This window comes from Carassius carassius, chromosome 11, assembly GCF_963082965.1.
Source record: "Carassius carassius chromosome 11, fCarCar2.1, whole genome shotgun sequence".
NCBI classification, from domain to species: Eukaryota; Metazoa; Chordata; class Actinopteri; order Cypriniformes; family Cyprinidae; genus Carassius; species Carassius carassius.
This window is the reverse complement of record NC_081765.1, coordinates 21,348,406-21,492,584: the sequence shown is the minus strand read 5'-3', so window position 1 is coordinate 21,492,584 and position 144,179 is coordinate 21,348,406. Positions and strand designations below refer to the sequence as shown.

The following is a 144,179-nucleotide window of genomic DNA, read 5'->3' as shown; positions in this document are numbered from 1 at the left end:
TCTCTCTCTCTCTCTCTCACTCTCTCTCTCACTCTCTCTTCAGCCTTCATTCTCTCTTTCTCCCTCTCTTTTTCCAGGGGTTTGAATTTGGATTATTTAAGCAGCCACACCAGCCGGGCTCAGGCCCTTTCAGAGGCACAGCTTGGGCTCCCCGTCTGGCCCATGGCCTGTGTGGCCGCCTCTATATTACATTGGCTTTTGTTAGGGGCGGCCCAGCCAAATAGGACCAGCCATAGGCCGCCATTTTCACCACCACCTGAGAGGAGATGAGAAACAGAGGAAACACACACTCGCACACTATAAAATGAGCCGCATTTTTCAAGAGAGCTCCTCAGGGAAGCCAAAGCGAAGATGAAAAGAGAGTAAGGAGTGACAAAGAATAAAACAGAAAAAAAAATGCTTTCATAAATACACGTCTGACCAATTGCCAACAATGGTATGCAAAATTAAAAAGAAATGAAAAGGCATTCTACCTATTGCAAATTTGCAACACGTTACCCATGTGTGACAGTGTGTAGCTTTTTTTTTTTGTGACTGAATTGAGAGGCTAGGAAATATGGTTTGGTCACATCTGACAACGTTTATATTTTTCAGAAAGAGGAAGCTATATTCATGCAGTGATTCTAGCAGGCACCCCAGGAAGAATGGGATAATTCAATGAATTGACTAAAAGGATGCAATGAATATTCCTGCACAGCATCAGGTTAGAGTCGACGAAATTGAAGTCCAATCTAAAGAGTATCATATCAATTTACTTGAACAGTAGTACATATATCAACTGACACTGTGGTTAATTTCTGTTTAATTTTTGTTTGCGATGTATATGTACGCACGGTTATCCAACTATTAGCCGCAATGCATTCTCTATAAAGGCCACCTGATGCTAATAAAAAATTGTTTCAAATATGTTTTTTAATGAATACAAAAAGCAACAACAACAGCACAGCGTTTACTACAAGGTGCTATTAATTCCACCGACAACAGAATGAAAACACTATCAGGGTCCTCGACAATACACAACCGTAAGCTCCTCTGTCTATTACATGTAAACGAAAACATCCATATGCTAAAAAACAAACAATGAACAAGTGCTGTGTATACAAACACCTAGTTACAAAGACACTAGCACACCAAAGCAAATGCACACACACAACTGAGGACCATGTGGTGCTAAACTTAAGCTAATTAAGTGACAGACAATTGCACTCAGGGGAGATATTTCTAGGACTCACTATCAACAACTGGATCAACATGGCAGAGAAGAGAAAGGTGTTTATAAGCCTGTTGTTCGTTCTTTGCTTCGCATTAAAGTGTTAAAAAAAGACTCATTGCTCATGCGATCTCTGTCTTTTTTTAAAGAGGTGTCATCCCAAACTGTCATGAGGAATGTTTAGTATTAGATTCAAGAATGGTTTGTATGGAAGAAAATATTAAAGGCAAAAAAAAAAAAAAATTCTGTCTTGCTTTTTGGTAACAAGACAGTTTTGGTTACTAATGACTTCCATTGTACAGTTAAAAAAAACACTGAGCTGTTTATCAAAATATTTTCTATCGTGTTTCACAGTAGAAAAAAAATTTCAGAGTTTTGGAACTATGAGTAAATGAAAACAATTTGATTTGAATGTTTTTGGATATATATAACTATTAACAATATTTGGAATTGTGACCCCTTTTTTAATCATTTTATATTCTAAATATACATAAAATACATTTTATGATTTATTTCCTGTCTGTTTGTAAGAGTATATTTCTAGGAAAAGATGCAGTTACTGTAGAGATTAGTCAATATCTCTAATGGAATCTGTTGCCCTGCAAATTTTTAGGATGTAGATTGAACAACCATGCTAAACGTAATTTTGTAAGTGTTGTAACAGGAAAAAAGGAAGCTAGACATTAAACGAGGGGTGTCTGGTGCATGAAAGTAGAATATAATTCCTTCAAAGAGAGAAAAAGTAAATAAACACTGACATCATCAAACATTATAACCAGAGACTTGAGGAGGCATCAAGATATCAAACGCCTGTCAAATCTGTTAAGCTCTGAAAACATCTGATAAAAGCACACACCTTTGCTGCTAAAAAGCAGTCTATCAAAAACAATAAGTGTTAATTCTGCCGCTATTGCCCAGATAGGTCCCAAATAGATGCAGATCCATTGTGCTACACAGGAGGAGTATGGAACACTCTGTGGTTATGGTTCTAATGGCTAGTCGTTCGTAATGCTCAATTATTATCATTAGAAAAACTCGTGGCTGAGCGTGGAAAAGCATATTACAATACACACCAGACTGGGTGAAATACAGAATAAGGCACAAATATCTCACAAAATAACTTAATGTTTTTGATGTAATGATAAAGTCTTTGATGGATATCTGTGGAAGGCATTTTAAATTTTCTGTGGCCTACAATGGGTTGTTAGAGTGAACAATAAAGAGCCCACTCTGAGGGCTGTATTCCAGTCACTTCACCTTGAACAAGCATGTGAATGTGCTGTCTATAGTTGTAGACGTCTTCAAATGCTGTGAAAACCCTAAACTGTCCCACTAAATGCCCATTACAAAGACATGGCCATGCCAAAATTGTAAGATAATGTGTCATGAGTTATTATAGAGTAGATTATAGCACAGGAAGTGTTTAAGACTGACACACTACATATACTGTATAACAGTGGTGTTTTGGTTATAGAACTGATCAGTCATTTTATGTTTAAAGTCTCCATTTGAAGTACAATGAGATGATTAAACTGCTATGTAATGATAATAACCAATATTCAGTTCTTTCATTGGTTCCCGAAACTGAGATGCACATGTGTGACATTTCCTGTGATTGCAAAAAATAGTGCTGTATAGGCTGTGTAACTAAACAAAGTAGGTTAGAACTAGAAAGAGCATGCAGAAGTTTAGACCATGCTAGTTTTTCCGAGTGTCTGCAAAGGTTAAACTCAAGTGGCTGGTAACAACTCTATTCTTGTTGGCAAACAGAAGCGTTGCATGTTATACTGCATTGGAGGCCTGTCCCTGGAGAAGCCTGTTCACAGCAGGTTAACCTGTCAGTGCTTTTTAAAGGCCTGATTGCTAAGCCCCATGTAGCTTGAGGTAAACTGCAATTTTCCATCAGCAGGGAGGTTGGCTTTATTAGTGATAGGGTGAAAAAAAGTAAATTCGAGCGCAAAGGGTATGGTTCCCTCCAATGGAGGATTAACATATGAGAGGTTCAATCAATTAGCTTGACGCTAAGAAACACATGAGCCTGGCTAATGAAGAGACATTCAGGAAACTAAATGAGCAGACATCGAAGAACAAAACATGGTAAACATATTTGCAATTTATATTTAGTTCCACTAAAAAAGTCATTTAGGGATTATGATATCAATGGAATTGCACATAAATCATAACTGGATAACTGGTTAGCACAACTCAGCTTATTATGCTTGTGTTGGCCAAAGAATATTGACAGGCACAGCAGAAACCTGTGCGCTGTAAAACTGTTTTCACATATTTGTAACTTTTATTGGTCTCTTCATTATTTCTCCAGGAAAATATGCCATTAAGATTGATAGTCAGTCAAAACCTGTATTTCGGTCACACATTAAACAATCAAACTAAACCACAGTTTGTAAATGTTGTAAACACAATAAGGAAAGAGAAACCATGAACCAGGGGTATCTGATGGAAAAAAAACGGAATGAGTTTAAAGTGGTTTCAGTTGCTAAAATTGATGTTTATAGATATCATTGTTGACTGATTAGCTAATATGTATGCCCTTTATCATATAAAAGCTTATTTTTAAGTTGACACTGATAATGGAAATGAGGGCTCTATAAACTGTCAATAAATTGCAAAAAATTACAGAAATACACAACTTTCTGGTGAAAAGCATGACCTAATCAGAGAATAACAGGGCATATAAATTGTCATAATTGGCTATGCTGGTCCCTGTAATTTTAAAAAATCTGAAAAAAATTGAAGATCAACACACACTGTAAGGGATATTAGATGTTAGTGTTGCTCTATAGTGAAGATGTGACCTACTACAATCAGCCAAAAATTAAAGTTTTGCCATTTACTCACCTTCATGTTTAGAACACAAAAGCAGAAGACAAGAGATCTTTTTTCTGCAGATTGAAGAAAGTCATGTAGGTTTGGAATGAAAAATTATGACAGTTTTAATTTTTACCTGAACTATATGCCTTTGACTCAAGGTCACTGTTTTGTACACATAAAATCTTTAGAATATGAAAGACGTGAATTGTTAATGAGGCACCAAGCGATGAGTAATTCAAGCCTTAAAACCACACACACACACACACACACACACACACACACACACACACACAAATTCATATATATACAGTATATATATATATATATATATATATATATATATATATATATATATATATATATACGTCCATAAGTCATTAAGGTAGATGCTGACCCTAAAAAGAAGACGATGACACAGAGGCTGGGGGTAGCTTTCTGACAGCATGGAAGCCGTTTATTCGAGCCCTTGATTAACTCATCGTCTGTCCACTTGTCCTACAGACATGTGCTTACATGTCATAATCGTCATAATTTTCATCAGCCTCCACTCGCTCCCCAGCTTCCTGATTAGGGCCCTTTTCCCAGAAGGCCCCTGGTTAAAACCTAATAATACCCCTTAGCCTCACCCAGTGTACTGTGGGCCCTTCAATTAAATACCGAATATCTAACACACGCATACTGACTCAGGATGGACCCTACCTCCAGCTATACGCCATGCTGACAAGCTGCACTGTTCTTCGGTTTGTAGCAATTAGTCCCCTCTTCTCAAACCCCGGCACAGAGTGTGCTCTTCAAATGTGCTTGCTTGTTTTATTTTGTGAAGTGCCACCACAGAGCTTTGTGAACGGGGAGGAGGGATTTGTGCGGCACCGATTTCGGCATTAAAAACACAGCTTGTTGCTCGCTACACCTTCAAATAGCTTTCTCCCCTTTGTTTTGTGCTTTTTTTTTTGGTATGACAGGACAATATCTGTCAGGAGTGCCACTCTTTTAATGCAATTCCCTCTCTTCTGCATCATTGTGAACAGCTGTCAACAGTGTTTCCCATTTATTTGTCAAGTGCTAGAAGGATGGGTGCCTAGTAGGATCCCCCAGTTTGTCAGCAAACCCACCAGGGGCCATCTTCGCTCAGACTTCCCACGCGAGCTATGCACGAGGTGGGAAGTAAATGCACTCGTTTCCTTTCCAGCTAGGCACTGTTTACTTTTCAACACCTCCTTTGAGGGCCGCATCCCAGAGACCAGACAGCCAAGAGACTGGAGGGATGTCCCTACACAACACCAATTTGTGGAGTAGTGGGTTCGGCTCTCCATGTTTATGAAGTCGTCCTCTGCCTCACAAGCATCCGTGTGATGATGAGATGTGCCGCTTCAAATAAGAATACCTCTGTCAGGATGAGCGAGCCGACCATGTCCTTCCCACCATAAATATGAGTTTGGGGATGCACAGCATCTCTTGGTGTTTTTGCCACTTGTGATTTGTCAAGAAATCAATATACTCATTATCACCATGGCTGCCTGAGAGTAGTGAAAGAATGTATGTCAGGTGCTGAAACAAAGCAGAGAGGTAGTTGCATGTGGCTGACATGTAGAAAAATTGGGAGTGTTAACATGAGACCTGTGTAGAAGATCATGAATGACATCACCTATGCGTGTGAGTGTAGATGACTCTAACTACTTTAACAATGACATCAACCTAGTCTCTACTGATGTTAAATTGTGACAATTAAAGGGACAGTTCACCCAAAGATTTTAATGTTGTCATTATTTTGTTTAATTGTATGGACAAAAAAAAACTGAGACATGTTATAAAAATATCTTATTTTGAAATGAGTAAATTATGACAGAATTTTAATTTTACATGCATTAATATAATGCTTTTAGACAAAGCCACATACATTAGAAACAAATGCATGAATTATGCAATAAAACATTTAACATGGTAAATGCAAACAGATTTATTCATATGCAAGTTGTCAGAATTGTATTATAATTTTCTAGCTGTTTAATGTTTCCAGTCATTTTTGCAATATTTGTATTAAATAAAACCTAAATAAATATTATATATAATATATTAATATTACATATATTTAGTGTTTAATATATATCTTTGCATGCTATAGTGATAAATATATAATATTTATATTCTAAAAACAAATATATATTTATACTTTTTTATTTAATTTATTTAATGGAAAGTGAAAAGGCAACAGTCAACAGGACAGTAAAATAAGAAAGAGGGCTGTGTAACAGGTCTTTGACATGACCCAAGCCAGACTCAGGGTCCCCATGAGCATAACAGCTCTTTATATGTTGTAAACCACAGCTACAAGACATAATGGCTATTTAAAGGGTACTGAACCTAGTTAAATAAAACTTCTGAGCAGTGAAAAATCCTATTAAATTTATTTTAGTCAGATAGACAATTATGATAAATTGTTTATTGTTGCTTTGATATGATGGGATATGATTTCTGTTCTTTTTAAAATGTAAATTTGATGCATGGGGGATTAGCTTCCAGTTTTATTAGATTAGATTAGATTAGATTAAACTTTATTGTCACTGCACATATAAGGTACAAGGCAACGAAATGCAGTTAGCATCTAACCAGAAGTGCAATAAGCAGTAAGTACAGAATATACAAGGTCTATAATATATACAATAACTATACAGATAAGTATTATGGACATAATTTACAGATTTTAAATACTATAAGCATGATATACAGGTAGGTGTACTATGAACATACTATACAGATGGATTATGTAAAAGTGTATGTACACTATAGGCAGAACTATGAACATATGAACATAATTTACACTAGTGCAATGGACAGTACAGTGCATAGAAAATATTTCAGTGTGCAAATGGATTACTCAGTGTTTCTGAATGAACAGACAGTAGTGCAAGTAAAAACAAGTTTACTGTTTTTTTGCTTGTTGTAAATAAATAAATAAATCAGTCAGATGCAGTGGTGAAGAGGGGGAGGAGTCTGTGTGTGTGGTGTGGGGTGGTGTCAGAGGGCCGAGTTCAGCAAGGAGACAGCTGTAGGGAAAAAGCTGTTCCTGAATCTTGTGGTCCTTGTCCGGAGGCTCCTGAAGATTATTATCTTATGCTCCCAATTTAGCAATGAGATTACTGTTATGAAAATAATGTTCTTTCTGGTAAATAGCAACATCATTTATGTTCTTCTGAAATAACATGTCCAAATACATTGGCTTTGTTTGAGCTGAGGTCACGAGGTAATCATTAGGTTCAGAACTGTCATTACGATACATATTTGCACACATAAATTTCAGTCTGCTCCATTCATTCAAATCACCATCACTTTGGGCATTAGCTAACGTTAGCGTGTATTGTTGTTGTAGACATTGACGTATGTCAGGTGCGACCTGACTAGCCACTGATGAGCTCACTGACCAGGATCGTCGAGACTGTCAAGGCACCATGGACCTCCAGCATGGAAACTTGCCGTTCAAAGTCAATCAAATTAGCTCCTTCCAGTCCACTAACCTGAGCGATGAACAACCCTCCCAAACCCAATAGCTTGAAGTTGATGACATCGATGGAGCGATCTCACATGCACCTCATGGGGTAAGACATAGATTGATAAATATGAACAATGCCTTTTGAAGAGTCTCCAAAGAATGACAGTCAGTTCAGCTTAATGACGAGAAGTCAGAGATATGCTTTCTTTTTCAGTGCCTTGAGCATTGTTTTGAAGCGAAGCTATCAAAATATTACACTCCTTGATATTTTGAAAAGTGCCATCAACACTCATTTCTGTCAGCTTGTGTGAATTCTCCTGAATATCATTTGCCTGCTCTAAGTATTGTTATATGCAAGAATAACAGCAGGAGATAGATGTTGGGAGTCTCAGATACAGCTTATCTGAGAGTTTTCCGAAGACTTTGACTGTCTCCATTAACTGATTGAATGTAGTGCTAAAACAAATTCATTTTGACATAAAATGCATACTTTTCCTCCTCTGTGTTTGGCGGTGTTGAGGGTTTTTTTTTTTTTTTTGGCTAGACCAGCTAGTTGAGTCTAATTACCTTTTCCTCTTTAAATCTGATAAAAATGCTGAAATAAACAGGTAACTCCAAACCATATGCTGGTTTCCATGACAAATACAATATAATGGTGGAGAACTTGAGGGGTTCTGTTCCATTAAGTCATTAAGTCCTTATAAAACCAAACTCTGAGAGCATCTTAAGCCCTGCTGCTGCCCTCGGGCAGAGAACCGCTGTGTTTGAAGATCAAAGTCGTAGAGGTGTGACTCTATGTTTATATGTGCAGGAAATTGAACATTTCCCTAAACTGGAGGCGTCTGCATAAAAAAAGTAGGCTGCAGTCCAGTGATACTTTTCAAAAACAGGAGCTGCGCCTTTTCTAGCAGGTTTGTCAGGGATGAATAATACTAAGTGCATCTTCTGAGTTTCAGTGAGTAACTGGCTTGCGTCATTAGACTTCAATTAGTGACTCATATCTGACGTCCATCTGTAGGTGTGTGTGAAATCCACCTACCACCATCAATAAGCCATTACAGAAAAAAAGGAGAGAGAAAAAAATCTACCCATAAGCAGCATATATGTCTGTTCATAATCTTCTATGCCGTGCCTCGAAGATTTAATCATGCCATTTCTCAGAATCTCATAATAGTATAATATAGGAATATCAAAATTATTCAGATCAAGCAAAACATGTGGCTTATGTTGAAAGAGGAATACAATGTTTATGGTGTTTGCAGTCGCATGACTGTACTTCGTAATTCACCCTTAACTCCACTTGTTTGACTCACACCAACAGAATGACTCCCATGAGTGAAAAACACTCATTCACAGTGATCGTATAGAAAAGGGAAAGTGTTTAGCCGGGGTGGTTTTCAATGGTTCCAATGGCTTTCATGTTTGTCCTCAATAGGCGGTGCCAGTTTGGATTTCCTCCAGGAATTAGGTTTTCTGTTTGTCCATAGGCCAGAAATGACAGCAATTCCTGCTTGCTTAAAGCATATTAATTTGTCGTGAGAAAGGCTGTGTCTTCATCCACTCCTCATGACATGAAAGTCTCAGGTCTGTAACAGGAAGGTCAGCTGTCCATAACCTTCCACGTAAACATACTACAAAAGAGGGGTGGTCTAAACAGCCAGGCAGAGAGAGAAAGGAAGAGACTAAAGGCATGAGCTCTGCTTTAAGTGCAATTATATACAGTGCGATGTTCACTTAAAGTCTTAAACATCATAAAGTGCATTTAATTTAATTATTTCTTATTTTGATTGCTCACAAATCCATTTAGATAAATAATACATTTGCCATAGACTATAAAAAGCTTTTTTATATAACTTTCTGTAATAAATGTCATAATAAAACAATATGTCCATCAACACCTGTGTCTGTGCCTAATTTATTGAGTTCTCTGTTCAGATCATGTATATTGACCATTTGCAATGTAAACTGGTCATGATAGATGATATCATTATATGGGTCATTTTGGTTAAAGGCTAAAATCTATTTGTGATATGAGATTTTTCCAAAAGATCAGTGAATGTCTCTTCCATGTTAGGCCAAAAGTAATCTGTTTTTGGTGTAGGCTATAAATATTTATAGTTTATTTACAGGTTTAACGTCACCACTGCCTGGTTTCTCGAAGCACAAAATTAAACGTGAATCTCCACGGCACATTTCCCCCAAACAATCTTGTGCGTAAAACCTCAGTAAATGAACGTGAACCTTCAACCACTCATAAATTCGTTATGTGAACTGTTACTTGTTTTTCCCCACACTTTATAAGAGACAAATTTACACAAAAGAATAGACATTAATGCATTTTCATAATTTCAACGCCAACATCCCCTATATTTGAGAGGAAAAATAAAAGTGTTAAAATAATCGTCCTCTGTTGGCGTGACAGGCCTGCATGACAGACAAGTTAAAACGTTATATTAGCGTATATGTATAAGCATATGGCAATAATTTAAATCGAGCTATGATATATATAACTATTTATTCTTTATAAAGATATTGAAAAAACAACAGTTTTCACGTTTGCATAATACTGAGATGTAAGTGAGCATTTTCTAAATTAGCACCTGACAAACTTTTTTTCTTCATCCTTTTTTCATCCACTTCTTTATCCAATGGCAAGTTCAAATATACATATAACATGATGCATAATAGCAGTTACAAACAGCTTTGAGCACTCCTCAAACCATCCATGATATATGAAAGGATATTACAGTGTGGATGAAGCTGTGGCCGTCAGTAATCTGAAGCTCTCTTTCCGAAGCCATACTTTATTTATTTTACTGTATTCAGTTATGCTAGTCAGGATTTTGTCAGCAACGTGTCAAGTTTATTTGTGGAAAATGTTTCAAGTGGAAATTTTTTACACGCTTTAGCAGGGTAGGTAATATTTGTGTATTTCGATTCGAGTCGAGAAAAATATTTCCAAATCGAAAATAAATTAAGAAATAAAAATCTGTTTAGAATTTTCAGTTTAGTAATTTATTAGGTAATTTATTTATACATTTGACAATCAATATATATATATATATATATATATATATATATATATATATATATATATATATTATTTTTGTATTATTTTAAAGTAAAAAAAAAAAGTTGTCAACAAATGCGCTTTTCCCCACAAAAACATTTTATATTGTTTTACTCATATTATATAATATGAGTCCGCATATCATTATATCATATCATTTTATCAACATTTCATTAAAATTAAAATTATTAGCAAATACTGTGGAATATACCGTGTCTCTTTCAATTAGAGATCGGTAGCGTCACGGCAGGTCACATAAGGTTACATGGACTCTCTGTGTTACACAGAGCAAAATTTTGTTTACAGTTTGTCTTCATATCACTCTGTAACCCAGCGCAAAATTATATTCGTTTTCATGTAACTTTTTTTTTTTTTTGACTTAAATATAAAGCTGCTTTGACTGTTTCATGAACCTTATGTTTAGGAAACATTATTCTAGTTAACAGAAAACACATTTGATACATAACCTGTCATATTTGTCTACAATATATATATATATATATATATATATATATATATATATATATATATATATATATTCATTTTACAAGAGAAAACAATTATTAAAATTGTTAGACAGGAGTATACTGCAATATGGTGAAATAATATGATCCTAAAACATCTCTCGAATCTCTCTTGGGGAAATATGTTCAAAATTAATTATAACAAAAAGAGAAGCAATAGAATATGGGGGAAGATTCTGCCATAGCTCATTCTGCGTGTGAGAAAACCAGAAGGACTATGCAATATCTCTCTCTCTCTCTCTCTCTCTCTCTCTCTCTCTCTCTCTCTCTCTCTCTCTCGGTGTGTGTGTTGGGGGGGGGGGGTCTTGGGGGAAGAGACTAGCATATAGGCCTATGTCTGCGTTTATTTCTGCGGGTGTGAATGAAATCGGCTGGAAAATCAAGGCAGCCATTACTTTAATTATTGAAGGTGAGGTTATTTCCTCTGCTTTTGAACAATTACAGCTATTGGTTAACATTTTGTTGTTAATTTGTAACATTTTCTAACATGACAAAATCTTGCATAAAATATATTTTTTATTAATATTTTTATTCTGCAATGCAAAAGGTTATAATTAAAAAGAAAATACAATATAGTGTTATCAAATGATTTTTTTGTAGGTGGCCCCTATCCCTCTAGTCTGTTAAAATTGTAAGCACCTACGGCGGGAGTCGGCAGCACACACAAGTGTCATAAATAAAATAAATAAATAAATAAATAAATTCCCCGGCAACCAAAGTCTTTTGCAGCATAACGTAAATGCATTTTAAGCACACAATGGAAAAATGTAATCATTATTGTTGTTGTTGTTGTTGTTAGCCTAATATTGTTTTGTATCGTTATGAAAATTTGTTTCGTTTATTACATATCATTTTTAAAATATCCTAAATAATGATCTGAGTTCACTAACCAAACGACTTTTTGAGTTTTGAGTTGTGCGTAGAAAAAACGTAGAAAAAAATCAGAAACACTGCATGTTAAAAAATAATAATAAAATCTGTTTTAAAGTGCAATGTACAGACTTTAACAGTATTTTTTTTCTGTGGGCAGGTTTTTCTGCACGGATCGATTTCAGAGCAGCATGAGCTGAGAAGGAAACGCCATCCAAGCTCCGCAGGAAGCTGACCTTTCACTCTCAGGTCACACCATCCTCCCCTAAACACACAACTATGTCAAAGTATGCCTTAACAGAGAATATGTATATCCAGCGAATAACCAACACAAGCCTTAGCCAACTGAGTTGGAGATTCAATCGACAGCAAATAACGCAAGAAAATATTATACCCAGCAGCCCAACTGCACATTAATCTTCAGTGTTCTGGTGATTTCTGAACGGACCAACTGGCTTATTGTGGGTGACTCCAGGTTGTATATCCTCGTGAATAAAATATTTAGAATATACATTATGTTCATGTGCCCATCTCAGAAAACACTATGTCACCGGGTGGTGATTTTACAGTCAACAACAAAAGGAAAAGCGTCCAACAGCCTATCCCTTCCCCCAGGCTTTACACACATGAATATTAACCTGATCCTTCACCGTCTAAAGTTCTACACGTTGCTTTGGCGCTTTAACACAGATAGTGACACGGATACGATCTCTCTCAAGTACCTCCAGTCTATTAATTACTCATGTTGGAGGATTGTTGTCGTGCTGTCAGTGATATCATCATACACGGAAAAAAAAGTCTGCGACAATGTTCCTTGGTGTTGCTGCATAATGTCAAATGCCCCTGTTAGATTTAGTTTATTCCGTTTTTTATGCTCGCCTCTGAAGGTGTTTATGCATCCTTTGAACGCCGAGAAAAGTGTTAGGCCTACAACCGTGTTAGGCCTACAACCGAGAGAACAAGTCGCAGGAACTGCCAGTCACCTCTTAATTATGTAGGGAAAAAGTCAAACCCTACCCCCCATAGCTTGACAAGAGTACCAAAGTCAAGTTCAAGTTCACGGCCACTTGATTACAAACTCTACTTTATCCCAAGTGTGGAAGGAAGGGCGGCTGCGGCAATATGTCAAATTAAACACATGCTTTTTTAGGGAAAAAAATGCATTAGGCTACTCGAACAGGGTTTATAGTAGATTATAAAAGTCAGATCAGTTTTCCCTTAGATACATTTTCTGCATACTGCACTCAATAGTCCTGCGTAGGCTATTGTTGCGAAGGTTCTATTTAAATGCCTTTTTTTAATTGCTGAAATATATGCTTCAGAAATCAGTGTTTGAAGCGCTGAATTTCGAGGAAAGATAATTCAGCAAGATCTACCAGCTGAATGCGTCTAGCTTTCAGACCACTGTGAAAATTCCGGTTTTAATTCTACTTAGCCCATACAAAAAGAAGGCCACTTGTCAAAGTTTACATGTAATCTGCAGATAGCATGGAAAGAACACGACGCATTGTGAAGATTGTACACTTGCACCACGATTTATTATATCTGTAAGCAGTAAAATTTGTATCACAATAATGGAGAAACACTTCTCAAACTTTGAACAAAAACACATATAACAAAACAACTGCCCCTGTTCAGCCCATAATTGTACATATTTATAGTAAAGAAACATTCTTTATAAATATTGTTTCATCTGTAGCAAGTAAATACCATAATTTAATTACAAATGGATAAATATGGCAGTCGATATTTACAAAAAGAAGGGTGTAGTTACATATATTTAACGGCACGACATTAATTTGCCCCACATCTTCCAAATATATTTCACAATTCAAACTTGCAAAGCACAAAACATCACAAGTTAAGCCCAGCAAACTAAGATATACATTCACAAGCAAATACTGTGTCTGTCTTCGTTAAATGTTGACTTTGGCACTCTTTCCAGTTAATAGTTGTTTAGTTTACAATCAGTTTGCCATAATGGGATCACAATATTCATTATGATAATGCAACTTTATTGTAATATGTGCACTAAAAAGTCCAGTTAGAGAAATAGCTACCATTGAAGGAACATCTATACACCAAAAAAACGATAAAATCTATTACAACCATTGGGAAAGAGAGCGCGTATTATGTACAAAAAGAGGATGTTTAGTGCTTTTGCGCACGTGGGAATATTAATCCTGCTGGACAAGCGCGTAATATAGAAGCGTTCGTTTTGTACATTGTGTAGGCTATATGGATCTCCTGGATTTCTGAAATGATTCCTCCTGTGATGGCGCAGTCTTAAACATACCATTCACTGAAATTGGACGATAAACTGCTGTGGTTGTTGGAACTGTGGACCGCTGATGAAGGCGACAGATTGTTGTTGCTTTGGGTCTCAGTGGAGGGGGACACCAGACCAGGGGGTGTTGAGGACTCATAACCAGAACTTGCCGCTGGCGACGAGTCAGATCCAGCTGGGGATGACTCGTGAACCTAAAAAAAACAAAAAATACATTATTAATGATCCTCGGAATGAATCGTGAATGGCGTGTATTGCTAAATCAGATCAAGAGTAAATTCTAGATAAATCAATAGTTCGTTCAAATATGACAATATATGAGTGAAAATGTCAAGTCATCTTTGACATGTTTTTTATTATGCATTAGCTAATGATGTAATGTATTTGATCATTTAATTATGTTTGATGATATTTTAATTGTAAATAAATGCATTACTGCTATAATTGCACGAAGTTAACACTTTAATGACAAAAAAGTATAATGTAGGCTATTTCTCATTCTGTGTTCTAGAAGAATCTGGAGGAATTACCTTCATATGCTTTCGAAGAGAGCTGGGATGGGTGTAGGACTTGTCACACATTTTGCAAAGATACGGTTTGTCTGACGTGTGAACGTGCATGTGCTTCTTTCGGTCACTGCTGTTCGCGAAGCGCCGATCACATCCCTCAAACTCACACTGAAATGGTTTCTCCCCTGAGAAGAAAACCCGTAGAAACATTCACAGGGTTAGTGATCAGTGAAGGTTTAATTAAGCTTTTAAAAAAAAAACAAAAAAAAAACACACACAACAAAAAAAGCGTGTATTACAACACAGAATAAATCTAAGGATGAGTCAAAATAATATTTACATGAAATTATTTTAGGACAAAAAATGCTAAAAATAAAATAAAACACCCTGCGTAGAATTCTAAATAAATTGAAATGAAATCACTCAAGAGGTTATCACATGCACGAAGTTGTAATACAGAGGTGTCATACAACGACACAGGGGGTCACACAACCACATCTACAAATATGTCCAGGGTAAAGGTAACAACAATACATATGTAAAACATTGTTTAGCTGATGATTACTTTTGAGAGAATTTACTTTATTTAAGAATCAGTACAGAAAAAACTAAACTAAAATAAGGGGGGAAATCACATCAATAACATAATTTTCTATTTCAAACGTTACGGTTTTGTCAACCCCACACAAAACTTTGCCATTTGCTTAGAAATAATCATAATGCAAATAACATCTTGATAAATAGAAGGCTCAATACCTTTGTGTATTCTAAAGAGGAAATTGCTCAAATGTGCAACCCTGGTAATGGCCTGTCTAACACAGTCTGTCAGTGCAATGGATAGAATAACAATAGGCCCACAAATCGCCCATTCCAAAAGTAGGAAATATATTCTTTTTTTTTTTTTATGTCGTCTTTTTTGTGTTGATAATGGTCTGTATTTATTTGTAATTAATTTGTACGTGCATGTGTATAAGTGTAAGCTAATGCTTTGCATATACGCTTTGTCATCATTGTGTTTTCAATGGTTTCATGAATATAAATTGTAAACTGTTAGTGTGCATAATTATATAAATTGTTTCTAATTTCAACAACAATTAAAATATACCATTACATGGCCAAAAAACATGCACAAACTGGGGTAATTTCAAAATCCTGACGTAGTTACCAGAGTGCTCGAGCATTGGTCCACGCAAACGTTGAACCGGTTGGAAAGATTTACGGCTGCTCTGCGCACGCGATGAGATCTCGAGTCGCCTTTGACCCGTTTAAAGTTTATGAACCACAAACCCTCGACAGTCTCTTGCATAATTCAGCTCACTGTTGCAAAACATCGCTTTTACTCGGTACGAGACCAGACATAGGCTAATCGTTTTCAGCCGCCTTCACTTACACGAATTGTTTATGTCCTATTTACAAGCATCCGCTTTCTCTTAAAGATCTAAATCCAATCTAAGTGTGCGCTCTCAAAGTCTAAAAATACGCCAACCTGTCATAATCAGCTTATTTTTGTAAGAACCGCTATTTGCCAAAACTTATGCAATACTAACAGACGTTAATTTGACAATCGCAAGCAAAAATGCATTTCATAATTACCTGTGTGTGTTCTCTTGTGTATCTTCAGGTTTTCTGATCTTGCGAAGACTTTGCCACATCCAGGGAACGGGCAGGGGAAAGGTTTTTCTCCCGTATGCACGCGTATGTGATTGACCAGTTTATATTTGGCTTTAAAAGGCTTGCTTTCCCGGGGGCACTCTTCCCAAAAGCAGATGTGGTTGCTCTGCTCGGGTCCTCCAACGTGCTCCACCGAGACGTGGGTGACCAACTCATGCATGGTGCTGAAAGTTTTATTGCAACTCTTCTTCGGATTACTGAGCTGCTCCGGATCGATCCACTTACAGATGAGCTCTTGCTTAATACACTGCTGTCTCATGTAGCGAAAGAAGGCACCGGGGTGATGGGGATGCGCTGCCATATTCATCCCCATGTTCATATTCATGGAGCCGTACTGGTTGTGCAGCTGAGCGGCTGAGTAAGGGTCGGTCCTAGGGCTGGAGACCTGATGGTACTGGTCTGATCGCCCGAAAACCTCCCCCGGTAGTCCGAGTCGCATCTGCCCGTTGAGAACATTTGGGGATGCGTGAGATCCATGCTGCTCGTGGATGCCAGGGAACAGAATGTGGCCTTGGCTGTCTGTGTGAGAGTGATGGAGCGATCCGGCAGTGGGGCCGAAGAGTGCGTGCTGGCCTCCCGCCGGTGTTGATTCCCCGAATCCACGGCTGCGAAAGAGAAAGTCCCGCGTGGAGTTAAACGGCGAGCTGGCGTATGATGTGACATGAGCCGCGTGCGCGCCTAGAGCCGAGGCGGGGTAACCGGGCGCTTGGCTCGTGAATGCAGAACTCTGTCCGGGCGAGAGATCGTGGTTCAGTTTGAAGGCGCCCATGTGCGCCGAGTCGACAAAGCTGTTCTGCGCTAAACTCAAGTCTCTGTCCTGCATCTCACTGGAGGAGTGATGATGCCTGGCAAAGGTGCCCACTCCCAAACCAGGGAACTGATGCCCAGCGTCCAGTAACATGCTTTCGTTGAGCAAAACCAATTCTCTTCCAAGCAATCTATGCACGGCGCTTCAACAAAACATATAACAAAATAAAATCGAATGCGCTACGGGAATATTAACTTCCAAATCTGAAAACAGACATGAGGCGATGAAGTTCGATCCGCTCATTGGTAAAAAAAAAAAATAAAAAAAAAAACTTGCGTATTAAGTTAGACTGTATTTGTTCTTATGGATAACTTGTTACTCAAAATCCCCAATGCAGCGAAATGAAAAGATTCCTTTGCGCTGTTCCTTTTAAACTGAGTCGATGTCGTTATTTTCGGATTACATGAAAATACGAGGTATTATTTTACTGAGTCTTTCTTGTTCTTGAAGCATCTTGAATTTGAATGTTTATTTCTTTCGCTTGTCTATGTTTATCTCAGAGGGTCCCTCTTTCTCAGTAGACTGACACTACCTCCTCTTACGCCCCCTTTAACTGGTGCCCGGTCATTCATTTGACGTGCTCTCATTGGCCGCCGCTCCTCGTCAATCCCAGGAGCCCCTCCTATCGAACGCACTCCTTTCGCAACTAATCGCTGATCGCCATCTTCCACCGACAATTACCGCCTACTTTTCGGAGAACCTTTTCGGGGAGAAGGAGAGCAAAAATTCTCGCATTTAATCAGAACGCTTAATTCAAAAATAAATCTGTTGCCACGCGGGCTCATAAGAGTAAGTGGAAATCCAAACCTCTTTGGTGGACGTGTAAAATGCCAATAGGCCTAGCTACTACTATATATTGCATAATTACAATTTAATTCGTTACTTTCCCATACTGTGCTTTAACAAACAGACAGGGTTAAGTCGAATAAAAACAAAGTCACAAACCTCGTTCGAGGTGCTTTGACTCGATCTTGCAGGTAAGTGTGACAACAAAATTTGTAGAATTAAAACAATAGATTACATCCAGGTCATCAGCATTTGAATAAAGCACGTGATTTTGTCTCCCTGAGGGTTGATGAACACATCAAAACAAACAAACGTGTATGCATATATAAATATAACATTAGCCTATTGAGATCTAATACATCAACATCATATTTACTATATCACTTCATTATTTTATTAAATTGAAGAACGCACTAATTCGTGTTTACACCAAAACGCCGTTACTCTGGAACACAATGTAGCTATCATTTTTATTTCATCTACGTCAAAACCATACACTCCACGTAAGGTATGAAACACAGTAAACACGACAACAGTTTAAATGTGAGAATTCCTGTAAGCTCTGTTGACTAGGCCGACTATCTACATTTTTCTTTTCACTATGACTTATTCTTAAGCACATAAATCTAAATATGACCACAGAGTATTCTGAGTATTTTAGCAAATCCATTTTTTTTTATTTGAATGTATGTAGATGTGATAACATTCCCATGCCAAATATATATATATATATATATATATATATATATAATACACATTTAACAAAAAAAAAACTGTGACGTCATGGAAAAAAAAGGTCTTTCCACCTGAATAAATAAGGAAATCTGCATTATTTAAAAATTTAGCGGTATTTTGTAGTCACGGAACAGGCATTAATGTGAGCTTTTCTTAGCCTAAACTGTAAACTCTCTGACAATAACGAAACGGTCCAACTGAAGTTATCACACGTGGATGGGGTTACTGCATCACGGATTCCAGGCCAATGTACATAAGCCACTCCAGGCAGGGACCATTTCTGATCTAAGAAAAAAGTCCTACGTGTAGCATTCCAGCATTTATTTAAATGTTAACACAGTTAAAGGAGGTTTACTTACAATTTAATTGAACCTAAGTCCCATAAAGTCCTTTTCCAACGCACAACACACTTCTTGTCTTTCCTCTCCTCCGAACGCTTGAAGCGGTAAATAATAGTGCGGAGGATGTATAAAACTTTGGGAATTCTGTGTGCCTCAGCTCAAAGTCATGCTGTTTGAACGTTATGTACCATTCTTCCAAGACTATTTCTACCTCTCCACAGGAAACACAGGATCTGATCCAAGTTCAAAGTCTTGTCTGCCTACCTCTCTGAAGTTCTTTATTTCTCCAGAAAACCCCAAAACCTTTTCTCTTTTCAGTGGGCAGGGAGAAGAAGAAAGAGAATTTAGACAGTGCAGTTGGCCTGGAACACATAGCCGCAGTTTTTGTTCTTTTCTCGTGATGCAATAAAGGGAAAAGTTTATTGCAGAACAGGCGCAAACAACTTTGTCTTATTAGTACAAATAAATAAATGCGTCATTGCCTCGTTATTAACCTTGATTTTATTATTTTTTTTCCTCTATATGTGAAAGCAGAAATTCCCAGCTAAACTTTAAATTACAATCCAGGAAGGATCATACCCCTGTGGTTACATGAATTATGGCTTTCCATTAATGTGTAAGTGTAAATTCACTTTCACTCAGAAGCTTGTTTTAAACATTTATGACATTCTCGTCATTAACATTTATTGTAAGTGAAGCCTATTCAGCAATCAATACGACTGAATTATTTTTAAAGACACTTTTTTAATCTGGTCTGTTAGTCTTTTGCAATTCAGAAGTAAACGTTGGGATGTCGTAAATCTCAATTAGAAATCATAGATTGTAATTCCTCTGTCACATTACCCGGCATACATCGTGGTTCCATTCATTTCTAAATTAAGACCCTTGATAAAGCTGACATACATGATCGCTTATGCAGGAAATCACAACACTTTCAATTACTACAGGTGCAACTTTACGTGTAGATATACACGTGCTTTGTATGGGCCTACATAAAAATAAAAAAATAAACCCACGAATGCCTTTTTTCATGTACTTCATGTACAATTTTGAGTGCAGAATTGTTTTTTATTATTATTATTGTTAAGTCTTAAGGGTGGGCCTCTTTAACCTTCTGCTACTTAATTCGTTTTTGAAATAATTATTTGAAATATGGTAACAACTGCCCTGAAGCATGTATTTGAATTAAGACATATTAAATCAATGGCATATGTACACTTCATGCTGAGTTCAACATGGACAAGGGCGTGGACGTGCATCATGACTCACACGTACAGCACACACAAACAAACACGAAATGAAATGATGTGAATAGTAATAAGTTTCATACATATTATTCTTTAAAAGAGAGAGAAAATTTTCTTTGCCAAGTGGATCGAAGATCTATAACGTTTAAAATTGCATTTTTAAGCACAGATAACCCATTAAAATAGGCCTTTTATTTATTTATTTAAAAGTACTTTTTTATTTATTGAATTAAAAAAATGCATGATAATGTTGATAATATAAAATTATAATACGAAAAAAGCATCTAGACAAAGCAGGTTACAAGAAAAAAGTTTATGAACGTAGCCTCTGCATTTCTGTTTATTAGGGCATAAAACCTAATCGTTTGTTTGGTTGAATAAAAAGCACATGTTAGAATGTTTTATGTATCCAATAATTTAGTTTTACCTATATACAGGCATCGCAACAATTAGAAACAAGTAAGTTTGGTATATCATGCGTGTGTTTGTATTTGTGTGTTTTTTTTTTTTTTTCATTTTATTTCCATTATCCACATTTTATCCTTAGACTAAATCAAAATATTTCTTTGACGAAAGAAAATTAATTAGATTTTTGTTGGATTAATTACTGACAGCGTTTTATTTATTTATTTTATTTGAATTTAATTTATAACTGTATTTCAAATGGTGTGTGGGGGACTTGCACAATATGCTCCACATGTGTGTCACTGTTTTGTGCAAAGTGAAAAACAACATCCTTCCACGTGCGTGTGTGTGTGTGTGTTTCGGTAACCATATTTGCCTGTAACTTTGTGAGCACAACTTTCTGGAGTGAACAGTGATGAAGAGAGTGAGGGGGCGGAACCCCGCTGAGCCTCTGCGCTGAAAGACAGCCAATCGCTTCGTTCTCTTAACTGCCAGTCACCGAAATCTGTCCAATACCCGCAGTGCCATTTCTAAACTCTATTCCCCACTGTGTCCTCCAACTGTTGTATGTTCTGCCAATCGCTTGAGGACAGAGTCGGAAAAGGAGCAAGCAGAGTTAGAGGCAGGACAAAGGAAGTTCTATAGACGGCCATATACATATATTTTAATGGTTTCAGAAGGCCCGTAGTTGGCGAAAACAATAGCAGTGAGCGTGGACATGACATCGTAGTGATGGAGCCCCCTTTAAGCAAGAGAAATTCGGCGATAAGATTAGCGGATTTGGCATCGACTCAAGCCCTTCCTCATCAGAATATGACAGGCTTCCCGGGGATAGGGGGGCATCACCCGCACTCCCACCATGCCCACCTCCACCCTGGGGAGATGGGCAACGACCCCGGAGTGGCTCTCACTCCATTTGGACCAGAGCACATGGCACAGACCAATGCTCTCAAACTTAGTCCCTCTCAGCCTTTACAAAGCCATCTCGAAGCCCAGACCGCGGCATCTTTCACGTCTTCTCAGACCACAGTTGGTTTCCCCGTGGCTCACCCCCACACAGGCTACACCACCAACAGGGACTTCATCCTCAGGAGAGAGCTCTCAGCCTCTACTATGCATGCACTTGGCGACCAGCATAGTTCCGCCTCCTCCCCTCATCACCATGGCATGTTCATTTCCCCAACAGGTGCTTATGGGCACGCGGAAGGTGGTGCCCATCCACTTTTCTCTGGACTGCACGAGCAAGCGGCCCCAGGTGCCCACCACCACCACCACCACCACCACCATGCCCTTAACGGGCAGATGCGTCTGGGTCTACCGGGGGACATCTACGGCAGGCCAGAGCACTTCGGCCACAGGCCTGAACACTATGGATCTTCTTCTCTGCAAAGCTACAACTCCATGAACTTAAATGTGAACCTTGCCACGGCTCCTCACGGAGCCACAGGGGCGTTTTTGCGATACATGCGGCAGCCCATCAAGCAAGAGCTCATCTGCAAGTGGATTGACCAGGAGCAGACGTCCAAGAAGCCCTGCTCCAAAACTTTCAGCACCATGCACGAGCTCGTCAACCATGTCACGGTGGAGCATGTCGGGGGACCGGAGCAGAGCAGTCACGTCTGCTTCTGGGAAGAGTGTCCGCGAGAGGGAAAGGCGTTTAAAGCCAAGTACAAACTAATCAATCACATCCGCGTGCACACGGGCGAGAAGCCGTTCCCGTGCCCCTTTCCCGGTTGTGGCAAAGTATTCGCGCGTTCGGAAAATCTCAAGATTCACAAGAGGACGCACACAGGTTAGTGAAAGGCAACAAATTCTTAAAGAAAAAAAAGAAACCTTAATAGGTGTCTGTTATTGAACTGGATTGCGCTACTTGGCAGATTTTTCTAGATAGGCAACGTTAGTTACTGTGGGGGAACAGAATCACTTCTTTGTCTTTCTAACTCGTGCACAAATATTCTCCATTCATACAAAACCTTAAAGGAGATTGTTTGTTTACAGTGCCAAGCAACACTATGCCTTGGTGGTGCTAAGCGTCATGAACTTTGAAAATGCATTGAGATATCAACGTACTTGATACTTGTACGTTTGGAAAAAGCACTTAAGACACGCTGCCATGAGCATTTTTTACGTCTTTTTATCTTTGATGCATGCAGTTTTATATCAAGTGAAAAACGCGAAAAAACCTTTGGGTGAAGAGATCAGGCTGCCGTTGCATTCAGTGTAAATATAAAGGAACAAAACAGGGAAAAATAGGAATCGTTTTGTTTGTTAGTTTTCAGCACGTATTTGTCTCGTTTAAAGCCACAGGGTATTACAAACAGCGTGTGAATAGATCCATACTAATGTAAATAAGGAGAATGGGTCACCCTTGGGGCATTTACTTTATTTTGATTAACTTGTTGGTATCTTTGCAAAGCAAAGAAGGCCTCTGCTTTTGATGTTCCTCTCATGTATTCTAACAAAACATTATTCTTATGTGTGCATGATATTAAACTAGATATTGTATTAATGCAATTTAATAGATATATGTACTAACGTGACAAATTGTTATTGCAAGTTGTTAAGAAGTTGCAGGTATTGCTTTAGGGTCTTTTACTGTATACCGGTATGTTATGCTCACAACACGTGCTGACGTAAACTGCGCCCTGAATATGTAAGCTAGCGTGTCAACCCCACCTAGAGTACATTTACAACATGATGCTATCTTAAATCATCAGTGAATATGTGTGAAAGTCATAAATCCCGGAATGACAGTGAATCAGTACAACTTGTAGTGCATTTGTGACATGATTTGGATATTTTGTAAAGCCGGGTCAGTTCTCTTACTCCTGGCAATCTGATACATATGAGGGGCCAAAATGTTTTCAGTAGTCGGCTCAGTTGCATATCCAGTAAAAATAACGATCATGAAAAAGAGTTTTGGCAAGCTTAAGTCAGAGAAAATGAGAGCATTTACAGAGTGGTTGCATAAGTCATGCGGTGCGCCTGAACATTCCATATGTAATAGCAGAAAATAAGTAGCCAACTGTGGGATTACAGTGATAATGTTGTGGTTTTCACAACGAAACCATCCATTACTAGTGCTTGCTGAGAATGGATTATCCATTAGCTATTATTTTCTTGTAACCAAGAAAATGTAAATGTTGTATTATAGGTGATGTCTATATCTAAATGCTCTGCTTTTCTTTTTTGCAAGGTGAGAAGCCGTTCAAATGTGAGTTTGATGGCTGTGACAGGAAATTCGCCAACAGCAGTGACAGGAAGAAGCACTCTCACGTCCACACTAGCGATAAACCTTACTTCTGTAAAGTGAGGGGTTGTGACAAGTCGTACACACACCCGAGTTCCCTGCGCAAACACATGAAGGTTCACTGCAAGTCTCCTCCGCCCCCTTCCGCCAACACGGGCTCCTCTTACCACCCCTCGTCCACGACGATCGGTGATGCCCTCTCACCAAACCTGGAGCCCCACAGGAACCGTTCATCGAACCTTTCGCCTCAGATGACCAACCTAAACGAATGGTACGTGTGCCAAGGGAGTGCTGGACCAAACAATCTTCACACCCCTTCCAGCGATGTGCCAACGTCAGAATCCGATGACGAGGACTCTTTCAGACACACAGATCCCAGATTAATGCTCTGATGTGAACGGGAAGGAATATATTCATTATAAATGGTGAAAAATGGTGCACAAATTCAAGAGTTGCAATTCGAAGAAGTGGAACACTATGGATGTCAGTGGGTGAAAGAGATTTTGTCCCCCAGTTTGCCCTTAAACATACTCAGAGCATTGATGCAATTTATAATAAATCCCCTTCAGTAACTTTCAGCATGAAATATCAGACATGGAAAAATCGATTTATACTTTTTTTTTTTACCTGATCAATCAAATCAAATAACTCGAACTCAAAAGATTTATCAATTGTTTTAGCCTGTTTATATATATATGTTGACAATAATTTTAAGTTTTTACTTGTATATTGTCAGTCAAAAAAAAAAAAAAAAATGAATGGGTGGAGTCTTTGTTAAAGTTTATACAATAACTGTGGTAAGGACGGTTTTTGTGATATTTAAAATATTTAAATGCCTATATTTAATGCAAAAATCAATGTTATTCTGATTAAAGAGTACGAAATATGTCCACTGAGACACTAAATAATGTGTCATTGACAGGCCTATTCCATGATTGATTTGTAAATAGTATATGGTATTGATGCTTGTGAATGTTTTCGTAGGTTGAACAAGTTTTGTACATTGTAATTTATTTGCTGGTATTAATGTTGGTCTGGAATTACAGATACACCAAAGAATAATATAATTTTGGTGAAAAGAAGTTATGCTTTTTATAGTGTCCTGTAAAAAAGTCTTACTTGAATAGGCTGTATAATGTGAAGAATCTTTCGCATGGACCGTGTAGTAACTCTTTCTGTTGAGGTGCATGATGGTGTTGATGGCAAAAAAAAAAAAAAAAAAAAATTAAACCTAAGAAGGTCGTGAAGAAATGTTATGTTTGTGTATAGATATATGGAAAACTTGAATAAATGGCAGGACGTGTAAATATGGTGTTTTCAGTAAAAAGGCATTGTTTCATTATTTTATCAGTGTGCGTATTTCATTAAAATTTCAACAGATTGATTTAAACTAATCATTAAATGAGTAAAACTATTGCTTTAAGTAATGCTTAATTTTCTGTAAAATATGGGACAGTAAAGCTAACCAAACGAAACAGCACATTTCTACGAAACACTTTTATCAAAAATTTAAATATTCCTTATTTAGTCTCATTTCAAAAGGGAACCATCACTTAACACGTTATGAAAAGTAGAATAACACAAAGCCACCAATGCATGAATCATGCATGGGAATATAAGATATAAAAGCTGTCTGACAATAAGAAGAAAGTTGTATGGAGAATATGAAACAAAGTCTCCCGATTTCCTTCATTAAAACGCACAATAACAGTTTCAAAGTGCCCCTGTCCCAGACTAGACTCAGAATTGACCAGCGCAAGTCCTGCACCACTTCAAAGAGCTCCAGATCAGATAGGAAGACTGCACGGCGCGTTAGGGTTTCTACGGGTCCCCCTTAAATATTTATACTAAAAACTACTAACTGCCGCCAAATGGTCAATCCTCAAAGCAGAAACTTCTCCCAAGAACCGTCCTTTCCCTTAAAATCGGCGTGGACTACATTTTATTTTCAGCGAAGAAACATACAAATAGGAATTTTGGACATTGTGTGTGAAGAAAGTTCTAAAACGCTTCCTAAGAAAGTTTGATTTTTATTTCCATGCTAATGAACATCAAGCTAACCCCATGGAATAAAGCACACAAGTTGGTGAAGTCGTTTGAGATTGTAAATCTAGTGTTTTGTGTCAGTGAACCGCCCCATAAATAGTGTGAAGTTCAAGGGCAACTTCATAAAGCGCGTGTGTGTTTACCGGGCACTGGAAAAAGGCCACTTCAATTGGAAACACTGTTAAGATACAGTCGCACTGACCTTTAGTTTCATGCTACGTTAGAGCAGTCAATTCGCTCTTCATCGGAACCGCTCATATTTTTGTTCCCAAATCTCTGAAATCCCTCGCGCGCATGTTTAATTCGGAAATAAGCGCGCGCTCTGCCCATCTTTTGTCCACGAACTCTTATTTGCTCAAGGAAAGAATGATCTTCTATTTATTTAAAACAAGTGCCCTTTGAATAGTGCAAAATAAACACGGTGAAAAATAACCAAAGAGATAGTCCCCTCGGACTGAAAAGGGGGGACTTCATAAAAGCTGCAGCAGTCACAGCTGAATGGGAGACGCTTTGAAGTAGAACTTATTATCTGAGGAATACTTTTTGGTCGTCCTAACGACGCTATTGAATCGAAAAGCTACCCCCTTTGTCAGCGATTTGTTCTCCTTTAGTGCAATGCCCGTGGAAATCACTTACATGGTCCACCTTAACATGCAGCCTGCAAATCAGTAACTCCAAGAGTCAGACTCTCAGACGCCACTTTTCAAAAGACAAAGCAGAAGTCAGTGTGAAAACGCAGCGAGTTCTCTCCCGTTTTGCCCTTGTTGGACAGAATGATCACATCAGAGGAGGATGTTTACTGCAGTCTAGTCAGATTTCACACCTTCAGCTTCTCATTATGCGTTTGACGAGGATTCAGAGTACCCCAGTCATTGTGCACCCTGTTTTAAGCGATGCACCAAGAGCATGTGAAGCACTTGCAATCAAAAGAAAACATTAAACTTTGTTATACTTTCACCATTAGCAAAAATGCACTTCACACTTTATCTGTTTGAGCGTCGCACATATGTTCAACTCACACTGCCAGATTTCATCTGCGAGCTTGCAAAGTCTCAGAGGTAAATTACGGCACTAATGGAATATTTGCCATGGTGTTTGAGTGTCTGTAGGGAGAGAGTGAGAGAGACAAGTGCAACAAATATTAAATGACACAAATATAATTTAAAAATCGTATTAAATGAATTGCGCATGGTGATTATAACTTCTCTTTTGGTTTGGTCAACCTCTAAGCTAAGGATAATTAATATTGTACACTTGTCAACCAGGTTTAAGATTAAATCCATTTTAAATCAGTTTTAACCAGTAAAAAAACTGATCTGGTGGTTTCTTGTTTAATATATCCTAAAATATTGTGAAATACAACTCTAATCCATTTTAAATTACTTTAATGTTATTTTTATTCGTAAAATTATGACGTAAAATTATGTTTTATGAATTATTTTACTATTTAACTTTAAATAACGTTATTCAATCAGAATTTATACATTGTTAAAATGTTTCTAGCAGACAAAAAAAAACTTAAACAAATCAAATCAAATATTATTATCGGACTCTTTAAAAACAGCAACGAGAGAGAGAGAGAGAGAGAAAAAAAATATATATCGCCTCTATAATAAAAACATGGTGCACGAATAAACATAAAAAAACTTCTCCTCCTAACTATTTCAAAATCATAACAACTTCAAGTATGCGAGGTATTTTAAACATCCGTTGAGTGTTTTGCCACAGTATGCTTTGAAGAGCAAGAAAACTGGGCACATATTCATTCTCCAGGCACTCTGCCAAACCCTTCCGAGCACCCTACCTGCCTACTGTCTTAAGTTTCCCGAATAAGTGAGAAAACACAATCCAGTTGCAGCTGCAGGGCTGCGTGTTTCCTCCCTGCACTCCGAGACTGAACTCTAAAACGCGGACAAGAAAACTTTTGACGCATGGTCGAAAACCCAAGGGGTGTTTATACAGCGCAACGTGAGTACATGTTTTATGAGCCCAACTCTGAAGAAAAAAGGGTTGCTGCACGCTTTTATCTTAACTAAGAATCCTTTACCGCACTCATTGATTAGGTGTTGTGCTTGTCCGTGTGTGCATGTAAAGATGAGGCTGTTGAGAAAGTTTGCCGTCCCAGTCCCGTTAGAGGCCGGATGACTAGTTGTTTGCTATTTGCTCTGAAAGCTCGAGCCTGACTCAGACAGTTGTGAGTTCACCTATTACCCCCGATGTCTTTCCCAAAAGATTGCTTGAGTTAAACATCTGACAATGAGCGCTCAGGGGTGCCGCTCGCCTGACCTCCACTCGCTTGTAATAGTTTCATAGGAACTTCATTAAATCAATTACTCCACGAGCACATCATTATTTATTTGTACTTATCTCTCAAAAGATTCTTCGCAAAAACTTTCATGAATAAGTCATTACCAGACATTATATAAAGATACTTTTCAAATATGAAAATACACGAATCAAAGTGTGTGGCATTTTTGTTTTAACTAATTATATGTTTGGCAATAGAATAATGTTAATGTTCATTATAATCAAAATTATTAACGTGTTAAAGATTTTGCGACAGCAATTACATTTTTTTTAAACTAATATTGTAATATTTTTAGAGTTTGTATGTTCGGTAATGCAGAGTTTGCTACATTTAGGACATTTAGGTTAGATTGAGATTTAACGTTTCCTGTGTCCCATTTAGATTTTGTGTAGCTTTGGTAACACTGACGGAGTTTTATGCATGCCGGTTAGGAGCATGTCTTGAGATTGTAAGTTTACAGAAAAATTCATGAGATATATATATATATATATATATATATATATATATATATATATATATATATATATATATATATATATATAATTAAAGATTAACCAGCAGAAAGGTAATAGTGTGAACTGACTGCAAAAGTTTGCTTTAAAGAATTATAGTCAAAACATTAAATACTTGCATATTAATGTATATTAAAATAATAAAAATATGTGTAAGTAAACTACTGACCCTGTATAGAAAAACATATTAGTAGTTAACTGCTGATTGCATTACCACAAGTCATCATTAGTGACATTACTGATCATGTAAAGGAAAATAGATTCTTTGTTTTCCCACTCAAACAACTTTGAGAGTACAGATATATATATATATATATATATATATATATATATATATATATATATATATATATATATATATATATATATATATATATATATATATATATATATATATATATATATATAATCCTTACAAAATACAAGACAGTTTGAATATAAGCCTCAGCATATGCACCACAGAGATGAACCCTTTCATCGCTAACACATATGAATCATCTTGCCTGTCTGCATGAGACAACTGTCATAATATCTGGCCTTTCCTCAACATCTGTGGGCCTCCAAACTTGGTGCTGGTCCAAATATGGATCCCCAGGATTGGGAGGCTTTCCAAGGCACTTGGTGATGAGAGCAAGGTCGTCCACGGACATGTCCAAGAGCCAGAGCTCTACACCTGGTCCGTTCAGCCTTTGCAGCACATGAACCAAACCTCAGAGCCACGCGACCACTTCTCTGCTTGCCTTGTATTTGACAGGTCCTGTTTAAATGGCTCTAAACGCAGGTCTGGACTTCTAATAGAAAAACACTCCATCCATGTGGCAAATGTTCAGAAGCATTTGCGGGCCGGACCTTGACATGAAAGGATGTCAATTTTTTATATAAAAGCAAATTGATCTAAAAAAAAAAACAACAACAACAACAACAACATGTTTACTTCAGGCTTCTTCAACGAGGACAGTGGACACAGTTAATGTAAAGCTATATGCATATTTTATGTTTGCCAGTGTTGCTGATTGCTGTATAAGACCATGTAAGTAAATTGAAAAATGTATAAGAACAAAAAGTTACTGTTTTACATAACATTATACAATATTAATTATTTCTGGATAACTTGATATACACTGTTGCAACACACACACACACACCTAAATATAACAAATAAAAAAAACTGCTATTAGCTATAAGGGATGTTAAAAAGTACAATAAAATAACAATATTATTTTTTACTTTATAATTACACATATTTGGCAGTGAAAAATATCTAAGGAAAAAATACGAAGATATTTTGATGCAGATCCGTGCATCTGTGTAACAGTTATTACAGCATAGGCTTCCAATTTAGATTTTTCATCCTGTAGATGCTAAACCGTCCACATCTGACGAACTACCACGAATAACACATCAGAGTCATGCCTCTGAATATAGCATCTCTCATAGAGGAAAAGGTCAACATTCAGTGAGAGGAAATCATCCTGCACAGCTGGACAATCACAGTGCTGGATCATCTCAGTAAGAGAGAGAGAAAAAAAGAGAGATCGAGTACAAATATACAAGTCTCAAGTGTAAGGAGTAGGATGGGATGAAGAAAAAGAAGAGAAGAACAGTCAAAGCCCTCAAATGCCAGTCCACTTCTATGCAATTTATTTTACATTACTGTGCTTTACATCTCTGATGGTTAGATTAAAAGTCTACTACCTTAAGTATACAGCCTATTTTTCCCGTGCGGACCTAATCTGTGCTTAATAAACATGTAAGCTCACCTATAGAATCCCCTGCACTATCCCTAGTGCGTCACCAGCCACCAGAACCTCCCGCCGACCTCACAAGGGTGGCTAGATGTTCTTAAACATCACAAGCCACTTTCTCTGTTTCAAGCTGACCTTGGAACGGCCATTAGATATGGCTTTAAACTACTGGAACTATCTCTCATAGACCAGTGTCAAGGGTCCCCCTGAGTTGATAATGACTTGCTTCCATAACTGCTGTGACATTTTGTGAAGGTACGCTAGGTGTGCTCACAGGCCATATCTCCAGAATGCAATGCTTCCTTTTCCCCTCAGTAGGTGTGAATCAGAGCTGCATAGTCTGCAATTTACAGTGCTGTGTTTGCGCATCCCGGAATAAGTACAGATCCAGGCCCACGTATATGTCCAGACTCGATAAGCATTTTGGCTCACTACAGAATTGACACAAACTCAGATTTACCATAAAAAGATTATTGACTACAGTGCTGATGTTTGGTTTAAATATCAGTGCCAGTTCCTTAAGCTAGCTAATTACAATCTGCCTTGGATCAGTTGCTTCTGCTTGTATTTGTATTATTATTAAAGCCAAAAAAGTGCCTGCTAAATAAATAAATGTAATGCAATGATTAATGCCAATAAAATCTATCAATAAAATAAATAATATAACATTTGTTACAATGTTTGTTCGAATTAAAAGTCTTTTCAGTCCAGTTTGAATGTTAAGAGTGAATATGTAACTATTGTGCCCTTGGTGGTTTATATATCATCGCTCTATCTCATAGAAACCTGACAACACTGTCAGGTCACCTGAAGATATGAAGTCTGATGTTAGAATTTGAACGTCATAGGCTTATGAATGTCGATTTCCTGTGGATGGAAAAAGAGATAAATGAGCTCGCTCGGGATGCCCTTACATAAATGAGGGTTGATGAAACTGATAATAGGCTCAGGCTGCTGAAGAAGTGATCCCAGTGGAGACCTTACAGTGGTCTGTCCCACTCACAAGACAAATTATATAATTAGGCACATGTCTTAGGGGATGGTCACCTTTGCCCCTTTCTTGACATCCCCAGTGGTAAATGACAGCATATCTTGCTAAAATTTATCTTGGTGACACGAGCAGAATTCTCTTTACAGTCGTATTAATTGTCTGTTTTGAGAATTCCCAAGAAAATGACAGTGTGACTCAAGAGGAGCATTACATTTGGTTATAAAGATGATCAGGATTCTTAGGCTGGCCTGTCTGAGAGATTTCCATGAATCAAAACCAAATTATTTAAATTCATTTGCATTAATAATATTGAAAGAATCTGTGAATAAAATAATGTATTCTTGTTGCTGAATACATTAAATAGATTAATTCTGGGAAGAAAAAAAATATAGATGCTCTTTTTGTTTATTTCATGCGTAAGTTATTTTATAGCTCTTCTGTTTTAGCTCTTCATACTTTTGAGCATCATCACACTAAAATATGGCCATTTGTCATATTTTGTAACCCACAATTCTTTTTTCACGTATGAAAATAAAAAATATATCATACAATAAAACAGAAACGCTTCCTTTCATTACCCAGTGCTTATCACCAGCATTGTCAAAATGTTCATTGTAGGCTGCGAGCTCTGCAAGGGGCTCCGATTGAAAAAGCAAAGCCCGGGCTCCTGCCTCGTCCAGGCAGGGTTAAGCCACCTCTCCAACTAGGCGGCCCCCAGCGGAACCCTCATTACTTTGGCTCTTGGAGCAGTCAGCTGTGCTGTGGTTCAGAGAAGAGAGGCTCCTTACCTGAGCATCACTGCTTCCACATGCCAACAACATACGTGCCTACACCAACCTGACTTGACAGCTCACGCTCAACTACAGCTGCTGGAACACAGACATGATAAAAAATACATTTCCTTTCATTTTCCTCTGAAATGTCCCTGTCTTAAATTTGTTGGGACTGGGAGTGGCCAATATGGCAGCACTTTGTTTGATCTGAGATACCTTTTGGTGTCAGGTTTTGTTACTTCGAGTTATAATTGGGAATATTTATGCTCTCTGTATATTCAAATAAAGCTGCCATTTCAGCTTATAGGGCTTTGAGGTGTGAGGTTTAATTAAGTTCCTCCCCCCATGTGGTCACTCTTCTGTAGAGGCAACATGCATAGTGTTCTGAGGACATTGCTTTTATAAATTGGAGACAATAATTGATTTAGCAACCTGTTTTTTTATGTTTAAAAATAGCTGATAAAATAAATATTTGCATAACATATTTCTGAAGGCTACAAATACAATAAATAGCTTATATAAAAGAAGGTCCAACACCATTAGCATGTAAAGGCAACGTTGAACTGCAAACTCACAATTCATCTTGAAGTGAAAAATAAATGTTGTCATACTGTGCAAAGAAAAGGGGCGTGATAAAATGATTCATGAGCTCTATCCTGCTTTACTGTGCCAAGTGTTCTTCACATGCTGGTCAGATTCAATTCACTGTTCTCAAGAATGAATTCATTATTATTTAAAACAAACCACTTTAATTTTTACGTATTTATTTTATAGTTTGAAGGATAAAACAAACCCATTCACTTTAAAATAGTCGTGAACATCGATGTATAAGCAAGCAAGTGGCTCAAGAAATCAAAAGTGTGATGGAGATGTCACATTTTGTATTCCGGAAAAAAATAAAAGTTTGCAAGAAATAATTTAGCATCTTATATTTCAAACGGAACTCAGAAGTGTTTTCTCATAGTAGCTATTTAATTTCCACAGTAACATCAAATAAATAAGTTTTTTTTATTTAAACCAAAATCGTTATAAGTTTTTCGATAATATAGAAACAACCGTTGCGAAATATCGATTTAGATTCATTTAAAACTTTCCAGATTAAAGTATTCAAACGAACTCTTAAATCTTACAGCCGAGTGTCCAATTTGTCAGTCAAAACTTGTCAGAAACGACATAAAGCTATAAGAATTTGTGTGTAAAAATGTCGAGAAACCTGTGCTTTTTCCTCTGCGGAAATATACATTTCGGTTGTGTCTTTTAAAATGACTATTCCAACAGGTTTGGAAGGTTCTTCTCATCCTGCTGTATTTCTTGAAGTAATCTGGGAATGGGTCAGTTACTCACTCAGGTTTAAATCGATAAACTAATTTTTAGTTTATCGTTCAAAAGCATTTTAATCAAACTGCATAAATAAAATATGTGTTGCGATAGAAAGCCTAGCCTATTTTGTAACCAGTCATTCAATAAATTAATTTATACTTTCATGCATGCTTAGCTACTGAATACAAACGAGCATGAAATAATTCCCCATGCATTCCAGGTCCTATCAGGTCCTATTTATCTAATTCAAAGTCAGAAAGTTGTCGGCTGTCCTGCCTTAAAGATCGGGCTGGGTGTTCACTCTTCACAAAGTTCTGGGTCTATAGGACAAACATGTTTAATTGGATTAGCAGAGCTGATGTCATAAACCACAATTAAGAGCTTGACTGTGCAAACACACAGGCACGCGCCGAACGTGTTAGGAGCAAACGAATATGAAAGTTACTGTAAAGCATTTCTTATAACTACGATACGATTACGAGCGAGTTTATTAAGCTTTTGACAATTTAATTGTCTAAGAACTAGAATTTACAAAACAGATCAGAACCCAGTACTAAAAAAATAGAGAACATTTAAACAAGTAGAACTAAAATAAAAATAATAACGATATACTAGCCTACAGAATTATTAAATGCTTTGGACTTACTGTCAAATTAATTAAAGTTGAAGAGAGTAGATCAGTGACTGCAAACCATCAGAGACATTAATAGATCATGTTTATATGTCCCATCGGACCCATAGTTCTCCTCCACAGTGTTTAGTATAATCCATCATTTAAATTTGTTAATGTTGCTATTTTTTTTATAGATAACACTTTTTTATCAATATTAATTTGTGAATATGTTTTACGAGTTAAAGTTAGAAATATCACATTTCTAGCTGAATTCCTGAATTCATAGGCTAAGTAGTAGGGTAATGTTCGCTAATGTTATGTTAAAACGGTTCCTGCCGAAGGAAAAAAAAAAACCTATTCAATACAAAATATATTATATATAAAATCGGCTATATTTGAAAGGTTTATGTTTTTCTTATGGCTTGTTTAATAGCAGGCACAGGGTGGACAGGGTAAGACCATTCACAGAGGACCTGTGTCAAGGGAAGGTGATAAACCAGCCGCTCGCGCTCCCATGACTCAACGCCTGACAATTAAGCGAGCTCAAAAGATGCAAGCATGTGTAGGTGGTTATAGGGTCACTCCACGATATATCCAAAGAAGAATCTAGAAAAGCATAATATCTACTTGAAATAAATACTAGGACTGCACTAGCCTCCCGGAAATTATGAGACAATGAAGAACTGTTCAGCTGAAATGAACTCTTTTCCAAATGGATACAATTTACAGTGTTTTTGAACTGAACTGCACTAGCAGTGAGTTTCCATAATTGACTTTGCTATATATTTCTCTGTTAAATTCCTGAAACAATCAATAGTTAGCCTATACAAATAAAGGCGATTTAAATGACACCTTAAAACGAACTTTTTATTTTTATCAATATTCTTTTCCACTCCACAAACCTTCAATTATCTTTAACGGATTGCGGTTATAAATATGCATCGACTTTAATTCAAAGTGCACCTGTTACTCATTATAACTTCATGCAAGTACAGATAGGCCTATATGAGAGCACAGATCATATATTCCTCTCGACTCTTCTGTCTGGATCTGCACCGGGGGGTTCAACCGCAAAAGTCCTAACAGCCAAGAAGCAATAAATGTCGCCTTTATGAACAGCCTTTCTCTTCCTGCCCCCAATTTTGACAGCATCCGGCGGCACACTTCTTAAAGTTCTGTTCTTCTTTCATCAGAAAGCCAGTGGGTGAGATGGTACAAGCTGCGCCAAGCAGTCAAGTCACACAGCAAGCTCACAGCACTCAAAAGCCTATCTGTTTTATCGCATCCGTGAAAGATATAGCAGAATTGTTTTAATTTCTCTCTAATTCATGAGCAGTTGTGTGATAATGAGCAAGCCGCCATAATATACATAAAACCATGATGCTCTGATTATCCTGGAGGCTACGCGACAATTGCACCATTTTGTCACAACAGAAGGAAAAGTCAATTTGAAGGGGGGCTGCCATGGGCTTATAATTGGGGAATCCACCCATGGGCTGTTCCTACTACTAACAGTGAGGTGGAAATCACATCTGCTCTATAACCCTGACGATGAAGATGTTAATAACATAAGATATAAAAATGATAGCTACTGGTTAAAAACGGCAATCATTTTTAAATTGTCGTTTAATAATGAATAAAGTCATTCATCTCCATTAAAAACGAGAACACTTCATGGTAAATTATTATTATTATTACCACCTCCATAATAGCCTATGCATTTCATTATATTACATTAATATATCAAGTAACAGACAATAATGCTCAAATAAACTTTTTTTTTTGACATTGTATTTATTTTCTTAAGATGAAATTTCATGAATAAAAATAAATGGGGTCAAGTCAGCTAAAAATTAAAAAAAAGTTTTGGAGACTGTTGTCGCGCTGTAACGAGTCTGATTTACTTGGCCCCTCGACTCGAAGCCATGGCAACCGCAGACAAGACTGGAGGAGGTTTAGCGGGGTCTGTCCTTTGATCTGTCTCCATTTCAAATTAAGAGTCAGCTCAAAGTCTCCGGTTATTCAGAGATAACTATCCTTCACTCAGGCACACATTCAGTATTCTGGCCAAACAATAGGCTACCACAACATTAAGAACTGCTTCAAAAATATGGAACATTACTGAAAATGTGACATCAGTGGGTGAGCTGTATAAAACAAGAGTTCCTTTTTCGCCCAATGAAGACCTGTGCGTCGAAACTCGTTGGCAAAATAAGATGACTTTTTTTTTAACTCCATCTTTTGTTTGTTCTGACCTCTTGACGTCACAAGTGTGTACTGTCCAAAAATAACTGTTCTTTTTCCCCACGCGCCTTGTTGATCGTGTAAGGTTGCACCAGAACAATTACACAACATAAAAACAAGAGTTCTGACTGTCCCTAGTTTATATAGCTAGCCTAAAATAAGTTAAATGTAAATTAAATTAAATAAATGTAATTAAATCACCCACTATATTTTAACACGTTGCATTGCATCTAAAATAAAGGAAAACGTATAAAAATAAGTGATGAGACCCAAATCATACCATTTTGCTTTCTCTCTCTCTTTGTAGGTTTAGGTCCATCTCGAATAATTTAAGGAATAAAATAAAGTTTTCACAGATATTTGAAACGGTTTTAAAAGACGTTTAAATGGATAAAATGCAGACATGACAACAAAAACGCGGGTATAATTTACGCCCATTATTAATGTTAGGCTACTATTATAATCATCCCTAAGGGAGTGTTAAGAAAGTTAATATCCCAGAAGTAATAACAATTTGTATTGTAGTGTTTTGTTAATACTTTCTCTAAAGAGCTAAAGGCATAGGCTACACTTTTTTTTATCTTAAAAGTCACTGAAAGCTATGCATTTGCGTCATTTTCCACAGTGGTTTATGTTATTCTCTGTTAATGATATTCCAGCAAATTCACGTAACCTAAGTGCAAAAAACGCCAGACATTTGACTAGAGTTCAGTGTTCACTCATTAGGCTACACCCAAAAGCCAATAAATTCTATTTCATTTCAATTACATATTATTTCCAAAATGGTTCCTGCCTGCTCTTGTTGTAAACGATTATTTTTATTGCAGGGGAATTATCTTTGTTGAAATGAGTTTGTCATATATTGTCTAGTAAAAGAATGAAGTCATTATTGGGAGATCCTTTGGCGAGAAATTAGGGGAGGCAAAATCCTCCCTGCCACACGGGTCCCATTGAGATTAATGAAAAATATGTAAAACGTTTCCTTTTAATTTTCCTCTGAAAGCACTTTGCATACATTCATTTTCTCTGCTGGGTTGATATCAGATAATTTATGAGAGCAATCTCAGCACATAGCCATCAGGACTGTGTTTCAAGCCTAATTGAGTGCTGTCAAGATTAGGTAAGGTCCTTTTCGTGTTAATTGTATTGTACTCTCTTTGGGAATACTAGTAAATGTATTTAAATAATTCCGCCTTGTGAACTGAAAAGATTATGTCAACTTACATGCATAATAGAAATGTCATGAAAAATGACAAAGAAGTGGGAGGAAGTAGCATGTCGTTGATCTATGGAGCAGTGTCCGCAACTCCATTAAACCATTAATCTTTGGCTACACAGATCAGTTTCAACATAATAAAATGAATGGTGCATTTAGTGCATGCATCAGGCTTAACTGCAGTGCTGAATATAATTTCACTTCACCAAAAAGTTATTACTAAGACGCTTTAAAGGCACAAAAACCCAATCGGCGACCAAATAGTCTAATCTAATCTCACTTATTTTCTAAAGCCTTAGGTGACTGAAGTTCAGAGGTCATTGTCTAAGATCTTTTGTGTGCATGGGCTGTTAAAGGGACAGTTCACCCCCTCCACCAAAAAAAAGTCTTTATTTACTCACCCTCCCAACCTGTATGACTTTATTTCTTCTGCAGAACACAAAACAAAATACTTTCCAACAGTTTTGTCCATATAACTGAAGGCTATGGGGTAAAAAAAAAAAAGAAAAAATTATATTAAATAAAAAAAGATAAAAAAAGGGTGAATTATATATATATATAATAGCTCAATATTTCTGTTCTTATAAATTGTGTTTAAACAAAATACAAGCAAATTTAAAAAATAAATAAATGGCTAACTAAATGCATGATGGCTCTAGATGAATCTCATCTTATTAACCTACTAACCTATGGTCTCAGGCTCTGATTGAGAATCTTGAAGACATGCTTAAAGTGCACATTCAAGGGCTCGTCTGACATAAATAAATCCAAAAAGTCGATTCTAAAGAAAATGAAAAATAAATGAGTGCAAAGGGCAGAGAGCATGGGAGAGGGGGCGGCAGAGAGGTGTGGGCTGGATGCCAGGCCGCTCACAGCAGAGGTTTCCATCTTTGTGTCTGCATCCCGAGGCTGGCAAAGAGCTCGGGCCGAGTTGCTCGCTACAGACACTATTGATCACGCCATATTCAGTCCCACTTTACACAGAAGCCTCTATTACCATCAACCATTCCTCCCACCCCCATCCCAGACAAATCCACCTCAGACATTTCTGCCAAATATGTCATCAGCTAGTGGGAGACCAGCAACAAGGAGCAGGAGTATAGCATACTGAGGGATGGATTCATGACAAACCCAACATAAAAACAACAACAACGCCCTCAAGGGTGGAAAGGAAGGTCATTCATTGGGAATGACATCCTGGAGTTTTATTTCAAAAGAGGGATTCTTGACAAAGTGTGTGTGAGAAACACTGGTGAAATGGACAACAGCGGCATGTCTTTTGAGCACTTGGCCATGTTAATGGTGACTTCGAAGCTGGATAGAGAGATGGGAACCACTGACTGGGAAACAAAGCCATGGAAAACTGCTGATATTTACATAGAGCGGCCCTCGCGGAGCTCTTTGTGTACGTGTTTATGAGTGAGCGTGTGGCACACTGCGTAGAGCTTACGCCAGGCTGCAGATACATTCAAGCCTTGTCCTGAAGAACAAACTGCCTTGCTGAGACTCTTTGAAACAAAGGCCTGCAATTTAGAGCGGGCTCACAGGCTCATTCTCTCAATGTTGGTTTTAGTAAATTTGCGGCGGCTTCTTGGCAAATATTGCTTTGACGTTCCGAGGCCTGGAGGAGCCTTCAGGCTGAATGGAAGCTCGATGGCAGGGCAGCTCTGTTTGTTTGCCCTTTCTTTGGGCATGCACAACCTTTACTATGGCCAATCATCTGCCCTGAAAGCAGGGGGTGGGCATGACACACACACACACACACACACACACACACAAATGCAAACTAATGCATAAGCTGATAATGCACCAGGAATTTCAGAAGATAAAATAAACACATCAACTAGAACATCATCGCTGTTGCTGGTTAAACAAATGCACAGGTCGTTCTTGGCTCTTGATGTGAAGTGCACAGCACAGCCAGCATCGTGCAAATTTTGATGTCTGAGGAACTCAGGTTTGGCTCACTTTCCCTGAACAGTTGAAGCCATTGTGACAATGTTCTGAGCTTGCTTCAGAGATGGCATGTCAATCATACTGCCATGAAAGGTGAAAGCCCCCTGAGGAGAAGAGAACAGAACAATGGTTGAATAAAAATAAAGGCAGATATTGTCTAGAAGAACATATCCTGCTACATAGCTGCAAAGCATATATGACACTACAAAGAAGAATAGGATGTTTATTCATTAATTCCCAAGAGAAAATCTAGAAAAGAGGAGAGGAGAGAGCTTGTGTATATAATACATATATAATTCTTTTTTCTTTTTTTTTAAGGGAAGTATTTATTTAAATGTTTTTGTTATTGGTATGTAGTGAATCAATAATGTCCTGTTTTATTCAAGTTGGTTGGGAATTTGCCAATGCGTTAAAAAAAGCCTAAGAATCATGAGAATGAAAATTGAAATATTCTTGACAGATGCAGGAATTAGAGCTGGAAGTCATTTATTTGCATAATAAATATTCCTACTGTGCTGAGCCGGATATTTCAATCAGCCTACCAAGTCCAAACCTCTTAAGAAGAAAGTGTTTCAATAATTACATGACATATGCATCAAAGAAACTAAATATGTAAATGTAAATGTAATGTAATGGTAATAAGAGTGTCTAAAAATGTTGAGAGGCAGTAAAACCTCAGGTGGGAGGTTTGCAAACATTTTCTGTAACAAATCTGCAAGGATCTGCAAGAGGGCATAGAAATATACAAGACGACACAGAATAAATTTAGCAACTGTGTCCTGGAATCTCAGTTTGTGAGCAAAGAGCCCGAACAGGGAGAAAGTCGCTGACACATCCCCAGGCCATCCTTAGCGTAGGAATTACTGGCAGATTGTACATTACTAGCACATCTCAGACACGCGCAGCCCTACCGAGCAGAAAACACAGGACTCAATGATGCACTAAATTAGGAACTAAAATATTCAACCCCTCATTTGATTTTCTCAGACAAAAGCTACAGTGCAGTTTGCGTCATGGAGGGCATCTTGATGCTACACAGATCTCTGTGGAAACTCAGGAACTACTCAACATGTACCTTTCCCAACTTCTGATGCTCCCCGAAAGCAGCGATCAGCTCTGTGGCCCACTTGATCTTCTCTGGACTGGGGGCAAATTCATCTTGAACAACCTTGATCTGGTTGGGATGAATCACTTGTTTTCCTAGAAAGAAGTGCAACAAACAAATAAATCGATCCCTAACGACACACAAATAAATAAATAAATATTACAAAGAGAAAAAAACATTTAACTGGCCATGTCTCAGTAAAAGTAAAAAAGGATATCAAATATTTTTGAATGGTTAAACACCCATACTTCAGTAACGTTTTTTTTAAAACCACCGATCATAACATGTACAAGCCAAAAAATTCTGTAAAAATACAAAAAAAAAAAAAAATTAATAAATTAATCTCAGATTATTCCTCCACGTTTAAAGGGCTTTGCTCCAGAGAAACAAAGGCCCTGGCGGGTATTTGCTCCTCTTCCTCCAGTACAGCTCCCTGACCAAGAATGAATTTAAGGGAAACAGCAGGGACAGAGGATGCTATGAATTATGGGTGTCATCCCGATTTTCGCCTCATGCCCCGTTGAACTCTGAAACTTCACTGCACGCTTAGTTACACTCCAATCTGAGGCAGCCTCTGTGAGACTTGACTTGCTGCTTTTATTACAAGCCTGTATGAGAGCCACACACACGCAGACACCTCCACACACTTCATACACAGATACACATAGATATAGATGTCATGGACAGCAACTGATACCTCTCATAAGATCAGCTATGTGTGTTAATGACCCAATGCTGGGGTGAAAAACAGATGAACATGAAATCATCCATAATCTAACTACCATTGGTTTTTAAACCCAATTTTATATTAACTAATATTATCATCCTTACTATTAGTGTATTATTTTATTCATATTAACATTTATATTGATAAATACAATAATACATGATACAAAATAATAATAATAATAATAATTATTATTATTATTATTTATGCAAGTCCGTTCTAAAATGATGTGGATGCCATTTTTAAATATTTCTTTTTCCTCCATGCTTTACGGCATCAGCTAAGAAAGTAATACGGATTATGGTCATGATGGCAGAAACCTTATTCTCAAAAATACCATCTGTCCAGCAATGCACCATAATAATCAAGACAATGTTCAAACCTCTGGATGATGAGACTTCATTTGAGAAATATCTCTTATGTTTTGCTTCAGATTGTCTCTTAAAACAAATACGGAAAGGTAGCTAGCTGACAGCCGTAGAATTTAATACATGAGAAAACCATTAGCTCCATCTGTGGCTCTTACCCCAGTTAACCCCTCTGAAACAGCCCCTGCCATATGTTATCCATTGAGTTCCCACATAATTTAGCACACAATGTTACATATTGCAGCGTAATGTCAGTCATATGTTACCACAGTCTTGCAACAGCACAGGTGTTACTTTCTGCATCTTTTACACATTGTCGAAGCCAAATGCTGCAAGATACGACAATCTGATGATGCAGCTGGGAGTGAATGGGGCGTCGGGTTAACCAATGACAGCTAAGCATGCGCTTCAATGTAAATAAAGCAAACCAGCTTGGTGACTGTGTTTATTACTGAGCCAACAGTGCTGCAGACGGAAAAATCACCAGTGTGTGTGTCCTGTCCCTCTGCTGCTCTGGAGGAGACGGCCTGTTGGATCAACACCCTAAAGCTGAGGCTCAAGGTCCATGTTTGTGATGCCCATCCCAGAAAAGACTGGCAGGGGGTCGTTCCCTCACATCAACAAAATATGCCTCTTCCCCAGACTGCCACCTGTTCAGGAGCTGTCTGTTCTGAGCCGTCTAGTGACAAAGTGAACAAAGTGGGTAGTGGGCCCTTACACAGCGCTGCTATTGGACGGTTGCTGTGCATCATTAATGTTCCCCAATGCCAGCTGGCCAATCAGGAGGTGCCATCTGGTTTGGCTACAGTGCCACTGTCAGGTGATTCTCAAAATCTCACATAGATGGACTGAATCTATCAAAAAGGCGGAAAAAAGTGATACACTGAATACTGAATAAAATTAAGAAGGACAATTCTATTTTGACACCTAAATTAATATACTAGAAAAAATATTAAAGAGACCAACCATTTTTTTTCTTATTCATAACACAACACCATATCTATGTAGTTAACTAAAATTCCTCCTAAAGAAATAAATATGGGTCAAGGTCAATTCACAGATGAGGAATTCAGGGAAATAATGTTTAAGACACAATTGTGTGCAGTTATACATAAAAGAGGAGAAAATAAAATTGACTGTTAATTTGTAATTTTTTGGCCTTTTTGTTTTGTAGCAGATTTAACTGCTTGTCTGTTGATGAATATGTACCTGTTGTAGTATTCTGCCCAATTATTATAGGAATATATTTACTTTAAGAAAAATATTTAAAAAGTGTTTTTATGATGAATAAAATGCCTAAATAAAGTATTCGAAATCTAAGAGCTCATTGAATAAAATGTTCTCATTTAAATTTTAAAACATTAAAATCAGAAACATTTCCTAAACATGAAATATATATTTTTAATAATACATAAAATACGTTTATAAAATACAAAGTGTGATTACTACTAACAATTTTATTTATAAAAAGCATTCTGAGACTCAGATTGCAGTATTTGCAATAATATAGTGATCGATTTGCTCTTGCAAAAAAAAAAAAAATTCCCTACCCTATATTTATCTGCATGCAATTTCAACTGCCTACAAACAAACACTCACTCACTCACACACACTCACTCACACACACACACACACACACACACACACACACACACACACACACACACACACACACACACTGAGGGGGAAAACTGTAAACTGTGTTTCTGTAGGCCTCTCGACACAGGGACCTCAGACTAGCAGTGGCAATCAGAAGGGTGGTGAGCTCAGCGCATGCTACATGAGGAGATGCTCCAATTCAGACTCGCACGAGAGGCAGAAGAGAGTCATCAAACCCGATCCCACCTGCCTAATGACAGGCTGCTGAACAGAGCGCCCGGCTGATGGACTGCAACACGGCACAACCAACCCACGGGTTGGCAGCTGGGGAAATAAAAACACACAACCTTGCAGTGGCACCCCCATAGATAACCTGGGATGCCACAAACCGAAAAAATAATCATAATAAGTAAATCATTTAGTTGGATCACATGCTTATTTAATTTTAGCATGTTAACCACAGCATCTGCCAAAATACAAAACTTACAAGTAATTTTTTTTAATTTAGTGCACTGTAGTAGCAATTTCAAGCTTCAAGAAGAAAGCAAAAAGTGTCAGAAAGATTCTGAAAGCCTTTTACATAGTTTGAAGGTGATCCAATAATAATTGATTATTATTTTACATTAGTAATAATATCTTGGTAATTTGAAGAGACTATGGTTATCGTGGTAATTTATTTTATGATGGTTGTAAATGCCTTTTAATTAATCAAATAAATGCTCCTAAAATAGTTTCTGTATGAAATGCCTTTTTTTTTACCCGAGTTGCAATTCTATCATTATTAAATTATAATAAAATGCTGTTGTAAATTAAACCTAGTGATTTAACATACTAGATGGAATTAGTGATGATCTTTGATGTAAAAAAAGAAGACAGGACCAAAGAGAATGATCTTTAGCTTTGTGCTGTGTTCTGGAGGAATGGCAGTGCTAGTGTATACAGAGATGTGCAGGGAGAACAGTGTGTATTCTGCAAACAGCAATTACATATTCATTAGCAGAGGCTCAGAGGAGGGCTGTGTCTGGCCTCCCGTGGCCAGTTACCTGCTCACCAGGATTCCACACACACACAAACGCACACACAAGCACGCACACACGGACACACACGCACGCACACACACGCACGCACACAAACACACGTTGCCTGGCTACAAACCCACACAGAGTGCTGAGCAGTGAACATACATCTATCTCCCATAAATTCACTTGTAAGTGATGGATACACAGACACAGATGAATAAAGAAACATGCACACACGCATACACTGCTAAACATAACTGGTAACTTTCTTTGAAGTTTCATATATGTAGTATGTTATTAAAAGCTCAAGTAATAAATAAAAAAAACAATGCAATATGGACAGCATATAGAAATTGTAAATATATATATATATATATATATATATATATATATATATATATATATATTTATATATATAAAAAGTTGAAAATTCTTAAATATAACAACGATGTCAGCACTAATAAGGCAGATATCCAGAAAAACATGAAAAGTAGAGATGCTCAAATTGTAGGGAGAGAAATGCTAAAAAAATACACAAAAACCCTCACTAATCTCTAACCACTAACCCATATATACAATTAATCAAATGTAATTATATTTATAATTATATATAATTTATGGAATGTAATTAATTTTGTACATACATTTTTGTGAGAAATTTTGCAGGTTAAATACAAATTGTGCTCTAGCAACAGCAGCAAGTTGTTGCTTTCCACCTGTATTAAGCCAAGAATATTCCTTTAAAACTACAATATTATAAAGTAAATCTCTTCAGCCGATTATTAGTGCTCTGAAGAAAATTGATGCACACCAAAACATTTTGAACAATTTAAGTCAGTATATGCTCTACCTGCAATCATACATATGTAAGTGCGTGCATTTTTACTGAGATCCTAAACCATCCGAGTCCAAAAGAGCATTTTGTTTAAGGAAGACCAGGCCAGGATGTGATACAGTAATTGAACAGAAATGAAAAATGATTTGACTTTGCAGTCAGCATACCAGTGAAGCCCATAAGTGCACCCTCTCTGGCCTGCTGCCTCAGTCCTTCCACATCCTGATAATCAATATAAACAAGATCGATCGCCTGGAGACCGAAACCTTTGGTGGTGACCACCACTTTCTGCCGAGCATACAGGAGTTCTTTAGCATCTTTAGTGCGTGTGGCTCCTGCAGGTGAAAAGAGATCCAACATCTGATTTTTACAAAAAATTTATCAAACCAAAGCATCATATATGAGATAACAATTTGCAGTTGAAGGGATTTTAATGACATATTATCATAAAAATGCATATTTTTCATTATTTAATTAAAATAAATTGTATTATTTGTGGTATGTCATTCAACAAATAAGTGAATGAAAAAGAAAAATGTGTATAAATAGTGAATTAAAAAGATAGCAGACCTATGCTGGCACAGAAGTCATCTGACCCGAAGACAACTCCGTCATGATGAAGACCTGCCTTTGGCCCAAGATCTCGAAGTGCTTCACACACTGCCTTCAAGAGAAAGAGAAAATGAAGAGATGTGAGAGAGAGAGAGAGAGAGAGAGAGAGTGTGTGTGTGTGTGTGTGTGTGTGTGTGTGTGTGTGTGTGTGTGTGTGTGCACATGCATGTGTACTTTGGCAGTCTATCAAGTCACCCAGTTAGACGACTCTAATTTTCCCCAAAACTCCCTTAATCGATGTCCATGTCTTTGTTCTTTATATTGTGTTTAGAAATGGAAAACAATGGAACTATATATTAAAAAAGTTACACACACACACACACACACACACACACACAATTAATGGGCCATCTCTGTCCCCGTGAATGTGGAAATCTGTGAAGACCGTCCAAGGCTGTAACTAACCCCAGAAGCAGGACTAGTGAGAGACAGTCTGGAATGTGATATGACCGTGTCAGGCACGGAGCAGATGGAATTTCTTGAATGCTTTTGATGAGTTCCAAATTAATTTAACTTCTTGCTGTGACTCTGCAATATTTCCCTGTCTTGGCTCTGGGATTCAATCTAGCCAGCACAACAGAGGGTTGGGGGGGGGGGGACGGCTGATAATAAAAAGAAAAGAGGAGCTGCATGTTTTATAAGAGGACAAAAAAAAAAACATGACTTTGGCCATTTTTTTTCTCAGATGGTGCAATTTTATATTTTCTCATTCAAATTATAAAGTTGCTATTTACCTTAAAATTCAGCAGACCCACAGCAGTTTCCACAAAGGTGACCAAGCGGATGGGTTCCTCAAGCTCTCTGCCTTTGAAGTTTCGCTGAAACCTGTCAACAAACTGAAATGGACACACGCACACACACACAGTCAAAAACAACACTTTAAATCTCATTTAAAGAGACAACATTACTCAAATGCCATGCCTAATTAAATTAAAAAACCTCTGACTCAGGGTTTTGAAGAAAAAAGAAATATTACTTCAAAAACTTGACAGGATTCACACAGTCTCCTGTTTCTTAGAGGCCCTTGAGATATACTACAGGTTCCCGTCTGGATTTACAAAGAAAGGAGGACTGAATTTGAAAAGGATGAGATTTGAGCTGTCTGGGAGCGCATTTCATTTCAGTTTTATGCAGAGCTTCGGCTTCCCCCCGCGGACAGACTCGTGAGACTTGCGACGTGTGATACGACACTTCTCCGCGCTATTCATTTTCCTGCTAATGTTTGAGCTTACCTAAGAAAGCTTTAAAATGAAGTTTGGTGCTTTGAAGACCAAAGCATTCCGATTTTTTCCAACAGACCAGTTCACAGCTAGCCGTGGACTGCCAGTGGGGTTGCCCAAATTCCAAAATCTATCATCTGGAAACACACAAAAGCTCCCTCTGTCAGATATTTTCTTTTAAAGCCTGTACAAAAAAAAAAAATATAATAAAAGGAGTGGGGAAGGGAAAGGAAGGGAAGAGGGGGAAAAACTCAAAGCAGAAAAGTGTAATTCCCTGTGCCCCTATTCTGAAATAACTTCAGGTACGTCAAGGCTAGTTTTCCAAATAAAGGCCAAAATATCCCACACACACTTGTTTTATTAGTTTTTTCTAATGGGGGAATTTTAATCATCTCCCCATTCAATCTCAGTAGGATAAATCATATCTGAGAGATTTGCATAAATATAAACCATTCAAAGACTTTTCATCTTCAAAGGGGTTTTCAAGACCCAATAAGCTTTGTACTGTAATCATCTGAGGTCACAACCCTGCAGGAGTAATGCTACTATGGCAACATAAAAACGCCAACGGCTTAGCATAATATTCCCATCGAATGGAGAAAAGGGAGGGAGAGGGAAGGGCTTGGCGGCCCTTCCATTTCCTCACCATCTCTTTATCCAGTCTCCACATTGCCCTCTCCGACAGCCCCCGATTTTTGCGCAAAATAACTAACTAAACTTAAGCATTTATGTAGCTAAAAGCTCTGCCCTGTCACACGCCTTTCATGGAGAGGCGCCATTAGGACATTGACGAGTGACAACAAATTAAAGGTATGCTTTTACTGTGCTGAAAGTTTCAGTACCGATCTGCCTTTTCAATATTTACACATCTTGGAGGGGAACTCAACATTGAACCACACTTGCGCAAATTTTAATACCACTCTCAGGTGACAAGCTTTTGTGGTCCCTATAGGCAGCTTGCCAAAACCCACACTTCTCGACATAAGTGCAATAAGTGCCCCATCCGCCATGATCCAGATTTTGGGGCGAAGGAGCCGCTAGAGCGAAAAAGGCGGCAAGTGGATAAGTTTCAATTAATGCTCTTCAAAAGAGAGCCAGATTAAATGTTTCCGGCCTGCTGAAGTGCTCATTTCACCGTGTGGTGGTGGAGGGGGGGGGGGGGGGCGTGAATTAGGAGTGGACGTGGAGGGACAGGACTCGAGCTGGTTCCTTTCAGGACTCAGTAGTGTGGCGACCAAAGAATGCACACGGCTCCGAATCTGTGGGAGAATTGTCTGCAGACAAAAGGAGGGGGTGGGGGAAGAGATATGCCTGTTATAGTCCAATAAGCCTTGTCAGTCAAACAAGCACACAGAGAGAGGACAGAAAGGGAGAGTAGAAGATTTTCACACAAAAGGAAACAAGTAAGTCCATCTTTTAGCAACAAATCAGTCTGGAGGTTCCTCTGCTCATCTACGTGAAAAAAGGGAAGAAAATAAACAACAGAGGGATTTAGGGTCGGCCACCGGGACGAGAAGAAGAGAAGGAGGAGAGAGATAATCAGGCTTTTAGTGATATGACTTGTGTTTTGAGTTGGATTAGACACTCACTGACTGATCATCACAGACAGAAACACACAAGGGATAACAGAAATATTTAATGCTACAGTACACAATAGCATTAGATAGCTGGTGTTTATTTTACAGTGATTTTAAAGTAGCACTTTAACTTTTACAAGCTCCATTGTGACTTGATGCTCCCTAATTCATTCCACAGTAAAACATATAATAACACCACTGGAATAGCAAGTACATATAAAAAAAATACCAACTTCGTAATGACACCAAAATGCTGCTGTTTTAAACAGTTTACTATGTTGTTATTTAACTTGCAAATGACTTGACATTCAAAAAATAAAGCAGTTCTGCCCAATGTTGCCATGTCAGACTGCACAAAGAAACACACCAATAGTGGAACACATCCACGGTCCCTCTGAGAGGAATTAACTGGAAATGGCTAATTTTGTTACATAATGCGTATTGAACAGATTTGTTGTTTCTTTTTGAGGATATCTGTCAAGAACACAAAAATACCAAATATATATAGCAGCAACAAAAGCTGCAATAACTACAGCATTTTTACAGAAACTACATGACCATGGTCAGTCCTGGTAAGGATTCTGTATATCCAAGTATGACAACATATCCAACCTGTCCAATGACCAGAGCTGTTAAAGAAAGCAAAAAGGAGAAAAAGAGAAAGAGATAAACGCCTTCTCCTTTCATGTTTGTCTCACGCCACTTTCAAAGCAGTGGGCCCATGTCAGGTCAGTGCTACATGACTTCCTCTCCGCTCACAATCTCCCGTATCCTGCTGCGGCTATGAGCTCAACCGTGTGCAAAGCATGCAGAGAGCATGTTCTAACCCTCACTACATATATGTGCACTTTTTAATGCATTCACACACATTGTATTACCAAATGTGATGTATGTGTAGAGGTTGTATTGATTTTTGAGTGCCTAAGTGGGTAGTGAATGGTTGATGCTGTAGGTCATTTTACTTTGAAAATGGGTTTATTTTTGATGTGGGTGAGAGTAGATAGAGAGAATTCCTGAAACCATATAGTCAAATCATTCCTCTTTTTTTCCATTTATATATATATATATATATATATATATATATATATATATATATATATATATATATATATATAAAACACACTGTTGTTTATGGACTATGCTTAAGAGCCACTTAAGAGAATCACTTAAGAGCCACTTAAGAGTTTATCTTTGAGAAAACAAAAAGTAATAAAGTAATAGACAAAATGGCAGTGAACAAGAATTAGAGACAAAAATATGAACACCTGTCAGCAATTAAAAAGGGAGGAAACATTGAGCGGCCCGAGAAATATATGAGCACTAATTAAAACTGCTAGTTAAAAACTTCCTTCTAGTCTAAGCCAACTGTGAGCAACATACTAGGGACCCCCTCCCATCTCTCAACTTCCCTCCCTCCCTTCATCTAGCTAGTTAAGACATTGTAGATTCTTTCAGGTCTTTTCAGTGGTCATGCAGAGTAGCTGAATACTGCAGATTTGGGCTGGGTTGGCTGGTTGGGGGAAAAAGCTGGAGGGATTTGGGGGCTGGTGTATTGGCTATTCTGGGGGCCACCAGGGCCCTCCTGGGGCCGCCTGGCAGAGGAAGCCCTGATTTGATGGACGAACAGATGTCTAGAAGAATCTTCAACACCTCTTGCAACACACACATACATGGAGGTGATCAGGAGAAAAGATTGTTTTGTGGCTTTTTGTCCATGTCTGCTAGATTTGAGACCATCTGTAATGTCACTGACTGGCTGACTGACCAACCATCTGATAATGAGATCTATATGAGTGGTTAAATTGTCCACCTACTTGTATTTGAACAATGCCAGACCTAAATAATCCCAAGTATAGGTTTATTGAAGAGGCCCTGTGTTTCCAGGGTAAAGAAGTACTTTGTGACATCTGCCTTGTGAAGCTAGTTTTAAAATGTCATGGCTTTCTTGAGCTGATGCCAAGATATACAGCCCCATTTCTCCCCGGGCCTGACTACAGGGATCAAGCCCTCTGTACAGACTAATAGAAAAGATTGTTATTATTGCTTTGAAAGGACCTGTGGTTTTGTCTTACTCTGTGAGTTCAGAGGGTGTTGTGTTCTTTTCAAAGGATAGAAAATGCAAGAGTACACTCAAGGTATTTTTAGTGTCTCATTTTTCACATTAGACAGAGCATAGACTTCAATTTGTGGGATGAAATTATAATGAATGTCGCATTACCTATAATATAATCATAATCATATGGAAACATCTGAGTCCTCAATGCACTATTCAACATTTACAAATGTACTGATTCAAGTTTGGGGGAAAACACTACTGTTTAAAAGTTTGAAAGAAGTCTCTTATTCTCATTGACACCGATTTTGTTTGATCAAAAATACAGTAAAAACAGTAATATTATGAAAGGTTATAATTTAAAATATAATGTTTTCTTAACATTTTAAATATACTTTAAAGTGTAATTTATTTCTTTGATGGGCAAAGCCGAATTTTCTAATAGGCTAAAATCATTCTAATAGGCTAATTTGCTGCTCAAAAAATTTGCTGTTTCTAATTATTACCAATGTTGGAAACCGTGAAACATTTTTATTATTTTATTAATTTTTTTTATGAATAGAAAGTTAAACAACAGCATTTTTGAGAAATATCTTTTTTGTAACATTATAAATGTCTTTACTGTAACTTTTTATCAATTTATTGCATCCCTGCTGAATGAAATTCTTAATTTCTTTAATAAAACAAATCATACTGACCCTACACTTTTGAATAGATGTGTACAACTGAAAATTGTATATTGAATGGCATGAGAGACTACTTTTTTAGTCATGGCTGCTCACTGTATAGTTTATATGTATGGAAATGTGATATTTTTTAAATCTCTTTTTTTGTATTTTAAAGGAGAAATATTAAATAATGACAGAATGCTTATTTTTAGGTGAACTACTTGTTTAACATGCTAAAAGGCTCACTCACCCACTGCACCTCTCCTGTATCCTCCACCTTTGGCAGCATGAGTGCTGTGGGAAGCACGTCTGCCTGCAGAATCACCTCCATGTCAGCTTCAGCCAGGCCGCTGGACACCGAGTTCACCCGCACACACTTCTCCGTACGCCCCAGATCCAGCTCAGCCAACATCTTTGGGATAGTTTTCCGAGCTGCATCCTGTCAAAAAAAAAAGAAAAGAAAACAAAAACCACAGCTGCTATCAAAGAAAGGAAATGTCCCAAAGCATGCTGCACCACAAAATGAAAGACCCAAATTGTTTATGCAGTATTCAGTGATAAACACTGCAACCCCCCCACCAAAAAAAAATAAATAAATAAAACTTGAATGGATATGTTACATAATTAAGACTCTCTATTTGACCAAGAACACAGGCTTGTTGGTATCAAATGTGGAAAAGTGAGCAAAAGAAGGTTAGACAGGGATTATTGTTTGCTTTTTTTACTACTGGAGAATGATTTGTGTTTACCTAATAAACGGGAGGACATTTGTTATAAATATATATGTAAAAAATATTAGGTTGCATAATAAATATTATGTTATATACGGAAAACTACAAGCTATATAAAATGCAAAATGGTTCCTATCCGTTTGAACTGGGCATTGGGTGCACTTGTAAAAAGATAAAGATGCATCAGCTTAGACGAGCGGACGCTATGTAAATTTACAGGGGAAGTGGTGGTTGGCGCCTGGGATTACAGTGCGGAGAAAGATATAGAGAAAGGGATCAACCTCACTACAGCGGATTCACCAAAGGCCATAAAGTGAAAAGCCTTGAACACATGTCTTCAACACAAACACCACAGAAACATGACCAAAGGAAGTGGAAGGAGGAAGAATCAAAGTTAAAGCCACGTTCCAGAGCCTGTGACAACAGCAGCACACGCCAGGAGATTCAAACCAGATGCAGCTCAATGCAGAGGTTTCCACTGGTCTGAACACAGCACTCCATCTGAAGGGAAATCTGCTCTCAGTTAAGCAAGAGAAGGAAACAGTAGCTCAGGAGTTGTCAGGTTAGATCAGAGGAGGGATGAGAAAGCCCAAGAGAAAGAGAGGAGGGAGGCCAAGGCTCAGGGGTTAATTTAACTTGAATGAGGAACTACTTTGCCTATGTCATCTTCACAAAGTCCACTGGAACCTCTACCCAAAAATGGGCTGCTCAGTGGTATAGTTTTTAATGTATGGAAAAGTGATTATTTTTTTTTAATTCCTAAGAAGTTGTTGACAGACAAGTAAATAATGACAGAATGCTCATTTTTAGCTGAACTACTCGTTTAAAATGCTAAAGGATGGACTCACCCACTGCACCTAGCAGAGACCATAATGGGCATAAACCAGCCAAATACATGGCATTTACGTCAACTTTAGAGATAATGAATAGAAGGAAAGACTTAAATGTATTGGATGTCTTTTATGGTAGGTTATTTGATCAATATATTGTAATAATAATGATTACTTTTGTTATTATTATTAAAATTATCACTAATAAAATCTATAACCTTACATATCATGCTATGTTTCTTTTTCTTTCTTTTTTGTGTGTGTGTGTGTGTGTGTTGTTGTCTAACTGCGACCCAGGTATTATCTACAGGTATTACATATTGTGTCAAAAATAACATTCTCAGTATTGCTCATGACAGTGCAAAGACGGTAAATCTCTAGTCTAAATCTGTAACCCTCTTTAAAGTCAAGCTTGGACTATAAAACCTTTCTTTTGAACTGGTAATCACAACCAGACTGGATTATAATTCCCTCAACCTATATCTAAAATAACAACACTGTCCAACATTTTTATAACAAAATTGAAAGTGTACACAAGCCCAGAGCTATTAAATCATCTATACAACATCTGCAGAGTCGAAATCCAACACACAATCTAGACACTCGTATCTAAACTGACATTGTGGTCCTCAGTTTACAGTTTATGGTAAGAGTTGCTGAATAGCAAACTGAACAACAAAGTGATCCTCAATAGGAAGTCATGTGTACGCTTAAAAGCCTTTTATATACAGTATTTGGAGATCACAGTGGTAGTATTAGGAGGGCCGAGGTTTTATGAAGCCATAACTCAGCATTTGTAAAGCTTCCATGGTGGATCCAGTTTGAATCCTCCAGTATAATCCAAGACTGATCCAGTGTCTTAGACACTGGCGAACCAATGGCTGATATCAACGTTCACTCTTGAGCAAAAACACAAGGCTTTGAGTAACAAATCAACATCAAAACGCTCCTATATCAGTCTAAAGACGACAGCGTAGCTAGAAATGGACCAATCAGTCTGAAATAACCACTGAATTGTGTAATGTTATATCAAACCTTCATGCCATGCGATTCTCTGCTTTTTATAACTATGTTTTGCTTCGAACTGATATTCCTGACAGCAAAACATTTGAATTTCTATGTTCCACTAATCTCCCCTCACAGTGGCTTGCTTATCTCCCCTCACAGTGAACTGACAGAAAGAACATTCTCAAGAAGATTCTCAAGCCATTCCGAGCCGGAATAAAAGTACTTTGAAAGCTGAAAATGTTTTACATTAATGGAAACCTGTCCAACTAGTTGCTTCAAAAGACTCTTCCCCAATCTCCCAGCATCCCACAGAGTGACCAGGAGAATCACAGGTTTGAAGGATCTTTGATTCTTTCCATCAAGTCCATCATTAAAGCTCAACACAGTATCATGACAGCATGTACAGAAAACACTCAAAACAAAAGACAGACTTTAAAGTTTGTAGACACTGATGTCTCATTTAAAAAGAGGCCTGATCCTTTGCATTTTTAAAAAATCTGGACTCCAACTGTGCAATATGCCAAGAAATGGATCTGCATTTGGATTATTCAGTGTCTAATCATGTTTTCTTTTTTCTTATACATTTGCATTATTGGAAATGGGAGCAAGAAACGTGAGAGGGGGGAACAAAAAGAAACTAAATTTTATATGTTTCCATTCAACAATTCTCACTTTTTTTAATTCTTATTTTTTTCATTGCAACTGATCGTGATATTTCCAGTAATGAGCTGTGAGAGATGGTGACTTTGATTCCCTAGATGTGTAATCTAAGCAAACAATGTCTCATGGACATGGTCTGACAGGTGACACACCGGGCATCTGGAGCTCTATTCCAGATGAATGACTAACAGATCCAGCATCTGATTCTGCATTTGTCCGGTTCCGCATGAGAGGGAAGCCTGTCCCCCAAGGCTCACCGCTAGATTCTCTCAGTCTCTCGAAAACCACCACTTCTCCTCACACTGTGAGGCTGTGGAATGATCTGTTACTACTTCAGAGTGCTGCTTGGGCAGCTCAAATTTTACTGACTGGCTCCGCTAATCAAAACAGACGTTTGTAATTTGATAATGAGAGGGGGACAATATCCGCTTTTCTTCAAAACTCAGCGTTTTGTGATATGTTGGGCCGCAATGGAGACTCCCATGAAGATGAAGAGAGGTTAAGGTAATGGAGCGTTCAGATGGGACCCTGGGCCACATTCAACATCTGGTATTCACGGTTAACTATGGATGCTACTGTTCATGGGCGCTATTTTTTTCTGTTCTCAAAGTACTTGAAATGTCTGCTATCATAACTTGCCTTTAAGCAATACAATCTACACATCTGATAGCTGTGCCAGTGAAAACTGCAACCTAAACAAATAATTCTTAACAATGTGCCACTGCCAACAGTGTAGCCTTGTGATGCAGGCTGCATGTGAGAGTCTCTTCTGCTACTGAAGTGCTAAAGGAAGTCTGTGATGAGAGTGGGAACAGAAGGATCTCTGTGCCTCTAGGGAAATGACAGAGCTCAGTTTTTCTCAGGGTTTTGTACTGTATCAAAGTTGTATAGGTAGCAACTCTTGAGAGGATTATTTTATACTATTCAAACATTTACAGAAAACACTAAACAGTGCAAAATAAAGATCTTTGTAACTTTTTAAAGCTGAATATGATTGGATAAGTTTTTCTAGCTGTGTTGCAATAATAACAGTAACCCAGATATGACACTTTCCACAAATAGGGTACCAAATAGCTTACCCCCCCCCCCCCCCCCCAACAAATGTCAGTGAATAGAGGTCCTTAAACTATCTGTCAACTTCATGAGGTCAAACTAAATATTATATGAGTGTTTTATTTTCCCTTTTAAAATATATTATATTATTATTATTTATTATTTATTTTATTTTTTTATTTTTTTTTAACCAGGTTTCTTCTTCAAGGGAGCAGATTATTTGCTAGACACTTACAAAAGCAAAGGCTGTGTTTAATTTTAAAAGTGGCATTATATGGAGTATATGGGGTACAAGGAGTGTTGGCCATTAGGGTTGTTCATACCTGCTGCCAGAGACAGAGCTTTATAACGAAGTCACCTTTCTGTGTCAAGTTTGCCATGTGAAGCAAATAAAAATTAATAATAATAATAATAATAATAATAATAACAATAGCAACATGCTATAAGACACAATCAATCACAGAGGGGTTTTTACAGTTAACTAAAACTAAATTAAAAACTAACTATAGAACCCATTAAAAAAAAAAACTTTTTATTTACTTGGAATAAATGATAACTAATATAAAATTATATATACTGTATATATATATATATATATATATATATATATATATATATATATATATATATATATATATATATAGTTTAGCTTGATGTACTAAAGTAACAAAAACAATTGTAAAACTGAAGTAAAACTATAGACTATAAAACCAAAAAGTGACAAAAACACATGGAAAAATTGCTAAAACCTAAACTAAATGTAAAATGAAAATGAAAAACATAAAATATTATTATAAAAAAAATAAAAATAAAATCAAGATCAAATCAAAAAACAAAACAAAAACTACTACTACTACTAAATTGGATCGATTTACTTTGCTAGATAAAAATTGGTTAACATAATATGTATTATGTATTAATATGTTAGATAAAAGGCTTAAATTATCTCTGTACATTATAAAAGGCAGTGTGTGATGCTGTATAGTAGATCCTACATGAATTAACATAAAAAGACACATAGTCTTATGTAATTTTGTTGAAACATATTCTTAATGAAGCCTATCTCTAATCATGTGTTATTGTTCTGCACAGGAAACAGGTATCCATTTATCCTGAATGAAGCCAGTCTTTAACACCTCTCATAAACACTCATCATACTGTGAGACCGAGAAATCCCCCCAGATCAAGCAGATATCACTAAAACACAGCAAACTCTTAACACATATCTCATGACTCATCTTAGTTATGTGCATCAGGCATAACACATGAGTGTCTGGTTGCATATAATGCCGCAGCTATGTTTGACATGAATCCTTTTCCCGATGAAAACATGAAGAAAGATCTTTATGTTGTAGCTGCAAATTGTGAGTGAGATATTATGGCTTATGTTGGACTACTCTGGCTCCTTCCACAGGATTCACAGAAGACAGGTGTGTGTCATTTGTCTTTACAAAGCATGAACATTAAAATTACAGGAAGAGTTTTACCCTCTGTGGCTCTCATTTGTGTTTATACACTCCTGGGACACGACACGGCAGTGACGTCAAACTGAATTGGTTGTTGCATCAAATCCGAAGGATGGATTATATGACTTTTTTTTGTTGCTTATTTTTTTGATAGTTCTTTCTCAGTATCTTTTGCCAAAACACATCTCGAACATTTCCACAGTTCCACAGAAGAAAGTTAGTCACACATAAGTATATAACAACACAAATGATGAGAAAATTCGCATTTATGGGTGAATTACCTCTTTAAAGTGCATTAGAAAAACAAAACAAGAAACAAGTGTTCACACGTCCTCAGATTCCACAAACCAGATCTTACAAAAACATGTACAGATCTATCATGTCATAATATTTAATTAACATAAAAAGCAGAGATGATGTCAGAACTGTGATGGTTGAAGAAAGCTTTCAATCTCCTCTTCAGTCATCATCTCTCTTATTCAGTTCCAAGCAATAGGGACCACCCTGCTTCACTGACCCTTCAATAAACTGTACCCTAGTATGACTACACCATTCACACAGCTCCTATGACAAATGTATGACACACACATGCCACAGGGTTGACTGGCAGGCAGTTTCTTGCAGCACACAGGCTATTAGAGTTCACGAATGCTGGGGATTCATTTTCTGGGTGAACGCCTCAGATCGCTGGTTGTTTCTCTTGGCAGTAGAGCGTCCTGTGTTCCTCTGGAACATTCCTCAGCTGCACTATTTGAAGAGAGCCCTTTCTACTTGAAGGAATGGTTCATCCAAAAATAAGCATTTTGGAATCATTTACACACCCTTGTGTCATTCAAAATCTGCTTGATGTTCCTTCTGTGAAACACAAATGAGACGTTTAGCAAAGTGTACAAGCTAATCGTTTACATACAACAAAAGTGCATGGGAACTGGACTTGCTGGACTGGTCCAAAAAAAAGGGCACAATAACAGAAATTGTTGGTTTAGTGGAAATCCTTCCTCTGGCTTTCAAATAAGTTGTGCAATTTTAATATGGACATTATCAAACATGGCACATTTCTGTCTTTTCCTCACATATAGCATGCTCACATATTTTGGAGTTTGCTATATGTGGTCATCATTTACTTTCACTGTATGGAAAATAGCAGAGTGAACATTCTGCTAAATGTGTTTTTTGTGTTCCACAGAAGAAAGGAAGTCATAAAGGTTTGGTACGACACTGGTATGATATTTGATCACATCAACTTCCACAAATGAGAACCAGGACAACTTTCTTGAGCAAGCTCCCTGATAAGATGATCTCAAAGGCTAAATTGTATTATTTTGCAGTATTTGAGATGTGGACTTAACTAACCCTCATTACATTACTACACTATTGCAATGCATTGCGGTGTTCCCTCTTTGAACCATACCCAGTGAGAGTGTGGCAGAGGAAATCTGAGATTACTTCAAAATGCCGGCATTGCATTTAAAGCTTCTATATCGGATAACAGTTGGTTGCATAGATTATGGTAAATTGGGAATGTTGACAGGAAGCCAAAGTATTACACTTTCAAATGAGCTCAAACTGAAATCCAAGACTACAAAAGTGTATTAAGTCAGTCCTGACAAACAGAAAATGCATACTGTACTTGTGAATGTATACTAGAGAAAAAGAAAACAAACGTTCTCACACAGGGAGCCACTGCTACGGAGCTTTACTGCAAGATTTTCAGTCACAGCTGATATATGAACTACTGGTTGCATATGTTAAAATATAAGCCATGTGAGATTTTTCTTTCATCAAAATCATTTAATCTACTGCCACCACCAGGGCTGATTAAAAAAAGACCAAATGATACAACATAACACAGACACATCTCGGTCCAGCAATACAACGCCTTAGGTGCCCTTGAGCAAGGCACCGAACCCCCAACTGTTCCCCGGGCGCCGCAGCATAAATGGCTGCCCACTGCTCCGGGTGTGTGTTCACAGTGTGTGTGTGTGTGTGTTATCACTGCTCTGTGTGTTTGCACTTTGGATGGGTTAAATGCAGAGCACAAATTCTGAGTATGGGTCACCATACTTGGCTGAATGTCACATCACTTATAACTCACTCACTTATTTATTTATATCAAAAATACAGTAAAATAAAAATGAAGCTGAATTTGCAGCAACCATTAATCCAGTCTTCAGTGTGACATTGAATCTTCAGAAATCTTCCTAATATGCTGGTTTAGTGCTCAGGAAACACATTATTATTATTATTATTATTATTATTATTATTATCATCATTATTAAATAATGAAAAAAGTTTGCTGCCTCCTGGCGGGATTTTTTGATGAATAGAAAGTTCAATAGAAATAGTAATAGAAAACATTTGTAACATTATAAATGCCTTTTGATCAAAAAAAAATTCTCCTGACATTAAAACAAATGATCTATTTCACTCCTTAAATTTCACTCCTTCAAAGAAATAGTACTCAAACTAAATTATAAAATTATAAAATTGGTTATACCTTTAAAATTTTATATCATAATTGATAAATAGCAACAAACTGGTTAACTACATTTTAGTAGCAGCTTTTTTTTATGTAACATGACTATAGTTTAAATATTTGAACCCAAGCTATTATTTAAAACAGCCTCCCCAAAACCTTGAGATCGGGATAATACAAAGTATCAGTTCTGAGAAGAAAACACATTTCTATCACACTGCGCAGAATCATTTAACCTCTTACTTAGCAGGATGTTTTGCACTAGCGCTGCTGACTAAAGGAGAAAAGGGGTAGGAGTGTAGAGACAGTAAGCACAACAGGTAGAGAAAGGAATAATAATAATAAAAAAGTAGGGATATGTAGAGAAGGGATAACTGTCATGATTCCAAGCATCATCCACCACCACCTGCAGGTGAGTGCATCAGATAACACAAGTGCCAATGCCAGCGACACTGCACCTCAGCAAAAGCAACAAGGGCACAAACACACACAAACTTACAGACAGCCATCACAGCTCGAGTGTGCCCGTTAGCAGGGGGATTTGTTCTCTACATACAGTGCCGGGTGGTTTGAGGGAGCTCGGAGCTGATCACAGAGGATCCGAAAACAACATCCGTCCACTTTCACACTTCACTGGAAGAGGTGGCCCCTCCCGGCAGGGCTGCGTAGTCTTGCCATCTGGAGAATAAATCGAGTGTGAAGTACAGTATAGTTTGGGACCAAGCTCCATGGAGGCAGCTCAGCAGTCAGTTCATTAGTTCCAAACTTCCAGGGATTGGAGCTGCGAGGGGGGCAGTGCGGAGCGAGGCTGCTACAGAGAGAAAGGGGAGGCGGGCATGGAAAAACAGGGGGGGAAAGGAGCCGTTGAGTGGAATGCCCCAAACTGAGCTGCAGTCTATAGGGCATCACTGCCACAAAAAAACAAAAATAAACAAACTCGCCCCCGAACCGAAAAAAAAGACAGGTGTAGCCATCAGCCCCTGCTGGAGGAGAGAAAAGGATGACTTCCCACCCCTGCTTATCAGTAAGGAGAGATATTTTTAAATACCAAGTGTGTGCTAGTGTGTGCCAGTGAGGTCCTGAGTGGCAGTGGGAGTCAGAGTAGTCTGAACCGTCTGTCACATGGCACCAAGCGGGCAGGACAGGGAAAAGATTGGCACAGGTTTGCTATGGTGGTGGGGGAGCACAACAATAATACTTATGGCACACAGACAAGATCCAATCATCAATTTAAAACAAACAAACTTTTAGCACTTACATTCTATGAAATCATCCTCATTTATCAATGCACAACATACACATGCCATGTGTTGTGTTTCTAACACAATTTAACAGTGTTTTTTATAAAAGGACAAAAACAACAATATGAAAAGGAACTAATAGCCAAAATCTAGCGAGCTGCCTTGCTGCCTACTTGGGATCCCCATAAGGTTCTAATCCAGAATGCTCTACCTAGGCAGCAACTTTTTTTACCATGCAAATAGTGCTCTGCACACTAAATTTACAGCTGATTTCTGTAGAGTCTGACGTTAGCATGTTGCTAAGACAGAACAGAACAATACTATACAAAGACTAGTCTTGAGTAGCAGCTTTCATTGGCCAAGGCCCGCCCATGAGGCCGTTTGACCGACATGTTAAACAACCAATCACAAATCATTTTGTTTCAGCGTCACATTTCGAAGCATGGAAATGTCGCCACAATAACAAACCGGTGTGTAAGACCCTCGGACGTATTTTAAAGATTCGATGCCGCAAACTTGAAATATTTTACATACTTTTGAAAATTCAGCATTTAGTAGATCCTGATAAGTGCTCATCAACACAGTTGTAAACCTTACGGCTTTCTTCTTTCGTGAGGGGTTTTGGCGGCACGTCACTTTTGTGGAACCTTTGCGGAACATTAAAGAACGCGACACATACGTCTCCCATAATCCTGTATAATTCAACCAATCCGATGACGACTTCGACACTCCTGAAGTGTTTCAACTTTTGTGTCCCATGTGCATCAGACGTTTAGCCAACGGTCCGTGGGCGTGACGTCTGACGCTGAGACTATAAAAATACAAACAGAACAATACTCTAAACAGCATAAAATACATACTACACTCAAATATTGGGTAAAATATATTTAAAATATTTTGGGGGAAAACTTCTACAAAATTTAAATGTAATTTTATGTGGGTTGAAACCTGAATAACTTTATATAATGACACAATCTGAATGTGTTACATCTGAAAGTATTACAGGAAGACCTTGGTTAAATCAGTGCCTGAATAAATAAAGTCCTCAGAACATGTGCATGTGTACAGCATGCATTCATTTTCTTTCCTCCTCACTGACCCATAAAAAGGTAACCGAGCTGCGGCAATAGTTTCATTTAGTGGCAAAAAAAAATAACAACAACATCTATCTACAGGATGAGAAAAACAGCTGAGAGTGTGGGAAGTGAAAGAGCGGGTGCACGAGCGAAGTATGTTTTATTATTGAGTTAATAACTCATTTTTACATTATGCAGTTGCGTGCTAGCAAATATATAATGGATCACAGCTTTCCCTGTACCATGCCAGGCTCTTTAAAGTTAACATATGGTCTTTAAAATTGACTGAGTCTTGTACGAAGGATTGTAAGTGCTTTTAGTCTTGACAGATTTATACCATCAAAAAGCCAAGGAGCAATAGGATTATTTATCAGGCTCTTCAAAAAAGTACATTGTTATTTTTTGAGAGTGAGTTATTAGCATTTTTATCAGGGAGACTACAGAGAGCGTTAATTCTTTCAGCCCTGACAGGAACAGGAGCTAGCGAAAAGAAACCAGAGACCTTTCTCTAATGCCATTTTCTCCCCTCTCAGATCACCTAGCATTAATATTCCTCAACAAAATAATCCTATCTGGGCAGAACACCACAGAAGAACTGCATTTTGGCTCAGCAATCTTATATTTTTATACTTCTCATTTTACACTGTTAACATTGATACATGTCAGTATGCTGACACAGTAACAATGGCATGTTTTTATCCTTAAAGCATTTTTTTTTTACACTTAAAGTCCATCAATGATGGATCAAGTTGTAACTAAAGCTCTGAAACAACACAAAAGACATGAAAGCAGTAAGCCAGATTTAGCGGATACTTTCTTAAAACCTTTCCCCCCACTTGGCTGTGATAAAGAAATTAGTGGGTGTTGGAAAACATTGGGATCCATCACCTTTTTTCAGGGGTCACAGTTTAGGCTGTCTGTCAAAGTTTTTCCCACTTAAGCAGGAATAGCCTCTGGCCATATCAATCATCTTTTGAACATGACTTAAAAACCTTTGTTAGCTGACTCCTTTCCACCGGTTCTCCTTTTAGCTCCTGCTCCAATCACGATTTCATGGAGAGGTAAACAGGGCCAATTGGCTGACTGTGTGGGCGGGTCGAGAATGCTTTTAACCTGCAGCATCTGCTGAAGTCCTGCTGTTTGCTCAGTGTGAAGTGGGCACCTTGTTTTAAGTGAATGTTATAGAAGGGCATTTTTGCCTTTATTGGCACATAATGGGACGGAAATGTGCTTGTTTTAAGAATGCGCTTAGGTAGCTTTCTTTGGAATGATTAAGGATCAGCACCTGGCTAAAAGAGAGCTTTTAATGATGAGGATTTTGTGATTATGTCTCACAGAGTCAGGTGTTGGGTGAAGAATGAAATGGTGGGGCGGTCGGTACCTTCTTGTTTAGGGCGACTCCATCCTCACAGTCGAGAACGGCACAGTCCACATCAAGTGAAGTCAACTTCCGCAGTTTTCTCTCATCGTTGCCGGGAACATACAGCACGGCGCGACGTGGTATGTACTTTAGAGAGGTGCCAGGAGTATGATGGGAACGCTGGCTAGACTGACACCCGGGAACAGCAGACAAAAGTAGACGACTTATCCCCCTAAAAAAAATTCAAGATTTGATGATGTATGAAAATGGGTCAATGATGTTCATTTTATGTATTTATTTACATTTAAAACGCAGAATAACTTAAATACAACTAGTCTATGGTAAGCATGTTTTTAATTTTAGTTATTTAATTTTGATATAATTCATTTAGTTTTTTCCCCATTTAATTTCATAATACAACTGTCCTAATATAAAAATGAATAAAAAGGTCTAAGTAAAAGAATGAAATTCTTGAAAAGAAATATTTAGCATAATGTTATTTATTAAAAAAATTACTGTTATCAAGATTTGAAAACTGTCTGTCATCTAAAATCATGTGGTTCTACCAACATGTAGGAACAAAAAAAAAAAAAAAAAACTGGAAATAATATAATAGAGAGGACACTTGTAGACCCTCATGACTGTGTGTCAAGGTCAATAAGCATCTTAAAATGACGTTTTACAACAAAGCAAGGTTAGTTCTGTTTGTAAAATCACATGGTGCTTCACAAACACAATGATATTTATGAATAAATAATTATATAAAAAAAACATTATATATTTGACCTTAACAAAATAAAATAAAAAATAAAAAAAGTAAAAATAAAAACTTTGAGAATAATGTGTAGTGTTGCATGTATTTACATATGTTGTATTTAAGCAAAATAGGTCATTACTTTTTACTTGATAGTTAAACCAGATGACATTTTAGATTCATTAAACAAGAGTTGTCCCCGACTAATGAATTTCATAGTTGAATCAGAATTTTTGAATCTTGTAGATATTCAACTGATAATCAAATCATATGTTTGGGGGCGGGGGAAAATACACTGAGTAAAGTCCAAGCAGCAACCTCCTGTTCTCGCTCGTGAAGCCCATACGGAATTGACGTCAACTGGCCGCTAGAGGCAGGCTGCAAAAGGGAGTCAATCCCTTAGATTGCATGTTAAAATTTTCAACTTTACAGCATAAAAAAAAAAAATCTTGTTTACAGCCTGGTACAAAAAATTTATTTTGTTCTATATAGCTAATTTTGCCCTTCATGACAACTGTGAGGGGGGTGATTTTTTATTTTTATTTTTATAACTCATCCGTTTAAATTATATTAAGCCTTAAAGTTATGCATAATTAAGGGAGCAGCCACTTGAGTAACAGGTGGACTGCCGCTGCTGTTACCGCCGTCGAGCTAGGTGGGCGTAGTTTCAGCAACCAGCTCTCGCCTTTTTGCCCATTTTGGATTATCCGGGAGTGACGCTTTAAAAATGCTCTTCGGAAACCAATGGGTGACTTCATGGACACTACGTCCATGTTTTTATACAGTCTATGGTCAAGTCAGACATTTGACAGCCATAATTACTTATGTTGACACACAGGGAAAATTAGTAACGAACGCCTCGCAGATACAAACAGGGTAAATAATGTTTTTTATGTTTTGATTAAAAGATAGTTAACACTAAATGTCAGCGAAACCCTAACAAATCACTTTTTTTTTTTTTTTTTTTTTTTTACAATAGTGCTTTTTTTAATAACGTTAGCCTACATGACAGTAGTTATTAATGTTCTGCATTTCTGTTTTGAGCTGCGCGCGCTGAAGATGACCAGTAGAGTGACATTTGATACGTTTTTAACCAATGGGATTAAACTCATCATTTCATATAGAATACGCTTTGTTTTTATACAACATAATGTTAATATTAGGACTTATTGGCTATCTGCAAAAAGGGCCTGAATGCACCTGAGCGTATCTGCTTGGCTCTAAATGAACTCATTTTGTGGACGCGTTCTTCACGCAACAACGAGCAGAAACACGGTAGCTAAACTAAAAAAATTCACAGCATTTTATTATAATTGTGTTCTCATTATAATGGTATGTGTATGACAGTCCCAGTAAAGTTATTCATATTCTGCATTGCTGTTTGTCCTGCTCGCGCTGTGCGCTAAAGAGATAATCACTGTAGTACTACAATGAAGTGCTTGACTCAACCAAATGCATCTTATATCAGGTAAATAATATATCCAGGATATATATAAACTGGCTGAAATCACTTGTACCCTACCTGATAGAAAAAATCCAGTCTCTGTCTATGTCAGTTTGAGTCTTGGTAATGTTTTAAATCCCTGCCACCAAGACGCTCCTCTGTCGGTCATAGATTATGGAAGGTGAAACACACATCTATGGGGTGGTTAGATTTATTCACACACTTAAAACATATTTATTTTAAGCTTCTTTCTTTTTAGATCCTTATTTAAAGCTTTATCATAATAGGCTGTACCAATATTAACTTTTTGGGAGAAAATCAGTAGTTCTATGTGAAATCAGACATTTGAGCTCCCCCATATAAATCAAAATGATATAATCATAACACCCCTTGAATATTCAACTGTGAGATTGGTAGTCAAATCAGGCTCCTCGAATCGAAGCATTGAATTCGGGGGAACCCCTACATTCAACTTAAACTTTTCTTGAAAATAGTATATCAAAACCATATTTTCTAGATCTGTTGTAGCCATCTATTTGTTTGCTGATCTTTCTTTATGCCTACTTAAATGTATGTAAAAACATCTCTGCCTAATCTCAAGTACTTAGCCTGGACTTCAGTTTCCCTTCCAAATCTTTACAAACTGAAGATTTGTTTTCGTATCAGTCCTAATGGATAAGCACTGCTGACCTGAGGCTGTTATCTCCGACAACATCAGAGCAAACGTTTCTTCTCTAATGCTAATTCACAATGGTTTAGCAAGCACAGCTGAATAAATCTATTTAGGGCCAAGCCAGTGTGATTTGAAAGAGACTTGGGAGAGATTACATACCCCAACGCAACAAAGTTAAGACAAGACCACAAATCTTTCTGGTAAATGACTTCTAGAAGCTGTCAGATTTCTGTTCCCCTGTGTCAAGGCTAATAGAGGTGTGCATTTATGGCTTAATTTCCACATTTTATCACACACTAATAACCACTGTTATGGCTCAGACACGCTTTAATTGTTTAGTTTTTTTTCAGTATGTCGGGGGTGTTTAAACAATTAGCGTTAATAAATGCGCCAAATAATTGGTTTTACATACAACTAATTACAGCCGAGAACAGTCTTTGCCTGTCGGTTCCTTGCACAGGGGCAGTATTAGTTGACTGTATTTCTTTCCGCCCTGACTAAAAGAAGGGGGTAGCATAGTACTTTAAAGAGGGAGTGAAGGGGTGAAGTTTTCTTTTAGTCTTTGTTGTCAAAAGAAGCTAAAGTCACTTCAATAGCCACTTAATCCAATCCTTCATGCTTACAATTGCCCTCGAGAACCAGTCAAACATATTCTCAACTGAGATGATGCAGCTATACCAGGCAATTAAAATCAATTCAGGTAGTTATGGCTGCAAGCACTTTGCAGGCCTAAGTACACCGAGACTTGGCAGGGATTCTCAATACTATAGTGTTCGGATTTGGTCAGTGGCACTATTTTAACAAGGGGAAGGAGGAGGAGGAGATATGCAAAACCACTCTTAATGCAGACAAAGAGAGGAGGAACTTGCTATTACTCAAGACCCTCAAACCTTCCAGTGCCCGGATTGGCAATAAAGAATACAAACAATGAAACTGGATAGAATGATCGCAGAGGAGATAGAAGGCATTATGCATGTACGTGTGTAGGGGTTGGCGAAGAAATGAGTACAGCAAAAAGGGGAGGGAGGATCCAAATTAAATCTGCTACATTCAATGCAAACTGCTGCAGGGTGAAAATGTTAAAAAGCCATTTTAAGTGAGCACTTGAAAAAGAAATAAATTATCTTGTAAGTAGGAGGCTTACAAAATGATAGCACTCATAATTAAAGAATAGATTTCATAAAGGATTTTTTTTAAACCTCCATGGGAAAGAGAGGGGTTTCCTTGATGGATTGTTATCAGAGAGCGGTAGCAGATCGCTTGACGGAGGTACAAGGGGTCTTACAGAGAAACGCCATTCACAGCTACTCTCCCTCTATGCCTTTTTAAACACAGTAGGGGTTTTACTTTGCTGCAACCTAGCTGCCACAGGGAAAAATAGGAGTTTGCTTTGTTTAGTTGTTACTCTTTTATGTTTAAAGGAGATAGAGGAGGGAAAGACAAGTCTGTAAATTCAGGAAAGGTTTTTTGGTGTTCTCCGAGGGAGCCGTTATGAAAAGCAAAGTGGCTGGCCTCTCATGCAAGAGAGCGTGATGATGTGTGTGCAGCAGGGGAGGACGCTGGCGGTGTCTTCATGTGCTGTAGACACAAACACGTCCATGTCATGGTCATATTAATACATGCATAATCATCAGGCTTCTAATAAAATATTTCATACGAGTTGCATGACAATACACACACAAACGGATGATCATGTTAGAAGAATAAGTGTTTATTTCACGCTCCCATTCCTCTTACAGTATATATTAATCGAATGTCATTCCAAACCTTCCACAATTACAATTTATACGTTTTTAAAAAAGTGGTATTGTTTATCCATACAATGAAATTAAATGGAAACCAATTAAAGTTTCTGGGACCTAATATTATATATATATATATATATATATATATATATATATACATACATAGATACATATATATTGTTTTGCATAGAAAATTAAATCATATAGGTTTGGAACAGCATGAATGAGTAAAAGACGACATAATGCTCACTGTTGCATAAACTATTTATATAAAGTTAAAATCCATAAAGAAATAATGAATTCCTAGCAGCATTTTTGCTTGGTAATCTGTTGCAAAAAAATTTAATAATTTATGGTGGCAAAAATTAAGTTAAAAGTTTTTGATTTGGAGATGATCTTATTTTTTTTCAATTACATAATTATGATACAAATTTAAAGTAACGGGTTTAATACAAATTGGATAAAAGACAGAAAACCCTATTCAAATTAGTTAGGTCAGTGGTTCGAAGTCCACTTAGCACATTTCAAATCCATTTCATTTTAATGGGTCTTTATTCAGCACAGAGTATTATAATCCATTCTGACTTGGGGATTTAATTCTCAGGTGGAGGAACTGATTGACAGAGACCAACTAAAGGAAAAAAAAAATTTTGGAAAATTGTAATAAATGTCTGCTTTATTCGAATGAATTTATTCTGAACCTCATCACACAAAGAAATTACATCTTGTCTTTTTTTTTTTTAACAAAATGTTTGCAAACTAAATGTTTTTCACATGGCTTATAGGTGTATTAGGTGTATTAGGTAAGGGATAATGTACATCCAGCCAGTTGTTATCACAGAATAACCCTTGACAGGGTGAACCCCGATGCAAAGCAGAGAGGTCTTGTATAACCCTGAAGGAGGATATTCTGCAACGCAGATTCCTATTTACAGCTTTATCATAAAGGCTGTATATTAACTTATTGGGAGTAAACCGGTAGTTCTATATGAAATCGGATATTTGAGCTCCCCATATAGTCAAAATGGCATGATCATAACACCTTGCGAATATTACACTGTGAGATTGGTAGTTGAATCAGGCTCCTTGAATCAAACCATCGAATCATCGGCTGTTTGGGATCACCCCTACTTGCCACAAAAGTATATAATTATAAACAAAATATTGATTTGAGTTCAAATATTTGAAAGCAGTGAACAGTGTAATTGCAAGCATGCGGGAAGTTCAAATTAGAAGGACCTTTAAGGGATATGGTGCAGTCAAAGGAATAACATACATCCAATGTCGTGACTGACCAATCAGGATCAAGTATTCCACAGAGCAGTGTAATAATGCTATATAATAGCAATGCAAACACTGCAGATGTTAATTAGTATTAGTTTATGCAGCAATTTGCAATGTTGGCTTACTGAGCCATGAAAGTCATAAAACCTTGTGGCATACCACTCTCACATTATAAACCGACCGGAATCCTGTTTAACAATGGCTAATGAGATTTTTTATACCAACTTTTAACATACTAATTCATTCACGAAAATCACTGCAGGAAAATGAGCTTATCTCCCAGTGATTTATTTGATTACATGATTTGCCCACTTCTCATTTGGATCTGTACTTAGCTAAGAAAACCCTGAAATTAATATGCGTAAGAGTAACTCAAGTGGCCAATATTAGGTGTACAATAATTCACATAAAAAGCAACACAGACCATGGGCAATAAAAACAAGAAGCAATAAATGTTATTAGCACTACAGCAGCTCTGGAACCATTTGGAGAGGGCTGGCCTTACCGACCAGATCCATACAGTGTTTCCGAGATATGCAATCTGGACCATTTTATTGTTACATCTGTCCGGCATTTTTCCCTGTCATTAAACTATGATATATGTTTTATAAGTTCAGCAATCCCTAATGTAGACAACATTTCTGCAGTCCTCAATTTTCTGGACTTGAAAGGCTATGATAACAGGGTGGTTAGCTTAGCAGTTAGTGGATTTACTAGTGAGAGTTCTGAGGTTTTCTGCTCTTTGCTGCTTTTATATGCTTCTGGACAGGCCTGGTCCTCATTAAATACAAGCCTGGATTCCCTAGAGAGAATACGAAAACCTCTGGTGGTTTCATTGGATATGGATTCTGCTCTGCTGTAGCTCTATTACTGTCCTACCAAACTGCACTGTTGCATCTAAAAAATAAATGTTGATCATTAATATTTCTCAGATGTTCTTATTTAATCTCAGATGTTCCTTCTCTTCTAAACTTTTGTTTAGACCCTAAGAAGGGGGTCTGAGAATGTATGGGGTCGTATACCATCATTTTCAAAATGCCAACTTACCAGGAGACATGATTTGAAGATCTACTGTAAGACTAACACTGACATAAGTAGCTATTATATTTTTCCTAATGATACTGCAAGCTAGCCGCACAAACTAAGAATGCACTCGTTTAACCGCCCACTGTGTTCCCTCTGGCTAAAAACATGGTGACATTTTAAATAATAAGTGCACCAGTCCTATGATGCAACTAGCATCTGCATTTTATGATAAAAGACCAGAATTTCATCTTAACTTGAGCTGACAAAACAACTAATGAGCCAAATCTTCTTCAAAACCCCACACAGGGGCTGTGAAATCAAATGATGGCAACAAAAATAAATCAGCCTTTAAAAAAAAAAAAAAAAAAAGTAATTTCCAGACAAAATAAACAAAGATTTATCTTCTGTTTTGTCTGTTTTCTACAGCATCGAATTTCAGCCTTTGAACCCCTGTGTTTCATGTATTCATAAACAGCCCTGGACACAGCACCATGGATAAATATGGTGTCCAATTTACCCCCCCCACCCATCTCATATAAGCACTGTCAACCACAGCTCTTTCAATATGCAGATTTCACAATTATTTCCAGCGTCTGCCAGCAGTAGCTGTGTCTAAAATGCACAAAATTAAAGATTTGTGTTTCTACTCCGCGATAATCAGCATCTTTTTAATATGCAAACTATTTCCAGGAACTGTCGTGTTTGGGCTTATAAATTAAATTTAGGAATGGGGTGGGAGGGAATGGATGAAACAGAAGGTTTAAAAAACAACAAAAACAAATCAATGGCATAATGCATAAACATGAAATAAGTTCGGAAGACAGTGGAGAAATAAACGGTCAAGGAGTCATCAATATTTATCCCATTTCCATGCCTTGTCTTGCCATCCCACCTCCTCCTGGCACCAGGCTAAAACAATCCCAATAAAAGCTGCTTCTCAGCATGGGATCGGTCTTGTTTTCCAGTCGGAAGACACATGGTGCCGGTGCTAAAATATGTGGCCAAATTAACTGTGGGGCACTGATGATAGTCAGAGAGGCAAAGTGAAACTTTCTTCTCTCTTTTGCCACTTTACCTCCCTCCCGTTCCAGTCCTGCTCTGGGCTGACAGACAAACCTGATCCTCTCGTAACAGGATCAGCTGGTGGCTGGTGACCCTGGCAACAATATCCCAGAAGTTGCATGTTCTCTCTTCCTCCATCGTTCCCCTTGCCGCTGCCTCATTACAATGTGTCAATAATCTGTACAATGAGGGTGAAGTCATATCAAGTTATGTGCACTGGCCTATGCGTCTACCTGTAATCCTTGTGGAAAAGGGTTGCTCACTCGCTCTCTTTCGCAAAGCTGCACACAGACAAAGGCTGACAAACCGCAAACTCTAAACTCTAATTCTTCTCCACACAAATGCTCAAACTACAGACGGCTCAGCTGTCAAGCATCAGAGTGTTTTTGTTTCCTGGACCAAAAGACTCATGACTGCCTTCAGCATGTGGAACATCTATATCCAATTGATCACACCATAGCAAAATAATAACGCTGACCTGTTGTGGAAAATTGCCCGGCCCCGAAAGAGCTTCAGCAGATGTGTGCGCTAATAACAGTCATAAAAATAAAAGTTTCAAGTTTCGACAGCAGGAACGACACTGAAAATTTTCCCATTAATTTTTCTTTAGAAATAACTGAGTAGGGTACATCAAAAGGAGGGAGCAAGCAATGGGTGTGAGGGCAACAGGGTTAGCTTTTAACTTAGCATTTTTATTGACTCCGGGAAAACAAAATAAGGGATCCTACATAGAGTGTGCACTCTGCAATAGCCATTCAGGCCTTTGGAGCTCCATTGTAGCACTTTGAAGGGTTTGAAAGGAAACCCCACTGGTGAAAATCCAGTGGAACATCTCCACAACAGAGCACAACTGTTCCCTTCGGCATGAATAGGAGGGACATAAAAGAGGAGATGGACTTCTGAGGTACAGCCAGAAACAAAGGCAACAAAAGTGCTGATCATGAGGGAAAGACACAACTCGTTGGCGGCAGAGGGGCATGGAGAAAAGGAGCCTTGGACAATAGCACTCATGACCAAGTGACACACTGAAGAACTGAAAAAATCTACACAAGAAGTGCTTCCCTCCCCACTTCATAAAAAAACCCCACAAGGAACTGCTGGACGGCTGATGGGGTAGATTGTCCCAGAGGGAAAAAGGACAAGGGAGAGAAACAATGCCAGACTGACAGGAAAGTATAGCCAGAAAGGTGAAGAACACAGCAACAATCAGAGAAACTGACAAGAGGAGATGCAAAAAATGACAGGGGGTCTATTTTATTTAAGGAAAGACAGGAATATTCAGGATGAAAGAGACAGAATAAGAGGGAGGAAGTCACTCCACTCTTGCACTCTAAAAGGTGAAGCTCGATGCATTCCCACAGTAAGAGCTCTGCCACAGCGTCACTATTCCTGACGCCCCACTCTGTTCTATTCCAGGACTTTAGAAGTGCATCTTTGTGCATCAACACAAATTAGCTTTTAACCCCTGGAGAAACATTCATACCCACCCACTCACCTATTCAACATGTGGACAACTCTCAAAGAGCTGATCGCCGCCTTCTTGTCCTGATAAAAAGGCCTCTGTGACTCCACACATAAATAAATAAGTCTCATCTATAACTATCACGCCCTCAACTAACATTTCCGCTGCTTATTCCCGACACTTTGCTGGAACTGAAAGGATTGTTTTACCAGAACCAGCATCCGTTGTCCATTTTAATGGGTGGCAGGGCTTCATTTACAGTTAAATCGTGTCACCTCCAAGACTGAGAACATCTGAACACAAGCTGGTGAGGAGGGAGTGATTTGTTTGACTCTCACCAGGTCATTTGCATGCTCCACAGCCCGAGCCTGAAAGATTAATGCTGATATGCATTCAGAAAGAACTAAATTTGAGACATTCATAACGTGCCTGTCCTTAGAACTTATGATATGCAAATAAAACTACTTTATTTGAAACTTGTTAAGAAAAACAAAGTGATTGTTTTACCTAAAATTGAAAATTCTGTCATTTATTCACCCTCTTGTCAGTCCAAACCGGCATGATATTTTGAAACCTGTATTAATGTCCTGGTCAAACAGACAAAAACTATATAAAAAAATCCTTTAAGTCACATATTTGTAGCAGAATGAGGGCAAGTAAATGACAAATTTTTTTGGGTGAACTAGCCCTTTAAGTTAAATGCAATGCGTTAAAACTATTAAAGAACATAAATATAATTGTCAATTTGAGGAAAGAATCATATTTCAAAGATTCAAAGAATCATAGAATCTCTTGATATAAAGAGAGACCCAAAACTGGAAAAACTATGCAATGATTTGCTGCCAGTTTTATCATCTGATCACCTAGAAAATTAATAGACTGTAACAAGTTCTTTGATTTGAAAAACAAGGTACAGTACATGCTAATGTTTAATACTTGTGATTATAATCATTTTTCAAAAACTACCACTCTAATAGTAAACCTTGCCTTAGCAAGCATCAGTAACTAGGCTGTGGAAGTAAAATAATGACATATGTCTTTGAAACAAAAAAAGCATGCTGAATAGCACTAACTGAAAAAATAATGCATTGCATCAACAGTACTTGCATTTTAATGCCTTGTATTTCCAGGGCTTGCATTTTTAGGTCCTGAAATTTAACATAGTTGTTCGTTTAAGCTGTGAATATTTCAATTAAAAATATGTCACACACCTTTTCATAATTAAAAAATAAATAATTCATATACACGTTCCAGAATTCACTTCCAAAATATTCAATCGGTTTAAAAATACGTTGTATAATATTCGACAGGCAAATTTCAGTCCATTTTATTTCACTTTCCAAATTCGCTTCCACAAATTCAGTGGTTAAAATTCGGCAGATAATTCGCCCTTTTACATCCGGGAGCTGCAGGAATAGCAGTAGAGCACAGAGCATCTCCATCTGCTGTCAGTCGCTCACCAGCAGGTGGTGCAAGCGGCTGCTGATTAAGACCAAAGAAACAGGTGTATTAAGTAATACAATTACAAAAACTGATCTGCATAAATGGAGCAGATGCTAAGCAGAAGTTTTGATTATCGGGGGATGTGGAAAAGCTGATTGTGTGAATGTTTATTTCAACACCCTTGCCGTTACCATAGACTGTATAAAGGCTGTTACCCGTAGCCTACAAGTAAGCAGCATTCTCTACCACAAAGGAGATTATAATGGTGTTTTACCCAATGCTGAAGTACAGAACTAACATTATATCTAAAAAAGACATATATTGCTTTCGGTTGTTTAGTTTCGTAACTTTGTGTCATGGCTTGTGTGTTGCTGTGCTGTAATACTGGGGATCCCCTCACGTCACACTCCAGGATTCCCCAATGACGAGTTACGCTCCTCAATTAATTAATACTGTGATATAAGACCTCAGATCTCAGAATACACTTTATTGATGATTATGCAAACTATATAGACAGTTAAGCAGATGTAAAATATGAACGAACGCTCAAGGTTTCATGCGGTTTCCCTCTGAAATCTGTTAAAGAAAAGAAAACACATTAACGTGGCTCAGCGCACTAACGCAGTGACAGCGATTAAAAGAAAAAAACTCACATCTTACTGATGAAGCAAACTGTATACAGACAGATGAGGATATTAACGCAAGTCACAGAATAAGAAAAACTGCGTGTTAAAAAATTTACGTCAATTATGCATCAAGATATTAAATTATTAAATTCGGTATCTAATTACAATATATTACTGTATATTATGTACATTTAAGCAAATGAGCCCAGAAATGAGCCCCACAAACCACAAAGTTTCACCAAATTGTTTTTTTTTTTTTTGTAAAAAGAAAACCAAGCGCAGTAGTCTTATGTTTGATATTTGCTGCATATTCGCCTAAGCTGCTTTAGGGACCGTCTGCAAATTTACCTCAAAACAAAACGTAGTACAATAATATATTCAAATTAATCAGTTTACACTAAATTAATAATTTACTCAAACTGACTAAATATATATTGCCAATAACTTATTTCTCTTTGTATGGACACTACACAAATATTGTTTAAGAAAAAATTTGTAAGTCAGTCTTGTATCTAGCAATGTACAACAACTGTTGAAACATGGAAAACCCTTTCCAGGGATCTTTAATATGTAAATAATTGTATACTGTAAATATATGAAGGGAGGTATTGGCAAAATCTCACCTGTAGAAAATCCCTTGGAGAAATACAAGATTTAGAATTTGACAGTGTGTTATTTAAAAATTTTATTAAAACACATTGGGCCTTTTAACCCAGTCAGTGGAATTGTCAGACGGTCCCTTGGGTGCGGTAGCACGTCAATAATTTCTTCAGTTTAAATTTTCTGAATTAATATACCTAGATTGTTTTTAACTCATTTTTTAAGGTTAATATAAATTGGTTGCATATTGTTAAAACTAATCATGGTGTTGATATCTTTGTGGGACTGTCGACTTAATAGATCAGTGGTAATGGAAATCAATTATAAAGAAAATGCAGCGCGTTGCATTCTTTTTGACCTCCTGCTTGCCTGTAAATAGTTTGCATAAACATCAATAAAGTGTATTCTGAGATCTGAGGTCTTATATCACAGTATTTATTAATTGAGGAGCGTTACTCGTCATTGGGGAATCCTGGAGTGTGACGTGAGGGGATCCCCAATATTACAGCACAGCGACACACAAGCCATGACACAATGTTACGGAAACTAAACAACCGAAAGCAATATATGTCTTCCTTCAGCGTTGGGTAAAACACCATTATAATCTCCTTTGTGGTAGAGAATGCTGCTTACTTGAAGGCTACGGGTAACAGACTTTATACAGTCTATGGTAACGGCAAAGATGTTGAAATAAACATTCACACAATCAGCTTTTCCACATGCCCCGATAATCAAAACTTTTGCTTAGCGTCTGCTCCATTTATGCAGATCAGTTTTTGTAACTGTACAGTATTACTTAATCCACCTGTTGCTTTGGTCTTAATCAGCAGCCGCTTACACCACCTGCTGGTGAGCGACTGACAGCAGATGGAGATGCTCTGTTCTCTACTGCTATTCCTGCAGCTCCCAGATGTGAAGGGACGAATTATCTGCCGAAATTTAACCACTGAATTTGTGGAAGCGAATTTGGAAAGTAAAATAAAATGTACCGAAATTTGCCTGTCGAATATTATACATCGTATTTTTAAACCGATTGAATATTTTGGAAGTGAATTCTGGAACGTGAATATGAATTATTAATTTTTTTTAATTATGAAAAGGTGTGTAAAATATTTTGAATTGAAATATTCACAGCTTAAACGAACAACTATGTTAAATTTCAGGACCTACGAATGCAAGCCCTGGAAATACAAGGCATTTAAATGCAAGTACTGTTGATGCAATGCATTATTTTTCAGTTAGTGCTATTCAGCATGCTTTTTTGTTTCAAAGACATATGTCATTATTTAACTTCCATACTAGGCCATTTATCATACTACAGTCATGTATGCTTACAGCAAAAATCACAGAGTGGAAAAATCAAAATAAGGCCTACCGTTTGACCCTGGCTGATAATGACAGACAACATCCCAGCTTGCACATTCCAAGTCAAAAGGTCCCGGTGATTGAGGCGTGGACTGCTCCATGCAACCAAGTAGGGATGGGACGGTATGAAAATTTAATATCACGATTATAGTGACTAAAATTATCACGATTATCAATATTATCACGGTTTTGTTGAAACGAGATGAAAGTGTTCAAAAATAGTTGATGCTCACACTGAAAACATTTCAGCAAGTTTTATATTTAATAATCAACAAACAACTAATAAAACAAGCAACTCTATGCACTTAATTTAAAGAAAGATTAAATTCTGTGGCATTTCCTTCCTTACAATGAAAAGTGTAGAAGCATAGAAAAGCATAGAAAAGTCACTGACTTTCGCCATTCCTTCTCGAAAAAAAACAAAAAAAACATTGTGCGCTGCGCTTGCATCAGACTGTTGCTGGCTGGACATGATTTAATAGTGAGTTATTAAAACCGCGATAATCAAACACGGTTTTAATGATAATTCATTTTTAAACGATATTACTAACCTTCAGCACATTTTATCACGGTTATCAATAAAACCGGTTATCGTCCCATCCCTACAACCAAGACGAGCCTACTGTACTTTTAACCCACAACTCTTTCTACTCCTTTCACTTTAACTGATTAATGGATCAACGCTGTAATTGATTACTGGCAAGGTGTGAATTTAACCAGAGTTCAGCGGCAATAATGGTCTCCTGACAATAGCAGTCAGCGTAAAATGTAAAATGATAGCCTGCAGCCTGATGGCCATCAAAAGACAGCAGCCCACATAAAGAGGCCGCCTATTCTCGGGAGCACTGATTTTCTTTGGGCTCTTTTCTCTTGGTAATGCTGTCAGTTTAACTGACAGGAACCATTATGGACGGTGCTTGTGAGCTCACCTTCATAAAAAAAGCTGTAAAACAGCAAATAACAGGCGTATATGGCTTCATTATCTGAGGCACTCTAAATCACAGTGGAGCCGCTGGGTTCTCGTGTGTAGGGTGCATGCACCATCCCTTCAGTTCAACCCTCAACTGAGAGGGTAGACAGGGTGTTTTCAGAGAGTAAAAAAAAAAACAGAGACAAGAAGTTGAGTAGGTCAGTCTCTTCTGTAAGTGCTAATAAACCACTTCCTTTACATCAACTGCGATGGTGAGAGAAGCCCCTTGCTATGTTCACCAATCATTATCCAACACTTTATTAATTAGTCCACATCCACTCGCCTATAGTTCCAAACTGATTTGATCAGGGGTATCCAATGTTAAGATAAAACATCCTCACAGTGGAACGCAACTTAAGTGGAAAGGAAAAGAACAAGGAGGGAGAGAGATTGGGAGACAATGAAAAAGACAGAGAGAGGGGAAAAAAATAACCTCGTTATTATAAAATCACTGCTCCATTGAAATAATTTAAAGGATAACGTGACAGAGCAGGGCGGTCGAGGCACAGATGGAGACTGCATCTGGGAGTAGGAACCTTTTGCCACTGCAGCACACTTGACGAGCAATCGGTTTTATTTATTTTATCCAAATAGATCGGGCCTTTCACTAACCTGACAGCGGGGGCTGTGAGGTGTCGGCCTGTTTGAGGTGCTGACTGCTCGCTGAGCTGCTGCAGGGAAAAAGTGTGTGATAGGTGGAGGCAAGACTGCCATGATATCAGATTTTCACTATATGATTATCTTGAACAAAAATATTCTCGGTAATGGTATAATCCCAATATCAGAAGAAATGTTTGGGGGAAAATAATACTGCTATTAGTCAAATTAATCTTTAACTTTTTTTGTATGTAATTATAACGGCACAAAATATATACAAAAATAACTTAACTAAAATAAAATAACTTTATTCAATTGTGGGTAGTGTTGCGCTTTCACATGTAATCTACTCTGATATTATTTTGCGTGGATGAAGTAGCTACACATCGTGTTGTCTTTTTTTTTTCCGTTTTATGACGGTTGGCAACAAGTGCTAAGGGGCAATACATGCTATGTAGAAGTGTCAATCAGTTAAAGGGTTACTCCACTCCAAAATGAAAATTTTTCATTAAATCACTTACCCCCATGTCATTCCAAACCCATAAAAGCTTCAATTATGAAAATATGAAAAGCATCAGAATAGTCCATCTGCCATCAGAGGTGGTGATTTGTTGAATAAAGTTGTTATTTTTGTTTTCTTTGCATACAAAAAGTATCCTCATTGCTTCATAATAAGTATCCTCATATCCTCATTGTTATTGTTGAAACAATGATGGCAGATGGACTATTCTGACAATGCTTTTCATACTATTCTGGTCCTTGACAGTGTATTTTACTTGGCAGTCTATGGGACAGTCACAAGTTACAAAGTTACAAATTCATTTTTAAACCATTACGAATTGTATTTACTTTCCTCCTCTATTCATTCATTTAGTTGTCCTAATATTGAGCATATATTAAAACAAAATTATTAGTATCAATTATTAAACTCCAAATGATGACGAATGCAAATAAAATGAGAAAATATTTGGATGGGGTGAGCTAAACATAAGTAATTATACATTTCACTGACAGTCAGCCTATGCCTGAGACAAACAAATGTAGTAATTGTCTGCCAAACAGTGTGATCGGAGCGGTGTGTTTGGGATTGTTCTAGGCACAGCAGTGAGTGGAGGACAGAGAAAGAGACAGAAGGAACAAGAGATCAGTGTGACTGTCTCTTTAAACACAGGGAGGGATAGAGAGAGACTGTCACAGGTTGAGAGGGCTGACTGATTAGCGTTTGTTTTAAGCAGCAGTTCTAAGACTGACGAGTCGCTGCCAGAAGCTCTGCATGCCTGACACTCTCTTTCTCACTCCCACACACTCAAATGAACTACAAAAGACATTAGATGGCATACATGACTTGGAGAACCAAAAAATGCCATTTTAATATTTTCTTCAGAAAATGAGTGCAAGACTCACCATCATAATGCTAAGGCATTGTTGATGGTTGGCAGGGTGTTTCTATGTGGGTTATAGGGTTTTGTAAGGTTGGTAGGTGATCACCTAGACCAGGGATAGGCAACTCCGGTCCAGGAGGGCCACTATCCTGCAGAGTTTAGCTTCAGCCCTCATAAAAACTCACCTGCCTGTATCTATCTAGTAATCCCGAAAACACTGATTGCCTTGTTCGGATGTGTTTAATTAGGGTTGGAGCTAAACTCTGCAGGATAGTGGCCCTCCAGGACCGGAGTTGCCTATCCCTGACCAAGACCAAATAAACAATCATACACTTTGTGTCCAAAATTGGATATTACATTTGTAGGTACAACATTTGAATTAGAACCTACTTCGCAACTATTAGAACACTCTATATAATATGAATATGGGTAGTATGGATTAATTTCGGCATAGTAATTTGTCCATCGAATGCACACTTCAGTATTTCAGAAGATGTAGTAGGTCATCTGGGTACTTTCTGCCAACTATTTTTAAAATACTATGAACTCGGACATACTACTTTTTCGACATTCTGTTAGCAAAGTGTTCCATTTTGGACACAGCTCCTGTCAGTATCTATGATATTCCAGACTCTAGATATAACTTGATCCCTCCTTCAATGGAAGCCTATCATTTTTGCAAATGATGCATTCATATTTTGGCCACCAATATTCAGAAACACAACCAAAATAATTTACAAAACAGTGAGTTTAGTAAGCTCTTCTCAGATGACGCATTTTGACATGTTAGCAGTGGGGGTGCACTTCACCATGACAAAAGTTCTTCAGTGTCAAATTTGTAAATATGTAAAATTTGTAAAATGCAAATTTGGCAAAAACATTGAGAGACAGCTCTTTCCTTAAGAACTTTACTACAACTGGTTTAATGCATCACCTTAGAAAATGACACTCTGAAGATCATAAATACTTAAATTACCCAATTACCCAAATGCAAATGATCAGTTTTTGACTAAATAAACACTAACTTAAGTTTTGGAATTTACAAAACTGGAAATTGCAATGCATCACTCATTTTGTAATCATTTTCATTGTATTGTTTAACAGGATGAAAAGTCCAATAGCTCAGAAAAGTAATAGAAAACCTCATCTCAAAAAATGTTTGAAGTATTCATGTCTTCAGCACAAAAGGTTAAAGTCAAGTTATACTCTAAAGTGTCCATTCACAAATCCAGAGTGCATTGCAAATATACAGGTGTGTGAATATAAAAATGCAACATGCACCCACACACTCTTGCATTCACCCACACACAGGTGGCTAAACAAATCTAACCTATATGTCATGTCAAAGGAAGCAAACACACACACACACACACACGCAGCCCCAGACAGGCATTGCTTTGTCATACCTCTACTCTCGACAGGCCCTGCCGTCTCCACGCCACGCTCAACTCTTCTGGCTGCACTCCAAAGCACCTCAAACACACGCCTCGCTCTGTCCCTCTGCCATATGGACAGATCTGAGCCCTTTGTAGTCATCTCTCTATGGAGGGCCTACCTGACTAAAGCCCAGCGGACTGCGACCTGCAGTGATGAGCACACTGGTGCCAGAGATTGGCTCTTAAACACAGCGAAACACTTGCCATCTGACTGCCGTAACAATCTGCACCCTTCACACACACATAGACTCCAGACGGACATATCATGACTGCTGTAGAATAGAAATAACAGAAATAGTTTTTGAGAATTCAAATGTAATACTTTTTGAAACAAATAATATCAAATAAGTGTAATAAAAAGGTGCTATGAAAGTCCTGACTGATAACAAAATCAATTTTATTTAATTTTACTGCTCTGGTAAACTTATTTTCTTCGGTGGATACATAAGATATTACATAAGATATTTTGAAGAATGTTCATGCTGGTCTTTTCCATAAAATGAAAAGCACAATAAAACACCATAAAAGTAGCTAATGCAACTCACTCTCCATATTCCAAATCTTCTGTTTGTTTTATGTGAGAGAAAACTTGAAATTGTGATTCACTATATCTGCATGCACATTTCAATTGGCTATAATGGTGATAAGGCTTGTGATAATCAAGAATTTTTGGCCATTGCCATTAAAAGCTTAATGTGTCAAGTATGCAACATCAATATGCTCAAAAATGATTTGAGAGCTACAGATCTTTTGCTAAAAGTGGCATAAAGTTACGTATGGCTTCAGCAGTGCATAAGTTATATGGACTAGTATAAAGGTGCTGTCCTGTCTTTGAGCGCCCCTAGACACTGTGTGAGTTCACTGAAAGGACGAGCAGTGTGAAAATTTCTATATTTTCTGTATTTGTTCCATGAAAGATAGAAAGTCATATAATTTTGAAATGACATTAAGGTGAGAAAATGATGACAGAATTTTTATTTTTGAGAGACTATTCCTATAACTCTTACATCAAGACATCAGGATGCTTATGCAATGACTGCAAGATACAGCCAATAGCAGTATGTGTGTGTGTGTGTGTGTTAAAAGATGGATGGTCTAGCTTCACCACAGGTGGCTGAGGCCCAGCGCAGGGAGGATAAGGGTCAGAAAGACTCTGTCTCCATCTTTGTGGATATGAAGGCAGCCCATGTGTCTCTCTGAACAGAACAAACAGTGAGAATGCATAGACAGAGAAAGATTGTCCCAGGTAAGATTTTCCCATACCATCTATCTGTCCAGTAGCTTGGAGCTGAGGTACAGTAAATGATGGGCATCAGGGTTTTGTACAGTACATACCCAGAACAAACAAATGCTCTGGAATGACTTTGAATTCAGTTAATTTCTGCATGGTAATGCCAGACGGCAGATGGAAATATAGATTTTCATTTTATATTGTAATATTTATTGAAATATATTATGTTCTATATTGAACATAAGTAATTAAATTTTGCATTGTAATTAACATGTATCATGCTTGAAAGTGAATAAAAGAAAATAGTCCATAATTGCTGTTAATAAATGGAAAACAAATGAGGAAATATACATTTGTTTATACAAATTCCAATGCTACTGAATTAAGTTTAGCTGTTAAATGGTTATAATTACACACTTTATCCAAATAAAATCACAAACTTTTTTTCAGGTATAAATACTGGTTTTAATATTTGCCTATTTAAAAAATACTGGATATAAAATCAAATGAGTGCATATACCCATCCATAGTAAAGCACTGTTGCAGTTGTCCAAAACACTTCCTCTAAAGCTGCTCAACAAAAGCCTGATTAGTATACCCTCTAGTGGTATGTCCTGGTATTGCATGTATTTCTGTAGCATCTCCTCTTGTGTGCTTTTAAACACTTGGGAAATCATGACTGATTTTAGTAAGGCTGATCAACTAAGAGTGACTGACAAATTAAGAAAGAAATACAAACATGACATGTGTTTACGCAAATGAAAAGGAGACAAATGTTTTGAATCGCATTCCCCAAGGCACGAATTGCCCTGATAAACTCACACATGCTTGAGTTGTTGGTTAGACATGGAACAAATGAGAGGTGCCTCTTTCATGGGTGTCCCCCTCTCCTCTACAACACCATGAACCCAGAAAAGACACAGAAACGGGCACTGCCATTACTTAACAAAGAGACTGTGACACTCTTGCTGACCCTGGGTCAGTGAAACCCGTCAAGAACCATGAGCATTTACAGAACTATTCGATTTTATGCAGGATTCAGACTCTCTCAGGCATGAATGTTTCCACCAGACCTGCACTAATAGCATCTAAACAGCTAATATCAACAGGACGGCCATTCAAATGCTGCACGGATGACTGACGTTTAGCTAGAGCTCTGTATCAAGCCAGATACCAGCACAAATGTGTAAGTGTTACCGGTGACACGTCAGGATAAAAGGGGGGGGGGGGGGGGGGGGCATTTGATATATAGTTCTAGTTCATAATAAAAAGTGGTTCCTAAAGTGATAATTGAAAAATCTCTAAGTAAATTAAAAATAATCTGTTTTTGAGGCTGCTTTTGTGGTCTGTGCGTGCACATGTGTGTGTGTTGTGTGTGACCCAGAAGTGATGTGACACCCCCCTCCCATCAGCCCAGTCCAGATCCTTTAATTAATACTGGCTTAGACCCGATCGCTTCTGACACTACAGGGAGTTTCCTGAAGCCCAACCTACTTCTGCTCCACAACAGAGTCACCAAATCCACCGAGGCCGCCCACCTCCACTCTCACACAAGACCTTGTGAGGACAGTAATTAAAATCCAACCATATTCTAGTTAAGAATTCTCTCAAACAGACTGTGGTCTTTGCGGTCCATCTCAAGTATGCAAAAAAAAATGAGGTCTTCATTTCTGAACTAGTATTACCCAACAATCAAACGACAAACCCCACGGATCAGACTTCTGGGTCTGAATTGTGGTCTATGGTGATAATGCACAGCTGAAAACGTAATTTACTCGATTATTCAAGCAAATTCATCTAACCAATGTTTATAGCTGCCACATTTTCACCCAGCGCAGCGCAGGAGGAGAAGCTGAGCAAGTAAGTTCCAGAACCATGATATATGGCGTCTGGCCCAACGTGGGGTCAGGAATCCAGCGTTGCCCTGTTGGGTTTTTGCTCTGAATCAGAGCTGCTGGGATCTGCAGATTTGCGGTCTGTATGGTATGCTGAATATATTACATCAGACGGATCCAGGAAGAATCATTATGAGCAATGTAACTTCTCAAAACTGAGGGCTTATTTAAATGCATTTACGATACAAAATGTCTGCTCAGTAGACATGCTGCTGTGCGTTTCTCGAAAGTAAACACAGGGTTTCGTTTAATTAGCGTAACAGTGGAAACATGACTGAAGGCTACGGATGTAATCCAACATTCCAAACCACTGAATACAGTATTAACATACAAAATCTTGTGGAATCTGGAATACTAATGCAGAGCGGAGGGCAGCAGGGAATAAAAAGAGCGAACGTGGAAAGGCAGAGTGGAGGTGGGAGGGAGGAAAGGGCAGTGTGTTTGTTTTCTTGCCTCTGGCTAATGAATTTACTAAACTGCCAGGTGGATGCAAATGGCAGAGCAGGCGCCTCGACTCTGCAGACAGCAAACTTCCCAGCATCTGTAGAAACACCACAGTAAATCCAGAAGGCCTACATCAGTGTGTAAGCAAAGGGGGCAGGGGAGATAAACAACCCTTCATCCTAAGGAGAAAGGCATACAGTTAAAACTCTTTTAAAAAGATGGTCAACAGATTAGTGCTAACACCAAAAAGCTAAGCGGAGTGCCACAGACTGAGTTTGTCTCACTAAATGATGGTCCATCTTTTTCATTCAATGTTAACAACTCTATTAATGCAAAAAAAAAAAAAAAAAAAAACATATTACAATATGCATTTAATCAAGTTTGAAAAAAACATATGCTACTGCAGTTAGTGACACTATAAACTACTCACGAAATGTAGCTCATATATTAAAGAGCAGCATTTACCAAAAAGAAAAAATACATGCATTAATCTGCATGGATTAATTACTTACTATACTATCTATAGGTGAATTTTCATTTCATGTGGACTTTAAATGAATCAGTGATTTGTTTATTTCATACCAGGTCTTTGAAATTAATCATCCGAAAGAACATTTCACTAATATCACTGCTCTCAGCCAAATAATGTCAGGTGGTTTTGACTCTGCAAATTACTGTCAGTGGAATGCCATTTGACTGAAAGCCGCAATGTTTTTGTGCCAGATAAATACTGGCACAAACTCTTTCTGTTAGTTAAAATGATTTCTCTTAATTTCTCATAGTTAAACGATTAACAAGCTATTTCTACTTTAAAAACTCTATGAAGTTTGCTACATTTTATTAGTAGCTTCACTAACAACTCTTTCTAAAGAGTGACTGACTTTAGCTTTAAAAATTGCTTGATGATATATTTTAGATGTATCAATGTCATGCAACACAGTATACTTGACGGAATTAATTATTAGTGGATTTCAAAAACAGAATATTTGCTGCAGGAAAAAGTGTATATAAATTAGTAACTGCTACTTTAAGTTAGTTATTAGTTATCCCATGATGAGTTACCCCATGTTCCTGGCAGTCAGTTAATTCACTGATAAGCTCAGCTAAATTAATTCTCACATCTCGCTGAATAAAATCTGGATAATCAGTATGATGAAAGAAGGGAGGGCGGGAGGAATGGAAGCTGTTATGCTTGGCTATGGGCCGTGTCCAACCACCACCCTTCCTTTCCCGCTCCACCTGGTCAACATTTTTGCCACCTGATGCACATCAATACTGAAAATACACATCGCACATTTAGAGCAGGCACATGAGCTGAGAAAGCAAGGCAAACAGACTTTATAAATTAGCATTGACTGGAGTGAATTTGCAATGCCCAGAGCATCTTGAACTGGAGTCCAGACTTTTCACCTCCAGCTGACATAACCGCTGACAGCATGGCTCATGACTCAGAGGAAATTATTTGAAAAGGTTCCATGTGATATTTCAGAAGCTTTCCTGTACAGGCGGCACATCGGTGCGCTAATGATGGAAACTTCAGCAGACTGACACCCAGGTCAGGCAGGATGGCACCAAACACACGCTATTTTGTTTGGATAATGTTGGCATTTTCAAAACAGCTCGTCTAAGCGTGGCGTCAGTTGATAACTTTTATGTTCTTGTTTGTGCTTTGACAGGACTCCAAAAATATACACAAATGCATCACTCCGCACAAATCAAATTTAAAAAGTATTCACCGCTCGAGTTAGAGTCCGATTATAACTGAGCCCTTACTACTGAGCGACTAATGAAGTCCATCTGTACCTCCTTAAACCGAGTTAAAGGAGGAGAAGCGATCTGGTTTCAATTTAGACTTGTAAGGGACAGAAGCTTTCCAAAATCCCAGGCCTCATGACTTCCATCCGTGGATGTAGAGGAATGCTGACTAGCTTTATGCACTGCTGTAGGACTACAATAAAGCTAGAGGAAAGGAGGCGAGTCAAGGACATGTTTTCACCTCTTCTATGACCCATTTTACCTTTATCTGTGAGAGCTACGTAAGCCTGGGAAAAATCTAACTCTGGTATAGAGCGCAGTTGAACCAAAAATAAATAAAATAAAATGTCATCATTTTTTTTTTATTCCCTCCTGACAAATGTCTTATAATAAACAGAGGACAAGCATATGATAAAGTATAATGGTTTAATAAAAATTTATAATAATAAAATGGGTTAATTACAGTAAAATGTCAACACTAAAAATTAAAAACCTTCTTAAAGTTTGAATCTTAAAGTGCAACCCAACTAAAATCTGTCAATGACATAAAAAAAAAAAAAAATTAAAATAAAAACTAAAATAACTTAAATACACAACTTATCAGCAAAGGTTGCTTGCTATGGTCAAATTAACAAACTAGTCACACGTCTATGAAAAAAATGCAAATGTAAAAATCATGCTCAAAGCTCGCCGTCGCCTGTATCAAACACACAATGGTTAAAGCAGTCGAACAAGAAGTCCCTTTTTTGACCACGGCTGTATCCTGTATTTTCCAATTATCACCTTTTAAAGGCCAGCTGGGTGCATTCCAAACCATCAGGGGGCAATTCCATTTGCATTGCTCTGAGACAAAGTCATGCTCAAGTACGCTCGTAGTAAAGTTCATTATGAGTGGAGAGACACCATCATTGCTTTCATTATTTTGGGAACAGGATTCCTCATTTTCTGATCCCGGGCCCACATTATTGATCCAATCTTTCGCGCTCTCTCAGCTATGACACTGAATTTGCACAAAATCAGAGCGCACAATGCGAGCCACAGGGAAATACACTTCATTATAGAGGAGAAAATTGTCAGTAAGGATAAACTGGGCAGTTTGTTTTTATATCCATTTTAGTTTTCCTCTGCCCTTTAGTCTTTATTATCTCCATAATAGCTTGTCTGGACTATATCAGTGATTCTATTTGTATTTTGTACATTCAGACAGCTTTTCTATCATTTAAATTCTAGTTCTGCAGTGAAACTTTTACTCTGGGTCATCTGTGCGCTAAACTGTACCTCCTTAATACAACATAATACATTTTTTTAAAAACGATATATTTTAAACTTTATATAGACCCCAGTTCACCAAGCCCACAATGAAAATGCATACATTGGGCTCGAGACTGTGGCTATTTCCATAGCTTTTAGTGCTGTGCCCACGCATATGGCACTAAAGATGTTGGGATGGGAGTGAAGCAGAGAAAGAAAGGTCAACAGAGACACAAAAACGGTCGACATAATGGCAAATCAAACATGGTGTAACAAGAAAAAGTAGTGAACAATGGGCACCCTTTCTCACTGGTGGAGATATATCTAAATCAGTAAGCTACTGTGTTAATGGAGATGGGAGAACGGGGGATGGGGGGGCGGAGAAGTTCAAAGCCCACGCTGAACTTTTATAGTGTCATGGCCCCTGATCTGTCCAGACAGAGCAAAGGGGCCGAGGTGTGAAGGAGGAGAGAGACGAGGGCCTCTGGGACACGCACCCACCTCCACACCAGCAGCCCCTTAATGTGCTGTGTCTAATGCGCCTATTTAGGTTTTGGGGTGCAACAGTGCACAGACTCAGGTTTTTGGGCGGCCTCGGGGGGAGGAGCAAGGCTATCACCTATCCCAGCAGCTGGGGCCCAGAAGGGTAAACAAAAGCCTGTAGGTAGTAGCGCATGACTGCAGCTGGGTCTAAAAGGCATGGCGATGGGTCTGAGAGATGTTAACTGTGGTCTGAATACCAGCAGCAAGAGATGGACATCCGACACCCTAGAAAATTGTTGCCAAAAACCACCAAATACAAAACCAGAAATTTGACAGAATAAAAAAAAAAAACATACTGCAACAGGCTTTTCTAGCAACTGTGAACACAAACAGTCTGCTCCGAACACAAGAAAGACCCCGAAATGGTATTTTGTTCCATTTTTTATATTTAGTGTCCAGTTGCCTTAATTTGCAATCTTGTGATGGGCTCATTGTCAAACGGACAGATCAAAGCTGTGCCAACTGGACTAAGGAGATTTTGTGGGGACAAGCCAGCACTGGAATTAAAGGGAAAAGGCCTCAAAAGGCTTTGGTGCCATTCCCAGGTCGTCACATTCAAATGACCTGGTCTTGTAATTCACACGTCTTCATAATGACGGGCCTTCGTGTTGCCTGAATACAAATCCATGCGGATCAGACAAATAAAAGGGCTTTGTTTTTTTTTAAAGGCTGGTTGTGCCACAACCAATTTCAGCCTATCTGTTTGTTGGGCCACTCGGGAAGGTTAAACCGTTTAGAGGACCTTTTCATTTAAACAAACTGTTCCCCCTCAACCCTTTCAGACATGAGCATAGAAAAAAAAAATATGTGGGCAAATGCTTTTCTTTGTTCAGAAGTAACTACAAACAAAGTGATTCTGTCATAAGTTCTAAGCTACAGATAAACCAAATGATTCCAGTCAAAAAAAAAATTCCTCTGGTAAAATAATAAGTATTCCAAGGGCAGTAAAAAAAGAAATCCATAAATGTACCGAGACACCCTCACCTGTTGGAGCATTTAGCAGCTGGGGCAGATTCTGATAAAAAACGCTCTTCTGGGGACATTTACAAAGGTGTTAAAATAATTCACTATGTGCTCTCACAGAAGCAAAATCAGAGAATAATTAGCCTAGTTGTTTGTTGGCACATTAGCTATTAAGTGATAATTAGTTCAAAAGCGAAGCATTTAAAGAGGGCTGAATCAGACTGATCTAGATACTAGTTCCCGAATAAACCTCTACTTTTGTGTAACGATTAAATCTTCACCTAGACATGCATCTCTTAAGTATCCAATATTTATTTATTAATATTTATTCCAAGAGTTAAATATTTTTGACCCAAAGTCCACCATTCAAGGGGTGAAGAAATTAAAGGATATGTACAGCCAAAAACATTATTGGATTTTCAGAAAACATAAGTAGACTCCTTTCCTAACTCCTGATTTACAGTGATGACAAAGTGCAAAAATGGCGTATGCAACATATGGATCACATAAGGGGTGTCACAAATGTTTATATTTTGTAATAGTTGTTTAATGATTTTAATAGAACTGGAATCGGAACCGTAACCAAAAAATTTCGAATGATTCCCAACCCTAATGTTGACTAATGGATATATTATTTGGCATCCACAATAACCCCCAAAGATTTGACAGCTATCTTCATCATCACCACTGATAACATTAAAACGTTTTTAAACAATATGCACCACCAAAAAGAAATTAGGCTATCTTTTGGATTTTTACAGAAAACGTACATAGATTCCTTTTCCAACTCATGTTACGTGATTGCAAAATTGTGTGAAAATATTCAGGTACAGAGCTTCACCAAGTTATCTTCGCACTACCCATACAAAATAAGTAGTTGTGCCCTTGTGTGACAAACACAAATTTAACGTTTGCAAAAATGAAAAAAAAAAAAAAAAAAGACCAGTCGCCAAGGACTTCCTGTAGTGTCCCAGAAACAGGTTAGAATAAAGAACAGCAATTCGCCAAAAACAATATAGACAAAACACTTAGCATGCATTAACTACAGTGTACTCGAAGAACAATTTAAAAAGCCTGCACAGCACAAAGCCTGCACAGCACTGTTACATTCTCACTGACAACCTGGTTGTTCTTTAAGGTCCCTTCTTAAACACATTAAATGCATGAGGCTTCCCTTCTATTTAAAGGAACCTTTTACATGATAACAAAGTAAAAAAAAAAAAAGAGCAGCCTAAAGTTGTTGTCCCCTTCCCAACCCAAGTCACCTAATGGTCAGGGAAAAGATTAAATGGACAGGACAAGAAAAGAAAAAAAAACACAGCTTATACGTCACGGTCACACCTCATCCCAGGGGTCAGCCTCAGGCCAGAGCATGTTACAGTGCTACACGCGATACTGTATTGCAGCTTTCTCAGCATCTTAACAACATGATGATCCCGTGATTAAGACTGACATGAGCTAAGCCCTGCCTGACACAGTCATCGCGCTGTTACCATGACACCTGACGCTGACACCAGCTGCGTTCAACAGGAAACTGGTCTCCAGTCGCTTTAGCAATGTAAACATACGGTCCAAACAAACCAAGCTACAGACTGTGGAGATTGTGGTTAAACCAGAATGGCATGCAAGGGTAACCGGTCAATAGTGGAAATGAAGACTTTCTTAAAAATATATGTTCTGGTTTAAGCTCGATCATCAGCATTTGCAGCATAAAGTTATGAAATAAAAAATAATTATTTCCACTTTTCCCCATTTTTCACAGTGAGGCAATTACAGTGGACGTGAACGGTGCCAATTTGTAAATGTTACAATGCTGGCTGTGTGAACAGAATAGTCACCATTACAGTGTGATTTTACTGTAAAAAAAAAAAAAGAAGAAAAAAAAGATTTGCTTATATTATTTTTTTATTTTTATTTTTTTAATGTTACTTTTCAAATTAAACAAGTTTTAACAGAAAAATTAATGTACTTTGTGACTTTTCACATTTCTGCTTTTAAATACTCCAAAAACTGGCCCTATCCACTTCCACTGCAAATGCTGCAATGTGATCTCGATTTCTGTTACAATTAAAGTAACAATTATTTTAATAAACATTAATTTTCACCACAAATACTGTCAATAGAGCCTAACTTGCATTGAACCCTGAATATTCCTATAAGGATATGAGTAGCCCAGCCTCATCGGTCCTTCCCATAACAAAAGGACCACATTTCACTGCACCTCTACAAACAAAAAAGATCTGGCCGGTTCCCAATACGGAACTAAATTGCTTAGAATAGGACCCTACCTTCCCAAGTCACCTTTTAAACTTAGGGTAAACCTTTTGGCGTCACAACAAAGCTACACTGCACCTTTTCACGGTAGAAAAGTGTAGACAGCTTTTGACAGTTGCTCCCATATTCAAGGCAAAAAAAAAAATAGGTGCCATCATAAAGCGGTGTCTAGGAAACAGGATAAGCACTCCAGCCAAGACTATAAAACGCTCGCTGGGAACTTGAAAGCCAGGCAGGCAAAGTCGAGGGCTGCCATCTGGAAACAATAAACAAACAAAAACTAAACCAAACAAATATTGTGGGTACTCAGGAGGCACTAACTGTAACCGAACCGAAGGCAGCTGAGCCTGGAAACTAGCATCTTAAGGGGGTCAGTGATGCGTACAGATGCGTCCTACGAGCACAGATTTTTCTCTGGAGTGTGATGAGGTGTGGGGTGGGGGAGGACAGTCTTTGGCTCGGTCCAGTTCCTGTTCCAGTTCCGGATCTTGGCCTTTATCTAATGAGCTTTAGCACTAGCAGGGCAGTGTTGGCCCTTATACCCAGTGATGTGAACAGGCGCACATCACGCTCCCCATTAAGAGGCACAAGTAGCGGTCTCGCTTGCTTGCGTGCTCCCACTTCCAAAGGCCATACTGGTTCAACCCTCTGGGAATGGGACAGGATACACGGAAAGAGATTTTCAGGAGCAGGCGTTCTACATGGAGAGCATCCAGAAAGGCAGTCAATACCATATCATATCATATCATATCATATCATATCATATCATATCATATCATCAAATAATCACGACTTTCAGAGTACAAATATCTGTTGCAGGCCCAAGCGATTGTTTATTATGCTTGGTTTATCATCCAATAGAGTATTAGCCAATTAGTTGCTGTAGGTTGAATAGTTAATATAAGAATATATCCAGTAAGCTGGTCAACCTAACTAATTGTGTTAGAGTAGTTAGGGTTATTAGAGCTCTGCCATTCTGATGCGGTTCCAATTTAAAAACAGTAAAACTTCTAAAAACAAGTGTTTAAGACCCATTCTGTTGAAAAAATTCAGGTCACTTGAACCTGACCCGTCTAATTATGCAGGGTTTTACTTCCAACAGGTGAACTAGCTTTTTAGGCAACCCGCTGACTAGTCAATTTCAAAGATACATAATTTTGCACATTCCTAGCTGTTACAAATCTTTTGTGCGTAATACACGTGGGTGAGGTACACAGTTGTTGACATTGGGACAAACTACTTTCTAGCGTAAAGGTAAAACTAAAAGACACAAGAAGCATGAGTAGCAATAGGAAAGAGGAAGTAAGGTGTAATCATTGCGGGGGTGATATCCATAATTAGTCGATTTTTCAGGTTCATCGTGCTCCTAACACATGTCTGTCGAAAGCAGAGAACACTGATTAACTCCCTCCAAATCCCACAGACGTGTGAACACCTGAAAAAAAATATCAGGTTCAGCCAAACCTTGGAAATCAAATTGGAGAGACAGTATTGCATTAATTTTTCTTTCTAAAATAAAATATATCATCTTAAAAAAAGAACGTTAATATTAAACAAACAATTTGGAATAATTAATTACTAGTTTGTCTTTGTATGTATATAATATATGAATGTTTTAAATTGACATTCTGGCAGGATATCATTTCTGTGAATCTGACAATTTTGTACATTTTTCTTTCTAAAATAAAATATATCATCTTAAAAAAACAATGTTAATATTAAACAGACAATTTGGAATAATTAATTACTAGTTTGTTTTTCTATGTATATAATATATGGTTGTTTTAAATTGACATTCTGGCAGGATAGCATTTCTGTGAATCTGACAACAGCTGTGTTACTTTCATATGATGAAATAAAGATAGAGATAATTCCCTGAGGGGAAAAACATTTACAGGCAGGAGCTTTGTTCTCCACAAATCCAGAGCATTACAAGTCTATTATTAAAAGAGAAGTCCAATAACCTAAATTTGACATTTAACAGTTACTATAAAATTACCATTGAATCCATAAACATACTCCCATAGCAACATGAGCCAAATGCTCAATTCGGGATTGCAACAGTTCATCCAACACAGTGGGAAAAGAGCCTTAAACCAATATGAAAATTAAAAAAGAATTTATAGAAGCTACAACTGGTGTTTTAAAAGTCCAAAGCACTTTGAAATGCTGTGAGAGTATATGGCTTGCCCGGGTTAAAAATAAGCAACAGACACTATTCTGATATCCAAGCCATAATAAGTCAAGCAGGTGATATTCAGGATCTCCAGCGCCACCTATCTTCCAAACATCTTTGAATGAAGCGCTTGAGCCTCCTGCTGTGAAGCCTGAACCACGATGTGCTCATTTCCAAGCCTGAACCACGATGTGCTCATTTCCAAAGCTGATGAGAAATGGTGGAACGTTGGTTGGCTTGGTGGAGACTCACAGACACAGAAAGAAGAAGCCCAGCCCAACCTCAGGGCTCCGATCTCCCCATTTCCATGCGCTGCACCATGGGAAATCTACTCCTATTATTATTTCTCCTCTTATTGCTTATGTTCTTTTAATATTTCATTCAGTCATTAAAAAGAGATGGAAATTATTTCATTGCACGGTTCATTGCCGGAGACTAATTTCACTGTAAGTGCTGTTTGCTCTGGCCTTTAAATTAGATCTTCTCCGTGTTTCTACATACAATTTGCAGCCTCTAGTGATTTAGGATGTGGACAGTAGATTAGGGAGTTTGGCACATGTCAGCCACATGAACTTATTCACATATATATATATATATATATATATATATATATATATATATATATATATATATATATATATACACACACACATATATGCATTTGAAAAAAAAAGTAGTTGTATGGCTGTACTGTACATTATGCTAGATCATATTTGTAGGAAAAGACTACAGTTTATAACTCTCAAAATGATAAGCAATATTAAATTAGAAGCATAAAATAAATCACATTTTTTTTTACCCCAAAATGTATTAAATTATATATATATATATATATATATATATATATATATATATATATATATATATATATATATATATATATATATATATATATATACACACACACACACACACACACACATAATTTAATATAATAAAATAAGTATAATGTAGTAGTAATTATATATATATATATATATATATATAATTACTACTACATTTTACTTATTTTATTATATTAAATTATATATATATACTATAATGTTATTACATATATTTTAGTTATGTTGCAATTTAATTGCTATATAAATGTCTAAAAAATTATAATAAAATATTATTTAATTATTAAATGTATAATAATAATTTATTTTTAAAACAACAATAAATATATACTAAGAAACAAAAACAAATAAATAATACAACTGTACTCTTGTCATTAAAATGGCAACTTGAAACTTCTCATTGGCATGCTGGCCCACCACTGCCTACCTGAAGTGTGACCAAAGGGCAATAATCAAACGTTGCAAACACTGACACCATGGGGACTGAGAGAGAACTGCTGTCACAAACCTGAGCATCTAAGTCACTATAAAAATTCCATCAGCTGCCTGGTGTAAACTCAGCACTAAAATTAATAATTATGATGGATAAGACAGAAATTTCATGTTAATTAGGGATGATATGGATACACCATGGCCTTCCCAGCACATGCTGGCCAGTCCAGGTGTCTCTCCAGAGCCCTGCCTGGAGTATGATGAACTAAGCGTGGCAGAACCTGTGACAGCAGATCATGCAAGCCAACGCACACCTAACACTGCAGCCAGTTCACCTGATGCAAACAGTGACTCTAAGTAAACATTTTCTCTGAAGCTGCCCAATGTAACACCTTGTTGGTTCGTGGTAAATATTAGACTATTCTTGGAGATTACATTAGCAGTTTTAAGAAAAAAAAATACTGCAAAATGTTTGTACACTCCGAAATGAAGGTACAAACTCCATCATTGAGGTGGTACCTTTTAAAAGGCAATATAATATGTTTATTAATATATGCACTTATAGAATGTACATTAAGCTACTATTGCACCCTTGAAGATTACATAAATAGAAAAAAAGTACTTAAAAAATTAGGTGACAGCTTTTGTACCTGAGTGTATAAATTGAAAAGGCTTAAATATTATTATTAAATATGTATCTAAATGTAAAAAAAAAAGCATGTTTAAGTTTTAGCTAACTGGCTCCACAGTATATCATAATAATTTTGTGCCACTCTCACATTCAAATTCGTGTGAATCAAAGGCAAAGTTTCAACAACCCTTCGCTGTTATGTCTGAAAACAGTCAACATTCCCCAAACTGTTCATTCAATCCGAGCACAAGCTCGATCGGTGAACCGCACGAGTCCAGGGGTCTGGCTCTAGAACAAGATTCTATTGTTGCATTGTTCACACATTCCTGAAAGGCCATGTTTATACAGATGCAAGTCCACTGCCTATCTGAGGAGCCGCTCTCTGGCCGAGACCCTCCGTTGATCAAAGCTTTTAATGCAAGAGCAGAGGCACTTGTTTGGGTCGGTGGGGACAAATCGCCATCTGTTGGCCGTATGGACCTTCTCAGTTACCTCCGGACAAGAACGCTTCAAACTGCCATCCCTCTAACATTCAGTTTACTCAGCTGGCTCCCAATCCTAATACCTCCCCTTTGTTTTCCCCCCAAAACATGTGTTAAGTTAATGCTCTGTAACAAATTTCAAAGGCCCAAATTAAGGGTTGGGGGTTGTAATAGACCGATATATTGACATACTGATCTGAAATGTGAGAGCAAGATGGACGCAAAACCAATATCTGCAATTTTTCGGTGTATGTGAAGACTGAAGAAATGTAAGCACAACCTTACATAGTTTATGAGGGAGTGCCACTGAATCCAGCTTACTTGGTTCACACTAAAACAACCTCAGGCTTGCTTTGATCACACGGGGTCAGCCGGATAACTCACATTTCAGTTACTCGGTCCAGGACATATTCTGGAAGATGCTTGGTTACAGTGAGGCTGAGGTTTTGTTTTGTAATTAGATTAAGGCCACACACCTCTGCTCCTGTTACCAGCAGCAATCAATGTGGAAATGAGTTGTCAACACATTGCTATTTACTCAGCACTCATTTATTTTTCTATGGGATGCCACAGGCTGCACCTACACTACAAGGCACCAGATGAGGGGGGGATCGGCGGCTTTGAACATTTAAAATGATCTGTCCTGTTGACTTTGTTTGAAAATGTCACAGACCATCCAGACACACACAAGGAATATTAGAACAGGAAACAACAACAACCCTAATTTATCCCTTTCATGTACTGCCAATGCAGTTGATATAAAATTCAAACATGGACCGAAGACATACATTTGATCCAGTAGTTTAAAAGCAAATAATATGAACAATTAACTTGATGGCAATGGGCACACTGGGATATTTAGGGGCACGCATTTAGCATTTAAAAAAAGGTTAATAATTACAAATAGGGTGGACAAATATAAGCAAAAAGCCATCAGGATTGGATCCCAAAGAGAAGTTCATTAAAAATGTTTAGCAAATGAAGGCATTTAGAACTCCACCTTTTATTCCAACAAAAGCCTCTAAAATTGCTTTCCATTGCTTCCAGGTATCCAAGGGCATTTGCACAGTTGCTCTTAATTGAAAAAGTTTTAGTAGCACATTACACTTCATGGTTTTATAAGCAAAACTATAAAGCCTTGGCAGGCATCAAAAGTGGAAGCTGCCGATTAACTTATAGGATCCAGGCCCAGGAAGTGTAATTGACAAGCTCTAGGCTACCTTCATCACTTGTCGAGTTCATAGCATCAATCCACGTTTCCTCTGGTATGCTGTTGTATCTTTGACATGAGGGTATTGGTGAGATATCCCAGTCTTCCAAGCTAGTGGCTCTTGACTCTCAATAAGGTGCACGCACACGCGCACACACACACACACACACACACACACACTATCGTGGGCCTCGAAATGGAGTCCATCCCGTGCAGTTAGCCATGTGTTCAAATTACCTTCCAAGCCAACTCAGTTTGCTTTGTTACTTTTGTGAAAGGAGGGGGAAAAACACATCAGCTCACAGTTATGAAACAAATAGAAAGCTGATTATAATCAAGGTTCTCTATACATGCAAGCTAATTCAATAGCGAATGTGTGAGAAATGTGTTCCTTAAGAGAAGCTGAACAAATGGATTTGTCTTCAAGGGATAACAAACATGAACAGCTTGTTTAATTACCAGAGTTAAACACATCATCCTGGATGACCTTGGGCACTGAAACTGACATTGGACACACTGCATATTCACATGGTAACTGGAAATATGACAAACCCTGGCATGACAGTCACAGTTCACACTGTACAATAGCTGACATATCAGTACAGCGCCTCTGGAAATTCATCTGCTATGAATTACAGCCACCTGGCACCATGTCCTGATGACCAATGCCCAGTATGGACAGCTTACTGGGACCTTAAAACCATGCCTTCTTTTTAATTGACATTTAAACTGTTTGAAGTCCCTTATTAAAGTCCCTCAAGAGGAATTAGACACAGATGTACCATGTAGAAGTACACTACTAAATAGCTTTAGTGATTTTGACTGGTTTTTTGAAATGCCTCTGGAAATGTCAAGTTCATTGTACATTTCTGAAATATTAAGGAATTTAATGTAACTTACTGTAATAGTCATTCATTCGTGTCTGGAGGGCATACAGGTGCATCTCAATAAATTAGAATGTCGTGGAAAAGTTAATTTATTTCATTAATTCAACTCAAATTGTGAAACTTGTGTATTAAATAAATTCAATGCGCACAGACTGAAGTAGTTTAAGTCTTTGGTTCTTTTAATTGCGATGATTTTGGCTCAAATTTAACAAAAGCCCACCAATTCATTATCTCATCAAATTAAAATACTTCTTAAGACTAATAAAAAAAAAATAAAAAAAAAATTATATATATATATATATATATATATATATATATATATATATATATATATATATATATATATATATATATATATATATATATATATATATATATATATATATATATATATATATATATATATATATATATGGTCATTTAACCAACTTATGGTGCTTTTGGCAGTGTGGGCAGGTGCCAAATCCTGCTGGAAAATGAAATCAGCATCTTCAAAAAGCTGGTCAGCAGAAGGAAGCATGAAGTGCTCCAAAATTTCTTGGTAAATGGGTGCAGTGACTTTGGTTTTCAAAAAACACATTGGACCAACACCAGCATTTTAGGGACTTTTTTTGCAGCTTCGACGGCAGTAACGTTAGTTTGACGCTTGAAATTCATTAGACATTCGTTTTTTTTTTTTTTTTCAATTAAAGTCTTTGTGGCTGTTTTAAGCCCAAACTAACTCAGATAGTCATAAATGTATGCCCTTTACGTTGCACAAGGCTTAATTTCTAGGGGGAACGTAAAAAATTAACCATTTAAATTAAACAATTTAACTACATGACATTATAATATAAAACCAATACTAAAATGTTCAGAGAAACATTCCTGTTATTGCACAAAGTTCCGGTTTTTGCATTGTCGTTTTGTGTATTTTATAATAATTTTACAACTTTTAATGTATGCAATAATATAAATCAATTAAATGACAACACCATTTGATCTAAATGTATCAAACCAACTTTAAAATATACAGAATATTATTCAGTATAATGCACAAGGCTTAGTTTTTAAGATTATGCCTTTGTTTTATATATACAGTACTGAATCCATATTTTTCAAATGTTTTATATACTGTACCCACTTTAATTAAACTCTGACACCATTTGAGATAAAGGTATCAAACCAACTGTAATATATTCAGAATATTATTCTTTATAATGCACAAGGCTTGGTTTTTCAGATTATGCCTTTATTGTTTTTATGTTGTTTTATTTTATTAAAAGATTCTGAAAGCACTTTAAATTATCCACCTTTACGCATACTGCACAAAAAAGTGGTTAAATAACATAAAATGTTGCAGGGACTGATTATTGCAAATGCAGATCCCACTGTGTTCTGGTTAAACAATTTGTATTTATTTATTTATTGCTAAGGTTTGCATATGGTGGTGTTCTTAATGACAGCTTTCCTTGCAATATATACTATTCCTAAAATAAGAAATATCCCAATATATTGCCTTGTTTACAGTATCGCAGTGTATCGCAATATATCGTATTGCAACCCCTGTATCGTGATACATATCGTATCGCCAAATTCTTGGCAATACACAGCCCTAATGCTCAGTAAACATTTCTTATCATCAATATTGAAAACAGTTCTGCTGCTTAATATTTATTTGGAAACCATGATAATTTTATCCAGGATTTAACTAGAATTCTTTATATCTTTAACATGATTTCATGCATACTTGTTAATCAAACATATTAATTTCTTTAAAAGAAAAATTAACTCCAAACATATACATTATATAGATGACTAGTAAAGGATGCAAGTATTATTTATTATTATTATTATCATCATTGTTTATTTTCCTCTTGAAAGACTTAAATGCTAGACTTGAACAGCTTGAATGTAAATTACAATGAAGTCGCCGGGTTTTTTAAATTTTTTATACCGGACGCCTTCTGTCTCTCTTTCTTTTATTACATACAGCAGTGATCCTCAAATCTGGCTCGCGAGATCCACTTTCCCTCAGAGTTTATCTCTAACGCTAATCAAACACACCTGAGTTTACTAATCAATGTCTTCAGGATCATTAGAAAATCACAGGTAGGTTTGTTTGATTAGGGTTGGAGCTAAATTCTGCATAAAAGTGGATCTCGCGAGCCAGATTTGAAGATCACTGTCATACAGAATAGTTTTAGCTCAAAACAATATTTCCTTTGCTTTGGATATTCCAAACATCCATTCTGCATCTGACTAGGCAACAGGTATAAGGTTTGAACCATAGTTTTTATAACGTTACATCAAATTTCTGCTTTCTTATTCAATCTTTTGAAACCTCTGGTAAGACATATCAGCAAACGACATCCATGAAGGACTATAAACTTCGGCCACGCAAGCGCTTTGTGACACAAAACCAATTCATTTGAAATGCACAGTCAAACAAACTGTTATTAGAAACTAACATCTTAACGTGTCAATGTCATACTCATAAAATTCCCTCCACTTACTTATATGGGACTTCCTTTTACTACGAATGCACTTAAAAAAAACAACCCGTGTCATTAAAACATAATTTGTAATGTAAAGAGAAGAGAAATCTCCAGTAAGTTTAAACTTACAGCACAGACGCTCTTCTGTAAGCACATCCTATGCGCAGCGCCATGTCTTCTGCTTCCTCATATGAGATGTTCCTATTGGCTGCCAGCCTCGCTATGTGTAAAAAAAGTGATGTTTGATTGGTCAGAGAAAAAGCATGTGCCCACGAAGAATCGCCCTTTTCTGATTTAAAGTCGCATGCAATTGCATGCGCTGGACTAACTAATATTAATAATAATAACTGCTTCTACAACTGATAAATAATTATTCACCCTTTTCGATTGTATTTTCTTTATTTTACTTTTAATGTGGAATATATTAACTTTGTATAGACTACTTTAATGTTTGGAGGCTATGTTCAGAGAATACTACCACATTGCTTATAGGCCTATTATTTGTTCAGTATAGCATTTTTGTAGCTACATAAAATACTTGCATGACCTACTACATTTGCCAGAAATGTGCAGCATACAACTAGAAAACACTTTGTGGAATTGTATCCCGCAATGCAATGGACTTGACCTTCCTTTAGCTACTGTGTTTTAAATGAAGTAAAATCAACTTTTGATGTTATCATACTTTTGACTCATTATTTGAACGGACTGAGATACAACATTTTATTCACATAGAATTGGATTTAAATGCAAAATTAAAATTTTTATTCCCATAATGACAATAGAATGCCACTCAGAATTAATAAAATAAACAATGTGATCACATAAGAACAATTTAGGAAACTACTGTTTGAAACATTTACAATTACATAATACATAATATACCACACACACACGCACGCACACACACACACACACACACATAAATATATATTTTTTTTATTTATTTTATTTTATGCAGCATAGTGTACACTGAGCTGTTAAGCCAGTACTCCATTCCAAGCATTGCCTCAGTTTGGTGATGATCCTCATTGTCATGTCTATGCGCTGACGTGCACGACACCTCACCAGAGCGCACTCCAGGAACCGGCGCACAGCAGTGGTGAATTACTACTACTACCATCAGCCAGGTCCATGCATGGCAAACAAATGACACACCATATTTGCCATGATGAAGTCAGCAGGGGACTATGAGGAAATGTCAGGTTTCAAAAATGTTTTATCTTGCTATGTGATGGTTGTGCACAGCATTGCTTGTAAAAACCAAAAAAGGCTAAAAGAAAAAAATACAACAACAAACAACTATATGGCACATTCATTTGCATTAGAATATGAAATAAGTGAGCAAATCATGTCACACTAGGTCAATTACTACATAGATTTGGAGTAACTTTGCCTATTCAAATTCTATCTAAAATAAATTTTTAATGTCAGGGAACATTGCACTAAACATTCAGTGCTAACATGAGGTATTAAATAAACTGCAATATGCATCATATAACTAAAACTAAATGGTCTGCAACAATAATATCACAAAATACCAGGTGTAGAATGGGAACTCACATTCAACATATTGCATAGTTTGAAATTCCATTCATGGGTTACTTGGAAACTCCCTTTTTCTTGCTCAATGCCTTTCATCAACTTCAATTGTCATCTGTTAATCCAGTTTTGATAGCATTTGGCACACTTTCTTTGGATCACAGCAAGCTTCACAACTTCTATTCTGGTCTCCCCTAGGAACCACAAAGCCCCCGAAAGAAGCCAGAGTTCAGTTGTCCCGAAAAGGCAGCCTGTGCTGTCTGATGAAAGTTGCTTATAGACATACACACGGCAAATCATAATTGGACCATTTCACTCTTTATACTAATACTGATACAGCACCTGCATTATTTAATGGCAGTGTAAATAATGGAAAGTATAATGACTGTTGAAATAAGCTGAATGTTATGATTTAATGTAAGAATATATAAATAAATATAGCAGCTCCTTTGTTCTCTTCAGTCTACCCTCGTACAAATGCACAATGAATCAGCAGGGTTCGGTGTCTTGGATGTCTGGTTCATTGAAAATCTTGAAATAGTGCCAACTCTGAAGCTGGAAATTAAAGAACAAAACATGGATGACAAAATGTATGGATGGAAAGTCACATTCTAACTGCCATTTCGAGTAAACAAATGTTCTGTATTTGATTTATATTCCATATTATGCTGTGAATTTTGATCAGTTGATTTGTTTTATTGCTAACACTTTAGAATAAGGTTCCATTAGTTAATGTTAGTTAACTACTACAGTTGACATGAACTAAGCAAGAACAATCCTTCCAGAGCATTTATTAATCTTAGTTCATGTTAATCTCAACATTTACTAATGCATTATTCAAATCAAAAGTTGTGCTTGTTAATATTAGTTAATGAACTTTGAATTAGCATGAACTAACAATGAATAACTGTATTTTTCATTAACTAACATTAACAAAGATTAATAAATACAGTATTAAATGTATTGTTCATTGTTTGTTCATGTTAATTAACACATTAACATTAACTAATGGACCCTTATTCTAAAGTGTTATCGTTTTATTAACAATATACTGTACTTGCAAACTATGATGTCTTTGAATAAACAAGAATAAGCTAATAATATACATCAAACACAAAAATAAGAAATACGTTTCGTGCATGATAAAAACAGTGTTTGGCTACATCTTTTATGGAATCTATGTTAACAAATGCAAATCGCAAAGATTCCTTATGAGTGCCATCAATGCTCTCCCAGTGTTGGCAATGTTCACCCAGGGGTACATCCCATCACAGAAATGTCACTGGATTTGGTATGAAACCATGACATTTAGACCTAAGATATCCATCGTGAGTTTCAGTAAGTTTTTATTTTATTTTTTATTATTTTTTTATTAAAACTTTCTCAGAGACACGTGTAAGTTAATGCTAAAATAATAATAAATAATAATAACATTTCTGAAATGATACCTGAATATCAAAACAAAATTCCCTAAATGAAAATGCAGTGGGTTAAACAAACACTCTCTCTCTCTCTCTCTCTCTCTCTCTCTTTCTGTCTCTCTGAGCCGATGTTGCGAGTGAGTGGGCGGAGTTTGCGGTGAGAGTACTGCAGGTGTGAGTGAGTTTTTTTTTCCTCTCTTTCTCTTAACTTTCTTACTGTTTCTGTTTAAAGGTGCCATCTGTCATATCTGGCAAAAAAATCAAGTCATACTCCACATTCCATACCTGATGGGGGCAGTATGCCTCAATAAAGTGAATTGGTCTACTCTAGGGTAACAAACGAGAAACGGCATAGTCTCTATGCTCCGCCCCTACCTTCACAACAACCCTAGAGCATAGCTGAAGCCTATAAGACAGCGGTTCTCAATTGCAGTCCTCGCGCCCCACTGCTCTGCACATTTTGAACGTTTCTCTAAGCGCTTCAGACATTTGTTCTATTCGAACATAAGTGCCCTGCGAAGTGGACATCACAGGATATTCAGCCATGATTCCAGTTCGAAGTGAACGTAGCTATATGTTCCAATCAAAGTGCATTGAAGTGTGCAAGACGTGAATTTAAATTGTATTGATTTACAGAGGTATATGATGTCACAGTTGTCCATGTTTAAAGATGCTGCACAGCACAAATCAGTGATTGAATGTTTCGATGTGAGGTAAACCAACAGATTTCCCCTGCTCAGAGAGTAGGGAGCAATGAACATTTGAAAAACAGTTCATGAACGGAGTTCATTTCTAACGAGCTGATTATCTGAATCAGGTGTGTTAACAAAGAGAAACGTGCAAAATATGCAGAGCAGTGGGGCGCGAGGACTGCAATTGAGAACCGCTGCCATAAGAGGACGTTTGGTTATGTCAAGTGATTTTGAAACATGACATCTTTAAGCTACTCCCCTTCACCTTTCCCAGTGAATATGTTCATATTCGTTTTGTTCATATTACATTGAGTTGTATATACACATTATTGGAATTAAATTAATTTGACAGACAGCATTCTGTCAACATCATTGGTCAACATCAGACAGCTGATGTTGACCAAGCTAGCGCCAACCAACGTAACCAGAGCTGCCAACTCTCAAGCATTCACCGTGAGACACACGCAATTGACTCTTTTCACACGCTTTCACGCCACACATCAATTTTCTCACGTACAGAAAAACCACGAAGCAAAGAGGACACGGAGACCAACAGACTAGTTAGAGCAGGTTACTTGTGATATAAAAAATGGGTAAGTTATAGCTAGCTAATTATCAAACGCAGCTACGGTTAGCCATCGCTAACATTAGCACATTTATAGAACAGCCTTCGATACATTTCTATGTTATAACTTCCCGAAAGAAAATACACAAACATATAAAACAAACTTCTAGCAAAATTCTAACAGCATCTAATTTACCAATCCAAAAGAAATGTTGCAAGTTCGGTGTCGAACCTCATTTCTTTCAGGTCCATCAGTTGTCTCCAGCGATTGAAAGCAGTGCCGATGTTTACTCTGGTTCTGCTCCTTTTCTTATCGGATTTGATTTGTGATTCCGAGCGTGGTTGTTTCCCTGTAGCGGGTGGTGGTCTCTTGCCAAGGGCTTAAGTCATCCTTCCGCTCTCTTCCCTGAACTGAAGTAGTGGGCTGTACTTTCCACATGATTGACATCAGGTATAAGTACGCCCACAAGCCGTGCGAGTTATTCGTGTATTGCAGGTTGGCTGGTGGTTATGTTGCCCGCATACCGCCTCCCATGGCCGAAACTGGTATTACGACACCTGTCGGGCCGGGGCTAGTAATGCTACTGCTAATTAAGGTTGATATCTCTGCAGCACTATAACTTGACATTTTTTTAATGACATCATCGCCCTTATTTCTTATACTTTTGATGCGTGTAGGTCATTTTTTGAATATTTTTACCTCAATTTTTGCACATGGCACCTTTAAAGATCTTTTAAGTGTGAGTTTGCGCTTGTTAATATAGGCTTGAGAGGTTTTAGGTGGGACGAATTTCGCCGCTATCCGGCATTTGCTGGGTGGCAATGGCGTCCTCAGAACGCGTGAGTTTGGACAATGTATCGCGAAGACACGGTATCAAACTCGCGCCTGTCAGTAATGTTTTGGTGGAACAATGTGTTTTGGCCGTAGGAGAAGTTGTTGGTTGCGATAGTATATTATCAGCTTCGCGCATAAACAGCGCTGTTGTTGTCTTTCTAGACGCCATTGAAAAAGTCAATAGTGTTGTTCAGAATGGCGTTGTTATAAAGTCAAAGTCAAAGTCAAAGTCAAAGTCACCTTTATTTATATAGCGCTATAAACAAAATACATTGCGTCAAAGCAACTGAACAACATTCATTAGGAAAACAGTGTTAATAATGAAAAAATGATAGTTAAAGGCAGTTCATCATTGAATTCAGTTATGTCATCTCTGTTCAATTAAATAGTGTCTGTACATTTATTTGCAATCAAGTCAACGATATCGCTGTAGATGAAGTGTCCCCAACTAAGCAAGCCAGAGGCGACAGCGGCAAGGAACCGAAACTCCATCGGTGACAGAATGGAGAAAAAAACCTTGGGAGAAACCAGGCTCAGTTGGGGGGCCAGTTCTCCTCTGACCAGACAAAACCAGTAGTTCAATTCCAGGCTGCAGCAAAGTCAGATTGTGCAGAAGAATCATCTGTTTCCTGTGGTCTTGTCCTGGTGCTCCTTTGAGACAAGATCTTTACAGGGGATCTGTATCTGGGGCTCTAGTTGTCCTGGTCTCCGCTGTCTTTAAGGGATGTAGAGGTCCTTTCTAGGTGCTGATCCAGCATCTGGTCTGGATACGTACTGGATCCGGGTGACTGCAGTGACCCTCCTAGCAAGTACATAGGGTGTTATGGGAAGTGTTTCCGGTTCCGGTTTACCTAATTAATGCAGCCTATAAATCCTTTAACGGATTTGGATAATAAAAGCATATTAGTATGTTATGTGTATGCCAGGTTAAAGAGATGGGTCTTTAATCTAGATTTAAACTGCAAGAGTGTGTCTGCCTCCCGAACAATGTTAGGTAGGTTATTCCAGAGTTTAGGCGCCAAATAGGAAAAGGATCTGCGGCCCGCAGTTGATTTTGATATTCTAGGTATTATCAAATTGCCTGAGTTTTGAGAACGTAGCGGACGTAGAGGATTATAATGTAAAAGGAGCTCATTCAAATACTGAGGTGCTAAACCATTCAGGACTTTATAGGTAATAAGCAATATTTTAAAATCTATACGATGCTTGATAGGGAGCCAGTGCAGTGTTGACAGGACCGGGCTAATATGGTCATACTTCCTGGTTCTAGTAAGAACTCTTGCTGCTGCATTTTGGACTAGCTGTAGTTTGTTTACTAAGCGTGCAGAACAACCACCCAATAAAGCATTACAATAATCTAACCTTGAGGTCATAAAAGCATGGATTAACATTTCTGCATTTGACATTGAGAGCATAGGCCGTAATTTAGATATAATTTTGAGATGGAAAAATGCAGTTTTACAAATGCTAGAAACGTGGCTTTCTAAGGAAAGATTGCGATCAAATAGCACACCTAGGTTCCTAACTGATGACGAAGAATTGACAGAGCAACCATCAAGTCTTAGACAGTGTTCTAGGTTATTACAAGCAGAGTTTTTAGGTCCTATAATTAACACCTCTGTTTTTTCAGAATTTAGCAGTAAGAAATTACTCGTCATCCAGTTTTTTATATCGACTATGCAATCCATTAGTTTTTCAAATTGTTGTGTTTCACCAGGCTGCGAAGAAATATAGAGTTGAGTATCATCAGCATAACAGTGAAAGCTAACACCATGTTTCCTGATGATATCTCCCAAGGGTAACATATAAAGCGTGAAGAGTAGCGGCCCTAGTACTGAGCCTTGAGGTACTCCATACTGCACTTGTGATCGATAGGATACATCTTCATTCACTGCTACGAACTGATGGCGGTCATATAAGTACGATTTAAACCATGCTAATGCACTTCCATTAATGCCAACAAAGTGTTCAAGTCTATGCAAAAGAATGTTGTGGTCAATTGTGTCAAACGCAGCACTAAGATCCAATAAAACTAATAGAGAGATACACCCACGATCAGATGATAAGAGCAGATCATTTGTAACTCTAAGGAGAGCAGTCTCAGAACTATGATACGGTCTAAATCCTGACTGGAAATCCTCACATATACCATTTTTCTCTAAGAAGGAATATAATTGTGAGGATACCACATTTTCTAGTATCTTGGACAGAAAAGGGAGATTCGAGATTGGTCTATAATTAACTAGTTCTTTGGGGTCAAGCTGTGGTTTTTTGATGAGAGGCTTAATAACAGCCAGTTTGAAGGTTTTGGGGACATATCCTAATGACAATGAGGAATTAATAATAGTCAGAAGAGGATCTATGACTTCTGGAAGCACCTCTTTTAGGAGCTTAGATGGTATAGGGTCTAACATACATGTTGTTGGTTTAGATGATTTAACAAGTTTATACAATTCTTCCTCGCCTATAGTAGAGAATGAGTGGAACTGTTCCTCAGGGGGTCTATAGTGCACTGTCTGATGTGATACTGTAGCTGACGGCTGAATGGTTGCAATTTTATCTCTAATAGTATCGATTTTAGAAGTAAAGTAGTTCATAAAGTCATTACTGCTGTGATGTTGGGAAATGTCAACACTTGTTGAGGCTTTATTTTTCGTTAATTTAGCCACTGTATTGAATAAATACCTGGGGTTATGTTTGTTTTCTTCTAAAAGAGAAGAAAAGTAATCGGATCTAGCCGCTTTTAATGCTTTTCTGTAGGATATGTTACTTTCCCGCCAAGCAATACGAAAAACCTCTAGTTTTGTTTTCCTCCAGCTGCGCTCAATTTTTCGGGCTGCTCTCTTTAGGGTACGAGTATGCTCATTATACCATGGTGTCAAACTGTTTTCCTTAACCTTCCTTAAGCGTAAAGGAGCAACTGTATTTAAAGTGCTGGATATGCTAAGGAACTTGGATACATCAGGAAGATAACTTAAAAAGCAGTCTTTTGTGTTAGAAGTGATGGTTCTTCCATACTTGTAACAAGAAGTAGGATTTACAATTTTGGCTATATGAAGTTTGCACAAAACTAAATTATGATCTGAGATATCATCACTTGGCTGAATAATTTCGACACCATCAACATCAATTCCATGTGACAGTATTAAATCTAGAGTATGATTTCGACAATGAGTAGGTCCTGAAACGTGTTGTCTAACACCAATAGAGTTCAGAATGTCTATAAATGCTGATCCCAATGCATCTTTTTCATTATCAACATGGATATTAAAATCACCAACTATTAAGACTTTATCCGCAGCCAGAACTAACTCGGATGTAAAATCACCAAACTCTTTAATAAAGTCTGTATGGTGCCCTGGTGGCCTGTATACAGTAGCCAGTACAAACATAACAGAGGATTTATCATTAACATTTGTTTCTCTGGATAATGTTATATGAAGCACCATTACTTCAAATGAGTTATACTTGAAGCCTGCTCTCTGAGAGATCCTGAAAACGTTGTTATAAATTGAAGCAACACCTCCACCTTTGCCTTTTAGACGCGGCTCATGTTTATAACAGTAATCTTGGGGGGTGGACTCATTTAAAATAATGTAATCGTCAGGTTTTAGCCAGGTTTCTGTCAAACAGAGTACATCTATATTATGATCAGTGATCATATTATTTACAAAAAGTGTTTTCGTAGAAAGGGATTCTGATATTCAATAAGCCAAGCTTTATCATTTGTTTATCCATATTGCTTCTGTTTTTTATTTGTTGAACCTCAATTAAATTGTTAATCTTAACTTGGTTTGGACGTTTTTTGTTTTTTTCTAGTTCGGGGAACAGACACAGTCTCTATAGTGTGATATCTAGGTGAAAAAGTCCCTATGTGCTGAGAATTAACTGACCTCTGTGACGGGAGGCGGCTAGCAGACGGAAGGTCGGTTTAGCCAGTCTGTCTGCTTCCTGACCTGGGCCCCAGTTAGTCAAGTATAAACACTAAGACTATTTGCCAAATTTCTAGAGAGAAGAGTGGCGCCACCCCAGGAGGGATGAAGACCATCTCTTTTAAGCAGGTCAGGTCTGCCCCAAAAGCTCGTCCAATTGTCTATGAAACCTATGTTATTCTGTGGGCACCACTTAGACATCCAGCCATTGAGTGATAACAATCTGCTATGCATCTCATCACCACGGTAAGCAGGGAGGGGACCAGAGCATATTACAGTGTCTGACATCGTGCTTGCAAGTTCACACACCTCTTTAATGTTATATTTAGTGATCTCCGACTGGCGAAGTCGAACATCATTAGCGCCGGCATGAATAACAATCTTACTGTATTTACGTTTAGCATTAGCCAGCACTTTTAAATTTGCCAAGATGTCAGGCGCTCTGGCTCCCGGTAAACATTTGACTATGGTGGCTGGTGTCTCTATATTCATGTTCTGTACAATAGAATCACCAATTACTAGAGCACTTTCATCAGGTTTCTCAGTGGGTGCATCACTGAGTGGGGAGAACCTGTTTAATGTTTTGATCGGAACAGAAGAGCGGTGTTTTGACCCACGACTACGCTGCCTCACCGTCACCCAGTTGCCCTGCTGCAAGGGCTCTGTTTCCGGAACCGAACAATGTACAAGAATCCCTGAACTAGACGCATCCAAAGCCGTATCTAGAGCCCTAACATTCTTACTGTCCTCAATTAAAGTTTGGATGCGTGTCTCTAATTCTGAAATCTTCTCTGTCAGCCTAACTATTTCCCTGCATTTATCACATGTGAATCCCTCATCAGCGACAGAGATAGATAAACTATACATGTGGCAAGAGGTGCAAGAAACAATGATAGGAGAAGCCATTACTCACCGTGCTTGATGAAAATTCTTACTGCGGTTGTTTGATGAACTTGTGAAAAACTGGAGCGAGAGGAGAAAAGAATACAGCGATAGGTTCGAATGAAAACACTAATGACAAGCTAACGAGTGCTAACGCTTTGCAGGTGTACTGCACTCACGGAAATAAAATAAAAGTGAACGATCGAAGTTAATCTGATAAGATTGATCGATAATATCAGAAATATGGTGTGAATTAAGTTATATTTTACCACTTTTAAAAAAACAGAGAGTGATAGTAAGATAAAGATTCTAGAGAAAAAATAAAATAACAGCTACACGGAGCTACGATTTGCTACAGAAGGCCAACAGGAAGTAGAGAAAACACTGTCCGACAGGATACCTTCACATCCGTAATGCCGCTGCTTCAACTGGCGAAAAGAGTTATTCTGTCTAATGTTCCCCCGTTCATTAAAGATCAGCTCTTGATAGCAGAGCTTTCAAGGCATGGTAAAGTAGTGTCCCAAATGAAAAAGATCCCGTTTGGCTGTAAATCACCACTACTTAAGCATGTTGTTTGCTTTAGATGTCAGGAATATATGGTTTTGAATAAAGATGCGGATGAATTGAATGTAGCTTTCAAATTTAAGGTTGATGGTTTTGATTATGTGGTATTTGTTACCTCTGATGTTATGAAATGTTACCGATGCAGAAAAGAGGGACATATTCGAGGTGCATGTACTGAGAAAGTTAATGATGCTGAAATTGTTGATAGTGAGAGGATAGGTGAGATGGCTGAAGCTGGGACCAGCGCTGCTTCAGCTGAGGAAGACATGCATGTGGATGTGGAAAGTAGGAGAAGTGAGACTGTTGAGGATGAGGAAACTGTGGAGAGTGTAGGGAAACAAGCTCATGGCACAACGATAGGTGCAGACAATGTAGAGAATGAAACTGATGAATCACAGGAGAATACTGCTGATGCAGAATCTATTGATGCTCAAGAGAGTCTGGACACTGAGATGATGAGGGATGAAGAACTTTTTAAAATTCCCTCTACTAAAAGGAAAAGAGTAAAGAAAAGCCCAAAGCCTACGAGCAGTAGTCAGGTGGCAGACACAGATGATGATACTGAATGCGGCTCAGTTGAGGACTCTGATGTTGAGGCAACAGCTAGCAGAAATTTGCAGCATGACCATCAAGGTGTGTACACAATTGGAAAAATAAGATCATTCCTTCAGAAAACAAAGAATATGAAAAATGTTAAGGTTGAAGAGTATTTTCCTTATTGTAAACTATTCATAGATTCAGTTGCAATGACGATGTGGGGTGACAGTGAGGAGCATTTCACTGTTCAAGAAATGTTCAGGTTGAAGAAATTTGTGTCTAAATTTAAACTAAAACAAAAAAAAATGAGGATGGTTTTGAAACGACATAGGTCATTTTGTTATTTTAAGTTATTGTTTGCTTTATGTCTCTTGATAACACACTATTTAATGAGTACAATAAGGATAGGTACTCTAAATTTGAATGGTGCAAGAGATATAAAGAAAAGAGCAGTTCTTTTTGAGTTAATCAGACAAAAAGTTTGGATGTTATGATGGTTCAGGAGACGCATAGTGATAGATATGAGTTCAGTCAGAGGAGGCGTGGCTGTACTTTTTGCTAAAAAATTCCTGCCTATTTCATATGAATTGAAACGTAATACCAGGTAGACTCATGCTGTTAAAAGCAAAATTTGAAAGATTCAATTTAGTTTTTTTTAATATATACGCTCCAACGATTGGGGCTGAAAGAGTAAATCTTTTTAACAATGTTAATAGTATTTTGCAGGAATATACTTCTGATGATTATTTGTTTTTTGGGGGAGATTTTAACTGCACAGAAAACTATCTATTGGATCGTAACCATGTAGAACCACATGCTGCTTCGGCTCGTGTGATATGCGAACTAGTTGAGACTCACAGCTTATGTGATATATGGCGGGGGGTTAATAATGATGTCAGACAATATACATGCAAGGGGAAATGTTATATCCCTGGCTAGAATTGATAGGTTTTATTGCTATAAGCATCATCTTAATATTGTAAAAAAAAAGTGTAATTGTTCCAGTAGGTTTTTCGGATCACTGTTTAGTTACATGTCAAGTATTTATAGCAAATATAAAGGCCAGAAGTGCATATTGGCATTTCAATACGTCTTTGCTGAGTGATAAGAATTTTAGAGATGTTTTTTTAAGATGAGAAATTTTAAGATGAGAAAAGATGAGTTTGAAGATCTGCGTCAGTGGTGGGATATTGGCAAGGTTAAAATAAGGATGCTTTGTCAACAATAGACTTTCAATGTTACCAGGGATATAACACGATCTTTGAATAAGTTAGAAACTGAAATAGTTGAATTGCAGGATTTGGCTGATGCTACCAAAGAGCAAAGATATTTGGAGACTCTTAAATCCAAGAAGTCTTTTATTTTAAACCTATTGGGAGTTAGAGCGCAAGGAGCACTGGTTCGATCTCGCTTTATAAATCTTTCACAAATGGATGCCCCGTCTAAGTTCTTTTTCAGCCTTGAGAGAAAGAATGGGCAGAGTCGTTGCATTCACTGTTTGTGTTCTGAAGATGGTCATGAGCTAACGGAACCCTCTGAGATAAGAAAGAGGGCCGTACGGTTCTATACTGGACTGTACAACAGTGAGTATGTTGAGGATGATGATTTGTCTGCCCACTTCTATGAAGGTCTACCCCGTGTCTCAGAGAGCTCAAAAGTGGAGCTGAAGCTGCCGCTGTGTGAGCAGGAGCTGCTCACTGCTCTGAAAGCAATGGAGGGGGGTAAAGCCCCTGGCATGGATGGGCTCCATTTGGAGTTCTACAGAGAGTTCTAGGCCCGGTTCCCCAAAACGTTCTTATCGCTAAGTAGTTCTTAATCTATTCCTTAACCTCTCTCTTAACCTTATTCCTGATTCCTGACACGCTCGTACGCTAAGTATATCTTCTGTAAGTCACACTTTCGTAGGGTTGGTCTGGACCATTCGTAAGCTCTCTCTTAGCGTTGTTTGAGCTCAAAACGCTACTGTACAGCAGTCTTTAGAAATCAGCGGAGCGAAGTACAAGTCAAACTATGGTATGTTGACAATGTTGTGGCTCAACAATGATTTTATGTTATTTTTTAAGACTCATAATAAATTATGTTCGCAATGGATACAGGCCTATTTATGAAGTTGACTTTATGTGGTATCAGAAGTAATATGGTGGTAATTAGCCTAGGCTTTTTCGTAATGTAATTAAAGCGAATTGGCAGTCAATTTTTTCATAATTAGAATCTGGCAAACAATTTGGCTCTAAATGGCTAAGATCTATAAATGGGTAATGGTGGTTGTGTCCAGTGAGCGACCAACTATAGCAGCGATCCAACGTGTCCTTGTATTGAATCAAAGATGGAGCCGGACGCGGAGCCGTTTAGTCCATGTCAATTTTTTTTACGCGTCAAAACTTAAGCCCCTTTGACATTTTGCCTGACAGGGCTATATTAAAAAAAAATTGCCTCCCAAGACAGCTCATTATGGAGCTGCTGGACCTTCTCAGACCTGCGCTTGCCAGGCAAACGCGGCGGAATTTTGCTTTAAGCCCTGAAGCCCAGCGCTACGTTGTTTTTTTTTTTTTTTTTGCTACAGAGAGCTTCATCGAGGTCGCGGGAGAGGGTTATGGCCTAATCAAGACCTCGGTGTGGAGGTGCGTCCACACTGTCACCAACACCCTTCTGCGCCATGCCGGGGATTACATCCTGGTGGATGGCACACTCATCCCTATCGCCAATTCATCAGTGATTGATCAGGCGTAGGCTACTTATCGCGGAAGGGATACGCGGCCATAGGCGGCCGAGAGGCTTGGTGCCCTTTTTTACGTTGCTTCCCCAGCATATTTTGTATCTAACTCTCTCTCTCTCTCTCTCTGTTCATTGTAGATAGGTTGCTTTTTATTAAAAACATAAACCAATTGCAATCAATACCGCATTAAACAGAAGTGACTGCAGCTGCTTGCCAATCAATTCTGATTGTAAAGTACCTTACCATTAATATAAAAGTGTATTATAGAATTTTTATAAGTCGTTAAACCCATGTCAAGAAGCGGCACAAATGGCACAACGGGATAAGGAGTGTGGATGATTAGCGAGGGATACCCGGTTCGTCTAACCATCACAACATATCGTGTGAACATATTACTCACCATTTGATAATTTAATTTATAGTCTATATTCTACTGATAACTTAAACTATGTTAAAATAAATGTTACTTTAATAATTTGAGGAATGTTTCATTTGCATAGAACGTGTTATCTTTCTTAACGCTGTATTGCACATTCGCGTGAAGTGGAAAATCAATTCCTGAGCAATCGATGCCAACTAATTCAGCACCCTCACTCGGGACAGCGCTTTTGTAACGTCGGATGTAAGAGGCAGCATGCTAAGAAGCTTCCTAAGGGACACTTCGGGGAACACACTTAGGAACATAAACAACTTTGGTAAGATATATCTTTCGAGGTCTTCTTAGCGTGCTAAGAGTGAGTGTTATCGGGGAACCGGGCCCTGGGCAGTTTTGGGTAATGACCTGTTGTGTGTTCTCAATGAGAGCCTCACTGAGGGGTTGATGCCTTTAAGCGACAGAAGAGCGGTAATTACCTTGTTACCAAAAAAAGGTAATCTACAGGATATAAAGAACTGGAGACCAGGGAGTTTGCTATGCTCTGACCTGAAAATATTCTCTAAAGCTCTGGCTATTAGGCTGAAAAAGGTGATGGGGGAAGTCATCCATATCGACCAGACTCATTGTATTCCTGGACGATCTATTTTTGATAATGTTTGCCTTGTACGGGATATTTTAAATATTTGCAATCTTTCCAGTGCTGATTTGGGTCTTGTTTCTATCAATCAAGAAAAGGCGTTTGATAGAGTCGAGCACAGATATCTTTGGAATACTTTAAATGCTTTTAATTTTGGATTGGAGTTTATTAATATGATCAAAGCTATGTACCAGGACATTGAAAGTGTTTTAAAAATCCATGGTGGTTTGAGTGCTCCTTTTAAGGTTTTTAGGGGCATTAGACAGGGTTGTGCAATATCGGGAATGTTATATTCTTTGGCTATTGAGCCTCTGTTGAATAAACTTCGATCAGAAATTGAAGGTTTTTCTTTGCACAGTGGTGATATATTTAAAGTTTCAGCTTATGCTGATGATGTTATAATCATGGTTAATGGGCAGCGAGATATTAACCAAATGGAGGGTGTTATACGAGACTTTGGAGTTATCTCAGCTGCAAAAGTAAACTGGGAAAAGAGCGAGGCATTGGCAATAGGAAAATGGGAGTGGGGCCTGCCAGTTTTACCTGAAAGAATAACCTGGAAAAAGGGAGGTATCAAATATTTAGGAGTTTATCTTGGAGATGCAATTACACAGCAAAAGAATTGGGATGGGATAGTAGAGAGGATGGTAGGCAGACTGGCTAAATGGAAGTGGATTAATTCACAATTATCTTTTAGGGGAAGAGTGTTAATAGTGAACAATTTGGTTTCTTCGATACTCTGGCATAAACTGTTTTGTGTGGACCCACCTGTAGGGTTATTATCTCAGCTGCAAAGAATTTTTGTGGATTTTTTTGGGATCGATTGCACTGGATTTCACAAGGTGTATTGTTTCTTCCTAAAGATGAAGGTGGACAAGGTTTGGTCCACTTGCCAAGCAGAATGGTAGTATTTCGTTTACAATTCATTCAGAGATTTTTAACAGGTCCAGATGATCTGGTGTGGAGGAACTTGACTAAGATCATCCTACAAAGGGTGGAGGGACTTGGACTTTGTGGTGAGTGGGGCGGGGCCGAGGGACGTGGGAACAAGGAGTGAGGCCGGCAATGATTGGGCAAATCAGTGGCACCTGCGGCCCACCGCCGGTCTCGAGTCCCACGTAGGGGATGGAAGGATATAAAACTGGAGCGACGACAGTGAAGGAAGAGAGAGGACCAGGCCTGGGCTTTTAGTTGTGTTTTGGTTTTTATTCGAGCGCACCAGTCGTCCGTGAGGGGAGGAGGATGCCGCCATGAACGCTCGAGGTGGTGGACTGGAGCGAGTTGCCGGGGACGGGCGAGCTCGCTGCCGACCGCCCACGATATGGAGGGACGGCTGCCGTCCGTGAGGGAGCGGAGGAGTCGGCGCCATTCGCCAGGGGGCCGGAGCCTGCTGCCTCAGTGAAGAAATCCGGAGGAGCAGGGAACGGGGGAATCCTGCCGGCTGCCCAAAACCGGAGGAGCCATCGCCGTCCACCGGGCGGCGAGGAGTGTCGTGCCGTCCGCCGAGGGCCGTCCAGTGCCACCGCCAGGCACCGCGGAGGAGATCACCCAGCCGGTGGAGCAGCAGTGCGTCTGGGAACCGGAATTTTTTTTTTCCTCTCTCCCCTCTCTCATCTCTGTCGCTCCTCCTTCCATCTCCTTTTCTCTCGCCTCGTCTGTCCTACCCCCAGGTTCCCGCAGGTCCCCGTGAGCGGTCCCCCCCGGAGGGGGGGGGGTGGGGGTGGGGGGGGGAGTAGAGCGCAGTCTCGAGGGTACCTCCCGGCCTGCGAGGAGTATGTGACGAGTGGGGCGGGGCCGAGGGATGTGGGAACACGAGTGAGGCCGGTGGAGTGATTGGGAAATCCGCTACACCTGCGACCCACCACCGGTCTTGAGTCCCACAGAGGAGATGGAAGGATATAAAACTGGAGCGACGACAGTGAAGGACGAGAGAGGACCAGGCCTGGGCTTTTAGTTGTGTTTTGGTTTTATTTTGTGCGCATCAGTCGTCCGTGAGGGGCTGGTGCGCTGTTTTGTTTATTTTGTGATTATTAAAGTTTCATTTGATTGTCCGCCAGTTCCCGCCTCCTTCTTCCCTATGATTATTAAGGTTTTATCATTACAGACTTGATGTTGGCCTCTTCTTCATGGATTACAGAAAGTTGAACTTGAATAACATATTCCCTTTTTATTGTGGACTTTTTAAAATGTGGGGACTTTTTACTTTGAAAAGAATGGACAATTAAGACTCTTTGTTTTGGCTGTTGGAGGAGCCCTTAGTCAAAGGGGCCCGTCTAGATGTGACAGATGAGGTACCAAGCCTCTCTCAGAAGTTGTGTGCCTCTGGAACTGTGAAGCTGAGGCAAATTATCAGTGTGGCTGGTCCTGATTTAAGTGATGTTACAGCAGTAGCCCTGATGCTGGGGCAAAGGTCAATTCGCCACAAAGGAACAATAGTAGAAAAGTGGAGGAAGAAGCTCACAGATGTGGAAACCGCACTACTTAAGGACTTTGGGAAGGGTTTGGAGGTTCCTGATAAAAAAGATCCTGTTCCGAAATTTAAAATTACTCCGGACTTGAAGGATATGTCAGGTCCTTTGCTAGACCTTCATGGGCTGAAAGACTTGGATCTGGATATAGTAGAGGGAAAAGTTCTCTATCAGTGTTGTGTAAAAGATTTTAATAGAGTTTCTTTAAATGGGAGAGTTGATACAGTCTGGAAGGAAAAGCTTGGGATGGGTGAAAAAGCTAAACCTTTTTGGAGAATGTTTTACATACCACCATTGATTAAGAAATCTGGAGATTTACAATGGAGAATTTTACACGGTTCTGTTGCAGTTAATGCATTTATTTCTGTTATTAATCCAAGTGTTAATGATAAGTGTGTGTTTTGTGGTTTAAGGGAAACAGTGTGTCATTGTTTTTTTAGAGTGTGTAAGACTTAAATCACTTTTTGTTTTATTGAGTCAAGTGTTTTCAAAATTTGGAGAAAAGTTCACGCATAATGCTTTTATTTTGGGGGCAGGGTATAGTCAAAAGCAAAGAGTAAAATGGCAGTTAATCAATTATGTTTAATCAATTATGGTCAAGCAAAGCTTGCAATCTATTTAAGCTGGAAAAATAGAGTAGAGAATAGACTTGGTCAAAACATTATGTGTCTATTTAAAGCATATGTTAAGTCTAGAATTGTTGTTGACTTTAAGTATTATAAATTAATGAATGATATGGCAACTTTTGAAACGCAGTGGTGCTATAAAAATATTTTCTGTTCTGTGATGGAAGGGTATTTATCTTTTTCTCTATTATTTTAATTGAGGTGTATACTGTATGATTGTTTTTTTTGGGATTGATTGTATGGAATAAAAAAAATAAAAAATAATAATAAATAAATAATAATAATCTCTCTCTCTCTCTCTCTCACACACACACACACACACACACACACACACACACACACACACACATACAAATCTGCCATTCATAACCATAAAAAAGAGTATTTACTTAACCTATGTATGTATTTGTGTGTGTGTGCGTGTGTGTGTATGTGCACATATGTGTCAAATTAAATAAACATAAACATAAAATCAATTTTTTTTTAAGTATTTAAAAAAGATGTACAAGATTAACATAAAAATGTAATTCAGTATTCATTTATATAACTTTTGTGATAGTAAATACTAAAACTGAAAGTAGTTAGAGTGGCACTAGAGTGGTTTCCCCACAGTTTTTTTACAGGTAAGCAATTGAAAAGCGAAGTTTCAAATATATAAATCTGGGGTTTCCCTTTTCTGTTTTTGAGGGTTTCGAGGATCTGAAACTGTCAAAACAGTGCTGCGCTATGCTGCTGTGAAGATCTAACTCAAGACAGCAGCAATTTGTGACATTATCACTGTTCATTTATAATGAAGAGCCCAACCTGAAAGTAAAGCAGGCCAACATGTCACAAACAACCCATGTCACGGTCACAACACCTACAACCTGCAAAATCACAATGCCGAGACTATTTATTCGTTGCCTTCTCCAATTAATCTCTAATGTTTTGGTGGTGCCTGTAGAGGATGAGGTCTGTTGCTGCTGAACCACCTTCTTCCACAACTCATATTAAGTATTACAAATGATATCATGCCAATTTGTCACGCTCCTCAATTCAGTGATGTTTTACCGACTCATTTACCATGATACCTTGTTAAGCATCCAGCTGCGAATCAGAGACTTGTCTTGGGGCTTGAGGCAGACCCCCCTCTGTGGCTACCCAATGACCTGGAAGGCAATAGGGGATGCCAGTGCTTAGAGCATGTGCTGCACTGACAGAGCAGCAGGGCTCTGTCAAAAGGACTCCCATACAAACTTTCCAGATCACTCTGTTTTTAACAGATGAGTAAGCAGCCATGGAGTTAGCCTTCTGATTTGTGAACCACAGGTTTCCTGTTTGGTTCTAGTGACCCTTTTTGACACACCCTATATCTCCTGCCTCCGAGGGGGATTGTGCACTGGTGAATCTGGGGGGGATTGCAAGTGGCAGGGTCACTGGTTGGGTTAAGCAACAATTCAGATATGTGCTTTTAACAGACAAATGCATGTGAAGGTATCTTGCGAGCTTTTTTCATAAAGACGAGGATATTGATCTGTGGCGGAGGTAATGGTCACATCTGCTCTTTTTGGACATAATAGTAGCTTAAAATCGATATATTCATATTTTAAGGTTTATGCATACGGATAAATATCAGCTATTCCACCAAATCTATCCAGGCATACTGTTTGAACTTCTGTGATTTGAGTAAAACTGGCAATGTCACAAAACATTAGCTCCTAGAGGCCCAAAGTAAATGGAGTAAAGACTTTGAGCGAGACTGTGGTCCTTGACCCAGTAGCTGCTTACAGTCAGGTTTGGTGGATCTGGTCTGCACATTAACAAAATCACAGGAAATGCTTTCAAGGCCGCCCAACCCCCATCCACCTTGAAAACAACTTTCTCACCTCATTTAACTAAATTAATGAGCAGTTTCAGGCCCATTTCAAACAGACAGAAAATAAAAGAGCCAATGAGAAAATGGTTAGTTCAGCACCTGCCGTGTTTGAAGTGTACAAGCATGTACTGCATTTATTATGTTCATTCATTTTATTGCATTTTTTAGAAGCAATTTATTTCTCTTGACCTCCCCTTTAGAAAAACTCACTTTTCTCATGTGTCTTCTCTCTCTCTCTCTCTCTCTCTCTCTGTTTTTTCTCTGTTCCTCTGGTGACCTTCCACTCTCATCATATAGACAAGGACAATATGTTTGTTTATGCCATGGTCATGTGATCTATGAATTGATATGAGTTCATCCATTATTCATACACAGTTTTGCATTAGCATTTCCCTATCATGCCTGTCACTTACATAGTCCACATTATGAAAGCGGCTGGTCACTGGTATGGCCTCACAGTGGTCACAACTAGCTAGTTAGTACAGACATAACTTGTACAGGGGACATGCACCAAATGCCACTCCACTGACCCGTGAACTAAAATAACAAGCAAACAGCGACATCAAGACATGTGGTGGCAGTATCTGATTATTAATATATTACTGGGTCGAGGAAACATGCCCCACTGCCAAGCCATGGGTAATCGTGAATACATTGTGCACACCAGTGATGAGGGGAAAGGTGAAAAATAGGTTTTACTCCACTAACTGGATACATAAAAGCAGGTCATGTGACAAATTTGGTCTAATTATTGTAGGCATCATTGAGGGCTTATTCTGCTCCAAATGTATTCTTTGAATTGACGCAACATCATATCTGCAGCTCAAAAATTGTGAATATTTAGCTTAAACTTTAGTACAAAATGGTATGTAGTCAATGTAAAAAAAATAAAATAAATACACATAAGTGTAACAGTAAACAGTGGCAGAAAGATAAAAAAATATATATATATATTATAAATATATTTATTTAATGGATTTATTTTAATGCATTATGTAATGCATTGGATTTTTAACCTTTTTTCTTTATAGTTTTTTTTTCAGTAAAGGATGTAAAAGATGGGGACATTTAAAGGAAGTGACTTTTTCAAACCAAAGAAACTATGTAAAGACAGGACAAACTAAGTGCTGTGTCCCAAAGTTAAGTGCGTGGACTCCGAAGTGCGTACACTCAACTTTGGGACACAGCTTAAATCTCAAATGCTTATTGGCCTGTTAATGTTAGCTTGGCAGCCATATAAGAATAAAAAGTTGTGAATTGGTAGAAAAAAGTATCCACATAAGAAGGGAAGATGGTTGTACAAGCTTTGTATAGTGGCTGTGTTCAAATCTAGTTTATTTAATGTATATATATATATATATATATATATATACATATATACATATATACATATATATATGTATGTGTGTGTGTGTGTGTGTGTGTGTATTCATGCAGTTTTAAGAGCTTTACAAAATTAAGCATAACGCTACAATATAATTTAAATAAGATATATTAAACTGACTTTTTGTTATTGCCTCACCTAAAGGATAAACAACTTTACACCACTGTGTTCAGCTGGCCTACATGTTACTGAAGCTTTTCTTTTTCCTCAAGCCAAACAAAGACCAATTCACACTATAGCCAGGGTATTTTCATTTTGTCCATCCATCAGCTAATAAAATAACATAATTAACACTTAAAAGTGCTTAAGGTACCAAATTTGCTTGAGGCCCTCAATACACCCTTAGCCCTGACTTGCTGGTCTATAAAGCTCTTTATGTTCACACCTTTTTGATATAAATATCCTCCCACCCTGGGCATAGGAAAGCTGTCAGTAGAACATTTGTTTTCCATTATTTTATACCACTGAGGGCTTTTCAGGAGGCAGAAGCTTGACAAGGCGTTAAAAATGTTCACCAACACTTACTATTTGCTCTTGAAAAAATTTTAGCGGCTTAGCAGATGGGGTTTAATCTGGCGCCATTTATTTTATTCCCATTTTCTCTCATTCCAATCAATGCCACTGAGTGTCCAAACACTCCAAGAAGGTGAGCACTAGAGTCCACTTACAAAGAGAGGCTTGGAATAGAATAGTACCGTACAGCTAACTGCACAGTACACTTATATCATGGCTGTGTTTTTAAGAGGCAGAAGTAAAGAAGCAGATTTTGCCTGGAATTATATTAAAAGTTAATTTGTTACAGTGAAAAGGAAAGGTTTAGTTGAGCACTGTATTGTGAAATACAGCGTTTCTGTACACTGCATACTGCAAATGTGTTCACATACATTTTTCATGCATGAATAAAATTTGAATTCTGCACACAGTACAAACATTCATATTGCAGAAATAATATGAGGACTATGCCTGTGGTATGTTATTGCAAACACAGACACAGTTAAGCAAACAACAAAAGACTCCTTCCAAAACTTCACAATTTTACAAAAAATACCACCGTTTATTTTAACAAGAGCTACTGATTTAGTCTCATTCCAGTATCAGCATATAGAACATGTTACATTTCAAAGTCTGTTTATAATATAAGACACAACAACATGTGGTTAATCCTCAAATGTTACTTGACAGGGCGTAAGTCAAGAGGAATGAAAATGAAGCTGTTGCTATTTTTCTCAAGTCCACACTGAATTTTTTTTTAAATGGCGCAACAAAAACACAGCCAATCAGAACAAATTAGATGTTTAATATGGGCCTGTCCCAATACCCAAACTTGCAGTCTTGGACACTTAAGAAGCGTGTGCACTCAACAGTAAGTATACAAGAAAATCCCCAAAGCTCAGTGCCCTAAAATTAGACTAAATTCATCTCTAATACTGCTTTGGACCTGTATTTGAGGCTAGAAGTATCCTATTATGGACTTTCAAGTGTAAATTAAATTAATTATAAATCACACATAATTTGGTACTACAATTTTATTTATTAAAACGTAATTACTGCTGAGAAAATTATGTGTATTTTGTAAATGTCTTTTTATCACTTGACTTGAAAATAATTGAAAAGCAAAATGTGTAAATAAAGCTTGCATTTAGGTTGTAAGTATGTCCCATTGTGTAATCAAATGTTCTGCACACTATCGAGGTCTTCATGCCCACTTAAACACTTGGGCCAAACACAGGAAATAAGTCATGTAAGTAGGCAAGTGGACAAGTGAAAAGACCACATGTGTGGGTATTTTTGGACTAATAGGATTCTACAATGGGTAGAGCCTCATGGAAAATTAGGATGAAAACACAGATTTATATAAGAGCATTTATTGGTTGTTTCATTATGATTAGCACTATATATAAGCCTATAGTTTGTTTTATTGAATTCATTCAGCACTTCCACACACACACAAGGTACAACACAAGTATTTGAATTCTTTTTCGACCACATAAGTAACTGAAACACCTTAATTAAATTGTAAAGGCCAACAAAGCCTAACAGGGATTACACATTGCTTCCAAGAAAGAGAGAATTATATAAACCACCCTATGAATAGATCAACACACATCTGTTACCTCAGTGTCTGTGTCTCCATAAACGAGACTCTCTATGGCTCGGGGCGAACCCGTTGGAGGCTAAGTGATCTAGACATGGGTGATGCTGTGACACAATACCGTATTGAAAGCGTCCTGGCACACATGGAATTCTGCGTGTCAGGCAGCGAAGTGGATTGAAATAGATATTACTAGCACAGCCCGGAGAGTACAACCCATGCCCGCTTTTGACCTGATACCAGCAAGGAGAACACAAAGAGTGGCCGATTGACCGGGTGAGGCTCGAGTTGTCCAGTTGTCACCCCCCTGATGTTGATTCGGTTTAATGAGCGGCGTGCTGTCACCACACATCTCTACACTGTGTACGCTTGTACAATCTGGCAGCTGCAGAACCTGCTGGAGTCCACGGAACTCCTCTCTTCACTATTAAATAACCTCAGAGTACATTACGTGAGTTTCACAAAAAATATAAACAAACAAAAGGGGAGAGCATTTGCACGCAAACCTTTAGAGGCCCAGTCACATCTGTTCAGAGTTGCTAATGGTGGCCTAATGTGACCTGTACATACATTAGGACGGGAAATGCTGACTAAGATTTAGTTAAGTTGAAAATGTTCAAAATAAAAATAATTGTCCACAGTCATAAAGAATAAAATCATCAATTTGACAGCAAGTGGTGACGCAAAACAGCACCAAAATTGTTTACTGTAAATTTATTAATGCTTCTATTAACAGCAAAAAACAACATTATTAACATAAATTGAGAAACCACTTGGATAGATAAATCCAGGATTATAGTTCTGAATACAGCTCTCTTACTGGAAAGCAAAATCAGCAATTACTGTCTGGATTAAACATACAATTTTTGACAGGTTACAGATTTAAAACACAGCTACACCTTGAGATTAAGTGTTTGCTTTTGTGTGTGACCAAACTTTAGGCCAGAGGACATGCTTTCTTAGTAGAGATTCATGATGAAAAGTGTGTTTATGTGGTTTAGAAGACATCTTTAAGCCAGCCTCCACCCTACATTCCTGCTGACCATCCTCCTGGAAAATGGCATAAGGTTTACAAAACATCATTGTGGCTGTGGCAGCAATTACTGTTAATATATGTCAAATGGTTAAAGCAGAGGCTTAGGAGCGGATTGATCACTCCGATAACGCCAACTGTCACTCCGTTAGCCCCAGCGCAGCCCCGGTAGAATAATTAGTCCACTCTCTGTGAATAAAACAATATGAAAACAGCCAAATGTACATTCAAAATATGGGGTTTGTCTCAAATGACCTGAAAATAGGCTATACCATACAGGCAAAGTACAAAGGCAACATCTTCAAACACACAATATTGATTCCCCATATATTCTTTAAATGAAAACCAAATCGGACACAGCTAGTAATCATAAACTACTCTACTCATAAACTTCTCTTTTTATCAGGCAGATAAGCAGAATTAGAGATCAGTTTTGGGTTTTATAACTTATAAAATGAGAATAGATTACATAACTAAACCAATTGGGGAAAAGGGAATTCAAAAGTAATTAAGAAAGGAACAAAAAAAAATCCCACTGACATAAATCTATATTTAAAAAATGTAAACAAGGTAATTTGGAAAAAGTTGAGTTTTAAATGACTTAAATTAAAGCTATATTTTAACCATGGCTTCTATGTTGAACTTTAAAACATACTTCCAAAAAATATATAATAATAATAATTCACACAACATCATAGACTCTAATCAAAGAAATCACTCCGAGTTGTAGTTCAAGGATCAAATTGAAAGAAAATGACATCACTGCTCAATTCAACATGAATCGGTTTGGAATTTGAATATAAGGATTTATTGACAGAGATGTTTGAATTTGCAACATTCATGCTGTGGGTGTGAGGCTTTTTATATATAAAAAAATATATATATTATTTTTATAAACACACAAATTAAACAGAAAATTGTTAAACAGAAAAATTGATGTAAGAAGGTTTCTAAGTAACAGGGATGCAAATGCTGCCTAAATTAAGCTGTCACTCAATAGGGACTAGTTAGTTTGGGACCAAAATCTGGGATGCAGTAAACGAACTTGATGAAAAAATTCAGATTTGTTTGATGTTGGTTAGGCTACTACAAAATATTTTATATTGTTTATCTAGTCATTGTAGTTATTTCCACATTGTATATTTAAATAACCACAGTTGCAGCACAATTACCCAACTGTTAATGTCAAGATGGTTAAAAGGGTAAACACATGTAAAGAAACCAAAGGGACCTGTTTTCAATCTAAATGATTTTTACTATAATGAACTGAACTTAACAACTCTATAGATGTCACATTATGATACTGCTGTAGGCTGTATGATCCTGTTAAATACACACAAGAAAGTAAAACATAACTAAAAGTTCTCATAACCCAAAACATGTTATTTGTCATTCCAATGCTTTAATAAAAGTTGCAGGATACCAAAGTGTATAATAGTCATGGAATGTGCTGTGAAACCATCCACACTTTGTGAAACCACCAACCAAAACCAAAGCAAACTGCTTCAGGATCTCTCCAAAATAAATCCACTCGTGACATTTGTAGTTCCTTTAACCGATTTAGAAAACTACTACACACATTGAATCAAACACTTTTTTTGTTACATAAATAGAGAAGATGCTCTCTCTCTCTATCTCTCACACACACACACACACACACACACACTGCAGGGCAGACAGTCGGGGCACGGTTCATCTATGTGAAGCCAGCTGGCTGTGGCGTCCCTGAGAGCCGAGCACTTGTCCCCCGCTGAGTGCAATTGAGAAGCACAGACCTGCCTTTACTCTATACACACAGCCCAGAGCCAGACTTGACAGACACTGTCAGTCTGAAACACAGCAACACAGGGCCTGCCACGTTATCTGCACTCAAACACACATACACAGAGCACTTTTACCACCTCACACCAAATTTGTTTCCTATAAAAAAACTGACTCAACAGGAGGAGAAACAAAGTGCTAAATTTGACAAGCAGCTAAAGGTACGCAGGACGTCTTCATGCGAGTGTAAATGAGTGACACCGCCAGAGATGCGCGTCCAAGAAAAGCCATGTGTAATTGGTGATGATGGTAATGGACACAACCCACATGAGACCACTGACAAAGAACCAGCTTCGCCACCAACAAAGGGCTGGCGGGAGAGATGACGGCTCTGAAAGGGGCAGGGCAGCTTCAAAGCCCGCCAGAGTCGTTCTTTTCTTCTTCACACACCCAGAGAGCCTCTAAAAAGTGATATTTCAGCATGTCATTATCATTCAGCCTGGATGAATTCACAGTCGAAGATCAAAAGAACAGTTGCATTAGAGAGAGATAGAGATATATCATAATTACCCGGGGCCGGCTGAGACGCGAATCTAAATGGGTCACAATCGGGCTATATGTGTGGACAACATTACATTAGAAGTTCAGATTAGTTACCATAAAGCTGCACAGTGAAAATGTCCAATAACAGGGGGTTTACCAAGGTAAAAACCAGTTGAATTTGTCTCATCATGTGATCTCAACATGTCAGCTGCCATGAGACTACCCGCTCTAAGCTTGTATTAGACTGCTGATATGAGTCAGTATTCATCTCATGATTTTCAACACATTTTTCTTCAAATACTATGTATTTAAGTGTAAAACATTTTTTTTTATCTGCATCTTTAACTTAAACGGACAATGTGGACTTCCACCAGTTTTTATATAGTGTAAACCAGTAAAATTCTGCTGTGCCTGTTAACCTGAATTTGAGAATCTTCATGCTTATCAGCTAATTCGTATTCGGCAACAAAACACTGGGAAAACCCAATGTTTGCATTACAGTTTAGGGAGCCAAAGTTTGCTAAACATGCATTGATTAAATGAGATGCTAATGTGAAGAAAGTAAACTACTAGTGTTAGTTTGGTTCCCTCTAGTGGTCACAGAAAGAATTAAAAGGTTTTCTTTCTGTTAAAAAAAAAACAGAGTTCACTGTTTTCAGGGGAAATCTGCCTATGAATGTCTTCAGTATGCAGAGACAAATAATAGCTGTCTCTACATGTTAAGCTGTGACAGAAAGCACTGTGACACTGAATATATGTACACATATATATCTAATTTTAAAACAGGGAAGTTAAAACTATCACTAAGTCACTACATCACAAGTCACTAAGATACATTTCCATTTCAGCATCCTCCAGAAGCATTAGATTAGAACAGCATTAGTAATACAGCCATGGCCAAAAGTTTTGGCAGAGACAAAAAAAATTTTGTTTTGCAAAGATTGCTGCGTCAGTATTTGCAGATTATTTTTCCACGTTTCTATTATTGCTGTGAATTACCAGCAAAGTCACATACGTATCACGATACAGAGGCCACGGTACGATATGTATCACGATACATGACTGCAGTGATAACTGATTGTTGTGTATATCGGTCTGGCTGCAGTGCCTTCTACAAACGCAGTTAAAGTCAAGGTGATGAGTAGACTGAAGTTGGGCTCAGGTGCTTGTGCTGCGGGATGTGTTTCCCATACATTTATTTATTTTTGGAGACTCGCCACAATTTTAAAACTGATCGATTTTTAAAAAGGCTTCGTTGAATAAACATGGGTAACGTTACGTACGGCACGGTTTAATAATAATAATTCCTTACATTTATATGTTTAAATATCAAAATGAGGCACAGATGTTTTTATATCGCTGTATTTCTGAAGGAAGACTTGCATGTTATATGCCTGATAAAGCAGTGTGTGAGCGTACCAGCTCTGTTTTGTTTACAGCTGTTACTGGGGAAACCTCTATTTCTCGCGCTTTATGTCTATGCTTTAAAACATCTCCTGCTGGCAAAAAATGAATTTGAATTTTCATTATGTCCGCCTGATCCGCGCAGCAAACATATTTTGTTTGTTATCAAAAAATATCTACTCTAGGGGGAAGTGGCTGTTGTTGTTGATTCTATTCTGAAGTCTACCGGATGTTAAGTTAGGTCCACAAAAGCGTGCATGCGCAGTAACGTTTGTTTATGTTGTTGCCGTTGAAACCATCTATAGAGAATGTGAATCATCTCAGTTATGTATGTAACCTTGGTTCCCTGAATAGGGAACGAGATGCTGCGATGACGTCATCGCTTTGGGAACACCTGTGGTGTGAAGAATGTCTGAAGCCCTTATACCATCACGCCAATTTATTGGCCAATAGCGCTTAGCACCGCCCATACATACGTATGCTATATATGCGTGCTGAGCGCCATTTCATCAGACTTTACACTATGACGAAGGAAGCGCTATCAAAGGTACGGAACGGCCAAGCATCGCAGCATCTCGTTCCCTATTCAGGGAACCAAGGTTAAATACGTAACTGAGATGTTCCCTTTCATAGGTTCACTTCAATGCTGCGATGACGTCATCACTTTGGGAACGATATACCATAACGCTGACGTACCTAAGATAGCTGTAGGACTAAGGAAAGAATCTGCTCAAGCGGAAGAGACCCGGGAGCCAATAGCCATCCTCACATCCAGATAAGTAGAACTTTATGAAAGTGCTAGGAGAGGACTAACCTGCCACAGCACAGACATCTCATCCAAAGCTCTTAAAAGAGAGCCTGAAAAGAAGCCATTGCTCTTGTAAAACGAGGACGCACCTTAGGAGGCGAAGTCACACCACGAGCCTCATAGGCTAAAGATATAGTACTATCTGACCCCGCATAGCAAGGGATAAAGCCTCCAACCACTTGCTGAAACGAACAGTGTTGAACAGCCTTAGGATATACTAGGCCTAGGAACAGAGCCGGCCAAGCCACTAAGCGACCCTTGCAATTGCAAAGGGCCCTGTAGCCAGCAGAGGGCCCCCTAGTGTCACTCTAAAAACAATTGTTTCTGCAAGTATTCTCGTAAACACAGTCGGTTATGTTTTAAGTGAACGTTGACAGTGGCCTGCTGCTCAGAGAAATTCGCTGTACCGGATAAATCTCTCTCTCTCTCTCTCTCTCTCTGTAAAATAGACGACGTTAAAGGGGGTGTGTTTCAAGATACGCAGTGGAGTAGACCAAACTAAACAGGGAGGGAGGGCAAAACACTCATGCAAACAAAACATATCGGCCGTGGCCGCGCGATCGACTCACTCATCCAGATGGCCAGTCCGCCCCTGAGCGCAACTGCCCGAGCGCTTTGGAAAGAAAGTGTGTGTGTGTGTGTGTGTGTGTGTGTGTGAACTCACTGGGCACGTTGACACCATAGACAGTAAAAGAAATGGACACAGCGACCCCATTGGATTCAATGGAGACAAGTGAAGTCGTTATCTCTTTATTCCTGGGACAACTTTGCCATCGGAAAGGGTGTGTCTGCCACGGGCTGTCCACAGGCTGCGCTCCAGACTGACCACACATCGTGACATGTTACATTTCTTAAATAAAAATTGAAAAAAGAAATTATCGCGGCCTAAAAAATTATCGAGCTCATTTTTTTTATAGTGCACACATCACAAGGACTATGAATCGGCATCAAACGCACAATAACTGGAATTTAAAACTGTGAAGAAACAAATGATCAATAAACTGTTGGACAGATATACATTAGGATTTGTGCGCTCGACATTTCTTCGCTTTGTGCCGTAGACTTTTAAATGCCCACTTGAGCAGCGCAGCGCTGCACACTGTGACTCCATGTTGCTTTGAGCACATCATTCTGCACAAATATGGATTTTAATAGTTCTATTGAAATATTACCTAATTCTTATTATTGTTACTATCAATCTTGTTTGTGGTGTTTTAGATGTTATTGTTAATTTTGTTTATTTGAAAAATTCCAACATTTAAATGTTCTATTTATTATTCTATATAATATTTTATTTAAATGTTATTCTATTTGCTCGATTTCATTTAAATTATATATAGGCTGTTGTTTGTGCCTCTTAAACTCTGGTGTCAATTAAAAATGTTTCTTTGAAGGTCAGTGAAAATCACTTGATCAGTCTTCTTATTCAGCAAGTTCATCAGTGTGTGTTCGTTGAACTGCACTGCCATTCAGCTCAGTGGTATCATAATTTTCCTTTTAGACATCAAACATGGAATTCAACTCAAGAACTCAAGGTCTTTTATTGTCATTCTGTACATGTTGCCACATAAGAACAAAATACTTACTCAGGACCAGCAACGTAAAAAAGATAATTAACATACAGCATACATAGAATAATTTAAACATAATTTAATAGACTAAAAAATGTAAAAATAACATAGTAGATATAATATGTCAAGTATTGTTATAAGGTAGTCATTGCTTTTCTTTAGGTCTTACTTAAAACGGTCAAAGGGGCCTCCATCCGAATTTTGCTTAGGGCCCCCAAAGGTCTAGGGCCGGCTCTGCCTAGGAAGCAGTAGGACTTAACCGACCTTGGGGAAAAATCCATACAAGAGGAGCTGACAGAGCCTGCAGATCCTATTCCTCTAATTGAGAAGAGATGACTTCAAAGTTATTTGACAAACTTAAACGTTCGCTGCTTGTAGCGACGCTACTGCCCAACACTGGTAGCATGAAGCATCTGCATTATAGTGCACAATAATGTATGCTGTAGTACATAATGTGGCTATTCATGTGAAGCGAGTGTTGGTAGCAAAAGCGCTACTACAGGCAACTATTATTGGTAGCATGAAGCGCCAAAATAATAGTGCACAACACACACTTACTGCAGGGACTCCTCGGAGTCTGCGTCTAAAAACAGTACACGAACAAGATTTGGAAGCGTAAGCGCCAAACCAAATGAACGTGTCTGCATTAGTACAGTGCAGCAGTTAACGTTAGGGAGAAAGGGGAACTACCTGCCTACTCACCGTTATAGAGAATATTCTAAAGCACGTGATTTTTACTTATTTGTTTCAGCTCAATGCAGCAGCGAAGCTGAAATAAATAGTAAGTAGTCGGGTAAATTAATGTTTGGTAGCTTGAAGCGCCAAAATCATAATGCACAAACACCTGCTGCAGGACTCCTTAGAGTCTAAATTTAAAAACAGTACACAAACAAGAGTTAGAAGCGTAAGCGCCAAATCAAATGAACGTGTCTGCATTAGTACAGCTAAGCAGATAACAGAGAGAAAAGGGGGGAAAACCCCTGCTCTCTGTTATAGCTTGCAATAAGAAATACTCTGAAACACATGAGCTCTTCCACTTATTTGTTTCAGCCCAATGCAGCAGCGGAGCTGAAATAAATAGTAATTAGTCGGACAAACTAATGCTTGGTAGCTCTAAGCGCCAAGACCGCAGTGCACGACTTAACGTCCTCAAATCAGTGCCTGTCATATATATATAAAGTTTTTATGAATTTGAGAAAACACTTTATCCATGGAGGGAGTAGAGCAACGCCCTACTATTAATATTTGTTTTTGAAACCCATCTAACATACTCGTATGCTGATGATACACGGGGGAACTTATTGAGCAATGTTGTCGGGCAACTTTGGTAAATGTTGCCGTCAACAGGCAACCAGGGGAGACACAGGGCCCACGGCCAATCTAAAGTATCCAGATAGACATTTGTTACCCATTCTCAATTAGAAAGTGCATAAGCAACACTACTCAAAAAAGTTGCCCAGCAAAATTGCTCAAAAAGTTGCCCAGTGTATCATCAACATTAGAATAAAACAAACTAATATGTAAATCTTTTAAAAAATCTTCTGAGAGGCTGCATATATTTATTATTCAGTCTCCTTCACTACAGTAGTACTGATTTAGGTTAACTGCTAAAACACTTTGGTTAGAGTAGCAAAACCATGGCTATTTTTTAAAGGGGTGAATACACAGCTAGATCTCAAACAGTGGATCATTTAACACTGTTATATTGTAATATTGCCCAGTAAATGTGCTGAAGATTGTTACAATGAACCGAACAACGATGCAAGCGATCAAATAAATAAACAATTGAAACTTATTCCATGCAAACAAGTGACTGGGTATCAACGAGCTACCGCAAGATAACGTTTCCATGTATGATTTTCTTCTATTCGTAGTGTGAGGGCTTACAGTTTAATGTAAACCACTATATACAGTAAATCTACAGAGATCAATTACTAAACCCTCTTATTTGAGTTTTTTATCATACCGAGTTCTGTAGTGAATGTAAGTTACACATTTTATATTATTTTATGTTTGTATTGTTCAATTTAAGATTGCATAGTAATGATTAATGTTTACTGTATCAACATACCATTAATCAAAAGCAGAGTTATTTCATGCATTAATAAGGGCTATGGGCTATACTATGGCATGCAGGAAATACAACTTTTTTTTCAGCCTTCTAACACTGAAAAAAGCTAGTTTTCCACACCGGCCATGCAAAGGGCTACGGCAAATAATGTAAAGTGAGCCTTAACCACTCCAATGCGTAATCTCAATTAGAATAATAAACATTAAATTATATCAAACCTCCACATTCACTATTACTCAGTTTCTGCTGTAGCTCTTGTGACCTAAATACCCAGAATGCATTTCCGCTGTGACGACACATTCCCATTCTCTAATGCGCAAGTGTGAGCCACTGTTTCTGGGATTACGTCTCTTTTTATTAGGCAACCCTGTTGTGTTCCTCTGCAACCAGATTAAACCTTGTTATAGAATATATTTTGCTCTTTTCATTATTTTTAGAAATTTTACATGATGTTCATTTTTAAATTAAGCACGATACATCATCGTATCAAACACAGCACTAGTTTCTATGGTATACTAGAAAACAGCGATAAGCATATCATACGTTTTAATGGGTTTTATTGGGAAAAAAGTATTGTATATTTACAATGTGGACCCATGTTCTTCATAAATTCGCTCGGGCATGCTGGTATTAGCTTCTGGGCCAAATCCTGACTGATGGCGATCCATTCTTGCCTTATTAGTTCACAGAGTTCATCACAATTTGTGGGCTTCTGCTTGTCCACTCATTTTCGGAGGACTGACCACAGGTTTTCTATGAGATTTAGGTCCAGGGAGTTGCCTGGCCACGGATCCAAAATTTCAATGTAATGATCTTCGAACCACTTCTTTTATCACTTTTGCTTTGTGACATGGTGCTCCATCATGCTGGAAAATGCAAGAATAATCCCAAAATTGCTCATGGATCATTTGAAGAAGTTGCTCTTGCAGGACGTTTTGATACCATTCTTTATTCATGGCAGTGTTTTGGGCAGAATTATGAGAGAGCCCATTCCCTTGATTTGAAAGCAATCCGCGTGGGATAGGATGGTCTCAGGATGCTTCACTGTTAGCACAACACAGGACTCATGGTAGCTTTCACCTCTTCTTCTCTGAACAATCGATTTTCCAGATGTCCCAAACTGTTGGAAGGGAGCTTCAGAGAAAATAACTTTGCCCCAGTCTTCTGCTGTCCAATCCTTGTACTTCTCACCGAATTTCAGTCTGTCATTGAAGGTTTTTTTTTGGAAAAAGAGGTTTAACTTGACAAGTACTCATTCATACTTTCACATGTGCTGCTATGATTAGTCAGTTAGCTGCTCTTTGTTTTTTTGAAAAGTTCCTTTTTGGCCAATGAAGCTTTTAGCAATTATTTAAAATGCATCTGATCACTCTACACAATCGAGGAACAATGAACACCACAGCAGCTTAAGCTGCAAACTTTGCAAAACTAAATTTGTCAACGCTAAAAACTTTTAGCTATGACTTTACATGACTGGAAAAAAATCTACAATGAAAATATGGTGGTGCAAACAGCAAAGGAAGTGTCTGCGCACGTGTTAAAATGTGGTTGGATAGCTGTAGAGTGGAGAGTTTCATACCTTGTTTTTCAACAAATGGCATTACATTTCTTATCATTGATGCTCTCTTATTTTGTTTTAGGACTTTTGACCACATATTGTGTGAATTTAAGATATCAAACATTAGGTTGCTGAAATCCCTTATTAATATATTATTTATCATAGATACATGATTGGTTTATTTGATAAACAGCTTTAATTTCCCAATAAACAATAGTATTTTCATTTATGTTCTGAAAATAAGTCTTATGGGCTTGGAATGACATGAAGGCGAGTAAATGAAGTTACAGCTGGTTTTTGCACTGTAATTGAAGTAAATACAATACACACAGGTCACAACACCCATTCTTGTGTGGACAGAATCTCAGAATAATAGCTTGGTCTGTATTAGCTTTCACTTCAGTATAATCAGATACTTCCTGTTGACAAAATTAGTTTTTTTTGTCCCCTTAAACTATGTTGCACAATTTTGTGAGGAGTACATTTATACATAGCCGGATTTATTATGCAATCAGATATTTGAATATGTTGGCACTTTACCACTGCCTTTCAGAACATGTGCACAACGTCAAGACAATTGTCCAATTACACATCTACTGGACCAGACTGTTTTACAAATTATCTGTTTAAGCAAATAAAGAATAATAATAAAAAAGCACATAGTCAGACTAAAGTGTTGATATGACATGATATTGGTTAGTCTGACTGCAAAGTGTATAACATAGTTTTACAGAGTTTTTACCACAATGCAATCTTGCCCAGTGAATGTAGAACATTTAGGGTGAAGCAAACAAAGGATAGTCATCCATGTTATGTGCAGTAGTAGGTGTTGATGGCACTGGTAAGTGACAGAAAGGATTTTGGGACACTGAAAGTGAGGACTCCACATATGACACACATTAAAGTCAGTTTTTAGAAATCTGATCTTTTTCTGTTCGTTAAGAAAAGGGAGAGAAGCCAGCAACCTCCTCTTTGAAAAAGAAAAAAAAAAGCAAACCCAAAAGACTGTGTTACTGTGTTTAATTTACGTCAAATTTCAAATCACTATGAGATTGGAATTTTCGCCTAAAAAGGTTTAGATATAATACCTTTTTTTTTCACTTGAACTGGACTTCAAATGCAAATATTTTACAGCAAATACTGAAAGCAATTAAGAAAGTTAATCATTTAATTCACTACTGTATATTATTCATTCACAACAAAATGTGACTTTGCTCATAAAATGTGACCTGTAATCCTGCACATTTGTATTTCGGTATTATTCCACATTTTATGAAGTTATCAGCAGGGCTGGGTATCGATTCAGATGTTCCAGATCGATTCGATTTCAATTCACAAGCTCTCAAAACGATTCGATTTCGATTCTTGATTTGATTTTGGATTTTGAGTCTTGATTCGATTTTCTCAACTCAATGAATATAGATTTAATACAAATACTATATTTATAAAAAAGAACAGTGAACATAAATTTACAAGTAGGTAATTAATAAAAAGAAATTAAGAGCCACAAACCTGTATATTAAACTCTTTTATTTTAGGTACACTTGGGTACATTAAAACAGAACCCAACTCTAATTTTCAAATGCATACAATTATGTTAAATAAATACAATACAATTTTAATACAAGATGAAAAATGTATGCTGAAAAAAAGTCAGAACAGTCACATTCCTTGATCAACCAGGATCAATTTATTTCATTTTTAAGATAAATTTATATAAAAAAAAATCGATTAGTGGCCTTTGAGAATTGATTTTGAATTGATCACATTTTAAAAACCATTAATCAATAAAAGTATTTACCCAGCCCTAGTTATCAGGGGAATGGTCTCAATCAACCTCACAGGGGTCCAGCACCTAAGACACAGATGACAGTAATTATTAATGGATGTGAAAATGCCATGACAAATGCCCTGGCTACCAGGTGCAGCCTTTGTGCATGTCAGTTGTTTAGCCATTTTAATAAAATTGCATAGAAGACATGCAAAGTTGAAGATTAAGACTACAGAAAATTCCTGCTCTATCACGCTTATTTCATCATGCCTATGATTAACCAAGATTAATAAATATTGGAAAAGTATTGGTCATTATTAGTTTGTGATAGCTGTAATAGGAATCGGACTCTGGACACAGACAAGCTAGAACCAAACAGGTGGGTTTATTGGGCAGAGTTTAAAGATCAACAGTGGCAGGTGAGTAATGGTAAACATAGAATCTTTGATGCAGGGAACGTAGAAATGGATGAAAATAGTCTCTATATGAACAATGACGGAGCACACAGAGAGTGAATGGGTTGATGAAGTGATTTTCCAGGAGCTGGTTACAATGAACTGTTTGGGGTAAATGGGTTGAGAACCACGAAGCAGGTAGGCAAGTCCACGGAGATGATAATTCATTCCACAAGGGAGACCAGACAACGTGACTGAGTGAACTGCGTGCTTTTATAGTGCAGGGTGTTGATTGGTGATGACTGTCAGGTGTGTGTCCTTAGAACTCGGGTGATCACTGATAAGTGGAAGAGCCTGGCATGTCAGTGACATTACTGAATTCATTGACAATTTTAACCAACTGAACCTTGTTGTAAACTAGGGTGACCATATGAGCCATTTTCCCAGGACGTGTCCTTGCCAGGATTTTTATATTGCCTAAAACATCCAAAGTAGTTTGACCAATAACATGCAGGTATGTTACATAATCAACCAACTGTGGCGTGTGAGAAGGTGAGATCTACAGAGAACGATCAAAGCAATGCAAATACACGTACATGTTAGGTGTTTGTTTATTCATTCTTGAACTTGAAGCGTCGCTGCACACCGATCATTGTATGACACCAAAGTACCAAGAGGGTGATGCATAAGGAGCCTTCTGCTCTGCTCTCTATAGGTCTTATGAATGTCATACAATTATCGATCTGCACAGCACAAACAGCCAAAATCTGGATATTTTAGGCAATATAAAAATCCTGGCAAGGATGCGTCCTGGGAAAATGTCTAATATGGTCACGTAAAGTATTAACAAAACTACAGTCCTATGAATACCTATAATGTCTAATGCAAACGTGTAAATATAATATGCAGCAAGTTTCACAGCAATTGCTGTTATGTTTAAAGATTATGTAAACATGCATATAGTGCCAGACTCTGCAAGATAAAGACCACAGGGATATCTTTAAGCAAACATCTCTCGCACATTCCTTCACGTTTTTTAGTATTGTGAAATGAATGCCACTTTTTGTTGTTTTTTACCACTTTCATCAACAGAAAACCAAGTGATTGGGAAACTGCTGCCATACATCGAACATGAGGATGAGGTACAGTGCGGTTATAAACCACAGATGTAATCAGCAGCCTGACTCACTCGCTAGGTACTGCAGACTACCTGTGTTTTCTCACTAAATTAAAGTTGCACAACCACGCATGATTTGTTTTCTGTTAAACTTGATGCTTAAAGTGACTTCTGTTGGTCCATTTAAAGCAGTCGACAATGTAGTGTTTCCCGTGCTTGGGATGTCTTTCATTTACCCTTGTGGTTTTATAAAAGGGGATGCTGTTAAGCCCTGCAAAGGTACCTCAGCATACTTGTTGTCATTTTAACTGGGTCAGTGTTGCAGGAAATCGGAGTTTGTGGTTGCATGTGAGCTTTAATAACCAGAAAAATAGTTAGGCTATTATCGCAGGTGTTGTGGCATGTTTCTTTGACTGTTAATAATGAAAAGATGAGTGAATACATTGCCATTAAGACTACAGCAACCTGGCCACTGGAACATTTAGTATATTTTAGCTGGAATTTCTCTGAATGTGTTAATGGAAAACAGTATTTGTATAATATAGGTTAAATAGTAATAATAAAAAGTTATAGTAATTACAACTGAAGGGAACAAATAAACATTAAGACATTAAATAGGAAAAAAAGACTAATTTCACTGTAACAGAGATTTACAGGATGTCTAACCTAACCACAATTGAGCTTAACCAATCAGCTTTAAGGGGATGGTTTCTTCTGAAGTAATTCAGCAAAAAAACTTTACTACATCTGTCAAATCACTATCCATTTCGAGAAGAGACCGACTATCATACTTGCTGTGAGTATCAGGCAATTATTGTGACTTACTGATGTGCAATCTTTTGGATCACAATATGAAATTACATATACATCTAAAACATTGTGCTCCAAAAGTTTCCACAGCTATATATATATATATATATATATATATATATATATATATATATATATATATTATTGAACATTTTTAAACCTGAAGCAGATGCAAATGTTTTGGTATTTATTTCCACCTAAACGGTCTTGTTAACAGTTTTGTATTTGCCCAAATGGTCTCAGGAACATGACAGATCAAACTCCACAACAGACGATGAATGACAGCAACACAAACCAGACTTGCAATGTTTTCATCTACAAGGAATCTGCTCAGGTCATCTTTCCCATTTTCTATTTCCTGATATTTTTCATCAGCTTGGCAGGTAACAGCCTGGTCCTCTACATCACCTGTCAGAAGAAACAAAAGAAGATGAATTCTACCACGATATATCTGATCAACCTGGCCATCTCCGACACCCTCTTTACCTTGGCTCTTCCCGGCAGGATCACCTACTATATCAGAGGCTTCGACTGGCCTTTTGGTGATTTCTTTTGCCGGCTAACTGCCATGATCTTCTATAGCAATACTTATGCTAGCATTGCCTTCATGACCTGCATCAGTATAGATCGATACCTGGCCATGCTGCACCGTCAGAGGTGTCAAAGACTGAGGAAAACCAAAGTCGTACGGGGTATCTGCATTCTGGTATGGGTGGTGGTTCTTCTTGAGACGTCCCCTCTGCTCTTCAAAAGCACCCTGGAATATAGATCCAGTCATCGAACATGCATGGAGTTCTCCAATTTTGATAGCTACAAGATGGCAATAGGTCTTCTGTTCGCGTGCGTCGTCGGGTTTTGCTTTCCACTGGGACTCATCCTGTGCTGCTACAGTCAGGTCAGCTGCAAGCTCTACAAGACGTCCAAGGAAAACCCAGTGGCCAACAGGTCTGGAAGCAACAGCAGGGCCAAAAATATGATCCTGATCATTCTGCTAAGCTTTGTGGTGTGTTTCAGTCCCTACCACATCATCATCATGCAGTTTGCAGTGAGAAGGCTGTACAATGTGCCCTCTTGTGAGGAGTTAAAGACTTTGAAAATGTTCCTGCAGGTAACCGTTGCCATGATGAACTTTAACAGCTGCCTTGACCCTATTATTTACTTTTTTGCCATCAAAACATACAAGAAGAGAGTCATGAGTCTTTTTAAGAGCTATATTTCCATTCCAGCATCCTCCAGGAGCATTCAGGAGAACAGTAGTAGTAATACATGAGGGCCAAAATTTTACAATGAAAAATCTGATGCAAACTGCAGAGGAAATGTCTGCACACGTGTGGTTGGATAGCTGTAGACTGCAGAGTTTCCATACCTTATATTTCTTAACAAATGGCATTCCATTTCTTATTATTGGTGGTCTTTGAGTCTGTTATTTTGTTTTAGGATTTTTGACCACATTTTGTGTGAATTTAAGATATCTGACAAATTTTTTTTTTGTGGTCATTATAAATTTGAATATAAATCTAATATGAATTTATCACTCATATGCATTTATAACTGAATAATGTTAAATTCTTTGGGTAATATATTTCTTTAAACGATTAACATGCTGTTGGACTTTCATTTTTAATTTTTTTTTAATTGGTCATGTAGTACTGCCATTAACGTCAATTCAGAAAATGAAATTCAGAGATTTAAAATGAACATTTTAAGACCCACACACACAAAGGTCAAGGAAGCTAGAAGAAATTCTGAGTAATAATGGATGATTAGGTAGGTGTATGATAATATCTGTTGACATTTCTGTAAGCTGCTGTGTAAATACTCTGTTTTGCTTTAAAGGCGCTCACAATGTGTGGGTAACATTTTGGGCAATACCTATAACAGCATTTTCCATTTGGGAATTCAATGTAACTGTCAGTTGTGCTAAACAGCTTTCTCTGAATACCAATTAAAGAGGTTAATTTACAGGCTGTTGTGTATTATTTCACTTATCATCTCCCACTGCCTACACAACAATGAAAGAAATGAGAAAAATGTTTTTGATGACCTAATCTGCCATTTAGTCATCAACCCCTGGGAATGCAAAACAAGTCTCTGGGCATCGCAACGAGAAATCATTTATCTATAACCAGAATCATATCTTAGCGTTTCTTAGAATGTCATGCAACATGATTCAGTCTTTGTAGCTCTGACATATGAAACATATCAACTGAAACAGTGTTACTATGAAACAGAGATGACTTCACCATCACACTCTTCTGTGTGGGCATCAGGGACTAAAAAGCGTATATGGCAGCACGTGTTTGATGGGAGCATGTGGGTGTTAAACACACATGGCAGCAGTGCTCTTTTTCCTGCTTAATTTCACCTGAGCTTCAGAACAGGATATCATCAACAACCACAAGCACATGAAGTGTCTTTTTTAGCTGCTACAGGTGGTTTTTAGACTTTGTTGTGTATTCCATGAAGCTACGTGTCTATAAAAAAAAATGCGGAGAATGTGGCAAGCATGTAGCAGCCTACAAAACACAAGGATGTAGGTGGCAGATAATGTGGGTGGTAAAATTGTCTTTGAAGAGAATATATATTCAAAGAATATAATTTGAATTTAACAATGATTGCATATGCACAGTCTCTAACTAAAGCATTAAATGGGGTTAACAACATGTCATTTTCTCAACCTCATCACACACTATCACCCTCTAGTTTCCCAAAATATCTGGCAAAAGAAACTTGCAGCAAAAAAAAAAAAAGTGTTAAGTCAAATAAATACAATATTTTTTTTTTACCTCATTAAGTTAACCAGATCTTATATGTATGTAAAACTATCTCATATCTATAAAAAATATCTAGACAAAATTTTAAAGAAAATTGTGAATAAATAATTAAATGGATCATATCTTTATTATTATTTATTTTATTTTTATTATTATTTTTTGCACCAATAAAGTTACATCATTTATTTTTGCATTAATATTTTCCACCCTAATTTTTCTCTGACCCCTAATTCAACCAGATGTTTTTGTCTACCCAAACGTTCGCTTCATCAGTGAAATGAGTAACAGTGGTTTGCTTTATTCACACATCACTACAATGACCTTATCCTCGGTCAGAGCAAAGGGGAAAAATGGTTTTACAATTTTTTTTTTTTCAGTAAGCCAATTTTTTATTGTGGTATGACCTGTTTCAGATGAACCAGTTGGCAACTGATTCATAAAAAAATAAAAAATAAAAACCTTGGTCCATAACACTCATTTCCTGCCCTAGTTTTTCAGAACTTGGTTTATTTTGGATTTAAAAAATAAAAAGGCATATTAGTTTACCATACAGCGTACAGTATGTAAGAAATAAATGGCTCAACCTCTTCTGTTTGACAAAAACCTGGCTAAAACCTGATGATTACATTATTTTAAATGAGTCTACTGCTCAAGATTATGGTTATAAACATGAGCCGCATTCAAAAGGTAAAGGGGGAGGTGTTGCTTCAATTTATAACAACGTCTTCAGTATTTCTCACAGGGCAGGCTTCAAGTATAACTCGTTTGAAGTAATGGTGCTTCATATAACATTATCCAGAGAAACAAATCTTAATGATAAATCCCCTGTGAAGTTTGTACTGGCTACTGTATAAAGGCCACCAGGGCACCATACAGACTTTATTAAAGAGTTTGCTGATTTTACATCCGAGTTAGTTCTGGCTGCAGACAAAGTTTTAATTGTTGGTGATTTAAATATCCATGTTGATAATAAAAGATATGCATTGGGATCAGCATTTATAGACATTCTGAACTCTTTTGGGGTTAGACAACACGTCTCAGGACCTACCCATTGTCGAAATCATACTCTAGATTTAATACTGTCACATGGAATTGATGTTGATGGTGTTGAAATTATGCAGCCAAGCGATGATATCTCAGATCATTATTTAGTTTTGTGCAAACTTCATATAGCTAAAACTGTAAATTCTACTTCTTGTTACAAGTATGGTAGAACCAACACTTCTACCACAAAAGACTGCTTTGTAAGTAATATTCCTGATGTATCCCAATTCCTTAGCATATCCAAAACCTCAGAACAACTTGATGATGTAACAGAAACTATGGACTCTCTCTTTTCTAGCATTTTAAATACAGTTGCTCCTTTATGCTTAAGGAAGGTTAAGGAAACCAGTCTGACACCATGATATAATGAGCACACTTGCACCCTAAAGAGAGCAGCCCGAAAAATGGAGCGCAGCTGGAGGAAAACAAAACTAGAGGCATTTCGTATTGCTTGGCAGGAAACCTATCCTACAGAAAAGCATTAAAAAACTGCCAGATCTGATTACTTTTCTTCTCTTTTAGAAGAAAACAAACATAACCCCAGGTATTTATACAATACAGTGGCTAAATCAACGAAAAATAAAGCATCAACAAGACATTTCCCAACATTACAGCAGTAATGACTTTATGAACTACTTTACTTCTAAGATCGACACTATTAGAGATAAAATTGTAACCATGCAGCTGTCAGCTACAGTATCGCATCAGACAGTGCACTATAGACCCCCTGAGGAACAGTTCCACTCATTCTCTACTATAGGAGAGGAAGAATTGTATAAGCTTGTTAAATCATCTAAACCAACAACATGTTAGACCCTATTGCATTTAAGCCCCTAAAAGAGGTGCTTCCAGAAGTCATAGATCCTTTTCTGACTATTATTAATTCCTCATTGTCATTAGGATATGTCCCCAAAACCTTCATACTGGCTGTTATTAAGCCTCTCATCAAAAAACCACAACTTGACCCCAAAGAACTAGTTAATTATAGACCAATCTCGAATCTCCCTTTTCTGTCCAAGATACTAGAAAAGATAGTATCCTCACAATTCTGTTCCTTCTTAGAGAAAAATGGTATCTGTGAGGATTTTCAGTCAGGATTTAGGGAGCTTAGACCGTATCATAGTACTGAGACTGCTCTCAAAAGACCTGCTCTTATCATTGTATTGTGGTTGTATCTCTCTATTAGTACGATATATTAGTACGATGTATTAGTATGATATAGGTAAAAATTGATAGCCTGAATGCAATGTAAGTCGCTTTGGATAAAAGCGTCTGCTAAATGCAGAAATGTAATATTTAAATTTAATTAAATTTTTTGTACTATTAGATCTTAGTGCTGCGTTTGACACTATTGACCACAACATTCTTTTGCATAGACTAGAAAACTTTGTTGGCATTAAGTGCATTAACATCATTGCCATCAATTTGTAGCTGTGAATGAAGAGTGTTACGATCCCATTTCCTAGTCTAAGGTTGGGAGTGGTGGATCAGCACCTAGAGGGGACCTCTACAGCCCTGAAAGACAGCGGAGACCAGGACAACTAGAGCCCCAGATACAGATTCCCTGTGGATCACAGGACCACAGGAAACAGA

General features: G+C 37.8%; 4 protein-coding genes across 4 annotated transcripts; 2 read left to right on the top strand and 2 right to left on the bottom strand.

Moving 5' to 3' along the window:
* Positions 1 to 13,500: 13,500 nt before the first annotated feature.
* LOC132153012 (zinc finger protein ZIC 2-like) lies at positions 13,501 to 18,333 on the bottom strand. The gene is made up of 3 exons (XM_059562102.1): positions 16,383 to 18,333; positions 14,811 to 14,974; positions 13,501 to 14,474 (listed from the first exon to the last, which is right to left on the bottom strand). The coding sequence occupies exons 1-3, from the start codon at positions 17,359 to 17,361 to the stop codon at positions 14,280 to 14,282; spliced, it is 1,338 nt and encodes a 445-aa protein (XP_059418085.1). The 5' UTR covers positions 17,362 to 18,333; the 3' UTR covers positions 13,501 to 14,279.
* A 2,997-nt stretch (positions 18,334 to 21,330) lies between these two features.
* LOC132153011 (zinc finger protein ZIC 5-like) lies at positions 21,331 to 24,723 on the top strand. The gene is made up of 2 exons (XM_059562101.1): positions 21,331 to 22,574; positions 23,979 to 24,723. The coding sequence occupies exons 1-2, from the start codon at positions 21,515 to 21,517 to the stop codon at positions 24,422 to 24,424; spliced, it is 1,506 nt and encodes a 501-aa protein (XP_059418084.1). The 5' UTR covers positions 21,331 to 21,514; the 3' UTR covers positions 24,425 to 24,723.
* Positions 24,724 to 38,957: 14,234 nt separating this feature from the next.
* LOC132153013 (citramalyl-CoA lyase, mitochondrial-like) lies at positions 38,958 to 101,052 on the bottom strand. Its single transcript, XM_059562103.1, has 8 exons — positions 100,932 to 101,052; positions 63,462 to 63,672; positions 51,790 to 51,978; positions 46,756 to 46,857; positions 45,980 to 46,073; positions 45,577 to 45,744; positions 40,832 to 40,956; positions 38,958 to 39,860 (listed from the first exon to the last, which is right to left on the bottom strand). The coding sequence occupies exons 1-8, from the start codon at positions 100,973 to 100,975 to the stop codon at positions 39,765 to 39,767; spliced, it is 1,029 nt and encodes a 342-aa protein (XP_059418086.1). The 5' UTR covers positions 100,976 to 101,052; the 3' UTR covers positions 38,958 to 39,764.
* A 37,886-nt stretch (positions 101,053 to 138,938) lies between these two features.
* On the top strand, positions 138,939 to 140,730 carry LOC132152473 (G-protein coupled receptor 183-like). The gene has a single exon (XM_059561232.1). It carries the CDS (start codon positions 139,016 to 139,018, stop codon positions 140,036 to 140,038), a length of 1,023 nt encoding a protein of 340 aa, XP_059417215.1. The 5' UTR covers positions 138,939 to 139,015; the 3' UTR covers positions 140,039 to 140,730.
* The last annotated feature ends 3,449 nt before the right edge of the window (positions 140,731 to 144,179 follow it).

Excerpts from the sequence above, each read along its gene's own strand:
- LOC132153012 (XM_059562102.1), bottom strand. The coding sequence starts at position 17,361 with ATGTTACTGGACGCTGGGCATCAGTTCCCTGGTTTGGGAGTGGGCACC. Across the intron at positions 14,975-16,382 it reads ACACAAGAGAACACACACAG|GGGAGAAACCATTTCAGTGT; the intron begins GTAATTATGAAA and ends TTTTCTTCTCAG. Across the intron at positions 14,475-14,810 it reads CTCTTCGAAAGCATATGAAG|GTTCACGAGTCATCCCCAGC; the intron begins GTAATTCCTCCA and ends TGTTTTTTTTAG.
- LOC132153011 (XM_059562101.1), top strand. The coding sequence starts at position 21,515 with ATGGAGCCCCCTTTAAGCAAGAGAAATTCGGCGATAAGATTAGCGGAT. Across the intron at positions 22,575-23,978 it reads TCACAAGAGGACGCACACAG|GTGAGAAGCCGTTCAAATGT; the intron begins GTTAGTGAAAGG and ends CTTTTTTGCAAG.
- LOC132153013 (XM_059562103.1), bottom strand. The coding sequence starts at position 100,975 with ATGGCGCTGCGCATAGGATGTGCTTACAGAAGAGCGTCTGTGCT. Across the intron at positions 46,858-51,789 it reads ATACAGGAGAGGTGCAGTGG|TTTGTTGACAGGTTTCAGCG; the intron begins GTGAGTGAGCCT and ends TGTCCATTTCAG. Across the intron at positions 40,957-45,576 it reads TGCACTTATGGGCTTCACTG|GAAAACAAGTGATTCATCCC; the intron begins GTATGCTGACTG and ends ACTTCTTTCTAG.
- LOC132152473 (XM_059561232.1), top strand. The coding sequence starts at position 139,016 with ATGACAGATCAAACTCCACAACAGACGATGAATGACAGCAACACAAAC.